Source organism: Cebus imitator, unplaced genomic scaffold, assembly GCF_001604975.1.
Source record: "Cebus imitator isolate Cc_AM_T3 unplaced genomic scaffold, Cebus_imitator-1.0 Scaffold20, whole genome shotgun sequence".
Taxonomy (NCBI): domain Eukaryota; kingdom Metazoa; phylum Chordata; class Mammalia; order Primates; family Cebidae; genus Cebus; species Cebus imitator.
Window position 1 is genome coordinate 3,569,691 of NW_016107335.1, and position 109,598 is coordinate 3,679,288.

Here is a 109,598-nt window from a genome sequence, read left to right on the forward strand (position 1 = left end):
GGTCTCTCTCAGCCCGACCTGCCCTGGCCCCCTGGGTCTCTCTCAGCCCGACCTGCCCTGGCCCCCTGGGTCTCTCTCAGCCCGACCTGCCCTGGTCCCCTGGGTCTCTCTCAGCCCGACCTGCCCTGGCCTCCTCGGTCTCTCTCCTCTTCAAACCAGCCTTCAGAGGCCAGCGTTCGTTTCTCTTCCCGTCTTTGCCATTCAGCAGCGCTCCAGCATCCCCAGGCAGGCTCAGGGGCCCGTGTGGCTGGCTGCATGAACAGTCAGTACACTGTGCATCGCACCCTCGCTTAAGCATCGTGAAATCCACAGAACGCTTACGCTGGGCCAAGGACTGCACCAACGATGCTGCTACTGCGACACAGGGTCCACCGCTGCAGCAGCCCCGAAGACAGGGCCTGGTTTCTTTTTTTTTTTTTTAAGAGGGAGTCTTACTCTGTTGCCCAGGCCGGAGTGCAGTGGCATGATCTCAGCTCACTCCAACCTCCACCTCCCAGGTTCAAGCAATTCTCCTGCCTCAGCCTCCTGAGTAGCTGGGATTACAGGTGTGCACCACCAAGCCCAGCTAATTTTTGTATTTTTAGTAGAGACAGGGTTTCACCATGTTGGCCGGGATGGTCTCAAACTCCCAACATCAGGTGATTTGCCCTCCTGGGCCTCCCAAGGTGCTGAGATTGCAGGTCAGATGGAGCCTATTCTCATCCTGTGTGTTAGGCATGGCTCTCCGGAGACAGAAACCATAGGACAGATGGAGAGAGACAGATGTAAACATATGGATACATAGACCTCTGGTAGACAGGGGTTTCGTTCTGTAGGTACATAGATATCCATGTAGCTAGATATGGATTTAGTTATGTGGCTGCGTAGATATCTATGTAGATAGATGGAGATGTATGGGGGGTTTCTTAGGGGAATTGTGAGGTTCAGGAGGCCTGGACTGGCCGTCTGCATGCTGGAGACCCAGGGAAGCCCGTGGTATGGCTGAGGCCATGTCTGAAGGCCTCAGACCCAGAGAAGCTTATGGTGTGATTCTCAGTCCAAGGCCAAAGACCTGAGAGCCTGGGGGGCTGCTGGTGGGAGTCCCAGAGCCCAGGGGCCAGAGAGCCTGGAGTGTGGTGTCCACGGGCAGGAGAAGGGGCCCAGCCCGGGAGCGGGAGCAGGGGCAGGAGCCATGTGCCTGCGCTCGGCCTTGTGTGCTGTGGGCCTGCCATGGCTTGGTGGCACTGGCCCGCATCGGGAGCAGAGTGTCCTTCCTCAGTCACTGATTCAACACCAGTCTCTCCTGGAAACGCCCTCCAGACACACCAGACCTGGTGAGGACCAGCTACCTGAGCCTGCCTTCCCCAGCCAAGTCTCATCTAAAGTTCACCTTCATACCCAGTTTTACAGATTGGGGAAACCGAGTCTCAGAGGGGCTACGCCACAGACACAGCTGGTCCTCAACAGGAGTAGACAGGCCTACATGGCCAGGCAGCTGGAGCCAGGCGCTGCTGCTCCTTCATCCTCACTGCAGCCCGGGAGCAGGTCAGAGGCGCCGGACCAGCCTCATTCCAACTGGGGCTCATGTTTTTTTGGCTGGCCAGTAGGCTTGAGAGGAGGGATGACAAGGGGACAGGCCAGCATTTTCCTCAGAGCTGGGTGCCCTCCCCGGTCCCACCGGGCCTGGAGTCACTATTGGTGGACAGAAGGGACCAGGCTAAACTCTATGCTCCCCCTGCTCAAATGACGTTGCGCTGATGCTCAGGCCGAGGACTGGCTAAGAAGGGGGACAGGCCACCCACAGTGCCACATGGTGCGGCTTGGATGCACCCATCATTCCAAGCACCTGGCCCCACCTCAGCCCTGCAGAGCCTCGTCATGCGGCCCCAGGCAGAGGATGCCGTGGCCAAAGTCCCTAAGGAGCAGTTGCAGGGCTTCAGTGGGTGCTGAGCTGGGGTCTGTCAGGGCCGTGCAGGGCTTCCCTACCTGCCGGTGATTTCTCAGTCTGGACCCGCCCAGGGGGCTGACGCTTGGGAAGGCCACCGGGACGGATGCTCCACGGCGCTGGGCAGGACTAAGCCTGCCTCTGGGGAGGACCACAGACAACTAGGGGACACACGGGCCCAGAAGTCTGGGCCAGCAGATGCAGTAGAGTCAGCGACACCAATGCCACACCCAAGGTGACACCAGTGCCTCCAGGCAGCTGTGACCCACTGGACACAGGCCGTGGACAGGGAGGGCCCGCCCAGGCTGACCCCAGTAAATTGGGGAGTTTTGTGGGATGCGGGCCCAGCCCAGCAGGCCGCGCCTTCTTGCTCAGCGGCTCAGTGCTCCGAAAGAGGGGGCTGCAGTCACGCAGTGCTGTCACGGTTTGTCCTCCCTGATTTCCTGTGGCCACAGAATAAGACAGTCTGCCAAAGTGTTTTTCTTCTCTTTTTTCTGTTTTGTGCAACAAAAAAGCCCAGAGGAGAAATGAGGATGCACAGAGAAGGAAAAAAAAAAAAAAAAAAGCCCCATCCAGAGAGCTTCAAGGATACCAGGAAGAGGGACTGCCGGGCACGGAGCCGAGCGCGCTCCTCTGCACGCCTTACTCGGGGCTGGCTGCGTTCTGCAAGCCCACGCGGTGCACGTGAGGAGGCTTTCCTTGCGGTGTTGAAATCAAACACACCCGAGGCTTGAGTCCTCCAGACTTCCCTCACCTGAGCAGCTTGGCCCCGGCCCTTGTGCCTTGCCGGGAGAAACTCAAAGTGCTCCTGCCTTCAACGGTCGGAGGTCTGTTTGCTCAGGGCTGGTTGGTAAAATCGAACGGAGAATGAAAGACAGAACTTCTGAAGCACATGAGGCAGGTGGGAAGCTTTCGACTCCCCTCTCGGAGGAGAGGGCCCCCTGTCCGAGGGAAGAAACATTTTCTTCTTAAGCTCCGTCAGTAGCTCAGAATTAGGCCACATTTTAGTCGGCTTCATGTTTACACCATGGCCTTCACGTAAAGCGATTTGTATTTCTTAGAGTTAAAAACACCTTTCTTTTTATTTTATGTATTTGTTTGTAAATAGGCAACATACTCAAAAAAGGTACAAAGTGTTTATAGAAAAAATTTATTTCCCTTTTCTGCTTTCACTCTGAAACTGCAATTAGATTTTGACACTAGCCACCCAGTTAGCATCAGACCTCACAGGTTTAACCTACCTATGTATGCCTACTGTTCCATTATTGGAACACTAAGTTTGTGGGACCTATTTATATCCTACACTCAAGGTCATTACCAAGGTCTGATTTTTCACAAAAAAGTTTCAACCTCTGGCATAAGTGGGTTAAGGGCAGGGTTCCAACAAGATGGCCCCTGCTTCAGATGCCAGCCCCAAGTGGGGTCCCCAGGTCACCTGCACCTCTAACCAACTTGCTACAAATCCAGGGGCTCCCCTGATCACCTCAGGTTTTATAACTCACTGGAACTTGCCCAGAGCCTGTGAAAGTTTTGCACTGATGATCCTATTTATTTACTTTGAGATGGAGTCTTGCTCTGTCACCCAGGCTGGAGTGCAGTGGCGCCATCTCAGCTCACTGCAACGTCCACCTCCTGGGTTCAAGCGATTCTCCCACCCCAGCCTCCCAAGTAGCTGGGATTACAGGTACCCGCCATCATGCCTGGCTAATTTTTGTATTTTTGTAGAGACAGGATTTCACCATGTTGGCCAGGCTGGTCTTGAATTCCTGACCTCAGGTGATCTGCTCGCCTCCGCCTCCCAAAGTGTTGGGATTACAGGTGTGAGCCACCGCACCTTGCCACAATCCCATTTTCATAATAAAGAACACCCATCAGGCCGGCTAAATGAAGAGACACGTGGGGCAAGGGCTGGTTGGGTCCCGAGTGCAGAGCTTCCATGTCCTCCCCGTGGATCAGCACACATCACCTTCCAGGCACACCTGGGCCCTCCACGGAGCCTCACATCACAGCTTTTATTGGCATCTCATTCCACAAGCACAGTTGGTTGAGTGATCAGCTGAGCGGGGGAAAACTCAGTCTCCGGCTCCCCCACCGCCTCCCAGAGGTCAGCAGGTTGGGCTGAGAGCCCTGGGCCCAAAGCCCTGGCCCTTCCATCACATGATTGGGCTTGCTAGTGACCACCTCCCCTCCTGCAGGCATCCAGGGGCTGCGCTGGGTCACCTCATTAGCATGAACTCCCAGAGCCCACCTGGAGTCATGTGAATAATGAAGGCAGTCTAACCACTTGGGAATTTCCCAGGACTTGGAGTCTCCCACCCAGGAACTAGGGACAAAGGCCAGAATATTTATTATCCAAGGGCCCCCAGCCACTCAGTTTTTCTACCCAGAGAAGACTGATCTTGTTATCCTTCCAGAAATATTTTATTTTACTAAAAGAGTAGCATATTATATTACAGACGCTTCTCAACTTAGGATGACATCACATCCCAGTAAACCCGTGTAAGTTGGAAGCGTTTTAAGTCGAAATGCATTTAATACACTCAACCAAGGGAACATCACAGCTTAGCCTCGCTTGCCTTAACTGTGCTCAGAACACTCACATCAGCCCACAGTTGGCAAAATCACGGGTGGCACAGCCCGATGCAGAGGGCAGGTTACTCACCCTTGTGGTCTCAGGGCTGACTGGGGGCTGCAGCCGCCCCTGCCTAGGTTTGAAAGAGTCTGTAATGCATATACTAGCCTGGAAAAGATCAAATCTGGAAATTTCAAGTATGGTTTCTACAGAATGCATGTTGCTTTCACACCCTCATCAAGTAAAAACATTACAAGTCAAATCATCCCAAGTCAAGGACACACACTGTTTGGAATCTTTTTTTTTTTTTTTAACTTAAAAATACATTTTGGGACTGGGTGTGGTGTCTCATGCCTGTAATCCCAGCACTTCGGGAGGCTGAGATGGGCAGATCACGAGGTCAAGAAATCGAGACCATCCTGGACAACATGGTGAAACCCTGTCTCTATTAAAACTACAAAAATTATCGGGCATGGTGGCGTGCACCTGCAGTCCCAGCTACTTGGGAGGCTGAGGCAGGAGAATCGCTTGAACTCGGGAGGGGGAGGTTGCAGTGAGCTGAGATTGCACCACTGGACTCCAGCCTGGCGACAGAGCAAGACTCAGTTGCAAAACAAAAACAAAAACAAAAACCACATTTTGGAGATCGTCCCATAGCATTCCATAAAGAAATTTCCCTTTCTTTTCCTGATGCAGCGGTTCATTGGCCACACTTTAACAAGTGTCCTACTGACGGCAGTTTCTTTTTGTTTTTTTTTTTTAATCTCTGGCTGTTTCAAACAATGCTGCAATGCATAACTTCAAACATGAACCATTGTGCAATTGACACAATCACTGGGTGTCCCAGGACATGTACTTCTAACTGAAATGATTATTTGACCATTACGGGTTACCCTAGCTGGAGCAGTACCCACTTTCACTCCCACAAATGATATGAGGCTGATGTTTCATCAGACCACTGCCAACTCCTTGTGTTATCAAATTCTTAATTTTGCTAGTCTTTTTGCTCACAGCCTTACTCAGTTTTTGTTTTTTTTTCAGACAGCGTTTCGCTCTCGTCACTCAGGGTGGAGTGCAATGGCGCAGTATCAGTTCACTGCAACCTCTGCCTCCCTGGTTCAAGTGATTCTCCTGCCTCAGCCTCCCAAGTAGCTGGGATTACAGTTGCCCATCATCACACCTGGCTAATTTTTGTATTTTTAATAAAGACAAGGTTTTACCATGTTGGCCAGGCTGGTCTCGAACTCCTGACCTCAGGTGATTTGCCCACCTCGGCCTCCCGATGTGCTGGGATCACAGGCGTGAGCCACCATGCCCGGCCAGTCTTCCCACGTTTAAAGAGGTTTTTCAGAGGCCCTGCCAACAACCTTTGCTGACATCTCACTGGGCAGAGCTTCAGCTCCTACCCACACCTGGGAGCAAGGGAACCAGGAGATGAGCACATTGCTGCCTTGACTAAAAATCAAATTATGTCACTAACCATACCAGCGAGCATACTTGAGCAAATGACATCTTCCTTAGGCTCGGTTTCCTGTCCGTAGGTTGGGGATATTGAGTGAATTGAAGGCGAATCCCTGCGTGAAGCACAGACCCTGGCGTGCAGCAAGCTGTCCATAAAGACCCGACAAGGCTGCTATTTATGGAGCCCATTCTTTGGGCCCTGAGGAATGACACAGCTTGGGGAGGGGAGCCAGTGACATGAAGAAGTGGCAGGGACTGGGGAGAGATGCAGGGAATGGAGCGGATCGACCTTTCCAGGAAGACAGGAGCCGGTCTCTTTCTGCTGGAGAAGGCTCTGCTACCTTTGGAAAGGAGAAAGCGAGGAAGAACCGGAGGCACCAGGCTGGGATAGGGGCCTCAGTGTCAACCCACAGGCTCATTAAGATGTGCTCATAGACCCAGCAACAGTCAGCGAGGCACGCACATGTGCGTCTGCCTGTATGGATATATACAGGTATTTCCTCCTTCTGTTCCTGAGAACCTGGGAGCAGTGACACCCCCACAGCAACGAACGCAGTGAGCGCCCTGAGCTTCGTTTCCAGATGCTGTTCTGAAAAAGGTCCCAGGGTCCTCAGAGGGATGCAGAATCCATGACGGGAACCTGAGACATGCGTGAGAGCCTGAGACAGGTGAGGGGATGTGGGGTGGGGGTGACGGTACCGAGGGAAGGGCAGGCAGGGCAGGTTTAGGGTGGAGTGGGGGTGGGGACCAGGTGGTGACCAGCAGGTGGTGTGGGCACAGCTGGCTCACTGGGAAGGGGCCCAGGTGCAGCACCTGGAGGGCGGATCGAGTATCTAGGGCGGCACGGCCTGGGGACCTTTGCATGCCATTTCTCTGCTGCTCGCCCAGCACTCTCGGAGGGGCCCAGGAGGGGCCTGGGAGGAGGCCGGTGTAAGGGGCACAGTGAGTCCACTGGAATGGGGCCTACGCTGCTGCCCCTGGCTCTGCTGGCCCTGGTGCTGGGGCCGGGGCTGGCCCAGAGTGCCCGGGACCCAGACGTGTTCTGTGGAGGTGAGTGTGTACAAAGGCTGGTGCCGCAGGCATCCAGGGACTTCCAAGGAGACCAGCAAGCCCTTCCCCAAGGGGGCCAGGCCGCTTGGCCACTGTCCTTCCCTGTCACCCAACTCCTGGGTACTTAAAGAGAAGCTCTTTGGGGTCCTTCTCAGACCTCCAGTCCAGGCCCTGCGTCCAGCCTTGAGGGCAGCTGCCATGGGTTCCAGCCTTGCCCCCACTGTGCCCTGGCTCCATGAACTTGGACGGGCATTTCGCCTCTCTGAGCTCAATTGGAGTGGGCTGTGGTGGTCATTGGCTTAGCCTGGCAGCAGGGGAAGGCACACACCAGTCCCTGAGCCTTAGATGAGATCTCTCACGTGGCTGCTGGTTACAAGATGCCAGTTAGTTACAATTGATTTTAAAAAAACACTCTCAGGTCTCCTGGTTGATGCTTGCCCTTTGGATGCAGGAATTCGTGGGCGGCTTTTAGATGATCGGAGAACAGGGGAAGAGCAGGCGGCCTCTGTCACGTTGATTACAGTGGGCGGTGTAAGAGCCTTGAGAGAACTGGTGGTCCCAGCGAGGAGGACAGGGCCCACTGTGGCTGGGACTGGGTACCTGGACAGAAGAGGCTCTGAAGGCTGGGACCAAGTCCCCGATGCCTCTGCTGGCGCCGGCCTAGGCTGGGTCTGGGTGGGGCCTCTGCCGTGCGGTGCTTCTCCTGGGCGGCTTCTTGGGCTGCAGGCAGGTCTGACCGAGCTCTACCGGCAGTTGGAGGAGGGCTCTCTTACTGGTGCTGGCTTCTCAAACTGGGTTTGGGTCCAAGAGAGGGACAGGACAGGAGTGGTGGTTTCAGGTGTCCTGGTGGGCACCAGGGGCTGGGGACAGGGTGTGGAGGGGAAGGCAGAGCTGGGAGCCCACAGAGACTGTCTGAACCAAGGGCCCATCCCATGCAAGCTGCTAGAGGGGGAGTGGGCTGGGGCTGAGGCGTGAGAGTGGAGGGGCTGGTGACAGAGGAGGTGTGAATCAGGGGTGTCACCAGGGTCCGTTGTGTCACTGGTGGGTGTCAGTTGAGCCTTTTCCAAGAATCTTCCCGGAGTCAGTCCCCACGCCCACTCCACACACCGGCAGGTACCCTCTGGGGTTTCAGTGATTGGAGATGGGGCGAAAGACACCGTCACCCAAAGGACATTCTCTTTGTGCAGACCCAGGGCTTGTCTTTTACTCTACAGCATTGTTGCCAGGAAGCTGCTGCTCAAACGCAAATGCGTAACCCAGGCTGGGGGCCCTAGCAGTGCCTCTGGAAGAGACCACGACGAGCTTGTCCGTGCTCTGGGATGGTCCAAGGCGAGCGTGCTGGGTGCTCTGGGACAGAGCGGGGACCAGGGGGATGAGCTTTGCAGGATGCTCTGGAAAGGCCTAAAAGGTTTTCAGAATCATTTTGGCAAGAGATCCCTCTCCATACACAAGAGTGTTGTGAAGAGCAAGGCAGGCGGGGCCGCTGGCCTCAGGTTTCCAGAGTAGGGTGTGCGCGTTGCGGGGTGCAGGCCAGGAGGAGGCCAGGAAGCCTTGAGGGCTGAAGAGGACATGTTGGAACTCCTGGGCGTGCGTCCTAATAGTGTTTTCCGGCATGTGCACATAATTGCAAAAGGACGTGTATTCGGGCACTCAGACATTTTGACTTGCTGATGAGTTTTGAGCACAGCAGGTGCAGGGCTGAGGCATGCCAGGTGGGGGCAAAGGCGGAGCTTGGAGAAGTGGAGTGGGGAGTCAGGAAGTTGGTAAGCCCGGGGGTGAGGGCATGGGAGGTAGAGGACAAGCCGAACAGAGAAACACAGAGACCCCCCGGGAGAGATGGTACGGCCAGGCACCTCGGGGATCTCACCGCTTCACCTGGTCCAGCTCCAACTCCATGATGAGATCTCCTGTCTTAGGGCTTTCTTCTTTTCTTTCTATCTCAACTGCATTGCTCTTTTAAAATCTCTTTCGGTATTTTCTTCCATTTGAAGTCAACCTATTTAGGGAAACCTAGGAAGAGACACCTCGTCTCCTTCAATTTGGTTGAATTCTGCCTCTCTGGCACAAACGGCCCTGAGTACTCACAGCGAATGCAGAGGGGGCAGCACGCCGCTGCATGTCCTGAAGCAATTCTCCTAATCCTGCCTCACGAAACAGAATACAGAAAACCTAACCTACTCAGGGGAAGTGAGCATCCTGCCTGCCCTCCTTCCAGGAGTCGTATTGGCAATAAAATGCATGAAATCAGCATTCTTTGCCACCTTCTCACCAATCATTGTTATATCCTCAGAGAGAGAGGCTATTGGCAAAGCACGCAGCCCTGGACTTGGTCTCCCTTCCTGAAGTATTTGGGTTGGTGACACCACAGCTGAGCCCCTTCCATGGAGTTCTGTGGTGTTGGCTGTTCTTCGTAAGTCCTATGGGAAGAGGCTAGAGCGGATGTTAACTGAAATCACGCCTAACGTTGGCACCTAGCATCTCTGAGCAGTGGTGAAGGCTTTGTGTGGATTGCCTCCCTCCAAGGCAGAGGGGTCACCAGCCTGTTGGTGCCCTGCTGACACCTCCCAGCATCCACCTCTGCCCGATGCGGGCACCTGAGAGCTTCCTCTGGCCTCCAGCAGATTCCCGGCCTCCTGCTGAGTGCAAAGCAGGCTGGAAGTGCCAGGGAGTTAGCAGTCCCAGGGTGGGCGCCCCTTGACAGGGTCTCTGGTGCAGCTGTGTGAATATGACATGGATCCATGAGGCTGCGGTCTGATTTCTAATTTCAGTGAAATGCATAGAACCTACAACTTGCCATCGTAACCATCTGAACGTACGGTTAGCTCCGTGGCATTAAGCACAAATTTCTGAGAATCCATCACTCACCCCCATTGTCTCCAGAACTTTCCATCTTCCCAGACTGGAGCTCTGCCCCCATGAAGCATGAACTCTCTGCTCTGCCAGCCCCCAGCCCCTGGCATCCACGGTTCTACTTTCTGTCTCTGTGGGTTTGACCACTCTAGGGGTCTCACATAAGCAGAATCTTCCATATTTGTCCCTTTGTGACTGCCTTATTTCACTCAGCAAAATATACTTGAGGTCCATCCAGGTTGTGGCATGCGTCAGGATTCCCGTCCTCTTTAAGGCTGAATAATACTCCATTGGATGTACAGACTGCATTGTGTTTGTCCGTTCATCAGCCGATGGGCGTTCGGTTTGCATCCATGTTTTAGCTGCCGTGAATCTGCTGCTAGGAACACGGAAGTGCAAACATCTTTTTGAGATCCAGCCTTCAAATCTCTGTGTCTATACACAGAGGGAAATTGCTGGGTCCGAAGGGAGTTCTCACACTGTTTTCACAGTGGCTGCACCGTTTTACACTCACAGCAGCAGCGTCCAGGGGGCCGGGCTGTCCGCATCCTCGCTGACAGGTGTTTTCTGGTTTTGTGATAGGAGCTATCCTCTTACTAGTAAGGCCTGAGGTGCTGGCTTTTGTTTTTAAACACAAATTCCAAGCTATACACAGAACGATTTCACTTGCATTTTTTACTAACAGGGTTTTGGAGCTCTTTTCTTGACAGTTTTTGTGGCTCTCCCAAGGTTTCTGCCAGTTCACTATCTAGCGCTTAGTATATGATGGTTCGTGCATATTCTTCGATCAACTCTGCGCATTTTCAATTTTTGCCAATCTGATAAAAGAAAGTTAACACTTAATTTTATTAGCATTTCTTTTCTTTCTGAAACAGACTTTCTCCCTTGTTGCCCAGGCTGGAGTACAGTGGCGCCATCTGGGCTCACTGCAACCTCTGCCTCCGGGTTCAGTGCAGGATTCTCCTGCCTCAGCTTCTGGAATAGCTGGGATTGCAGGCGCCCGCCACCACGCCTGGGTAATTTTTGTATTTTTGGTAAAGACATGGTTTCACCATGTTGGCCAGGCTGGCCTCAAACTCCTGACTTCCGGTGATCCTCCCGCCTCGGCCTTCCAAAGTGCTGGGATTACAGGTATGAACCACCACACCTGGCCCTAGCATTTCTTAAATTATATGTAAGATTTATATATTTTTACCTGACCATTCTTCTTGGAAAAATAAATATATAGTATTTAATAAGCATACTATAAACAGTATAAAATGAGCAAAGAGAAAAGACAGGCTTAGAATTATTTCTTCTTGTTGTTGTTGTGTTTTTTTTTTTTTTTTTTGAGGCAGAGTCTCACTGTCGTCCAGGCTGGAGTGCAATGGCACGATCTCAGCTCACTGCAACCTCTGCCTCCTGGGTTCAAGTGATTCTCCTCCCTCAGCCTCCTGAGTAGCTGGGATTACAGGCACCAGGCCTGGCTAACTTTTTGTATTTTGAGTAGAGATGGGATTTCACCACGTTGGTCATGCTGGTCTTGAACTCCTGACCTTGGGATCTGCCTGCCTCAGCCTTCCAAAATACTGGGATTACAGGCATGAGCCACCATGCCTGGCCAGAATTATTTCTTATTCTAAGCCTGTCTTCACTCATTTAAAAAAATTAGGCTGTTATTTTTTTCTTAATAATTTATAAGAGCCTTTGACACAAAATTAAAATTGTTCCTCTCATAGATGTTGCATTCTTTTGGGTTTTTATTTATCTTTTGAATTTGTTCATGGTGCTTTTTTGCTACAAATTTTTTGTAATATAATTTATTAACATTTTTCCTTATGACTTCTTGGTTTCATCTCCTGTTTATAAAAACAAGGCACACTTTTTGTTTGTTTCTCTGTTTTTAAGAGGTGGGGTCTTGCTCTGTCGTCCAGGCTGTTGATGGTGGAACTCCTAGGCTTAAGCCGCCCCCCACCTCCACTTCCTGCGTAGCTGGGACCACAGGCACGCATCATCCCACCTGGCAAAACTATGCATGCTCGAAGAGCACCTCACAAATTCATACTGAATCCACCTGGAATTAATTCTGGTGTAAAGGGTTATGGTAGAAATTGAGGCTAATGAGTTGACCTTTGGCGTATAATATACACTCATTAAGTCTTTGCTTAGTACTTACGGTTACTGTTTTAAATAATATTTTGTAATCAATTTCCACAGGCATTAGAATCTGGACTCCGTGAGAGTTTCTAGACTGTTCGCTGTTTTTAACTATTTCTGCACCACTATTATAGATATTCCTTATTATACCTTTATATTTTGATATCACACATTACTCATATTTGCTATTAACTTTCAGTTTATTTTATAAAGGTCAAAAAGGTGATCATTTGATCCTCATCTCATTTGATGTATATAGATGGACATTTATATTTTTACCTTGCTTAGCTTTCCCATCTAAGAATAATCTTTGTTTGAATCTTTTTACTATTTCCCAGTAGAGTTTAAGGTTTTTTTAAATGTATCTGTACATTTTCCCCCTTTTAAATAGACTTCATATTTTAGAGCAGTTTTAGGTACCCAGCGGAATTGAGTGGAAGGTGCAGACGTTTTCCGTGGGCCCGTTGTCCCCCACCCTTCCCCCACAATCAGTGTCCCCCACAGTGGCACAGTGGTCACGACCACTGACTCCATGTGGATGTCGCCTCCTCCCCTGAAGTCCAGCTCCCCCTGGGCCCCCGGCTCCCTGCATGGCGCACACTCTGAGTTATCTAACCAGCCTCCTCACTGTAGAGGTGTGCAGGGTCATTTCACTGCCCAGAGCACCATTGCTGAGTTTATTTCTGACTATCCTGTCTTGTTGGTATTAGTAGAATCCCTTCTTCTTTCGTTTTCTTTTTTTTTTTTTTGAGATGGAGTCTTGCTCTGTTACCCAGGCTGGAGTGCAATGGTGTGATCTTGGCTCACTGCAACTTCCGTCTCCCAGGTTCAAGCAATTCTCCTGCCTCAGCCTCCCAAGTAGCTGGGATTACAGGTGCCTGCCACCATGCCCAACTAATTTATATATATATATATATTTTTTTTTAGTAGAGATGGGGTTTTACCATGTTGGCCAGGCTGGTCTCAAACTCCTGACCTCAGGTGATCTGCCTGCCTTGGCCTCCCAAACTGCTGGGATTACAGGTGTGAGCCACCACACCTGGCCTCTTCCTTCGTTTCCCAACTGGCTGTTGTTGATATGTACACTTGACCATCACTTGGCCGACTTCTCGAAGTGTGCTGCTATCTTTTCCTTGGTTTGTCTGCATTCTTCAGGGACCGTCTACAAAAACCCACCAACCAGCTCACACCTTGCCAGTGGCTTTCCCTTTCTAGTGTGTTCTGCTTCCCCAGTTGGATCTTTTCCATGCTGATGGGGAGCCCAGACAGTCACCCCTTCAGCTGCCCATTTCTGCAGGGCCCACAGCTGCTGGGCCTCCCAGGCTCCCACAGATGCCACCCGGCTGAGCACCGCCCCGCTTCTATCTAAGGTCTGATGGTGAACTTGAGTCCATCCCAGATGCTGCCCACATGGCATGTGTGTGCATGTGCATGAGCATGTGTGTGTGCACGTGTGTGGTGTGCATGTGCATGTGCTTGCGTGTGTGCCTGTGTGTACACACGTGTATGCATAGTTTGGGGAGTTATGGTTATAACGCTCCTGGGCACACACATTAGTGTGCTGAACAGCTGTTCTTGTCTTCCCACCCCCGTTCCCCTTTCTCTCGGTACAAGTCCCTTCTTAGAAAGCCGAAAGCATGAGGCTGTGAGGCTTCCAGACCCAGTGTACGCATCCTCAAAACCCACACTTCCCGGAGCAGTGCTTAGCCACGGCTTGCGGAGGCCTGCCCTGGGCGGCGGGGCCCCACCTTCTCTGGCTTCCCATCGAGGTTACTCTCACCGTTCACCTTGCGCCTCTTTCATGGGGTTTACTTCTGCCCTACTCTCCCTGTCCCTTTCTTTGGTCTGTGGGACTCATCTGGAGCGATGATGAAGGCTGTGTGGTGGGAATCCTGGTGGTGCAGGCACCGCAGACACCGTAAGAACCTGCTCTGTTCCCGCTGAAATGGCCACCGTGCAGGTGCAGCTCTCACGGCGCCGCTGCCACGGTCACCCTGCTCTTCTCCAGGGCGCCTGCAACCTTGTCAATCCCACCCATCCTCCCTGTTCAAGGTTCTTCAGACGGAGCAGATTTTTATCTCTCCAGCCCCCTGCCCTCGCCCCAGTTGTTGCGGAGGACACCGCGCGACTCTCATTGTGAGCCGACCTTCCCGTGTGCGTCAGCTGTCAGCGTGAGGGACCACCCGGGCTATTGATTTAATGACAATGGTCCCTGCTTGGGATTGATCTAATGTTTTCATTACACTAAAAATGCTTTAACAAGTTCATTCGGAATTAGGCGATGGTAAAGATCCTCTCAGTTCTGACGGTGTTCCTACAGGAGAGAGACCTTCTCAGGGGAGAGCCGCCCCACGATCCTGCCATGCACAGCCTGACACTGTGGGCTGCCTCCCGAAAGAGGCTCTGCTTCCGGCCCCTTGCCTCATCTGCCAGGGCTTTGGGCTCAGAAGTCCTGGGCGGCTGCTGTGACAAGGGCTCCTCCGCCTCCAGCCCTGCCCCTCCCCTCCTCCTGCGCATGGCCTGCAGCCCCCTTGTCTGTCCTCTCTGTCCATCCACCGGGAGCTCAGCCACCTTCTACCCGATTTCCCCCCATTCTGTTCTCTAACAAGTTCATTTGGAGTTAGGTGGCAGTAAAAATCCTCTCAGTTCTGATAGTGCTCCCTTCAGGAGGATGACTGCCTGAGCACCAACTGCGCCCTGGCCCTGGGTCCCTGGGCAATTTATTGACATTCTCTGAGCCTCAAAGTCCCCGAGTGTAAAGTACAAGGGATGCTGCTTATTCATGGGGGCGCTGTGGACGTGCCGCGGGATAACACATGTGAAACACTGTGCCTGGCGCAGGGCAGCACCCAGGGACTGATGGGAAGGTCCCGCGCCTGCCCGCTGTAACTCTGATGGAGCCGGGTCACCTGCACTTCAGCCTTGGCACGCCCTTTCCCCAGGCCCGGGTTCCCTACACCCCTGGCCCTGTGCAGGGGGCTGGCAGCTAAGGTCCGAATGTTCATGTCCTCTCGTATTCCGATGTGGAAGCCCTAGGGAATGGTGTTGGGAGGTAGGGCCTTGGGAGGTGGAGCCTCATGAATGGGGCTGGTGCCCTCAGGAAAGAGCCTCCAGAGAGGCCCGTTGCCCTCCCGCCAGCCTCCCACGATGAGAGAACACAGTGAGACTTCTGTGAGCCACGAAGCGGGCCCTCCTGAGACACTGAATCTGCCGGCACCTGGATGGTGGACTTCCAGCCTCCAGGACGGCGAGAAACACATTTCTGTTACTTACGAGCCGCCAGTTGTTACAGTGGCCAGAATGGACTCAGACACAGCTACCGTCTGAGCCACTGTCAGCCCTTAGTTACTTAGTTTCCTGTGACCAGACCAGCTGTACAATTTTTGGGCCGAGTGCAAAATGAAAATGGCGTGAAACGTCAGGAAAAATTTCTCGATACCGACAGCAGAGCGCTGCCCGGAGCACAGGTCCCTTCTGCGAGTCGTGACGCCGCCCCAGGCAAGTGACTCCTGGGAGCCCGGTCACGGACGCAGACAGTCTGCACCCTCTGAGTGCCTCCTGCCCCGAAGCTGGAAGCACGCGGCACTTCCACAGGACCCCGACAGGTGCCGTTTGCACAGCCACACCTGGAGTCCCTGGTTCTGGGGACTCTCTCTGCCTCCCGTGGGTGGGACCCTTCAATTGGCCAAGCCAAAAATCAGACCCAAAGGCGGCCCGCCAGCTCCACGCCACAGTGAACTCCAAGTCACCTGGTTGCCAGCTTGTTTTGTTTCTGCCTTTTGGGTTGATGGTTCTCACCATGATTCTTCCATGCAACCGGTGAGTTATGAACCTCACTGTCCCTTCTACCACGTTCCCCTGGCAGGCCACCTGGCCGAGCCCAACATCAGGGGCAAGCTGGGAAGAACTGCAAAGTTACACAGCAAAGGGCTTGAGACAGAGGCATGAAAAAATTGGGGACAATTGGACGATAACCCAACAGGCCATGTGACTCACTTTTTATTTGAATATCCCTCATAATTGGAGTCGGAATCTCGTCTCTGAGCCCACCCTTCAGCCCTCTCTGGCTCTGACAGTTAAACCAGGCCTGGAAGCAAGGGTGGTGCCTTCCCCACGGTCATTTCTCCAGGGATGGCCTCTCCCCCCGGCTCAGTGCCTCTCTAAGGAAAACAAGATCCTGCTGTACATGGACCTTCTGCACCCCTAGGTAAAGGCGAGGGCTGGCTTTGTGTTCTGGGAATCATCACTGCGGGTCCCCACTCGATCCGTGTGGTGATGACCACAGTTCATGTGGGCCTCTCCCCGAGTCCTCTGCACTAGATTTTAAAATGTAAAACATGCACAAAACGCCCGCTTTTCTCTCCGATTCAAATCTATACTCAGACCCATAAAGATGGCATTTAAACAATGGTGACACAAGAGCAGAAAATCAAACACTGCATGTTCTCACTCATAGGCGGGTGTTGAACAATGAGAACACATGGACACAGGGAGGGGAGCACTACACACTGGGGTCAGTTGGGGGGAAATAGGGGAGGGACAGGGGGCTGGGGAGCTGGGAGAGATAGCAAGGGGAGAGATGCCAGATGTAGGTGATGGGGAGGAAGGCAGCAAATCACACTGCCACGTGTGTACCTATGCAACAATCTTGCATGTTCTTCACATGTACCCCAAAACCTAAAATGCAATTAAAAAAAAAAACAACAATGGAGACAGGAGAATGGTAATTAACTCTGCTTAAAAAGAGCACCAGGGCTCAGCTTTGGGTCTGTTTTGTCCTCTGAGGCGGAGGTTGTTTAGGGCACTGGGCTGCTCCCCAGGCTTCTGTGTGAGGGGATGTCCTGGGAGGGCCGGCTGGGTCACTGCCTGGCTGTCGACCTGTGTGTCCCTCTCACCTTTCACTCCTGGTACCCTCTTTCAACTCTGAGTTCCCAAAATCCACCCATTTGTTTACAGTGGATGAGGCAGGCTTTGGACTATCTTGGCGTACACAGTGGCCTTTGACCTGAAGCAACTTCTCCCATCATCCCTCCACGGTTGCGGCCTTTCCATGGAGGATACCTAGCTGCCCCTTCTAAGAGGAGTTTATGCCACGGCTCTCAAAATGTGGTTTCCTAATGAGGCGACAGTAACTGTGTGACATCCTGAATGGGACTGGTTGTCTGCATACCTGCCCGGAGGCTGTGAGCTTGGCTGTAACTCACTCCGCTGTCTTTAGATGCTTTCTTGAGAAATTCTTTTCTTCCTAGGAGAGCAAGTGCCTGAGTCTGCTGGGAAAGGTGAGATTCCTTTAGATGGGGCTGAAGGGGCTGCGAGGTGGCAGAGCACGTGGACGGAGGTGGCTGGGCTCGCCGAATGAGAGATGAGGTCAGCCTGGGTTGTCCTTCATCAGTTTATAAGAACTCACACAAGTCGTACGTGTAAGGTTCTTTCTATAATAAAACTTTCCTTGTTGGTTATGAAGGGCCCCGCGAACATGCACAGAGCCTGGTGGGGTGCTCGGCTCTAGAAACACGCCTTCTCGCTGCTCACCAGCTTTAGAAACGCGTCCGCGCTGCTCTCAGGCCATGCTCCCCAGCAGCCCTCTCCCCGCCAGTGCTCACCTGAAGGCCTCTTTACTGCACAGACGGCACCTGGGTGATCAATGGCTGTGTTCCGGAGACAGACTTGCTTTTGGATCTTGGCTCTGCAGCCAGGGACAACCTGCAGCACTGTGCTTCTCTGCTGTAAGCCTGTTGCCCCCGTCCATTAAATGGGCTTGATAAGAACTGTATCTGCCCAGAGACTCTGTCCCTGACTTCATGATGGCTCCCGTGGCATTTGCCTGCGTGCGGGAAGTGCTGCGCCCGGGAAAGCTGTGGTCATTGCTTCAGGGCTCGCTGTAGACGTGACTGCCCCGAGCCTCTTTAACCACATGATGGGTAACTTTCACCGGCAAGAACCCAGGGGACAGGAGCCAACACAAAAATAGCTCTGCGGGGGGGCCTTGGGAAAATAGGTAAGCAATAATCAATGTGGTGTGCGATTTTTCTCGACTTTTCTTGACGTTATCAAATACTATATAGAACAGAAATTTAGTACCCAAGAAGCTTGGCATGAAAACTTTAAAAGAGTAATCAGGCCAGGCATGGTGGCTCACGCTTGTAATCCCAGCACCTTGGGAGGCCGAGACCAGTGGATCACTTGAGGTCAGGAGTTTGAGACCAGCCTGGTCAACATGGCGAAACCCCATCTCTACTAAAAACACAAAAATTTGGCCAGGCATGGTGGTTCACGCCTGTAGTCCTAGCTACTCGGGAGGCTGAGGCAGGAGAGTCCTTTGAACCCCGGAGACGGAGGTTGCAGTGAGTGGAGATTGCGTCACTGCACTCCAGCCTGGGTGATCTGTCTCAAAAAAAATGTAATCAAATAATATTTACTGGAATCAAAGAAAGATAAAAAGTGTGATTTAAATGATGTGGATTTGGCCAGCTTCAGTGGCTCACACCTGTAATCCCAGCACTTTGGGAGGCTGAGGTGGGTGGATCACCTGCGATCAGGAGCTTGTGACCAGCCTGGCCAGTATGGTGAAACCCTGTCTCTACTGAAAATACACACACATACACACACACACACACACAGACACACACAGACACACACACACTAGCTGGGTGTGATGGCACGTGCCTGTAGTCCCAGCTACTCGGGAGGTTGAGGCAGAATTGCTTGAACCCGGGAGATGGAGGTTGCAATGGGCCAAGATCACACCACTGCACTCCCGCCTGGGGGACAGAGCAAGACTCCATCTCAATAAATAAATAAATACAAATAAATGATGTGGATTGGATTTCTGGTTACCTGGAGGCTAACCAGAGACCCTTTTCTGTTAGGATCAGAAATCTCTCAGCTGGGGTTTGTCTGCATTTCCCCCGGAGGAAATAGCATTTGCTGATCATGTGATTAAAGGCCATTCTCCTGCATGTCAAAGGTGACTGAGGAAGACTGGAGGTAAATAGAATTAAACGGAAACGAGAATATTCCCTGAAAACAAGCACCAACACCACAACAGCCTATATTGCCTTTTTTTTCACATTTTATTTTATTATTATTATTTTTAATTATATTTTAAGTTCTGGGGCACATGTGCAGCTTGTGCAGGTTTGCTGCGTAGGGATACATGTGCCTTGGTGGTGGTTTGCTGCACCTATCGCCCTGTCATCTGCATTAGGTATTTCTTCTAATGCCAGCCCTCCCCAATCCCCCACCCCTGCTATCCCTCCCCAGCCCCTCACTCCCGAGGCCCTGGTGTGTGATGTTCTCCTCTCTGTGTCTGTGTGTTCTCATTGTTCAACACCCACTTACGAATGAGAGCATGCGGTGTTTGGTTTTCTGTGTTGCCTCTTTCATCTAAAGGAACACAGCAGCGCTCTGCAGTTTGGAGCTAGTGGCTGGGGCTTGCTGCTCCATTTAAAACCCTGTTCTGAGCTCTTGCTTCCCCACCCATCCTCACACACAGAGCATCTCGAAGCTGTTAACAGGAGTTCTTCCTTCCATGGTGGCTCCGATTTTAGACCTGGAAAATATAATTTAGGTTAAAACTCAATGGGGAGTCCCTTCTGCAGACAGGTTGCCGTGGAGATTGTGTTGGGGCGCGTGGCCCAGGGAGCCTCGGGGCTCAGCCTGCCTCCTCGCCAGCTGGCTGCACGCCCCTGCCCAGCACCCTCCCGCCGGCTGCCGCCCTGAATCGCTGCCCGGCGCTCTGAGCATCGTGGCGTGTCCTGAGATCTCTGGGCCAGGAGCAGCTTTGCTGAGAGACCCCTGATTTTGTTTAGCTCTGCCAAGGGCTGCAGAGGACAGGCTGGCCCTTCCCAGCCCCTGAGGGTACGAGTCCATTGGCCTCAGCAAACATCATCATTGCATCTCCATCCCAGGCCCGGCGCTGGGCCAGGCTGTGGGACAGCTCTGACCAAGGGGAGAGGGAAGGGGCTTGCGGGGGCATCTGGCAATGTTTTCCTTACAAACGGAAGTTGACAGGTGAGGAGTGACCCTCCGCACCTCCGGATGTAGGGCTCTGAGTGTTTGAAGCTTATAACCGCAGACAACATCTTACATCTCTGAAGGGAGACCAAGAGCATTGCAGAGATGTGGAGCCAGAGTCAGGTGGTCACAGGGGCTGAGGCCACCAACCTCTGGACGTCTTGCTATGTGAACATGAGCTTTCCTTTTATTGCTGGCTATGGCTTAATTGTGTCCCCCAAATTCATGTGGACACCCTAACCCCTAGTGTGGCTGCATGTGGAGATGGGCTCAATGACCTTTAAAGAGGTCATTAAGGGAACATGAGACTTGGGGTGAGCCCTTTGGATGAGGCCCACATTAGACTGATGGCTGGTGTCCTTGTAAGAGAAGACCAGGACACAGACGCACGCGGAGGGACGGTCATGTGAGAACACGGGGGAAGACAGCCATCTGCAAGCCAAGGAAAGGCCTCAGAAGGAACCAACCCTGCCGACACCTTCGTCCTGGACTTCCAGCTGCAGAACGGTGAGTAATAAGTCTCTGTGGTTTAAGCTGCCCAGCTCTGGTACTTCGTTATGGTGACCTGAGCAGGCCAGTATCATGCTGAAGCCAACATAGGCTTAAGGAGTGAGTAACAGTCCCTAACTCAAAATGGCTTCGACAGCAAGGAGAAAACAGATGAAAGCAGACATATGAGGCCAGGAGGTAAAGCAGCTCGTGGAGGCTCAGCAGTGCCAGCAGAGCCAAGTGTCATCTGCATTTCCACCTGCCCCACTCAGCCTATTGCTGTGAACCTCCCTCCTGGTGCCGGAATGGCGTCCACATTTCTAGCGACCTCCTGCAGATGATGTCCAGAGGCAGGAACCAGGTCTCTGATTTGTAAAAGAGAAGAAAGATGCCCGTCGAGAAGCCTGCTAACCACCCTTCTCACATCCCATGTCCACAACCACGACACACGCCCATCCCAAACCAGCAGTTGGCAAGACGCATGGAATTGCTGTGGTTGGATTGAACTTGGAATGAACCTGTTTCTCTGACACGAATGGGTGACAATGGCTAGGTGTGGGGGGGTACTTTATTAACTGAGAAGAGAGTGGGAAGGGGATGTTGTTTATAAAGGAACCAGCAGTGTCTGCCCAAACCTGCACATCCAGACCATCACCAGTCTTACTGCGTTTACCTCCCCATGAGCTTTGATTCGTTGACTTCTCTGCATCTCCTCCACCAGTGCAGCCATCTCTTGCCTGGATTGGTGCAGTAGCTCATTGACTGGCTTACCAGCGCACGCCATGGGCCTGTCTCGTCTGTTGTCCCAGCTTGCAGCCTAAATGATCTTTGAAAAATGCACATCTTGGGGCTGGGTGAGGTGGCTTATGCTTATAATTCAAGCACTTTGGGAGGCCGAGGGGGGCAAATCGCTTGAACCTGGCAGTTGAGACCAGCCTGGGCAATATGGCAAAACCCTGTCTCTACAAAAAATACAAAAAGTAGCTAAGCTTTGTGGTGCATGCTAGGAGTCCCAGCTACTTGGGAGGCTGAGGTAGGAGGATTGCTTGAGCCCAGGAATTCGAGGCTGCAGTAAGCTGACATCACACCACTGTACTCCAGCCTGGGTAACAGAGCAAGACTGTGTCTCAAAAAAAGAAAGAAAAGAAAGAAAAGAAAAGAAAAAGAAAGAGAAAAAAAGAAAGAAAAGAGAAAAATGCAATCTCATCAAATATTACCTTACTGAGAATACTGTAGGAGCTCCATTTGGCTAAGAATAGATACATAATTCCCCACCTGCACCTGCAGGCTCTGCCTGGCCTGCCCCCAGCCTCTGTAGCCTCAGCACAGAATACACTTCTCCCTCTCCTTTCTCCTCAGGTATCTGGGCTACTGTTTTTTTTTTTTTTTTTTTTGAGATGGAGTCACTCTGTTGCCCAGGCTGGAGCACAGTGACACGATCTGGACTCAGTGCAACCTCCACCTCTTAGGTTCAAGAGATTCTCCTGCCTTAGCCTCCCAAGTAGCTGGGATTATAGGCATGTGCCACCATGCCCAGGCAATTTTTGTATTTTTAGTAGAAACAGGGTTTCACTATGTTGCCTAGGCTAGTCTCGAACTCCTGACCTCAGGTGATCCACCGGCTTCAACCTCCCAAAGTACTGGGATTATAGGCTCGAGTTGCTAGGGGATACTATTTTTCTTGTGCATCAAACTCACTTTGCACTTTTCCACTAGGGTGTTTTTGCAAATACAGCTCCACCTGCCCTTCACCTGGTAAGCGCATCATCGTCTTTCAGCTCTTACTTGTCTTGCTCTTAGGGAAGCCTCCCATGTTCTTTGACAAGGCCCAGCTCACCTGTGCTGGGTAACTCACCCCAAGCCAGAGGCTGAAGACAGCTGACTGTGTCTCCCAGGCTGAGAGGGGACTGGGAGGTTTGCGGGCTGGCGATGCCTCGGAAGGTTGGCACGTCACTTCTGCCACAGATACTGGCCGAAGCAGGTCTCAGGCCCAGCCCAGACTTGGGTAGGGCAATAGACAGCAGCTCTTCATGGAAAATGGCAACATGCTGCAGTCTTCTTCCAGTCTTCTTTTCTAGCCTGCCACCCCATCCATGTAGCTTCTCTTAGCACCTTGCGTTTCTCCTTTCTGGAACTTGTAGATGCTACTCTTTCTTTCTCTCTCTCTCTCTTTTTTTTTTCTTTTTTCTTTTTTTTTTTAATTTGAGACAGAGTCCCACTCTATCGCCAGGCTGGAGTGCAATGGCACAATCCCGGCTCACTGCAACTTCCATTTTCCAGTTTCAAGCAATTCTCCTGCCTCAGCGTCCCGAGTAGCTGGGACTACAGGCGCGCACCGCCATGCCTGGCTAATCTTTTGTAGATGCTACTCTTTCATCTGCAAACTCCGTGAGTGATGATGGCGCCTCCCACTCAGGGTTACACCTCCAGCACCCTGGGACAGTACTTAGAAGATAAGTGCTTAAAGCTTGTTGAATGATCAGATGAAATGCAACCACACCCCGTGTTAACTTGAAAAGACAGCTATGTCTCGAATGAGGATAGTTCAGAAGCCAGTTTACAAGCCTAAATTATCCATATTTAAGCCCTTGAAACAACCTAACACGCATGGATAGAAAAGCTACGGCAATGATGGTGCCTGGCTTGATGGGATATTATATAACCATTTAAAAAATGGCAACAACTACGCACAAGCTGGGAAAATCCTTATGATAGAAAAATGAGTAAGAAGCAACGAGGAAGATGGAGCACGGCGCCGTCCTTCCCATGGGTCAGACACTCTGCGTTCTGGCTGGGCCCTTCCAGGGGTGCACACTCCTTGCCCCGGGGCTGGGGGGCACTCTCTGGTTTTCTTCCTGGCAACTCCTGTTTGTCCTTGGAGGCCTTCCCCAGGACCCGAGCGACCGTACATTCCTGTAACTTTCTTTTCTCTGCAGCAACACTCAGCTCTCCGAGCTTGTTCATGGGGTCTTTGTGGCTGGGTTGGGACCCTCGAGGGTGGGGCTGTGGCCTCCCTCACTGCTGCTCCTCCCACACCTGGCCTGGAGCAGCACAAGGTTCAGAGAGTGTGTGTGTCCTGAGCCTTCTGTGTGATCCCCACACGCAACCCCCTTCAATTGGCTTCAACAGCGGAAGTGGAACCTCCCGTTCTATTATCAAGGCATGGGCAGGGCCGCACCGTCTGAAACCTGGGGGGTGGATCTGTACCCGACTCTTCCAGCTCTAGCGTTGCTGGTGGCCCTGCACCTTCCTTGGCTTGCAGACACCAATGCAGTTTCTGCCTCTGTCATCACCTGGCCTTCCCCCGTGTTGTGAGGTCACCTGGTCACCTCCCTGGGTCTCTCCTCTTCTAGAAGGCTCCATCCTTGGATTCAGGCCCTCCCCACTCCAGTATGACTTCATCTGAACTCAGTCCCAGCCGCAAAGACACTATTTCCAAGTAAGGCCACATTCTCGGGTGCTTGGGGTGGGATGTCTGAGTATCTTTTTGGGGGACAGAAGCAGCCAACAGGGAAAGTAAGGGGAGGAGGAAGGAAGGAAGGAAAGAAGCTACTTTTGGGTGTGGTGAAGCTCAGCCCCATCTCATGTGCCTCCTTATAGCACAGAGCGGGGCCCGCCGCTCTTCTGGATGTCCAGAGACCAGGCTTGAAGGAAGACTGTGGCATCAGCCATTTCCACTTTGGGGAGCAGGAGTGTTGGTTGGGGGAGCCACCCCTCTGGTGCCGTGCGGTGCGCATTTGCCTTGCTGGCCTCCTGCAGTGGTGGGGGGCAGGGCTTTGTCTTCCCTCAAAGGGGCGTGGGTACGGCCTCACAGGAGACGCACTATGTCTGGGGGAGTCGCGTGGGCACTTTGAATCGCCACCAACATAATACCAGGGCTCCTGCCTTGCTCGTAGAAACTGCTAGAAAATGGTTTGTTCTGGAAATGAGCCATGCTCTCTGAGGTAGTCCCTGCACCCTTCTTTGCGGGTCAGCAGCACCTGCTCTGGACGGGAGAGGGGTGCAGGAGAGCTGGCGCTGGCCAGTCACCTCGGGGCAGGGAGGGCCCCCGGTGCAGAGCACAGTGACCTCTTGTATGTCAAAGACGGGTGCAGATCCCAGGCCCAACCCAGACCCAACTCAGTTTCCAAGGCTGAGACCTAGGTCTGCACTTCCAGCAACTCCCCCGATGGTTTTGACATCACCTCTGCTTATGGCCTAAAGGCCACTGGAGGAAAATCCACATTGCCCACAGCCACTCCCGCTGGTGGGGAGAGTGGCCCAGACACTCCTGGAGGAATGGAGGCAGGGCATCCGCCACAGGCAAGCACCCTGGGGCACGGGCTGAGCCGCAGACCTCGGTGGCTTCCTTGCACTTTGCTTATAACCTTGAAAATGGCAAATGCTCAGACATTCATTGATTCCTTCACCTCTAGGGAGATGCAGCCCCCTGTGGGCATGTGCAGAGTGTGGGCAGGAGGGTCGTGGTGGTGGAGCCCTGATTCGTAGCATCTGCCTATTCCTGATGTGTAAATACTCCCTCCCCTGTTGATCTGGGCTGCCTGTGTGATGTCCCCATCTGTGGAGTTGAGGAGCGGCGGGCACACCATCTGCTCTTGCAAGTCCCTTAAGATGGCTCTGGCACCCGAGCCACTGGGGGCTCATCTGACTCTGCCGTGACATCTACCGCCATCTCTTTCCCATTTCCACATCTTCCACCAAGAGAGAAAGGGAGGGCGAAGGAAGGAGGCAGCCAGAATGGCAGGGGCTGGTGGGCCCAGCGGGAGGGGGCTTGCCCTCTGGCAGGCAACGTGACCCGCCAATCCCCCCATGAGGCCCCACTCCCGCCGCCTGCTCTAATAAACTCTAAACTCCTGTGATTTAAGTGAAGGTTTCAGATTAACATTTAAATTAATGCCGGACTAGAAATCTGGAGCCCAGGTCGCTGATGTGACTCTGTTAACTTGTTCTGTGACCTGGGGCGGAAATTTAAAATGATCTTTTCTCGTGGAGCGGCCCCTCCGAGGGGAGGTCAGGGATGGCAGGCCTGGGGGCCCTTGTGTCCTGTTGGAAGCCTGGTACCTTCCCTTGCTGACAGAGCCACCCTGACCCCAAGAAGCCCTGCGTGGCCTGGGCAGGGGTGGGGTGTGCCCTGGCCCTGCCACTGCCATCCCCATGCTCAGGGCATTTGGGGACACTCAGTGACAGCCGTGCACTCCAAGGGGCTCTGTCTTTACACGGCCTGTCTTGGTGCTCGTGAACATGGGCCTGAAATGAAGGGAGCAGAACATTAACATATGGACCCGGAGAGCCCCTGAGCCAAGCCCACTCGCTGCCCCTTTCTGCTTTGGCCGGCAGGTCCAGCCTTGAGGGGCTCCAGGGAGCCAAGGACAGCCACAGCGACCACAGCACAGGGAGCAGCCGGGCTCAGGGTGGGGCAGCTGGGCAGGAGCCTGGGCACGGGTCTGCAGACACAGAAAGCAGAGAAACCCTGGGGAGATGGGTCCCAAGTTTGTCCCTGGGCCCAAGCTGGGGATTCCAAACAGTCCAGGGGGCTGGGAAGGGACAGCAGGCATAGAGTGGCCTCGCATGGCAGGCACGTACAGACGTGCACAACCTCCTCCTTATGATGGGAGAGCCTGGGGTAAAGCTGGGTGATGCTCACCCAGGGCCCAACAGGGTTTGAAGCCAGGCACTTGATGGCAAGGCCACATTCTTTCATCTGGCCAGCCCTGTCCTCTGCCAGCCAGGAGGTGAGGATGCAGCATCGCCTGCTCCTGGGTCCACCAGGAAGGGTTGGAGGAGGCTGTCAGGGCAGAGGCCAGGTGGGCTCCTGGAGATGCCAGGCTCTGCCCACCCTGGGTCTGGGGGAACCTTCACACCCAGCTGGTGGCCACCCTCTCGGGCTGTGCGTGGCTACTTTGCAGTTGGCCTGGAGGCCAGAGGCCAACCCTCCTTTGTGCTGACCACTTTGGCCTCTGCTTCCAAGATGCCATTTCCCACCGTCTTCCCTCTCCCCGGAGCCAGGGTAAAGGACGCTGGACAGCCCCATCCCTCCTCCTCTCACTCCCACCTGTGAGCTGGGCTCCAGTTTTCTTCCATCCCAGGCGGCCTGGCTCTCAGCATTAACGTGGCCACCACTGGCTCTTCCTAGAGGACTCCTCGTCTGAGCCTGCTGGGCTGTCCACCACCTGCAGGCCCGGGATTCTGGGCCCAGGGTCCCCTGGTGGCCCTGGCCCTGTGCTGGCCAGGATTTCCCACTGGGGAGTGCTGGCCGTGGAGGGTCCTTTTCTGTTCCATCCCAGGGGCAGAAGGTGATGCTCTTCTGTGAGTGAGCATGGTAAACTCAAAATAGCAGTGGCTTAGATAACCTGAATGCTTGTCTCCCTCTCATAAGGGCACAGGGTGCCGTCCCAGTGGGCACAGAGGTCTTCCCTTGCAGGCCCCAGGACCACCTTAGTGTTCCTCACCCTCACATCTCCCAGGGCACCCTTGTCCGGGGGCCTGAGCTCCAACCTATAGTGGGTCAGAGAGGGGATAGAGTGAGTGCTGGCTGTTCAGGAAGATTCTAGAATGCACGGTTGTGGAACCAAGTTACAGGCCCTGGCCTAGCTGCAAGGGAGCCGGAAAGGAAGTGTTTGTTCTTAGAGCTGTGAGTCCTGCTCCAGCGGGGCTTGACTGTGGCCAGCAGCTTTGAGTCCCCGTGCACTGTGTCAAGTACAAAGGGTACGTGCTGACGGGGACACCCGGGACACAGGTTTTCATGCTTCTGCCATGAAAACTTCCTTCTCCTCCTGGAAGCCTTAGAGATACAGGCGCCTCTGCCGGAGACCTCAGGGCCCCAGAGGAGCCCAGTGGCACTCATTAGATGTACTGCTCAATAGCAAATAATCACAGTAATCAATGACTTCTCACACTGATTGAAGGTCAGTGACCCCTAAGAGCAGGGTTGGGAGGGAGCGTGGGCTGCCTGCCTCTGAGGGCTGAGTGCCATCTGTGTGCTCAAACAGTGGCTCCGCTGCTGATTTCTGTAGTGCATTGGGTTAGGGAGACACCCAGGACAGTCTCTCCGTCTCTCCAAGCCGAGTCCGTGAAATGGGGACAGCGCTGGGATCACCACCACAGGGTCCTGGAGTCTACAAGGTCACAGCACTTGGGAAGAAACACGTGGCAACACCGAAAGGCAGTGAGCACACCGGTGTTCCAGCTTCGCCCCACAACTGGCCCTTGTCCTGGTCCACGCAGCCTGTGCCCTCAGAGGTCACATTTGGACCCAAGATCAGAAGGGAGCACTAAACACAGTGTCACCTGTGTCAAAGTCACGTCCTGGGCAGAGAATGGCTATGCTGTCCTAACAGGGACCGAAATACAGACGGAGGGAGGGTGGCGGAGACGGAAGCTTTGGGTTTCATTTCACAGCCAGGGGCACGGGTGGTCCACACTTGCAGGCAGCCTGTGCTCTGCAGCGGATCAGGACATTGACATGGTGGTCTCTCTTCTCCCACGTGCACTTGGGCTGCCCCTGACATGCTGACTTCCGTCCATAGACAGAAACTCAGAATCAGTTTTCAGCTCAACAAATGAGGCTGATGTTGGAGGCATCACCTCATTTATCTTTTATTGTGAGAGTTCAGACCCCAGGGCACAGCTCAGCTGCCTCTACTTGGCAGCCATGTGCCTGGGGAGAAGGGATTTTAGGGGACAAAACCAGCTACATTTTCCATAAAAATAAATTTCTGAGAGTCCCCTTTGACTTTAAATCCAGCAAAAATGTATCTTTGGGAGGAGGGGCCAGTTTTGATCAACTTTTCCCACAGTGAAGCTACTTGGGTGTAATTATTGCAACCCAGAGGGGCTTCCAGAGTCCAGTGGACTCAGAGGATGAGCATCTGCCATCTCTGAGGCTGGGCATGCTGGCTCATATCTATAATCTCAGCACTTTGGGAGGCCGAGGTCGGATGATGGCTTGAGTTCAAGACCCACCTGGGCAACATAGCGAGACCCCATCTCTAAAAAAAAAAAAATTAGCTAGGTGTGGGTGATGTGTGTCTGCAGTCCAAGCTACTTGGAGGCGGAAATGGGAGTATGGCTTGAGTGTGTGAGGCTGAGCTGAGATAGTGCCACTGCACTCCAGCCTGGGCAACACAGTGAGACCCTGTCTCAAGAAAAAGAAAAAAAGCACATTTTAAATGTAAAGGTAAATTGTATATGGTTTTGAAAACACAGAGTACAAGAGGGAACACAAAAAACTAGTCTCTGTGTCACTGTCTTTGAAAACTCTGCAGAGGACGAGAGTCCTTCCCAGGTCCTAGGCACATCAGCACGGTCCCTGTTCTAGCTAGAGGGCAGAGGAAGCCACTCTGCCCCTCCCAGAGAGGCCACCCGCAAAGGCCGGGCTCCGGCCCTCCTCCTCCCCTGACCATGGCTGTTTTGTGTCTTGCTAGCCTGCAGGGCCCTGATGGACGAGGTAGAACACGACATCGCCAAGGCTCGGCAGAAGAACACCAAGGTGGGCTCCTTCCGAATCGATCCTGATGGGACGCAGGAGAAGAGAAAGGTAGTGGAAAAGATATTATGTGCCAGTGTATAATTGCGGATATGGGCAATTACCAACCATTTATCCAAACAGCAGTTGGTCTTAATCTCCTAACCTTTCTCTTGTTCAGGGTATCAGCTCTAAATTGCTTCTGAGTCCTGGGGGACTCAAAGTAATCTTTAAGCTTGAAATTGAAGTATCTCTCTCAGCACCTAAATTTTGTGTCTCGTCAAGTCGGAAGACATTTCGGCACTGTTCTTCATCAGAATAAAAATAGCACGTCCATGGTTCTTGGTGAGGCCAGCAGGGGGCCCCGAAGAGGCTAAAGGGGCAGGCAAGAGACACCCAAAGCAGAGCAGTCCCCTCCTGGTACCACGCCCCCTCCCCCCTCCAAGATCTGCAGATTTCTAGTGGGGGGTGCAGGTTGTCAGACCCACTTTCCGGAACAGAACAGACACTTGCCTATGGAGAAAGAAGAAATGTTCTTGCACAACCCAGAGAGGGGCTCCTGCGGACGATCAGATGTGGTGAGTGGGGCGCCGGAAGGGTGGAGTCTGAGACGCCAGGAGGGACCCAGGAGAGGACACTTCCCCCTCTGAGCACTCAGGTGCTAAGTGCCCGGAACGCATAAGCCAATTTCAGCATCATGCTAAGAGAACTACTGTTAGAAAGATGTTCCCCAGTATCATCCAGCTCACTCAAAGCTGAGCAGAAGTGGGTCTGGATTTCTTGCAGTTTCCTGTTGCCCTGGTGCACTGCACGTGCCTTAGATCATGCAAGCTAGGCTCTCTGCGCGGTGTCCCTGTCTTCCGGGAGCTGTGTGCCCATCTGAAGAGGACAGGGAGGGAAAGGAGAGTCACAGGCAGATGCCACGGTTGAACTGTGACAGGCAGCCCTTACAGAAAGCCTTTCAGGTTTCTAATGCACTCCATTATGAATGAGGGAGGAACTTCCATTCATAGGTCAGTACCTCCCACGGGAGAGCACTGGGCTCTCCGAGGACCCTCTTGGGTTTGTTGCCTTGCCAAAGGCACACTCAAAGACGGATCATTCAAGAGACATGCCTGGCAAGTCCACTGGAGGGACCCTGTGCAGGCCCACTGTCTGCTCTGCTATAGGTCTGATGCCCACACCAGGAACCTCAAGGTCCCATGTGGTCACCTCCCATGTGGAGGACACGTGCCTCCACAACCCCCAGAACAGTCCTGGTCCCTGACACCCGGCCGGGAGCAGACTCCCACCATCAATCAGGGTCAGGGAAGACGTGAGTCCGTGTCTGTCTGTGTGCTCATTGTGTCTGCATGTGTGCCTGTGGGGGCATGTGGCAGCCAGCACAGCTTTGAAGATGAGCTGAGTCTTAATATTTCAGTGACTTAAATCTGGGCTGTCAGATCCATCATTACTGCTCCTGGGCCAGCAGAAAGGAACAAGTCTTTCTCTACAGACCGACACAGGAGTGCCAAGGAAATAACCACAGAGGCCTGAGGAAGGGGCAGGAAGGAGAGGAGCTGGGTGGCCCTTCTTTATTGACAGCTGCTGGACGGCAGCCTTTAAGTGACATTCTAGTCCTGACAGTGACCCTGCAAAAAGAATAGCATCTTGGCCGGGCGCGGTGGCTCACGCCTGTAATCCCAGCACTTTAGGAGGCCGAGGCGGGTGGATCACGAGGTCAAGAGATCGAGACCATCCTGGTCAACATGGTGAAACCCCGTCTCTACTAAAAATACAAAAAATCAGCTGGGCATGATGGCGCGTGCCTGTAATCCCAGCTACTCCGGAGGCTGAGGCAGGAGAATTGCCTGAACCCAGGAGGCGGAGGTTGCAGTGAGCTGAGATCGCGCCATTGCACTCCAGCCTGGGTAACAAGAGTGAAACTCCGTCTCAAAAAAAAAAAAAAAAAAAAAAAAAAAAAAAAGAATAGCATCTCTGCATTGTTGATGAGAGCAGCGGAGTTAGGCCGAGGGGCCGCAGCTCCCGCCGCAGATAGAGGGCCGTGGGGGGATTGGGATGGTACCAACGGTGCCTGTGCCTTCCACCCTTCTTGAATTCACACTGCATCCTTGAGTGATACGACCCAGGAGTCCGTGTTTGGGAGTCCTGAACCTTTCCAGTGTGTCTAATCCCAGACGGATTTAATTGTGCCTGGAGGAAACGGGCCACACCCTCCCCTGCTTTCTGGCATCTTGGAGGGCGTTCCACTTCGAAGTGATCGAGTCAAAATAACTTCCGATTTTGCCAGGAACACTCAGTCTGCAAAGCGATTTGAAAGCAGCTGGACTGCTACACTCACCAGGGTGCTGCCCAGGGCAATCTCGGAGTCAGGGCTACAGGAGCTGGTGCTGATCTCAGGTGATCGTTGCTCAGCCCGAAGCAGCCCAGGCCAGCATCACACGGAGACTTCTCTCTGCAAAGCTCGGTGCGCTCTGCAGGCATGCGGGTGGGCCCCTCGTGTTTCCTGGAGAACTCGTCTTGAAAGCCCTTGTGCTGGGGAGTGGCATGGCCTGGTGGTGGGGGTGTCGCTCAGCAGTTCCTGCCTCTGGCTAACACACAGCAGCGCGACCCCATCATGGGCCACCACTCCCCTGCTTTAAAGAGCTCCAACGTCTTCCCCGGAAGGCTTCTAGAAGGCCTCTCATCCTTCCCACTAAGAAAACTCTTCCTTGCCGTGATTCACGTTCCAGTGGCATCGTTTCCTTCCACCAGGCAGCTACTTGGCCAAACTCGAAAGCAGGGCAGTGTGAAGTCGGGGCTGTCCACTCTCCCCTCGCCCGGCTTGGACTTGGATGGGGGCCAGGCTGGCGTTACTGCGGGAGCCGAGCTCTTCCTTCCGCCCGGCAGCTCACAGGGTGTGTGCTCAGCTTGGCCTTCCGCAGAGAACAAAAGAAGGTACTCAGCTGCCAGATGAGAAGCGGGGTTCGGCTCCCGCAGTCCTGCCTGGAAAAGCTGGAAACCAGAGGTGTTCCCGCCCGGCCCGGCTGGCCGCAGGGCGGCAGGACAGCCTGCCCAAGTTTTCCAGCTTTCTGGACCTCCGTCAGGATGGAATGAAACACAGGCCGTGTCCTCAGAGCTGAGGGCTCCGATGCCACAGGTCCCTGGAGAGGCTGTTCCTCTCTGGGGAGGCGGGTTCCCCCAAGGGGCGGCAGGGGAAGACGCAACGTGGGTGAGTGTCCCCTCGACACTGTGGACATGTGTGTGCAAAGCGACCTGCTCCCACGGGGCTGTCCTCTCCGTCTAGACTCGGGCTGGGCCGGGTCTGCAGAGGCAGTGTGGACAGAGGAGATGTGTGAACCAGCTTCTCTTGGGCCAGGCCGCCCTTGCTTAGAGGAAGAGTCCAAGGAGGCCCCCAGAGAGCGGTCAGTGAGAGAGCTGTGGCCACGGGCAGTCACCTGCCCTCATGGGCTCAGTCCCGGCGCAAACGTGGGGCCTGGACAGACACAGACCCAGCCAGGTGCCCGAGAGGGCCTGCCTGCCCTCCCAGCGGCGGGCGGGGCTCGGGGTCTGGCTGCACGGCAGGAACCGGGAATGTGTGGGGACCCCACTTTTTTTCCTACTATGCATACTTTGCCATTAGCAGCACTGCGGCTCTTGCAGAAATCCCCCAGCCCCAGGGCCGTGCGGTGGCTCTTCCCACGCGAGGCCCAGCAGTGAGGCACTAGCATGGGTCAGGAAGCCCGGGTGAGCCCTGAGTGGCAAGCGGAGGTCCCCATGAAAAGCGCCCCGTTCTGATCTTCCTCCCTTGGCTCCCTACGCCCGTCCATGAGCAAGGGGTGCCCTGACCATGGTGTGGGGGTGACTCCAGACCCTAGGCCCGGGGAGCAGCTGGCAGGACCAAGCAGAACTTGCTGTCCCTCTAGCTCCCCTGACTGCCTTGCCCAGCTCCGCCTTCCCTGCCTGACAGCACTCAGCCTGGCTGGGAGGGAACCAGTTCTCAGGCTCCAGGGCAGGGGGCATGAGTACTCCTCAGTGAGCGTCCCACTGCACGTGTTCAGTACCAGCTTCTAGGATTTTTCCGGTGAATTCTGCTCCTCCCACCCTGCCTGCACCACGGCAGCTGGCTTGCAAACACTGCAGTCATTGGCTGCCTTCCTGTAGGACTTCCCCTCCACTCCAGCATTTCCAGAACCTTCCAGATAAACAGCCCTGGGAGAATCCCAACAAAGAGAGTACTAAAAGGCCCCTTTATGCAAAGCATCACCTCTGCAGGGCTGCCGCGGTTTCGGAGGCTTTGCGTGATGGTTGTAGAGGCCCGTGTGAGGCTGGATTCCCTTCCTGGGAAGGACCCCAGAGTGTGTGGCACCATCCAGGCTCTACTCCTGGCCAGCCAGGCAGCAAGACCCTGGAAGGACACCCCAGCTTCCCTTGAGTCGGATAGGACAAGACCCACTGGACAGTTTCCCACACTCAGCAGACTGCCGGGGCTCTGGGGGGCTCAAGGCCAGGCTCGTTGGCCTCCCTCCCCCGCTTCTGAGGCTGACCCACCAAGCAGGCTAGAAGGGAGGAAGGCGTGGGTCATGGAGTGGGGGGAATTATTAGAAAATAAGGCTCATGATTCTAACGGACATCATTCTCAAGCTAGCTCAGAATGTTCAATATTACCAACTTTACGGGACAGCCTGTAAAAGGGAGAGGACAGAAGGGGCAGCTATTTGGTAATACAGGATGGGCACAGGCCTCAATCCCGGGGACTGACCGCCTTGCTCCGCTGGAAACATTCTCCCTGGCCAAGGTTGTTAGTGCTGCTCTCCTTGAGAAATGAGATTCATGTGCCTCGTCTTGCTGGATGCTTGGGACATGCAGGGAGCTCGGCTCCCTCCAGAGGTCTGTGTCTTCAGAACAGCGGGAACTGGAGGCTCCATGGGGGAGCGCTCACAAAAGTCAGAGCTCAGAGAGCTGCCTCCTCAGGCCCCGGGCTGTTGGTGACAGGGGGGAGGCCACCCCGGCTGCCACAGTAGAGGTTGCCACAGTAGGTGGGACGTCTTCACTTCATAGCTCCCCTGCACTGGCACAAAGCCTTGTCTGTTGAGCAAAATGCAGTCGGCATCTCAGCATTGAGGTGATTTCCCTATTATTTCTTTACTTTTCAAGTGAATTGGGTTAATGGCAGTTTTCCTAAAACAGAGCAACACAGCACAGCACAATTTGGAGTCAATTCCTTCATGTTTGCTTACCCCCCACCCCGTGCGGTCACGAAACGCCGACCTCCCCGATTGAGGCTACGCACGCACTGGTGTCTCGGGGGTTACCCAGGGCCAGCGAGCTGGACTCCAAGTGTTCACATTTGCCTTTACATTTTGAACCTCTAAACTCCAGTCACTGGATACAGGATTGCCAGAGCCAGGTGTGTGTCACCCATAGGACTCAGGAAACGTGTGTCCACCTTGGGAACTGTAAACCATGAAGCAGCGCTCAGGGGCGTCGCCTGCCTCCGCTGAGAGTGAGAACAGGCCATGCTCTCTGCAACACTCAGAAAGTTCAGAAGAAAGCACCATCAGCAATAGTGAGGATGAGGCCAATGTCATGTTTGCACCAACACCTCATGCCTCTTCAGGTTTTAAAAAGCAACTCTGGAGGTAAATAGGGCTGCCGTAATTAGCTTCATTTCAGAAATCCAGATGAGCTCCAGAAAGCTTTAGTGACTCGCTTAATTTTGATAAATTAGTATTAATTTAATTTGCTGATAAGCTAATTTAGACAAATTCCAATGCTATTTGCTAGCACTAGGGTGAGGAGAACGAGACCCCAGAGTGTGGTGCTTTGGCAAAGTGGAGCACTTGACTGAAAGGACGCTGGAAGCCCTCCGAAGCTTTCTCAGAATCCTGAACTTTCTAACCTGGTTCTTCCTCCAGCCCCAAGTGCAGAGAGACTCTCCCTAGAATTTCCTTATCCGACTTAAGAAACTTCTTTCCAAAAGAAATACAATTGTCTTAAGATCTCTTCCCGAGGAATCTGATCAAATAACCAGGAAAGATGTAACCACCGGAGGAGAGAAAAGCCCAAAGTTCACTGCTCCTCCAGAAAGACGTTCCGTCTGTTCTTGCGAGAGCAGCGGGAAGTGATTATCTGGGAGGCTTCATCACATCAGAAGAACATCTCTGTTCACGGTGCAGTTCTGCCCCTCACCTTCCCGTGACTTGCTGGTCCTATTCAGTTTCCTAAGAGAATCATTGCCAGGACAATGTCTGCCTCCTGGGTGCATTCGTTTCTCCTAAGAATCACTTACTATCCCTCTCAAATGGCCCACGGCCCCTCACTTCCCTCTCCTCTATGAAAAGGGTATTTAAGGCTCAACCATTTTGCCCTTGTTGGAGCCTCATATTTCATATGGCTCCCATGCTAACACGAATTAATGTTTGTCTACCTTTTTTTTCCTATTAATCTGTCTGTTTTTCAGTCATTTCAGCAAACCTTCACAGGGAGCACAAGGGAAGCTTTTCCTCTGCCCCCGCACTATTGGCAGAGCTACCCCATCCTGTTACATACTGTGAAACAACAGGACACTATAACATCCTGGAACTGTGCAGTGCACAACCTGCACAACTGTACATGGACATAGTGAGAGGGGTGGGCTATTCTAACAGGCCAGCCAGGAGGGCAGGGGGATTCAGTCCATCAGCAGTTTTCCTACTGACTAGTGGGCCGTGAAATCTGTGCAGTGGCATACAACCAGAATGTGGAAATCGATATTAAATATCAGAGTACATCTTATAGAGAAGGAAAGTATGTTTTGTGACACTTGATGTAATGGGTTTCGGTGGAAGAAGTGGGTCATGTCCAAAACATTGAAAGCCACTGTAGCAGATGGCTGTCCCCAGCATGAGACAGTAGCCTCAAGATATTTCATTTGGGAAGATTATTAATACCCAAACAATGCGGCAACAGTTCCTGACTCCTTCTGCAGAAAGGAAATCAGAGCATCTCCTCTGAATCTTGATATTATAGCAGTGATAGCTTTGGTTTAGCAGCCTTCGCTTTCTCCCACCACAGCTGGGCTGGGTGGGGTGGGGAGAGGGACAAGGAAAGGGCCCAGCGCCTGGCTCCTGGTGCCTGGTGGCAACAGCCTTGGGACTCAGATTCCTGATGATGTGCCCTGGCGCTGCTCTCCTGTGGCTCAGCACTCAGGGTCTACCTGTGGTGTGGACGCAGGGGGACAGGAGATTATGCTGTGACCCCGAGGCCTCAGCAGCAGCCAATGTGAACACCACGTCTCAGAGAGTGGAGGGCGAGTTGCGTGGGGTGAACAGGAAGTGAAAGTCATCCCACTTGCATGGGATCTCTTTCTGAACAAGGAGGAAATTTGTCCAGGGTCCCCCACCCCCAGTCCCCTCCCCAACTCCCCCTCGTGTCTCATGGGTCCAGAGGGCCTCCAAGGCCTGTGGCTAGACCAACTGCCAGGCAAGTGGGGGCGCTGTGGACGTCCCTCAGATCAATCCAGACCCAAGGTCAGGGTCTTACGGGGGCACAGCCTGTCCTGGGCACATGATGAGGGGCAGGGTCTGGGGCTAGCAGGAAGGGGGCGGGAGGGCTCTTTGGTGGGCAGTCCTCAGATCTGCCACAGTTCAGGGTCACATGCAGGGGAATGTGGGGAGCCTGGGAGACAGTGAGACCAGCCTGCCGGGTCCCCAGTGTCTGAAAATAAGGTTGGTGGCAACAGTCCTTAGTGCTTACTTGCATTTTCCTGCAAGCACAAGATAAAGGGACGGTGTGCCGATGGGCTGTGGGGCTGACGGCTACACTTAGCAACCAGGCGTTGCAGGGGCCACTCGAAATTGTTTTGCAGGGTTCTTGGCCCGTGGACGCCACCTTAATACGTAAATTACTTCGACGACAATTGAGAAAGATGATGGCACAAGAAAATGATGTTCACAGGAACCTGTAAATTGCCATGTGAAAAATCAGAAAAGTATTTTCCAGTTAGTAAGTGCAAAAAAGAGGTTATTGACCTGCACATACAGATGCCCTCTATGTGTCTGTATCTGTTCACGGCAGGAGGGACCCTAGGGACATATATGGCAGTAGCCGCAGTTCTTGTCCCTGGGTATTACTGCTGAGTTTCCTTCTTTCTTTTTTTGTTTATCTTTTAAAGTTTTTTTTTTCTATAGTAAGCATGTTACTTGCAAAATTTTAAAACATAAAGTTTTAAAGTTGTTTTTTTTTTTAGAAATCCAAAGAATTCCATGATATTGCAGAAATTCCAATTCCAAAAAGTAGCACTATTCTTAATAAGATGGAAAGCTACACACAGACGTGTGATTTCGCTTCCACACAGGCCGGGCACAGTGGCTCATGCCTATAGTCCCAGCACTTTGGGAGGCCTGGGGGGTGGATCACCTGAGGTCAGGAGTTTGAGACCATCCTGGTCAACATGGTGAAACCCCAGCTCTACTAAAAATATTAAAAATTAGCCTGGCATGATGGCATATGTCTGTAGCCCCAGCTACTCAGGAGGAGGCTGAGGCAGGAGAATCACTGGAACCCAGGAGGCGGGAGTTGCAGTGAGCCAAGATGGCACCATTGCATTCCAGCCTGGGCAACAAGAACAAAACTCCGTCCAAAAAAAATCTACAGAAAGCTGTGATGTGGCTGGCCCTTGCTTGATCTGTCCAGCTTCATCCCTGGTGGTGTCACTGGCCCTGCAGCCATCCCAGGAACCAATGCAATCCTCTATTTTTGCTCCATACATGCGTCCTTTGGTGCTTTGTGAGTCCTCAGAAGGAGAGGCTGGAGGGGAGGTAGCTTTCCCTTTTCTCTGTGGTAATACTCTCTCTTCTTTCCATAAATCTTGTTGACCAAGGACCTGCTCTTCTGAGACACGTGGGTCTCATCTCTCAGCCATCTGGAGGACAGGAGAAGATGTCAGCACACTGAGTAATAAACGGCCCTGGCTCCTTCACTTACACTCCTCACGTTCCGTTCCTCTCAAGAGCAAGAAGCACGAACGGATGGATGCTCTGGTCCTTGCATCCATAGGACTCGGGGTTGTAGATATTTTTAATTTGTTTGGTGGCTTTTATTGTGTACCATCTTCTATTTTATTTTATTTTTTTATTTTATTTTAAAAGAGAAACGCCCTTACTCATTATTATTTAAATTGCTGGCATGATTCTTTACTGACTGTGTTTGTCGGGGTAGTTTAAGTACCATCACGCCGCATGGTGTCAGTGTGGATACACCACCAAAGTTGAGAGTTGACGTCTTGCTCATGTCATAGTCTAGTGTGGGTTGGTAGGGAGGGGGCTCTGCTCCACTTGGTCATTCAGGGACCCAGGCTCTTCTGTCTTGCGGCTCCTCCTTCTCCGAGCCCCAGAGTCCCCTTCGTCCTGCAGGTGGATGGGGAGAGAGAGCAGGAAGGATTCTGTGGGAAATGTTTACAGGCAGACCTCACAGTGAGGGGCCTTGCTTCTACATGTGTTCCATGGCTGGGACTCCCTCACATGACCTCACCTAGTTGGAAGAGGGTCTGGAGACAGTCGAGCTGTGTGTCCAAGGGGAGGACAAAGTGGAATGTGGTGACCATATAGCAGGTCACTGGTCACTGGAGAGAAGCCTGGTAGCATGGGACAAAGAAAGGCACCTCATCATGGCTCTGGATGCATTTGGTGACCTGAGAAGTTTTGTCAAACCTGTGACTGTAGGTCTCAAGCACAGAGCAGCCCACAGGCTTGCTAACCTCCCAGCACTGCAGAAATAACCAGCCCCACCCAGAACCTATCTGCTGCCGTGGGTGGTCAGTCACCCACAGCCTCCCCTTCCATGGGGACTTCACTCCAGGTAACCACAGGCCATGCTGCAGATACCTGTTTTACCATTGCATGCCATGTATTTACAGCATCCCAGTTCAAATGGCACATGGATCCCCACTGCCTCTGACCCTGCAGGGTGAGGACAGCCCAGCCCAGATCCTCATCCGGGAGGGTTTACTGCCTACAGCCAAACCTTGCACCTGCCAGCCTCCACCTGCAAATCTCAGAAACACCTGAGCTCTTTTAAATAGAAAGGAATTTACCTGCCTCTTCACACCACGATTACCCTCCCCATACCTGATTCCTACAAGAAGGTGTTGTAGACTGCTCCAGAAAACCCTGATGACTGCAGCCTGTGCTTACCAGGGAACAGCAGCATCAGAGAGAAGTCAGGCTCTTCTTCCCGCTGCCTTCCAAGCCACAGATGAATGCATCCAACCACACCACGCCAACCCCACAGAGCCCTCCAGTGGCAACTGAGTCTGGGGAGTGTAGGGCTTTGCTTTCCAGCCTCTGCAGCTGGTGGAAGGTAGGATGGGCACTGAGTGTCGCCTCCCTATTTGAAGGCTTCTAGGATGAAATCAGTCTCCGTCTCTAGGCAGGGAAGGGCGCAGGGATGCTGGGGAGGCAGCTGTTGGACCTGCCTCGCGGTGTGTCCTCTGCTCAGTCCCGGCTTCCTTCATGCCCTTCGGTAAAGCTTTCTTGTCTTAGTCCTGTGGATTCTGTACATTTCTTGAGTTTATCCTTTTGCCTTGTGTCTGGTTGGTTGCCATGTGCCTGAGTGTGTGGACCTGTAGGCTCTTGGCTTCTCCCATCTCTGGATCATGATTCATCTGCAATTGAAATGCTCCCTTCCTCCTCTCCCAGGTGTTCAGACCTTAGCAGAAAGAAGGTTTTCCCCTGAAGTTTCTGCTGTTGGTCTAGCACAGCTCAGCTGCCCGGAGCAGGGCACACGGGAACAGCTGGCATTAATAGTCCATGATAATGGGAGTCTGGCACTAATGCTGGGTCCATCCCCACAAGTGCTTGCATGCTGGCTGGGCACATAGGCAGGAGCCCCACAAATGCTGGATTTGGTGTTAGGGATCGGGGATGCGGGGCTGTTTTGCCACCTGTTTGTTTTTAAGAGCAGCATTCTCAAAAAAGGCTGCTTCTCAAAAAAGGCGGCTGGACGTGCCCTTTGCAGGGTGCTGCACATCCAGCTGCCTCTTCTGCTACAGACAGCCCTGCTCTCACATCAGCCAGTCACCCACGGCTGGGCTGTCTCAACCTCCCTTTCCCAGGCTGAGGTCCTGTGCCCACAGAGCCAGAGGACCGCCAACCTCCTCAGGCACATCCTCCCAGGACGATAGGTGATGGCCCTCAGCATCCCTTGCCCCCAGACACTGGGCTGAGGCCGGGCTCTGACTCCCCAGCCGGGTCTTTCCTGACTGGGAGCCGCCCAGCACCCACTCCCTCAGTGCCAGAAAGACCTGTTGGTCGTGGCCTGACTGTGGCCTTCACCAGAGGCTGGAGTCCCGTCATGTTCCAGTCTCCACTCCACGCCAGCCCCTTGCTGCTTTGGCGGCGGGGTTGTGGTGCAGGACCCAACTCTGTGAATTGCCCGGACCTGCCACTAGGGCTGCCTCGATCAGTGCATTTGGCCGCCTCTCTCATGCTGTGAGTGGAGCAGGCTGAGGCTGCGGCCCTGCAGCCCATCCACCTTCCTGATCAGCCCCACATGCTAAGGCCTGACGTCATCAGAAAGGCCACAGTGGAAACCCAACCCTGGGGGAACAGGAGCAAGTGTTTGCATCGAGTGTGTGTGTGTCTGTGTGCACACATGCAAGTGCACATGTGTGTCTGTGTCTGTGCATGCGTGCATGTGTGTGTGCATGTGTGTATGTGTGTGCACGTATGTGTGCATGGATGTCTCTGTGCATGTGTTTGTGTCTTTGAGCTCAACGCCACCTATCTCAGAGCGAAGACAGGGAAGGCGCAGAGCCGCTGTGTGGGTTGGGAGCCTATCTGGGCGCCAGAGGAGGCCCCTGAGGCCATCAGGAGACTGTGCCTAGGTCTGGGGAAAGGGAAGGCGCGTTGCTCCTGCTTACCTGTTTTGGAGCCCTTAACCCGCTGGCCTGGGCAGTGCACATACAGGGTGGGCATCTTCAGTGTCCTGGGGGACGCAGTGCTCTTCCCAGTGGGGCCAGCAGGGGGACCTTTCCCCCTGGGCTTCCAGTCCTCTGCTGCCACCTCAACAAGGGGTTAACACCCCCTCCCCCCTCCCAAACCTCAGGGATTAAAAATTCATGCAGTCCCCAGGGGATGTGCGGAGGAGGCGGGGATGTGGGGGACATGAAATTAAAAGGGAAAGAGATTACTTTTAATCCTCTTGGTGGGTGCTGAAACAATGCTGAGGGAGCAAAGCCGCTGAAAGTTTGTCCCATTAGATCCGGGCATGAAGGACCGACTCTGCCACCAGGAGCAGGTAATTACAAACTGCACATTTTCCTCCTCTCAACAAGAAATTCGCCTTGATCCCGTAGATATTGCTTCTCCGGTCAAAGGTGCTCAGATTTTCATAATGCGCGGCGCTGTGGACGAGTGGAATTCACGTTTGATATCCACTTTTCCCCTCGGGGGTTTCACGCCCGCCCAGGAGAGAGCAAAGCGGTTGACCCCTCGGGGGCTGCGGGACTTCCCACGCACTGGGCGGCAGAGCTGGCCCCACTCTGTGCGGGCCGGAGCGTCCACGTGGCTGCACACACACCTGGCTTGGGAGTATACTCAGAGAAAAACGTTAACTTTGCTCGGAGGGCCTTCGTCAATGAGGCACAGGCTGTTTTGTTTCCCTCGTTGACAAATAGGCATGTTCTGAGCCAGAATATCTGAGCAGTCTCCCTTGTTTGCCAGGTGAAAATGCCAGACTCTGAATGAGGGGTGCCTGGCTCTTTCCTCCCTCCAGCCGCCCCTGCCCGGTTTTGAGGGTGATGCCGCAGGGCCGCGCCATTTGGGAAACGCTGTTTCTGCGACTCCCTGGGTGGTGTGAGCCACACAGAGGTCGTCTGTCGGTCTATGGCTTATGCTTAGTTACTTAACTGCAATAGGAGATTCTCTAGTGATCTGCAGAGCTTGTGTCTGTTAGAACATTAGTGGATATCAGTTTGGGATTCTTTGGGTTAATAGCGGTAAAGGAGAAATAGGCACACTTTGTTTTCTGGCTGTAGACTCAGACAGGTGGTATTTGAGGGCATGAATTTTCCTGATTGATGAGATGAACTTCACCTGTGATGCTTCCCAGCCACTCCGAACAAGCGTAGCCAGGAGAAGGTGGCACACAGGTGTGTGTTGCCAGAGTGAACTCCGTGAGCGAGGCAGGTTTTGCATTTTAATCATATGGGATAATGTTGTAGAGGTGTCATGGGATTTTAAAATTCAAATTCTTTTTAGTTGCATGTGATTGAAATAATAATTGTCAGCAGCATGTTTTCAGAGGAGGTGGTGGGAACCTTAAAATAAAGCAGTGGATCAGCCGGGGTCCTCGTTCTGAAGAGCTGGAGAGCACTGTCCAAAAAGAGCTGAGAAAGACAGGGACCTGCAGGGAGACAGAGCCTGCAGGAGCACACAGACCCGGCTCCCTGCTGTGAGCAGCACCCAGACACTGGCTTTGTCATCAGTCTGCTAGGAATCCAATCAAGCTGAATTTTCAGAACCAATTTTTTCCACTCTAAATTTTAGTATCATTTTAACTTGTGTAGACATTGATATCCACAATATCTTATGTCTTAGTATGAGCAGACATTGATGCGTATCTTGCTTTATTTGCTCAAGCTGTCAGTCTGGAACCCGGGTTGGTCTGGTTCTCACACTTTAACGCCATCCACGCAGGGAGTGACGACAGTGTGCGCAGCAAGGGCCAGCTCCTCTCTCTCGGGGCTTCCTGCTGTTGCTTCCAGGCTGACAGTGGCCAGAGGCTGGCCCCGGGCTTAGGTGCCTCTCGGGAACTGGTGAAGCAAAGCAAGCCGTTTCCTCACTTCTGAGGCACTGCCCTGGACCTCTGCCCAGGCTCTCTCTCAGGCTGGCACCCACGGGGCCTGACATTCTTGCTGGGATTCCCTGTGTGCTGCCTGGTGTGACTGTGTGAAGCTGAATGCAGAGAAGGCTCCCAGAGGGTCAACAGGGCGGCTCTGAGGAAACAGAAATACAAATAAGGAATTATCCCCTTGCTGAATGCTGGCCGGGTCTCCGTGGGTACGACCCCGTCTGACAGGGAAGTGCCGATATCCTAAGCCATGGAGAGAGGAAGAGAAGGACACGCTTGGAGCAGCCTGTAAGTCAGGGCCGGCCGGTGGAAGGCTGGCGGTGTCCAGCACCAGACTGCTGTCCAGACACCGTTGTAAAACTTCTAAATTGGTCATCGAAGGCTCTCGAACTTAAATCTCATGGCTAGTCCGATTACCCACATGTTATTTAGATTCTATTTCTTGAATTCCTGTTTTTAAAAACATCAACATTTAGCACAGAAGGCAATTAATTGTCAAGAATGTTGGCAAAGTATGAGCCCCACTTTTCCTTTGCCTGGGCCCAGAGTTTAAGGCTACAGTGAGCTATGATTGCACCACTGTACTCCAGCCTGGGTAACAGACTCTGTCGCAAAAAAAATAAAAGACCCTGCTGGTGTTGTGTTTTTATTACCATTTAAAACCTTTGCTGCCAGTTGTGGACCTGACTACGGTTAGAGCCAATGCGGAAAGAGACACAGCAGGACAGGAAGAGGTTAAGGTGCTTGTGGGATCATGCCCCGAATCCGGTGAAGCCATGCACTGGATTGAACGGGGACCCCTAAATTTGCATCCGCTCAGAAACTCGAAGTGTGGGCCAGGCAAGGTGGCTCACGCCTGTAATCCCAGCACTTTTGGAGGCCGACGCGGGTGGATCACTTGAAGTTACGGGTTTGAGACCAGCCTGGCCAACATGGTAAAACCCATCTCTACCAAAAATATAATAAAGTATCTGGGCGTGGTGGCAGGTGCCTGTAATCCCAACTACTCAGGAGGCTGAGTCAGGAGAATCGCTTGAACCAGGGAGGCAGAGGTTGCAGTGAGCTGAGATTTCACCACCGCACTCCAGTCTGAGCGACAGAGTGAGACTTCATCTCAAAAAAAGAAAAAAAGAAAAAGAAACTTGAAGGGTGACCTTATTTGGAAATAGAACCTTTGTAGATGTTATCAGTTAAGAAACGGTCATACTGGAGCAGGGTCAGGGGAGCAGGGCCTGATCCAGTGACCAGCATCCTCCAAAGAAGGTAAGATGGAGACATAAAGACACACCTGGGGGAGAATGCAAGGGCCCTGGGAGGCAGAGGTGCAGTGATGCACCCACAAGCCAAGGAATGCCAGGCGTTGCCAGCAGCCACCGGAACCACAAAGAAGGAAAGAAGGACCGTCCCTCGAGTCTGCAGAGGCAGCACGGCTCTGCTGGTGCCTCGGTCTGGGCCACGGGGCCTCCAGAGCTGTGAGAGTGTGAATGTTTTGTTGTTTTTAGGCTCCAGCTTGGGACACTTTGTTACAGCAGGTTAGGAAACAAACAGAGGCCAGAGGCGTCTGAAGCTGTGAGGCTCCAGAGACGGCGATGGCTGAAGGACCCAGCCACGTGCAAGGTTGCAGGCCCAGGGCCAAATCCAGCCCACATAATGTGGATCAAGATTTCATGTAGAACGTTGTACTTCTTTCTGGTTTCTCATGAAAGGCTGGGAAACAGCACTCTCAGCTTCTGGCTACACTCGCTGAGAGCTGACTGTCCAGTTCCGGGTCCTGGGGTCTTTGGAAGCTCCAGGTTCTGAAGCCCGAAATACTCATTGCTGGCACAAAGTTGTTTTCTCTTAGGTGGAGAAGCCTCCTCTATAGCCAGTTCTCTAATGAACAGGGAAGTGCAGGAAGGCCGGGACGGCCCGTGCTTCAGAGAAGATGGGAGTCTCTGATGCTTTGTGGCAGTAGGGACAATGTCCTGTTCCTCAGCTGGCGCTGGAGAGCCACAGCCTTGCTGTCCTGCCTGTGCGGGGCCGGGGTCAGGCTGACGTTTCTGAGTGCCACCCTCTCCCCACCCACCCTCTGCTGGACTTGAACTTCCTTCTCTCCGGTTGGAATGAAGAAGTGACCCCAGCTTGGCTTCCACATCGGCAGCAGCTAATCCCCCCACCGCATGGTTTAACCTGGGGCAGAGAAGGAAGAGTGACAATGACCAAGAGCTATGTGGCCCCAACCGCCCAAAACAGACAAGTGTGGGCTCCTGGGCCCGCCTGCCACAGTCCTACGTGGCCAAGAAGACCAATTTAAAGCAATGAAAGAAAGCGCTGGCGAGGATAAGGCGCCAGTGGAGAGATTTTAATTTTATATTAAAAGGGGTCTTATTCTCTTGCCCATTGCTGAAGTCAAGTCAAAGTTAATTAGGCTCTTTGGGCCCTTCTCCTGTCCTTTTTCCTGAACTTTCTGAAAACATCAGAGGGAAGGAGCCCTCTCCCACCACATGGAAACCGAGAGAAAGGGTGTTCTGGAGAGCTCTGCTGTCCCTTCTCTAAGAAAATGCAGGATTAATGGCCACTTCTTCTAATATTTTAGGGGGTTCCTGGGGCCCCCTAATAAGCTCATCTATTTAGCGAGGGAGCTCTCAAACTGCCTGAAGCTGTGGGGAAGGAGCCTGAACTCCCCCCGGGCCGCCAGGGCCACACCTCGGGAGCAGCTCCTAGAGACCCCTGCCCTGGCCCCACAGTGGCCGACACCCCTGCACGGCTGGGCCAGCTTTCCAGGCCCTGTGCAAATCACATATCGCATAATTGTATGTGGGTTTTCAAATATTTCTTTGTTAAAAATTTTAAGGCCGGCTGCCATGGCTGCCCCTGTAATCCTAGCACTTTGGGAGGCCAAGGTGGGAGGATCACTTGAACTCAGGATTTTGAGACCAGCCTGGGTAACACGGGGAGACCCTGTCTCTACAAAAAAAAAAAAAAAAAATAGCAGGGTGTGGTGGCATGTACCTGTGGTCCCAGTTACTCAGGAGGCTGAGGAGGGAGGATCACCTACGCCTGGGAGGACGAGGCTGCAGTGAACTGAGTGCTTGCACCACCACACCTCAGCCTGGGTGACAGAGCGAGACCTTGTCTCAAAAAAAAAAAATTAATTACCAAAGTAACACATGAAGATTTTAGCTAGAGATAAGAGAAAAGATACGTATCTACCTCCCCACCCCGCTCCACTCCCATCAAGGTCAGGAGCACCTCCCTCGCCAGCACTGTGCTTGCTCAGACACCAGGCAGCAGCGATGCATGTTTTTGGCTTCGACATCTTAGAATAATAGTGAAATCATGCTATGTATATCCCACTGAAGAACATGGAAACGATAAATAGCTTTAAATGTTTTCCGCATGCGATGGCCAGGCTCGTGTCCCCCAAAGTCATGATAAAGCCCTGCCTCCTCTGTGACTATACTGGAGACAGGGCCTTTATGGAGCTGACTAAGGTCCCCCGAGATCACCAGGCTGCAGCCCGGATCCAGTGGGACTGATGTTCTTACAGGACAGGAGGAGATGCCGGAGCACGCCCTGCCTCTGCAGATGCTTCCCGGGAGGCCACAGTGAGCTGAGAACAGAGCCCTCGCCAGCAACAGAATTGTCCAGCACCTTGATCTTGGACTTCCAGCCTCCAGAACTGTGAGAAAATGCATATGTGCTTTATTAAAAAAATGTTGGGGCCAGGCATGGTGGCTCATGCCTGTAATCTCAGCACTTTGGAAGGCCAAGGTAGGTGGATTCCTTGAGCTCAGAAGTTCAAGACCTGACTGGGCAACATGGCAAAACCCCATGTCTACATAAAGTACAGAAATGAGGCAGGCATGGTGGCTGCTGCCGCCTGTAGTCCCAGCCACTCGGGAGGCCGAGGTAGGGTGGCGTGAGCCCCAGGGGTGGAGGTTGCAGTGAGCTGGATGGCACCATTGCACTCCCGCCTGGGCGACAGAGTGAGATCATGTCACTTTTTTTTTTTTCTTTTTTTTAGAGATGGGGCTGGTTCTGTTGCCCAGGCTGGAGGGCAGTGGTGCTATCACAGCTCACTGTAGCCTCAAACTTCTGGGCTCAAGTGATCCTCCCACCCTCAGCCTCACAAAGCACTGGGACTACAGACATGAGCCACCAAGCCCGGCCAAGTTCTGCTGTTTAAGCCACCTCGTCTATGGTGTTTTGTGATGGCAGTCCCCACAGACCGAGGCACCAGGACTCCCACACACTGTCCAGGTCAACAGACAGAGATCTAACTCGTTTAGCAGCATAGCTGCCTACGACATGGACGTTCTCAGGTTAAGACCGTGCTGCACATGGACACACACGTTGTTTCTGGTGATTTGCCACCACGAGCAACGCTGCAGCAAGCCTGCATGGTGATGGGTCCTTAGGTATTGAAGATTCGATTTCTCCAGACAGATTCCTGAAAGGCCGGGGTGAAAAGGTATGAAGATTTTAACCAGAATCCAAGTCGCTGGACTTCTCCAAAGCCTGCAGCGTGTGTCTTCCCCCCAGCAGCGGATGGCAGAGGCTGCTTTCTTTCATGTTGCCAGCACTGGGTAATAGCATTCCTTTAGGTTTGGTAATCTAACAGAAAGATGGTATTTCACTGTTGTCTACATTCCCATTTCATTGACTGCTAATGCAGTTAAGTGTCTTTTCACCAGCGTGCTATTTGGATTTCTTATTTCGAGGTGCGTATTTGTAGCCTTTGCCCAGCATTCTACTGGGTGGTTTGTCTTTGACACCATTGTGAATATGGGGACAGTAGCTCGCGGGCCTCCTCCTGGCCGTGATCCATCTCGGTTGGCTCTCCCCACAGACGCCTCCCCGACCACGAAGGCATCGGTCACCCCGTCTTGTCTGAGAATGTCCCCTGCCAGCTCTTTGTTATACAAATCGCTTTCTGAGTTTTCTTCCATTGGTGCATGCTCCTTTCCCATCTACATTCGGATCAATATGGAGGGTGTTTTCTGGGTGAACATCACAGCGTGTACCAGAGGCATTTATCAAATAAGCTTCGCGACCCCCACACTGAGTTGGAATGACACTTTGTCACCTTTTTACAAAGATGAATTTGTGGAAAATTAAGATATCCGATATTCCCTCGCACCTTCTGAACATCAAAAGTATCTTACAGCATTTTTAGAACATTTGGTAACTTCTGCATGTTGTTCTAGTTATGTAGATTCTGTAACACGTTTCTACCCTTAATTGCATTTTTAATCTTGAACCCCCACTCCCTAGCACAACATTCTCAGTGTCCGGAAAATGAGAGAATAAATGGTTGATTATAGCTGTGTCATATTAATTCTATGAGGTGTTTGGGGGATTATTTCTGATATTTTGTGAAAAGCCTGGGAAAGTGATACAACGTCAAGAATGAAAGAGGCGTTAGGCGCCTGTTCACCTACTGGGTATTTAATTTGATGACGTTGTGTCTGGGATGTCAGGTTTTAGCTGATCAAGACTAGCATGATATATAAAAAGAGTCCACAAGATCAGAATTGGTGTTTCACAGGTAAGATACAATAGTGTGGCTTTGGGGTCTAGGAAGCCCTGTTTCTCCAGAGAGTAGCTTTACAATACAACAACCCTGTCGGGTGTGGGACTGAGATGGAGCTGTGGTCTGACTGGTACTGGCTGGGACAAAATCTGCAGGACAATATATGACATGAGCAGAAGCACGATGTTCTGATTAAGCAAATATTCTGTTGAAGAGGGGAAACACTGCATTTAGAATTTAGGGATAAAGAAGATGAAATGCTATACTATCTTCAGGGAGAAGAAATAAACAGGTGATTCGATATGCCTGAATAGCCAAAAATCTTCACCATCCAAGATTGCTAGGAGATAGAAAGAATATAGGAGCACAGCGCAGAGTTTGGGGTAATTCACCAGGTGCCAATGGCAGGTGTGTTCCATTTCATAAATACAAACATGGCGCCGCTGCACTGTGGGTGCTGAGGGCGCCGCTGCGCTGTGGGTGCTGAGGGCGCCACTGAGCTGTGGGTGCTGAGGGCTGTGCCAGCCACCACCTGACAGACCTCAGTCTTCCCTCAGGCCCCTGACAGCAGCAGTCCCCAACCTTTTTTGGCACCAGGGATTGGTTTCGCGGATGACAATTTTTCCAGTGACTGGCGGGGGAAGGGGATGCTTTGGGGATGATTCAAGTGTATTATAGTTATTGTGCATTTTATTTCTCTGACTACATTGTAACATATAAAGAAATAATTATAATACTCGCCATCAGGCAGAATCCGTGGGAGCCCTGAGCTTGTTTTTCTGCAACTGGATGGTCCCATCTGGGGGTGACGGGAGACAGTGACAGATCATCAGGCATTAGATTCTCACAAGGAGCACACAACCCAGATCCCTCGCACACGCCGTTCACAGTGGTGTTCGTGCTCCTGTGAGAATTGCACTGCTGAGCTGACAGGAGGTGGCGCTCAGGCGGTGACGTGAGCAGTGGGGAGAGCTGGGAATACAGATGAAGCTTCGCTCCTGGCCTGGTGTTCACCTCCTGCTGTACAGCCTGGCTCCTAACAGGCCATGGACCGATATTGGTCCAAGGCCCAGGGGTTGGGGACCCCTACCTTAGAGGAAAGTTCTCCCTTTGTTATTTGTATTTTGGAGGGAAAATGAATCTACCCTCTTGCAGGTGTGGCTTTTGAAGTGCCTCAGTTTCCCCCCCACCTCTAGCCTTGAGGTGGAAGCGAGGGCCATTGGACTCTATTATTCGTTCTTCACTTCTGAAATCAGACTTCTATTAGCGCCTCAGGCGTCCATGACTGAGTGCTATAAACCAGGTGGCTTACGCAGAAACGATTCCCTCCCAGGTCAAAGGCCAGCAGTCCCAGGCCATGGTGTTGGCAGGCCCGTTTGTTTCTTGGGGGCTCAGAGGGAAAATCTAATCCATGACTCTTTCTAGCGTCTGGTGGCAGCAGCCCTTGGTGTTCCTGGGACTGGAGACGTGTCACCCCCGCCTCTGCCTCTGCAGTCCCACGGCCTTCCTCCCCCATATGGTCTGGAGGTCTTCTTGTAAGGAACCAGTCATGTGGGATTAGAAGCCATCCTATCCTAATATGACCTCACCTAACTGAGTGTATCTGCAAAGACGCTGTTTCTGAAGGTCACATTCACAGGTACTGGGGTTAGGACTTGAGCATCTCCTTGGGGGACAGAGCCCAACCCACTGAGGCTTTATAACTGGGGGACCCCATGGACCTCCCCACTCTCCAAGTCCATGAGGCTGAGGGGGCTTCGTCCCCGCCCACCTTCGTGGGGTGTTCTTGGGTGGCGGGGGTGTTGGGGGCACTGACCCAGACCACGTGTTGCTCCAGTCCCTCTGTGGTCTCTTCGTTTTCGGTCATTGCTGAGCAGCTGTAGGGGGAGCATCAGCTCTCAGGGGCTGGAGCTTCCCACCCTCCCGCACAGCCCTGGGGGCCGGCAGTGTGCCCTTCCCTCCAGATGATAATGAAGATGTTACGGAGACAAACCCTAACATCGACCTTTGCAGCCCCCCGTGAAACACCACCACTCCCTGCCCCTGCCACGCCGACCCCCATCTGGGTGCATGGCTGACTGTCATTTATCCTTTGTCTCTGATCTTTGAGTCGGTTTCCGGTACATGAGACTGTTCTCATCCAGGCGGGTTCAGACCATTTGGCAAGAATAATTTCACAAGCCTGGTATTAGATGCTGCACAAAAGTCTAAATACATAATGCATCTAGCCTCGGATTTTGTAATTCTGTCACACTCAAAACAAGCTGTCAAAACTGTCTGGCATGACTTATCCTTAATAAATCCCTAGTCCTGTTAATTGCTCCTTATTCCACTGAATAAGAATTGTTTGAATCCACAAATCGGGTAAAGAATGGAGGATAATGGGATGTGTTTAGAGGATTGCAGTGTTTTTCCCCCAGGACAAAAGGAGCCAGAAGACACGGTGGGCACCGTGCGGCTCCCATAGAAGGAGGCTGGATTTAACGCGCTTCAGCTTTGGGTCTGGCTGCTTTCAAATGGTTCTTTCCACAGAACGTTTGGCAGGAAAGTGATGCACTGGTTGTCTTGGAAAAACAGAGGGGAGGCTGAGTTCCGTGACACTGATTGTTCTAGAACCCATGTGGGGGCACCTGCCTGGTGCTGTACGTGACCGGTGTGCTGTAAGGAGCAACCCAGGGAGTGTGTATGGTGGTGTAGACGGGCACAGTGGCTCTTATGAGGACTGCGGAGGTATCCCACCACCTCCATGAAGATGGGGTGCTCACCCCCTCTGGCCCTAACACTCAGAGTAAGGCTTTGGCTTCGGATAGATTGGGTTTATCTTCTGGCTTCAGCGTCTACACTGGTTTTGTGACCTTGAGCAAGAGACTTACCCTTTCGAAGACTGTGTTTCCTTCCCTGTGAAGTGGGGTGGGCCGCCAACCTCAGGGTAGGAACTGGAGCAGGGATGGAAGGCCCCAGCAGGGACACCTGACATGGCTACCACCCCCCACCTCAGGCCCAGAGGAAACCAGGTCAACAGGCGTGTACAGCGTGTGCACCACGTGGTGGTGTGGGCAGAGGCATGGCCTGGCATATCAGTCACACCCTGGGCCCCTCTCCCCCGCTTTGAAGTGTGTCTCGGGGCCTCGGTTTCCTGGCCTACAACATGCAGTGGCAATACCCACCCTGCCAGGCTGTCACAGAGGACTGCACCTCTCTATGTGCAAAGCCCCATCCATGGCTCCTGGCCCAGAAGGCGTCCTCACTCAACGCGAGCAGGTAGGAGATGCAGCGCCCGGGTCAGCGCAGCCTGACTCTCTACTTGCTGCCGCAGCTGTGTGTGTGGACGCATGTGGGCACGTGTGTGGATGTGTGTGTTCAACACATCTAGAGGAACCTCGGCTGTGCCCAGGAGGAGGAAAGAGCTGTTGGCCTCCAGAGAAAGGAAGCCGATTTGGCAGGGGCACGAGCAGTTGGAGACCTGCCCCTGTGGAGGTGTGATGATGTCAGCCGCAGGCAGGGCGCACGCTGCCAACCGCATGTGCAAGGCCCCCGACGTGAGGCTGGCACGCTGGAACCTGGCAGGCATCTTCCGTAAAGACTGTCCATAGCTCAGGTGCCCAGTGCCTGCCACTACGCTGCTCAGCTGGGGACAGTATGCAAATGTGGCCGTGGCTGTGTCCCATGAAACTTTTACGTATGGACACTGAAATTTGAATTTCATGTTATTTTCATGTGTCATTAAATATTTTTCTTTTGACCTTTTTTCAATCCCTTATAAATGTAAAAACCAATCTCAGATCACGGGTTGTGCATAAACAAGGCAGTGCCCGGGGACCCTGGACAAGAGGGAGGCTGCCGCCCGGCGATTTCAGGCCCCAACCACAAGTGCTGGGAAGACAGGCACCCCTTCACTCTGTCCACTGCCGTATCCTCATGTCCATCAGGACCCTTGTGCAGAGGGGGTGCTCAGGGACGGTGAGCAAAGGTGATCTCAGCGTCTGGCTTCATAGCATGCACTAGACTTTCTACTTTGGGCGTTCTTTGTCCTTCTTGGGTCCCCTGCATGTGAAGAAAGCTGGTCCTGCCCATGAGAAACACTACTTGTTTTTGTTCACATCAGTCCCTTGCACGGAGCTACTGGGTGGAGTTTATGGAAGGCACGTGGTCTCTATGATCACAGAGCCACACCCGTGACTTTCCTGGAAGGCTGGCTCCGCCCACAGCCAAGGATTCTTGGGCCTGGAAGAATATAGAACTAAGATTTCTTCTCTTCAGGAGCTTCTGATGGGGAGTCTTTCTTTCCTTCCTTCCTTCCTTCTTTCTCTTTCTTTTCTTTCTTTCTTTTTTTTCTTTCCTTTTTTTGTGAGACGGAGTCTTATTGCCCAGGCTGGAGTTCAGTGGCACAATCTCAGCTCACTGCAACCTCCGCTTCCTGGGTTCAAGCCATTCTCATGCCTCAGCCTCCTGAGTAGCTGGGATTACAGGCACGTGCCACCATGCCTAGCTAACTTTTATATTTTTAGTAGAGATGGGGTTTTGCCATGTTGGCCAGGCTCGTCTTGAATTCCTGACCTCAAGTGATCCACTTTTCTCAGCTTCCCAAAGTGCTGGGATTACAGGTGTGAGCCACTGCACCCAGCTGAGGCGGACTATTTCAGACCCCAAATTTAGAAACATAACCCTCTTCCAAGATCTGGGTATTAATGAACAAAAGATAATATTTAGCCAAATGCACACAGTGTCAAGAGAGAAGAGATTTCATGTAATCTTGAGATTATTAATTTTTAAATAGTGAAAAATTTTGTTCAAATGGAACAAAATTACCTCACACCTATCTACTTTTTAAAAAATGGGTAGGGGCCAAAATGGAAACAAATGACATGAAAGGCCTAAAAGAGACAGCTGCTGTAATCCCAGCTACTGCGGAGGCTGAGGCATGAGAATCACTTGTACTGGGGGGGATGGAGGTTGCAGTGAGCCAAGATCACGCCGTTGCACTCCAGCCTCGCGGACAAGAGCAAATCTCTGTCTCAAAAAAAGAAAAAGAAAGGAAGGAAGGAAGGAAGGAAGGAAGGGAGGGAGGGAGGGAGGGAGGGAGGCAAGGAGGACCAATTGGTGGCCGCTACCAGCAGGTGCTAAGAAATGCCATAGGCTGCATGTGTGTCCTCTCGGCAGGGACAATCAAGTCCACACTACATGTCCTTCTACGGTGGGTTCTCGCCTTGAAGGGAAGGGGATAAACAAGAGCCAGGGGTTTCAGGGGAATCCCAAGCAATGAGCTGCCTAATCCTCTTTAGAGAGGGGAGCCCATCACAGAACTTCACAGCGTGATTTGGTTTGCAGCTTATTTTACAGCTGTCTCTGTGTTCACTGATCCCTCTTCCATCCCTCAACCGGAAATATGAGCACATGGGAACATACACCTACAGTGAGTGACCTAGTTCCCCCGAATTTAGGAATATGTTCCACAAAAATAACTCTACAGGAAAAAGTGCTACAGATACAGAAATCCTCACAGCAGAGTTATTGATCATCTTTAAAATGTCAATACCCCAAATGTCCCAAAGTCAAGGAGCTGTGAGAAGAGCTGTGAATTCTTATCGAGCCCTCTGGCACCACTAACTAGGGATATGGAGGCTACGCAACACCATGGAAATGTCTGAATTCAGTGTGATATGTGGGGTGCAGGGTGGAGAACTGGAGTTACATGTGGGTGAAGCTGGAAAGAGACACTTTGATTTGTTAGGATGCTAAGACTGTGAGTTCACTCTTTCCCTTCAAGTTTGAATTTCATTGCTTAAGCAACCAGGTAAACAAGACAAAAGATTTTATTTAACCAGAACAATATTAACTTATGAATAGTCTTTCTTTGCCACTGATAACAGGTCAGGTTTCGATTCAATCTGTTCTTTACACTTTGCACTCATTTTCCTTCTTATTTATTTATTTTGAAAGAGGGTCTTGCTCCATCACCCAGGCTGGAGTGCAGTAGTGTGATGTCAGTCTTAACCCCCTGGGCTCAGGTGATTCTCCCACCTCAGCCTCCCAAGTAGCTGGGACCTCAGGTGCTCGCCACCATACCCAGCTAATTTTTTTTATTTTCTGTAGAGATGGGGTCTCACTATGTTGCTCAGGCTGGTCTCAAACAAGATCTCCTGTCTTGGCCTCTGAAAGTGCTAGGATTACAAGCATGAGCCACCACACCCAGCCTGCATCCATTCTTTCAAGTCTGGCAAAAATGGTATGGACCTGGGATCCAGGAACCACTAGGCAAACAGAGAGACACAGGTCACCCCTTCCCCAGCTCCTGGGGTGTGGTAGGCTCTTCAAACACTCCCGGTCCTCACTGATGACCTGCCGTCTCTCCACCTGACCTGATGACATGTCTGGTCACGGACTATTGAAAACTGGGAATTTCTTAGGCAAAAAGTTTTGGAGCCAAGAGAAGATGCAGTGTCTGAATCAGCATTAAAACCCATTTCTAAACTGGAATTGGATTTGGCTCTAGAATGACCTGAATTTGGTGAATCAGAGAAAACATGACCCCTTTCCCTTCCCAGCACTTCCTGGATAGTCCAGCAGGCATGTGCCTGCACAGAGGCAGCGATCCACCACACAGCCTGCCTGTTCCTGAGCAGGGGAACCCAGTCCTGCAGGTGAGACCTCGGACACCACTCACCCACCTGGGGAGTGCTCTGCAGAAGACCAGAAATGCAGGAAAGAAAACAGCAGCATGAAGGATCTAAACCATTTTGAGAAAATGTTCAGCCCTCTGATATAATAAAAGATCTTACTCTTAAGACAGGTGCCAGGAACTGCTGAGATGCCATTTATTACCCTTCTCTGCTTCCTTAGTTCTCTTTGAGTGCCAGTGAAAGGTCCACTCTACAGCTCGAATTGCTTCCTAATGCACAATATGGTGTCACTAAATTCAGCACTCAAGACACTGGGAGTGCCTGGCTCTCCCAAAGGTGCCATCTTTGTGCCTTTTGGATCTAAGAACGGAGGCGTCTTCTTCAGCTCCTCCCAACATTGTGTGGAACAGGACAAGCCTATCAATCAGGGTCTCTCTGGACCAAATGGCCCTTCCTCCGATCTCTGCTGCATGCTTTCTAGATAAAGCACAAAAGCAGAATATAAAGCAGTCAACACAGGTAGCTGTCATCTTCCTCTTCCTCCTCATCTTTCCAAGGCAGCACTGCCCACACTTGGCTGTGCACACAAATCACCTGGGACTCTGCATGACTGATGAGCTCCCAGGAAGCCGTGCTGCTGGTCCATGGACCACAGTTTGAGAACTGTGGATCTGGCCGCCCCTCCTGGCAGCTCCCAGATTCCAAGAGGAAGGGAGGAGAAGGGTTTCTGCAGAAGGAGCTTCACGGGAAGGCTCTTCAATGCACACTGGAGTGGGGAGACCCATTGGCATTGCCTCTGGGCCACATGTAGAATGATGTCCCTCCTCCTGCTCCCCACATGTAGGGAGAGGACAGAAGTCACCGTGCTGCTGAAATGCATGCCACTTTAATGGTGTTTACATCCAGGACGGTGATGGCTGTCAGGGAGAAAGTAATAACACTGCACTTTTCTGTATCACACCAAACGCTTTGAAGGATTTTCCAAACAGTTACTTGATTACAGAGGATATCATCACCCCAGTTCTACAGAAGGCAGGAAGATCTGTGGCTGTCCCTGCCCACAGCTGGTGGATAAAATGAAGCCAGGCTAGCATTCAGGTGTTCAGGCGGACCCCGAGCCCGGCACCCCGGCTCTACCGCAGTGCAGGAGACTTTCAGATGATCAACCGGGTTGGCACGTGCCGGTGCAGCCCTGCGACCACCTCTGTGTTGCTCGGCGTGTGGGGTGGACCCGCTGGCCGCCTCTGCATGGTGTCCGGGCTTCCTGGTGGTGGAGTCACCTGTTCTTGGTGAATGCTCAAATCCATGGGCTTGGGCTGTGGCTAGCAGGGCTCAAGGCAGGAGGATGTCACGCTCTGTGACTGTGGGCACAGCTGTGGCTGCGTAACAAGTCTCACAGACGAGAGCCACTAACAACGGAAGTTCATTCTCACACGGCCCTGGAGGCTGGAAACCTAGGATCAAGGTGTCACAGGGCTGGTTTCTCCTGAGGCCTCTCCTTGGCTTGTAGACGGCTCTTCTCTCTGCGTCCTCACATGGCCGTCCCTCTGTGTACGTCTGTTTCCTAATGTCCTCTGCCTATGGGGACACTGGTCAAATTTGAAAAGGGACCACCCCAATGACTTCATATGATCTTAATCTGCAGATACAGTCATGTTCTGAGGTCCTGGGGTTTAGGGCTTCAACATACGGACTTTGGGGACATGATTCAGCCCACAGCTAGTGCCCTACTTGGTGGTCTGTGAAGGGCATGACATGTGCAGCAGCTGCTGCAAAAGCTGATTAGGAAATGGAACGCCCAAGGACCAGTGGCCGTGTCTCAGCTAAAGGCCAGGGTGGCAGGCCACCACTGAGAGGCAGAGACCCCAATCACAGCAGTTTCAGCCCATCTGCTAGACCAGCAAAGGCGACGCCCGTGACAGCTCAGCCCAACCCAAGGGCTTCCAGGGTGCTGCTGAGGTTCTAGGAGGGCAAGGAGGCACCAGGAGGAAGAGAAGGTGGCCAGGGACCAAGGGAACAGCCCGAGTGTCACCCTGGACTGAACATATTCCTAGAGATGGCACACTAGGTCCGAGGCATTGTGACCTGGAGAAGTGGACCTCAACCGGGCCATCGCCAGCTTCCCAGTCGGCTGAGGTAACCATTGCTCTGACTGGGTGACCGAGCATTCCAGAGGCAGGTATGGACCTGGGATCCAGGAACCACGAGGCAAGCAGAGTGACACAGGTCACCCCTTCCCTGGCTTCTGGGGGTATGGTGGCCTCTTAAAACACTCCTGGTGTGCCCCAGGCTGGGGTCGGAGTCTTCTGTGTGGGTTTCCGTCCAACTTAGCCTGTGACTCCTCGGGGACATGGCGTCTCCTCGTCAGCACTCAGCCTCCTCATCTGAGAGCTCCTACTGAGGTCCCTGCGGTTCCGCGCTGGCTGTTGTCCTGTGCCACCGCAGTCCTCGCTGGCCAGCCCTGAAGCCCTGGGCTCCTCGCTTGGAAGTGGGGTTAAAACTCCTGTCCTGCCTCACTGAGACTGTTGTTTCGGCATAGACGAAGGTGAATTTTCTCCAAAATGGAATACTGTTACTGAAACAACATAATGATTTTTAACAAATGTTCGAGCCATATTCTGCCTCCGTTCAGAACTCATGGGAGCACCCCTCCTGAAACTGCCCTCTGGATGGACTGGACAGCGTTTTTGACTCTGTCTCCCCCGGGGTGGATTTGACTTCTGCGTCGCTTGTTTCAGGGAATGGTCAGTGGACCGTTCCCTTAGAATCCTGGACACAGAATGAGTCCTCTTAGCCCCGAGGTTTACCAAGGGACAAAGACAGAGCAATAGCTGAACAGGGATGGCGTCATGCTTTAATCTGTGTAAAAGAGGAGAAGGGACACACACACACACGCGAGTGTGCACACACGCATGCACGTTCATTTGCTCACACATGTAGACATGTACCTGGAATGTTTCTCGAGGGAGGAGACTTGGGGGCCTGAGGGGTCTGGGGAAGGGATGAGTCTTAGTGTTTACTCTACCCTTTTGTTCTTTTTTTTTTTTTTTAAAGAAATCAAGTTGATGTGTTACTTTCTTAACAAATGTTTTTAAAGAAAGCTGTCCCCCAAAACCTAAAATGCAATTAAAAAAAAAGAAAAAAGAAAGCTGTCTTTCTAGCCCCTGGGAGCCAGAGAGTGAATGCTCACTGAAAGGAAGCTCTGCCCTCCCTGCTGCAGAAAGGCCTCGCTTTGCCTCAGTTGCAGAGGGCTTCCTTTTCCCCAGCCTTCCCAGTCAGCAGTACAAGCCTGCGAGAGCTGGGGCATCCCGGAAGACCCTTCTTTCCCCCAATCGCTCCCCAGGCAGCCTGGGCTCTCCCTCCACCCTCCACGCCTCGCGGCGTGTGATTGGACATCCGGGGCTCACTTCGGGCATCTGGGGTGCACAGACACCCTGCTGTCCCCAGGTCCCTCGGGTGGGGCAGGTGAACGGTGTCTGTTTCAGTGGGTGGGCACGTCTCATGGGGGAAGTTCAGTGCCCTGCAGTAGCTTCCCAGGTGTGGCTTTAGACTCAGCCTGGTGGTCTGGGAGGTGGGACAGCCTGTCACTCGAATCACCAAGGGCTGTTCTTAGGATGTGAAAGAGGCCGTGGAGGGGTGGGGCTTGAGACCAGGACCAGGGTGTGGAGGCCAGATGAGCAGGGACTCTCCTGAGGTGTGGTCCTGGCACGGCCCTGTGCACGACCGCAGCTTGGGCAGAGCAGAGGGTCAGGAAACCTTGAAGTCCCTCTGTCTGCAGCAGTGTCTGTCTCCCCAGAAGCCATGCAGTGTTTTCTGGTTTGCTTGCCAGAAGCCAGCTGGCCCTTTCTGCATAATCCGTGTGTGTGCACGTATCTGTGTGCCTGTATGCACGCGGTGGTGTGTGCATGTGTGTGCAATACGTGTGTGCTTCCACATCTGTGAGATGAAACAGGAAGAATTTCCTGACTCATTGTCCAGTTCATTTGTCTCTTTTCCTTTTGGATGTCTAATATTTTATTTATTTACAATTTATTAAAAAAATTTTTTTTGAGATGGAGTTTTGCTCTTGTTGCCCAGGCTGGAGTGCAATGGCATGATCTTGGCTCACTGCAACCTCTGCCTCCTGGGTTCAAGTGATTCTCCTGCCTCAGCCTCCCACGTAGCTGGGATTATAGGCATGTGCCTCCACACCCAGCTAATTCTGTATTTTTAGTAGAGACGGGGTTTCTCCATGTTGGTCAGGCTGGTCTCGAACTCCTGACCTCAGGCCCGCCTTGGCCTCCCAAAGTGCTGTGATTACAGGCGTGAGCCACCATGCCGGGCCAGACAGCTAACATTTTATAACAAAGTCTTGGCATATGCCTGCAAGTATTCAGAAGACCAAGTTGGGAAATGCCCCAACAGATTCCAAAAACAGTACTTTTCCCTTTCTAGCTTGGGGAAATGTTTTGCAGAGGTGATTCCAAATAGATAACCACTCATCAACCATTACGTTCTCAAGACGGGGAAACATGCAGAGCTTTTTGGGCAGAACACTGTGAAATAAAAATAAAAACAGATCTTGCATTGAAGTGTTTAGCTCAATCGATGACAAAGGGTTATATTATCATTAATTCATGTTTATTGGACTTCCACTGGGCACACGTTCTTTTTCAAAAATTTTATTTTCATTTTTATGCAGAATCACGGAAGGTCCTCTTTTTAAACGTCTGAATTAGAGAAGTGTATTTGTCTGACATTAGACGGAGTTCAGTAAATATTTGTTGAACGAATGCACAAATTTGCATCATGCTGCATTTATGCTGCAATATTGTTGCCTCTGCCCTTTTAGGTATTCTCACTTTCTCCTCTTAGGTGTTTTTCAAAACCAGTAGGAGCCCTCTGAGCTTCGCCCACCGGAGCCGAGAGGTGCAGTGTGAATTGGGCTCCCAAAGTCCTTGCTTAGAAGGTTTTTAACAGAGGTTAAGCTTATGGCATTTTTCATGTGACAGATTGTATTTCTTTTCATTCTACTTAAAATGTTTGAAAATTAAAGCATTTATTTTTTTAAACTAGCAGGATACTTTTTAAAATAGGAAAGAAAATGCTAGTACCCATTTTGCATTTAATAATAAACGGAAAATGTTTTTTAACTTCATAAAAAAATCAAATTGTTAGATGACCCCCATTTAGAGAGATTATTAATGTTAATTCATAATGTTTTTTTTTTCTGTTTTGTCACTAAGTTGAAAATCAGCTCCAGAATTTTTTAAAAAATGAATTCTAGAAAAATATCCCCCTCAAATCACGTTGTTCTTATTGTATTGCTTTTTTTGAACAGCCTAAGCATATATGTTACGGGTAAGTGTCTGTGAGGAACAAGAAGAGGGAACACTTACTTGCAAACTATTTTGTTTTAAATAAGAATGACATTTCACTCATATCATAGCAGGCAAAATTTAGGTATTATTTTCATTAAGTACACTATTATTTGTAGTAAATTGTACTGAAGGCTCTCTGTTTTCCCCCCAAGGTCTTATGGACACTACAAATTCCCCTGTTTGAATATGGAATTTATGGTGGCTGGAAGCACTTCTATTAATTCTGTTATATGTGGTTTTGGCTCCCTAAATAATGTCTAGCTAAAACATCTCTTATTAAGTCCAGATGCAATTCATTTTTTTCTGATCTACAGAACACTGGAAATTTATCAGCCTTTATTATTCCTCATCGAAATGAGCGCCTTTAGATTTCTAATTATATTGTCTAATAAAACTAAACAGTCAATGCTATTTGCATATTATATGAAGAAGTGTCATACAACAAACTCATAGCAGTCAATTAACATAAAAGCTAATTATATATCTCATCAGCTTACAAGAGTTTCTGAATTCATGCTTCCCCTGTTGTAGCCTAGAGCAAAGGAGCCTTGAATTTTCACTTCTAAATATTGACTTTTAACTAATATCAGCAGTGATTTCAATTTTTATGGATGAAAAGTTAGTGATTAAACCAGATGCAATATTGCTACAATGCAATTAAAATTTTACATTAACTAAACCTCTAGAAAGAAAATCTTTGCTACAATGTGAAATTAATTATCAGTCACTAAACAGGTTACGTGCTGGTTTCATATCTGAAGGACACTCCAAAATAACGATAAAGATGAGTGAAATTTATTGGAGGTTGTCAGACTGTAATGGCAGAGACAGATATACCACAACGACAGTTTCCACTGTAACATAATTGTATTCCTGCTGATTGTGACAGCTATCAAGCAAGAAATTTACTACAAGATTAACAGAGACACAGTAATGAACAAACATGGAGGCATGCTGTAATTGGCCGTTATTAAAGCGTTATCACAGTGGTCTGTAATAAACTCCCTAGCTCCGGTTTTCTAGAGGAGCCAAAGCCAGAACTTTCAACTACTTTTTTCCATTCTAAAGTAGGGATATGGGAATCCCACCACCCCCATTCCATTACTCACATAACAAGTGCAAGGTCCCAAGAAACCTAAAGGCAGAGAAACGGGCACCACATTTAGGAAGTATAATTAAGAGTTACAGATGGGTTTAAAAATTGGGAAAAGTTAGGATTTACTTGGAGTGCTTGGGGTACTCTAAGATAGCAGTGAAATGATCATGGATCATTCTTCTACTTAGAACGTGTACCAGACAAGTCCATGTGTAAAAGCAACGGCAGATAAGAAAACTGTGCCAGTACGGGGGTTTTCTCTGGATACACAGGCCTTCTCATTCATATTTTAATGAGGCTAGTATCTCTGAGACAGTCCTTGCAGGGCAGAGGGAAGGCTCCCTAAGATTACAATAGGAGATGCTTCATTGACAAGTACTATTCAAAATCTTCACAGTATAGAAAGACTTCGTTTTATTCCACTTGTCCCAATACTTATTGCCCTCTTATAATCAAAACACTTGGAGGGAAAAAAAAGCCCCAGTTACTCTGTGAACAGTCTTTAAATGTACTGAACGTAGTTCAGCTACTTAGAATCATTTTAAACTCTAATCGTGTACATTTGAATAAATGTATAAAGAGCTGTAATGCATAAGCATCTTTTTCTTAAATATTTTCTCAAAAAATTGATGCTTTGCGATTTTAGGATCAAAATTTTTCTTAACCTTCTGCAAAAATGAACTCCACTCAACTCATCTCACACTGGCTGTTTTCCCTTTCCTGTGTTTAATGAATATCGTATTGTAGTGTCTCTGAGCTAGCTGCCAGCAAACATTTTCTACTTTTAAATAATGTTTGCTCTAAAGGGCTATCATCAAAAAGCCAGTCAGCCTTCATCGACTGACAAAATTATAGAAATTCACAGGTGTGTACCTTGCCACAACATATTTGTGTTAAAAGAGGTAAAACAGCGGTATATTCAAAACGTCAAATTACACTTTCAAAAGAAAAACAACCCACTGGTAGGTGAGAAGTTTTAACACAGAGCGCTGTTTCCAAAAAGTGCAACCTAGGAAATCAATCAAATGGCCCCCAGAGTAAGATGGGGAAGGCCTTCCACACACAAACATCATAATTTTGCTCAAAACTTAGGTGCTCAGCAGTTTTTGCCAACAGCTCACAATGTTCTATGAATTGAAAAATTAGTTTTCAGCGTGGCCTGTACTCAATATGAATTAGCTGGTGTATTAGGATGGAGTTTGGTGTTCTAGTGGAAAGCCTACGGTTCTGAAAGCCCCAGCGATCAGATCTTGCCTGGTTCCTCCCGGCTCTGTCCCCATCCCCCCAAGTAACAAGTATGTTTACTTTTCGGAAGGGAAAGGGGGAGGGGGGAGGAAGGGAAGGAGAGAATGAATTTCTTGATTACAGTTAGGTATTTTTAAATGAAAGAGCTTACTCTTTACTTTCAAGTAAAATGCTGCTCTGTTGACATCCAGAAACGACTATGAATATATTGTATATGTATCAGCTAAGGAAATAATACTTAAAATACATGCATCCCAGAAAAAAGAAAACCTCCACCATCTTTCTGCTAATGATCTGTCTTGATCAAGTTACATTTTAAAATGCTCCTCTGCATTTTATAGTTTTTCCAGTGTTTACGTCTTCGTTTCTGTAAATTAATAAAGCAGATTTTCAGTTTTGTTTGTTAATCTACGTATTGTGTGCCTGTTTTACAACTTCATTAATGAACGTTAATGAACGGCTTAATTTGTAAGTAGAAGGCAACTTGTGTTTGAAATATGTACTTGGAGCCGTCGAGGCTGCGGTATTCGACTGTAGAGGTTTTTAGAGATTAAAACGTTCACGAGTTTTAAAAACGTGGTATTTGAGTGACTGGATACATGTGGCGGTGTATTGTGTGAAACAGTCCACAAGCGATTGACCTCCCCCTCGAGGGCCTGGGCCTGGCGAGCCGCTCCGAATCCAGCGCCGGCGGCGTGCGGGGGAGCCGCAGGGAGGTTACCTGTGCCCGGGGGAGGCGCGGCTGAGCGTTAATCGGCGGCGGCGTCTCCCGGACGCGTCCTCTTGCCGAGTTTCTTTGAGATGTTTTCACAAAGTGTCTTCCTCACGCACGCGGGGGGCGGCGGTGGCGACGCGGGGTGGCTGGTAACGGAACCTGGGCCTGGAGGACGCAGGCGCACCCTCCGCCCGCGCCGCGGAGAGATTTGTGGCCAGATGGCGGTGAAGCGCGGAGACCCTTTGTGCGCCCCGAGCGCGCCTGTGAATGCCGCGCGGTCGCTGGCACCGGAAGGGTTCATACTGCGCCTGAAAGGGGACAATGGAGGCTGGAGATATCGACACCGCAGAAACCGAGTTCATTTGTGATGCAGGCCCTTTCACTGCGGTTGTCATGCAAACTTCCTGCTTTGATCAGCGGAGGGTGGAGAGGGAGAAAGCCCGCAAAGGCCGCGGGCTCGGCGCGGTCCGGCGCCCTTGGCGGCTCCACGCCCCCTTCCGGAAGGAGCCGCGGGGACGCCGCGTCCTGCACCTTGACCCGTCTAGACGGCCCCGGAGGTTTTGTCTCCGTTACCAAGGGCGAGGGGTGCTCTTTGACCCGCGCCCGGGGCGGAGGTGGTGGCCGCGGGGTCCCACTGAATCCTCGCCGGATTCCGGAGGGAGAGGGGCGCGCGGGGACGTGCACCAGCTGTTCCCAAAGAAGGCAGCCGAGGAGCCCGCCCGCGAGAAGGGGAGCCCGTCCGCGAGCCCCTTCCTCTCCAGCCCCGCGTCCGCCCCAGCCCGGGGCAGCGCGCGGAGGCAGCGCGGGGGACGCGCCGCCGAGGGCGCGCCGCCGAGGGCCGGACTTTGGGCCTCCCCAACTTCTCCCCACTGAGGGGGTCTGAAGCCAGCTGAGCGCGCGCGCTCTCTCTCCCTCTCCCTCCCTCTCCCTGTTTCTCTCCCCCTCCTGTCTCTTGCTCTCTCTCCTGACGGGTAGTTGGATAATAACAGCCATTTTCCGTGCGTCATGCTTTTCGCTACATGCTCAGTGACTCTAAACATGATTCTATGGAGAGGTGTAGTTTCTAGTTTGAATGTACGTTTTTTTCTTTCTGTCCACTTTGAAAGACACGCACTTTGTAAAAACTAGAATTGACGCTGACCCCGGACATGATGCAAACCAGGTCGTGGCCACATTGTGATCACAACCTGCGGTGCCGTGCGCCGCGCCTCGTGCCTGTGCTGGGGAAGCGGCCCACGCTGGCATTCACCGCCAGTGCGGCGTTTCCGGGTGGACTCGCAGTAACACTAACGTTAAGACGAGTTTCCTCGCCTTGCCTTTCTTCTCAGATCCCCCTAGCCCAGTCGGAGGCGTTCCTAACGGACCTTTTGGAGAAAGTGTGTGAGCGAATGAGCGACTACAAGCTCGAAGAAGACCCTGTGACGAAGGAGAGAACTTTCAAGAGATTTGCTCCTAGGAAAGGAGACAAAATATACCAAGAATTTAAAAAATTCCATTTTTATTCTGATGCTTACAGACCTTTGAAATTTGCGGTAAGCTCCCTTCCTTGCAGATGAATCATGTGATCCGGAAACGTGTTTTTGGAACTCTTTTTGCTTGTTCACTACTCTTGTGGTTGAGTTTAAGGCGTGGCACCTCAAAATGCACATTAAAATGTCATCTGCTGACTTTGTTGTCTTGCTGCGTAAGTGCTCACCATGCATTTAGTAACTTACCTTTTGAGACACCTAAGGGGTTGTAGCATTTTGTGGTGATCAGTGGACACGTTTAAAAGTGATATTTTATGGGAGATGCTGTTCACAAATCCCGGGGACCTGTAGACACAGCTTTGCACAATGTTTTGCTTAAACCGTGTTGCTCATGTAGGGACTGGGGAGTGGTCTCAGTCGGTGCTGGTGCTGAGGAAGGGCTCTCCCAGGCTTCCACGTAAGGAATCAGGGGCTGTGCTTTCTAGGTTAAAATCCAAATTAAAACAAATGGCGCTTTCAAATATTTACAGCCGTATGATAGAAAGAGAATGATGCGGCCATCTCTTTTTTTCCTGAGGCTTCACAGAGGAGAGAGAATTGCATACTGAGTGAATTCAAGTATTCTAGCCCAAACTAAGTTAAACAAAGGCTTAAGTATGATAGTTGGCTTGATGCCAAATTTCTTTCCAGTGTAATATTTATTTTTCATGAAAGCTAGTCTCTGGCTTGCTAGAATGTGTTGGCAAAATACATTGCAATATATTTCACTTTAACCAATGCTGTTGAATCAGACAGAGTGATGGGCAATCCTGTTTTAAAATGTATTAAGTTCACACACTGTCCAAAATATCAGGCATGCTGAACCCTTGAAATGAGGGCTTTAGCTGACTTTCAAAGATTTTATTTTAATTAGAAAGTAAAGGCAATAATCAAGGTTAAAAGTGCCACAGAATAAGAATGGCAGTGAATAAGTATGTTTGTATTTCACAGGTTTTAAATAGGCACATTGAGTCGAATTTAAATCTTTTTAAATGCCATTAAAAATTTTTAGAGTCTTGCTTAATGAACTCAGAAAACGATTTACAAGTCTCCAGTGAATACTACTGGGTAACTTCACAGCTCCTAAAAGTATAACGTGGTAGTTCTTTACCAAAGAAACATACTCCAGTTAGAATTTAAGATTTTCAAATGCAGGGGCATATTGGAGCGCCCTCTTCTCTGAAATGTCAGGGTTTTTTCCAGTGAAGTGAAATTTTGGATGGATTTCTAAATAGTATGAAAAGACACTTCCCGAAGTAACTGTCAAGTGTGTTCTCCACAGTGAAATTGAAGATGCGTTTGTTTTGATTGCTGAGAAGGCTTAATTGTTTTCACACTTTCAAGCTACACAATGGATTATTATGTTAAATCTGAAGGAAACTGGTTTAACCATTTCGATGAGCTATGGTCTTTTACTTTTTTTTAAATTTAAAAACCGTAAGACCTTTCATTTAAATAGGAGGCCCATTTCTTCCTATGACTTCCATTCCAATTTAAGGAAGCAAAACATGCAGAGCGATGTTGCTTCTTTAGCCTCCCACATCTTCCAGCACAACTCATCATTGACTTAAGTCCCAGGAAAATGATGCAATTAACATTCTGGGAAGATGGTTAATCCAATGCAATGATGTATTAAACCAAAAGGGCTCATAAAAACGGACCACCTTGGTTCCATGATTTCCTGTGTTTAGCTAATAAATGGTTGCAAAGTCCTTCCTAACAAGGATCCCCACCAGTGTGCGTCTATCCACATGTGCCATTATTATGTTTCTACAGTGTGAAACTATAATAGAAGCGTATGAAGATGAAATATCCTCACTTATCGCCCACGAGGCACACTATCTCGCTGACAAGCTGTGCAGTGAAAAATCAGGTACTGTGTCTGATGTAACATGTGCTCGCTGCTCGCACACCCTCTCTCTCTCACTCAGCCTTGCAGCGTCTTGTTTGCAGACCGAGACTCGCTGCCTTGCTGCGACCCACGGCTCAGACACAGGATCCCCCATCTCCGCTGAATCAGAAACGACAGCATGTGAGAGAAAACAGATACACAGAAACCACAGGGCTGTGAGATCTTCCTCTTTGTACTTTCTTTCCTCTACCCCTTAAGGGAATTCAAACACTCTTGATTTCCAGTTGTTAAGGAGAAAATTCTTATTCAGAATTAGAAGACTCCAAAACACCTTCTTTTTAAAAACTTTGAGAGATAGGATTTTTCCATCCTGGACCAGAGAAAGAGACTCTGACTTCATGACTAGAGTATCTGCTACACCAGCAGAAGGTGGGATTTTTGTTTTGTAAGAACTTTCTAAAGTTTTTGTTGTTTCTTTGTTTTGGGGTAGGGTGGGGCGGGGGGGTGGGGATGCTGGATTTTTTTTTTTTTTCAGGTTCTATTCCTGTATCTACTTCTTAAATTTTTTTTTTTTCTGGCCCAGAGGGTGGAAAATAATACTTAATTCTTAAGCGTATACACACACACAGAAGCTGGAAAAAATGAGCAGAATTTTATTTATAATATACAAAGTTGAAAGCTGTGGTCACTTCCTCTCCACTCTGTTTGGCTGTGCGTAGATCTCCTAGTTCCCTAACTTGGATACAATGGAGTACACAGTTGTGCATTCTTTTTGGATACCTTTGGGAAAATGAATGAGTAGATGTGAAGACAGTGATTTAAAGCCAGAGGGGTACTTTTAAACAATGTGGAAGTTTGAGACAATTAGCATTCAGCAGTTGTTTACAATAAAGTATAATACACCTACATCCATTATATCAAATGTAGCATCAAAGTCCTTAAAATAACAGCTACTGCACATTTGTAGATCAATATTCATGTCATCAAAAGTTATTAAACAAGAAGCACACAAATCCCCCATTAACAGAACAAGTAAAGTTTGTGTTTTTTTTGTTTTGTTTTTTGTTTTTTTTTTAACTCTGAGTAGATAATGGGGTTGTTTTCTGTTTAAAATGCAGTTTTAGTGAAGCTTGCAGAAGAATACAGTGAGACCACATAGTCAGGCTTATTCAGGCATTTGGGATATTTTTCTTTGATGTTACATATATGCTACAGAAATGTGTGATGTCCATAGCCACAGCTTCCCACAGAAATGTTTTTAAGGTGTTTTAAACAATTCAGAGATGTATGTATGCATTCAGATATAAGCAAAAACCTGATGAACGATACTTGGAATATTGATTTTCCTATTTCTTCCTCATAAAGGATGTGGTCTTGTCATTATTGTCTATGACAAATGCAGATCCACTGCTCCGGGGGCCCTCTCTCGTGTGTCCCAGGAGGACCAGGGAGGGCCGCAGCAACTAGTCATAAGATCCTGGGGAAAGACTGCTCCCAAGTTTGTCAATCTGACTTAATTTCAATCATCTTAACTACTCTTCTTAATTCCTTTTGCATATTTATAATTGGAATAAAAACTAACACCTTGAGAAAATGCACGCTGAAAGAATAAACAGGTGCGATTTTGAAAGTATAAAATGAAACCTGACCAGGTAATTCTTAATTGGCATTTGATTTTTAAAACACTGATTAAGTGCTTACACTGTTAACAGCAGTATTGGAAGTAAAAGGTAGGAAAAATAATCAAAGGTGCAAGCCACCATTCAGCCACTACATAGTGAAGCGGGGTGAGTCCTTTCAGGTAACGTTTCTTCATGAAACATATTTATGGATGTTCTAAATCACTCATAAGTTAAAAACTGAGAATAAATTAATCCTAGAAAGAGACTAGACTTCTCCCACCCACTCAAAAAGCCCTACTGTTGAACTGAGTTAATGACACAATAACAAGGAAGAGAGTTTCTTCAAACTTATCAATTTCTGCCAGAAAAAGCTCAAGCAGCACATCAATGATAAAAACTCCGATAAGTGACTGAAAGCACCAGAGAGTTCATGTGTCTTAACGCGTTGGGATGGTTTCAGACAACTGAAGGGTGAAACGTTCATATTGTAGAAAACTCCAGATGCATTGGTACCTAATCTAAAATACAAGTACAGCCAGTTTACAACCAGAATATGACATTCACACTCTGCTTTGTGAAGGTGATGCTTTACCTTGTGATCTTGCACAGCAGCTTCGCTGTGATAGACTCTCCAGAGTTTAAACGGTGTCTTAAAGATGTGACTCTGTGTGTGTGTGTGTTTGTGTGTGTGTGCATGTGTGTTGGAGGGTACAAAACTGCACGGTAAGCAGTCATTATTTACTGAGTGTCTACTATGTGCAAGACACTACGCTGTTAAAATATTCACACGTTGCTTTTAGGAAGATAAACATTTAGAAAATAGACATTGGTAGAATTAGAGGTTTTATTGAAAGTTTAGTTCCTTTCTACACTTTATATACACCTTGTTTACATAGGAGTTTCACTTTTTTTCTTCTTAGTGTAGATTATTTCACTTTATTTATAATAATGATATGTTGGCAAGTAAGGACACATTCACAGACTCTTCAGAGTATTAAAGTTCTAACATTCACCCATGCAAAAATAAATGGGGAAGGAGGGAGAAAATGTATATGTCAGATTTAAGATGACTGTGTTCGGATGAAAATGTATCACTGAGATTTTCATTATGTGTCATTTTTTTGATGAGTGAAAAAAATCTCAATGAAAGGTTGTAGGATTACAAAGGAATCTGTGGCTGCCAATGCAGTTTATTTACTGGATAGAATAAAAGTCATCAAATGTACTTTGTTTTTGGAGTGTGAGACAGAGTAATAAGGAGTTATTCCTCAAATAGTCTCTTTTTGTCCTAGGCAAGAAAATAAAGGCAAATTCATTAGATGTTCCTGGTGGAATATCTTGGGGCATATAGCCCAGACTTCTCCAGAATGTCATTTTAATGTCTTGGAGTCAAAATGATTAAAATCTTAATATGATATAGGGTCATGATGAAAAGTGCAGCTATATGCCACTTGAGATATGAACCATAGCACTGTAGCTAATAGTGAATGGATCTTCTAATACTCACGGAAGTATTTGTTAAGTAGACTATGTGAAGGCACAAATAAATACATAAATATATTCTGTATGTATCATTTCTGTGTCAATATGAAACCTTAACATTTAAAAGCATCATCACTGATTACTTTGCTATATAACAATTTAGGATGCAGTGTATGAATATGAGATCAACTGTCTAGAAATGCTCAGCCTACATTTAAAGTGAAAGATTTTTACCTTTTTATACAGACTTCTCAACACTAATGGGAATCTAAAATTTCTAATGTGTAAAATAATTATTTCAAAGGCTAGCATATTTTTTAAAAACTTTGTAGCTAAAGTAATCCATAGCCTTTTTCAATAGAGTCGGTATTAATTGCTTCCAACTGGAAAAGTGGTATTATCAAAGTATCTAGTTGCTTCTGTGGTCCTTGGATTAAACGCCAGATGTACTGCGCCCCTTACAAGCTGTAAAATACCTAAGTGGAGCCATGGGTGAAATGACACGATACCTTGGCCTTGCTTTAAAATACTCCAGCCAAAAAGATGGGACTATGGGACAAGAACAGCAGTGTTGATCTTTGTTGAAGTTGGGTTTGGGGTGCAGGGTAATAGATTACACCTTCTTTCTGCATTTGGGTAACTTCTATAATAAAATTTTGGGAACATTTCCATAATAAAAGTTTTAAAAATATGCTTCCACCAGAATGTAGGTTTCGCATAATGTAAATGACTTACTAGGCTGATGCCTAAAGGGATCCTGATGCTATGTAATTCTTTTTTCCAGATCTGTGTGAGGCTTCTACTAATCACCCTGAGCTCCAGGAACGCCGTGCTGCTAGCTGTAGAGAGGAGTAGTCATCACACCCCAAAGGTCAATGTCTGCATTTTGTGTTTGCACGTTGTCTTTCATGACAAGAAACTTTGTCTCTTGTTTATGCTGTGTTTGTCTCCATTTATGGTTTATTTTGAAAATCTGTTGTTTGACATCAAGACAAACCGTGAGGTTTTTTTTTTTTGTAGGTAAAGCTGTGGAGTACATAAACTTAAATTAACCTTTGCAGATTTTGATAAATCAAGCTTGACAATAAAGCATTTAATTCTGTATTGGGGAAAATAGTGAAGACATTTCGTAAACAAAATAGGGATTTCATAATGTATGCTGTTTATTTCATAACAGTGCATGTGCGCATATACAGGTGCAGTGCTCTCGCTGATAAGAACCAGATTTGAATTCTCAAATACTTGATTGGCTATAAGTTTAAGGAAATACATGGCAACAAATTCAAAATGTGGTCTTGTGGGCGAGATACGGCTACTGGTGACAGAAACAAATCTACTGTTTATCAGGCATGAAATTTAAATTTCTTTAAACGCTAGATGTACTGTGCCCCTTACAAGCTGTGAAATATCAGTAGAAACCACAAGTTTAAAACTTCTCATCTCTAAAGTTTAGTGAAATGTGTAAAAACTAATAAATGCTTTAATTTATAGTGAACAATAATTATGTTGGCCTCTCTTAAACACCATTCTGAGTTTAAATGATTTAGAAAGTTGATTTATTATTGCATCATGTGTTAAAAGATATTGTGTTTTGTTTGCTCCAAACTCTCCTGGTTTGTTTGTTTTTCTTATAAAGTTTTTTTTGGCTTACAGTTAATGTGTTGAGTTTACTACTAAATAATCTACCATTCTTATACAGGTATGGAAAGGGAGGAGGGACCTGGTGGGAAATTATCTTTTGGCCACACTTAATATACAAAGTATAGTAACAATCACTCCTGGAAATTTCATGATCTCTTTTAAATTTGCATTCAATGGCATCTGACTTTAATGATTAAAAATGCCCGGATATAGTCTACACCAGTTTCTAAAAAGAGATTCTCATTGTCTTTGGTGAGAATCAAGTGGGTAAGATGCTACAGAGTCTTCGCCATATTGTTACTTAATTGCCTAAAAAGCACATTATGTATTTAAACCATTCTGCTGACTCCAGCAGGAAACAATTCTTAAATTTAGGAAAATTTACCAAAACTAAGGGGAAGGGCTTTCATGCCCCCTCCCCACCTCGACTCTTATTAAAAGTAAGTTAATGTCACTTAATTATTTGGGTGCTTTTTTTTTTAATGTCTGTAGCTGCTTAGGTATGATGGCTCCTACATAAAAAACCTGCACTCTAGCTGGCACACGATGGAAACTGAACTGAATAATAATTACTGTTTTCCAATAGGGTAGGGCAATTGTTATTTAAAACATAGTCCCCATAGCTTTATTGAAATGTATCTAGTTAAGATTAATTTGGCATTTAAAGTAGTAAATCATGAACATTCTCCTAACGTGGGTTTTCTTGGGAAATGCACTAAATAGGAAAATTATTCCTTAAAACCTAAGTGACCTTCAGGAGCATGGTGGAAACTATGGCAATAAGTCAGCTTCTGTGAAAAATGTTAACAGTTGTAATTGTAGAAGTGCTGCCAAATTTGTTTTCATACCCTTTTTGATCATTATTAAAAATTCTCAAATGTAGACAATACTAACACTGATTATAGAAATTAAGAAAATGTGGGCTCCTGTTTGTAAGCTTAACGGACTTAGGGAGGTACACCTTCTCTCACTGAGGGGTGCCTTTCATTGACGGTGATGCTTTACTTTGGAGAGGACCAGGCACCTTGGCTTACAGCGAATATCTAAGGTTTTGCTAAATTGGGCTTTTCAGTATTTTTCTTGGATTTCCCTTTAAAAATAGTCTTCTATCTTGACAATTTTTTAATGTCTCATGACTTGAGATATTAAGTCAAACTTGATAAACTTATGTAAATATTTGTAGCTTACGAAGTTACAGATTAAACCTGTATTTGGGTGATAACGCGCAAACCACTGGGTTTCTTGTGGCTGCAGGAAGTCAGGTTTCCCTGTGGGTCACTGTTGTCTTGCCCTGCTTTTGCTGATGAACAGTGAGATAGGGCAGCTACTCACTTAGCATCCTCCTAGCCACCTGCTGCCTTGTACGTCACATGTATTGACCAAAACCAAAATAAAAGCAAGTCAGGGGAGAAGAAACAAAAACAAAAAAACAAAAAGAAGCAAAGCAACATTACAACGTGAGAAAAAAGTTGCTCAGAGTTGATGAAAAGCTACCTAATTCTATGTCTAAAAAAATCGCCCTGGGAAAACACTGGGCAGTGTAGTGCTTATTAAAATAATGATGAGAGAAGACTCATTTGAGGCTGGATGATTTCAAGTTGTTCTTTTATGAGATGGTTGGTTTGGGTCTCCATGAAGACATATGAACCTATTCTCATAGAAAAAAAAAAAAAAAGACCAAATTGGCTGAGGTGCCGTTTTATGTTTTCTGATGTGGACTGCTGTTTGCTAAGAACAAGCCCAGTGAATCCATTTTACTGAGAAGTAGGGAGTGGGATTGTCCTGAAGTCCCAAATGAGAAAGATCAATACTTTATTTACTAAGACAACCCTAAAAAAATCGAGTCAATAGCTGGCTGTGCTTTTGTATCTGTTTGTTGGCTTAGGTTGATATTTATTCACATACTTAATCGCTTTATCGAAATAAAAAATGATAAACTATATATCAAGTTTAAAATTCAGATTGTCATGGAATATGAGAAGAGTCATTCTTTGATGTGATTTGTGGTCTGTTTTAAAACTTGATACAAATTTGTGAGCTAATTTAAATGTGCTGAAGCCACGCGATAGGATATTGATAGTTTGATACCAAGATGCAATTAACAATGATACTAAACCATCACAATATGAATGCACCTGTGAGATACGTGTGTTTTCATTATGATTCCCTACCTGTAATTTAATTCCCCTTTATATGTTTCTTAAATTCCTCAGATTAGTTGCTTTTAGAGCAAGAAACCAAGTGGATAAAAAGGTCAAATGCAATAAATGAAATACAATGATGGAAGTCGTAAAAAAGTATTGCCCTTAAATGACCTGGAGAAAGATATAGTAAGTGATGTTGCTCTCACCCGCAGTTTAACTTGTTGTCCCTTCCCCTGAACATGTGTTTGCTGAGGAGAGAGGCTGTGCTCTTTGTAGTCCACTTTCACCATCCGCCCCGAGGGCGGGAGGTGGTGATGATATTTAATATAATATTTGCTCATCCACTTGTGGGGTCATCACCAGAAACATGTGGCTTTGCTTCAGAAGGGCGCTTTGTGGAAGAGGAGTCTTAGATGTCACATACAGCTCTCTACCCTTCTGGGTTCTTCCGGAAAGTCCAAAAATGGAAGGATGGATAGATAAACAAACAGATAGCTAGAAGCATGGAAATGTAGACACATGCATGTGAATACACAGACATGGACGTAAATAGGGGATACAGGGAGATCAGCTAGAGCTTCGGATGTTCCAGTGTGGAGACCTCAGGGAAAAACTAGGGGATTTATTTTTTTTAATTCCTTAGTTAAAGAAACATTCCTGTGCTCCGCTCCTTATCTTAGAGAATTATCTCAAGATTTTCATGAAAGAAAAAAATTACTCTAAATTACAGTGGACATAAAAAAATGTTCTACCCTGCAACAGTAAGATATTCATAAAACACATTTAATCTCTTATGAAGTTTCTAGAAAACAAAAATGCCACGAGGATGCACTGGAACTAGATTAGAATCTTACGTGTCACCATTATGGAGCATGGATTTCAGTAAACCATGGATTAAATAATTTCCCTCTAAAGCGTAACAGCACAAAAGAAAAGCCCAGTACAGTAAAGTGAGCGGTGTGATAGATAGTCCTGTTCCCTCCCAGCCACAGGGCAGGGAGAAGTTCGCAAACCATGAGCTTAGTGAAGCCGTGACCCAGAGGTGGACATGGCCTTCCCATGGAGCAGGTAAGGGTTCCAGTAACGGTCTCCTCCTTTCGGGATTGTTAACACACCAGCATCTAGGGAAAGCAAGTTAGGTAATGAAGCATCAGATGCTCAATGCCAGCTGATTAACATGGCCAGGGCTCAGAAAGATCCTGTATACTGTAAGTAAAAGTATGAATAGCTGTCTCACTTTGTGAATAGCAAGGTCGGCACCTGAAGAGTTAGACTGTACTCCTAAGGGTTTGCCTCATAGCAGCTTTCTGAACAAGTGGGAATTTCTCTACAGTGTATTCTCTGATATTGGCCGATAAAAGGTGACTGTAATCCACGAGGTGACACCATTGTCAACAGAGAGAGAGAAGATTTCAATCAAGCGATTTTCATTGTCTGATAGAAGTAATCTTCATGGCTCTGTTGTTCTTCATCAAAGGGTGCTGATGAAGCTCCTTCATGCCCTGTGGTTTAGAAAAGAAAGCGGAGAACCAAAAAATAGACTATTTGGTCCCTATTAAAAATGGACCCTATGTAAAGCAACGTGTTATTAAAACAGAGTGAAATCTAATACCAATGTGGCTTTGACAAGTGTTATTAAATTATTAGACCTTTAGGTAAAAATACACCCTTGAACTGCTTTTATATGCAATCAAAGCCATGATGAAATATTCATGCCCTAAGATTAAAGGGTCGTGGGCGCATGTGTGTTTTGAAGCAGGACCCCTAAATGATAAACAGGAGACGTTACATAGCTCAGTTTGCATATTCTGTGGATGCTGACACCTTGGACCAATTCTGAGAGTGGAAACTCTGCTGGGAAGCCTCACTGGATTCCAGGGATCTGGGCCAGCTGTGCCTGGCAGAGCTCAAGTGTGCCTGTGGCTGTGATGAGGCTCTCTGTTTCCAAAGCAAAAATCCCCACAGTTTTTCTGAGCATGCACTGGCCCTATGGCAAGACCCCCCTATAGAAAGATTGGAAGAGAGGGTGGTTACAAAGAACACCCTTCTGAAACAAAGCCCAGTAAGAGATGCTGCTCTGCCTCATGCACGGGAGTGGCCCACTGGGGCTTCAGAAAGAAACGCATTTGGGTTTTTTGTCTTCATTTTTAAGATATGCTTTCCCTTCTACCTGATAACTGAGTGTCAAGTCCAGGAAGACCATAGCGTCTCTAGGTCTTGTGCTTCCCTTCTAGTAACTAGTGATTTATTAACAGGCCAGGGACATTTTCTCCTGTGCATTGACAGTGTTAAGTAAGGTACCATTGGTCTCATGCCTCAGCCCAGGCGGCAACAGGCGCAGAGGCCCCAGCCTGGGCCCTGCACAGGCAGGCTGGGTGACCTAGCCCAGAGCTGGCTGGCCCAGCTGGAGCACCTGGGCTCAGGAAGTGAGGGCAGAGAGCCCAGGCTGGCTGCTGCGGCATCTGTGCCTCAGGGTCCCCGGGCCGTCCTGCATCCCTATTCTGGGCAGCCCACGCTCTTGAGCACAGGTGGTCCCCACCCCGCCAATGTAGATCCCAAAGGCACAGACATCACAGCATAGACTCAAACAAAGCTTTATCTAAGGGAGGAGGCTGAGCCCACTGCTTCCTTCTGGTTCATTCCCACATGGATTTGTACCTGGGAAAGGCCCTAGCACAGCTCAGGGCCCTTCTTGCGGCTGGCAGGGTGAATCCACGCTTCCTAGTAGTTATGAGTTGCTACTGTCCCCACAGGAGACTTGCTTCCCTCTGGACGTGATCTGAATGGAACCTGTGGTGTAGAACCCTGAGAAAGGGCTGGGGGAGCCTCCCGGTGATCCAGTCCCGCACGCCTGGCTTGGAGGCAGTGCACTCAGCCCCTCCAGGACTCTGGAACAGCTAGGGGCTTGCAGCTGAGCTTGGGAGCCGATGATGGTTTCCAAGTAACCAGAGCTCTTCTTTGAGATTCGTCTTGGTTTAATCCCCGCAGAGCTCAGATGCCCAGCGGACCCTTCTGAGCGCCCGGCCCTCTAAGACCTGCCGTGCTCACGCTTCTAAACACACGCTTGCCCTTGGCCTTTTTTGGGTTTGTGCTCAAATAGGCAAATACTCAGGAAGCCCTAGTGTACCTCATGCCCTGTGCTGGGCACCCAGAAAGATGCTGGAGTGGTGGAGGGGGCGTAGAGGTCCTCGTGGGGAGGAGCCCCTGAGGTCAGACCAGCATGGCAGGAGGGTGGCCTGTGGTGTGGCCTGGTGAGGACGTTTAGTGTGGAGGCTGGGTCTCTGGGGCTCTGCTGAGTTGAACAGGGCCTCCACCCTAAGCTGCGAGGAGAGCAGGGACCACAGAAGACCAGGCCATTGGCCGTCAGGAAGCACTGACACAAAACATCGCAGTGGGAGAACTTTAAAGCAAAAAACGTGCTCTTTGATCGGGTGGCCTGTGGTGGCCAGGAGGGAGGGAAGCCAGGCCAGGAGCTCCAGTGATGTCAGGGGACAAGGGAGCCCCTTAGAGTCTCTCGCCTGAGAGCTAAGGAGTAAGATGGGAGGACCCAGAAGGGGACTTCCCCCTATACCCTCGATGGTGGCCCTGAATGCCTCATTGAGCCAGGAGGACTTAGGAGAGGACTTCCCCCATCCCACCCCTGGTGGCTGCCTAGAACACCTCACCCAGCTGGGAGGACTCAGAGGGGGAATTCCGCCCCACCCCCCACCCCACAGTGGCCCAGAATGCCTCACTTAGCAGGGCTTTGTCCTGGGCAAAAACCAAGGCAAGTGTTCTGGGCTGTGTGACACAGAACCCGTCCTGATCTCAGGTGGGGTCTTGATTTTGCAGGAGGACTAAGAGTGTTGGGAATGCCCTGGCACTCCACTCTTCCCACACCACTGCGTAGACCCCAGGGGCCATGCCTGGGGCAGGATGTCCACAGAAAGTGCCCTTGGATGACCCGGAGGCCTTGGAGGACAGGTGCTGTGAAATTCCAAGCTAAACACAGACCGACTGTGAGGTCACTGCGCCTGTCTCCGTGCCCACGGACTCGGTGGCGGGCCTGGAGCCAGTTTGCATCCTGCTGGCTCCCTCTGAAAGCCGCGTCTCCAGCACAGGCTGCTACCTGAGGGTCCCGGGTTGGGGGATTCTCTCCTGTCCAGATGTCATTGCCACTGCATGGGTGGACCTCCTCACTGAGGCCTGGCTCATCAGCGGGCTCAGCCTCCTGCCTCGTGCCCACCGAGGGGACACTTCTGATTCTTTCTGCTGCCTCACTTCAGAGACCAACTCGCGGGCATCTGAGCCTCCTCCCCTGCTGCAGATACACCTGGACCATTCCATCGGCCCTCCCCACCCCTTCCGAGGAGCAGGGCGGCCTGTGTGGGCCTTGCTGTGGGAGCCTTGGCATTCTGCTCCTCTGGAGGGGCCTTCAGACCAGGGCAGGCCCAGCCTGGATGGGGTGGGCAGCCTCCACGACTTCAGGCTGCGCAGGCAGGAAGACTGCAGAGGAAAAGGGCCGCTAGCCTCTTTAGCTTGGGTTTCTTATTTAAAACCAGACAAAACAAAAATCGAAAAAGTATATTTTTCTCATAAGAGAAATACAAACATTAGAAAACACAGATTTTAAAAATATAAAAATAAAAATTCTCCCAATTTCATCACCCAGATAATTGTTTACATCATGCAGTCTATTAATATGCACATGTGTATGTACACACACATCTGCAAATTAGATTATAGCTTATCTTCCGCATTATGACCTGGGCTTTTCACTCGATGTATTGTGACTCTGTCTTCATGTCACTCAAATTCTTCTACAACATAAAATTTAATGGCTGTAAAGTGTTTATTTCACATATTGTAAGCCACATTCATTTAACAAATCTCCTTTATTAGGTGGTTTAGATTATTTTGAAGTGTTTATTATTGAGAGCAATGCAGAGATTAATTTTTGTAAGTGAATATTTAGCAAATTCAAGAACATTTCCATCAGATAAAATTGCAGAGGTGGAAGCTCCCAGGGAGTCTGTGCTGGGAAGATGGTGATGGTGGGATTGGCGGCTCAGGGAAGGCCAGCCAGGATTCCACCCGTGGTGCCAGGTTTCCTGCTCCTCTAGGAAGGTCCAGGGAGACTTGAACCCACATTTCCAGGGACGCTGAGTCCTCCAGGGAGACCTGGCACAGGGCAGGTGAGGAGGCAGACGCGTCCAGCACATGGGAAATTCCCATCTTCAGTTCCAGGACAGGGAACCTGGACGGACAGGAACCCTGCCCGCCACGGCTCCGAAGCAGGGCTGTTTCCTGAGCCTTGCTCGGCTGGGTGAGCCCAGGCCTCCACGGCTCCTGCTATCACGGCAATGGTGGCGAGCTCAGCTTTACCCTGTACAGTTGATGGGTCCCTCCCGAGGGCACTGTTTTATTTCATCCTCGCAACAATTTTGTACAGAAATGCTATTTTCAGCTCTGCCCTGGGAAGAAAAATCTAGGGTCTGGGGACCTATAAGTGGCCAAGGTCAAAGGCCAGCTTCCCAACTCTGCAGCACGTGCATGCCTCCCTCAAGGGGCTGCTCAGGCAGAGAAAGCCCCCAGACCTGGGCTTCCTGACCTCCTTGCTCTCATGGGCCAGGCCATGTGAATGCAGTGGTTGGACCTGACTGTGCTTGCGGCCCTCGGCTCTAACGCAGGAGCGGGGTGTCGGGAGATCTGGGCTGCAGGGCGCCACACAGATGTGGCAGGGTCAGCATTTCCTCCGAGAAGACCATGGCTTTCCCGGCAGCCCAGTGGCTGCTCTTGAGGACAGGCTGGACATGGGCTTGTCCGTGGTGACACCTCTCTTAAAGACCGTGGTGTGAACGTGTATGCCAACAAGAGACAGGAGGGCACCCCGAGGAACACACACGGCACAGGTGTGCTGGGGGCCCAGCGTCGTGGCTGCAGCAGGGCACACCACAGAACCAGCACTCACTTTGCGGCCTGCATGGCAGCACAAGGCATTTGGGCTCCCTGAAGCTCCACATGGCCTGGGGGTGGGGAACAGAAATGGTGCCCACGTGTTATTGCTGACCCAGAGAGGAACGCAGGAGCAAGTGCATCAGAAATCCTCCTTGCAGGGACTGACTCCTCTGAATACAAATAATTTTGGGATGTGGCCACAGGGTCAAGCCCTTCACCTGGCGCAGCTATTGATGGCATGGATTCCTCACATGGTAGCAGTGATTTGTTGACCTTGCCTTTCTCTGCTTTTTTTGCTCTAGAGAGCTGATGTCATTTTAGCAAATATTCATTTTGCCTTTCCATATTCCTGTAAAGCGGAGCTTCCTCACCTTTCCTCATGCCATGGATCCTTCTGGCAGCCATGGAACTCCTCCTGACACGCCCTGCTGAGATGAATATATTTAAATGCAAACAGTAGGACACACAGGATTGATTTCAAGGGTCAGATTTAAATAGTTACAAAATGTGTTTTCATTGTGATGCATCTTTCTTTACTAATATCTTTGTAACAAGATCTAGCAGCAGGTCTGTGGGCAAATTTTGAAGTAGTGTCAGCAGAAATGATATTTTGAGATATTTGTAGGTATCGTGATATAAAAATATCCATGGTTTCAACCAGCTGCAGTGTCACAGGTGCTGCTAACCCCTCCAAGGGTTCGATGTCTATTTCATAAGGAAAAGAACCAGTGGATTCCAGTTAGAGGTGGACTAGCAAAACCAAGGATGAGCTTTTCCCATCCAAGTTCACGGGATCCACATTTAGAACTCCTGCTTTAAAGTTAACAGAAATAACTGACCTTGTTTAGAGGAGCCCAAAGCACAGAGAGGCTGAGTGTCTGGTCCAAGTCAACACAGCAAATTAGAACTTCTGTTGAATACATTGCCTGGTCGGTGCTGTCTCCAGCTTTTTCCTCATTAGTTCTCGGTCTTAAAGTGAATATTAATCCAGTAGTTTCATCCTAAAATGCTTCCAAAAAGATTAATTGACTACAATTTCTACTCAAATGATGAAGACTACTGGTAAATTTACGAGACTTTTAAAAGAGCATTTTAGAAAATAGGAAGAGTTATAATTTACAATTCAAACCAAATCACACATAGAATTATTCAGTTAGGGGAGAATTAGAAGGTGAATTTTTTTATCAGGGAAAATCTGGAACATCCAATGTGCAGTGCTCATTTTTGGTAGCATGGTAAAATCAGTGACAGGCTGTTGGAAGACATCCTTCAGACCAACATCCACAATTAAAAGAAATGGACATTTACACATAAGTCAGCTGTAAGCTCCACTGACTGTATTTTGATGGCAAGGGGGACATGACTATTGGGTCCTCTGGTGCCAAAATTGTTCACAAAATAAAGTGCTCTGGAGGAAGTGGTCTCCCCAAATTCAGACTGATTTCCTAGACATCTAGAAATGTATACCAAATACAATGGAACAGTCTGTGGTGATTTCCTCATTTAACTAATAATCTAAATGAAAGGACGGGTAATGTGACTTTCACTGTATCATAAATCAAAAGTATAATTTCCCCTAGAGATTTCTTTTCCACGACTGCCAGGGTTATTGCATGATACCACGGAGTCATCTTCCCATAATGAAGACGTCCTAACCCATTCACAGTGAACTTTCCCAGGAGGAAGCCAGCTCTCCCTCTCTGCCATTTCCAGGCCGGCTTCCTCTCTCCGTCCCCTTTCATCTCGGCTCCATTTCTTTTTGCCTCCCCACTGTCCCCCGAGTCTCAACCATAGATAACCCTACAGCCCCTGCCCCCGCTGCACAGAGACGGCTGAGAGACTGGTGTGAGCTTGAGTCTGAAAATTTGTCACGGACTGAGATGGCACCTAGAATGCCTAGGGTGGTCCCCAGCCTTCAGCCCCCCACTTCCCAAGCCCCTCTCCTCTCCACCCCACCGCCTCCTTCCTGCTTCCTGTCCTGTTGTTTCTTGCTGCTCCCTCTCCCAGCATTTTTCTTTCTTCTTCCAGGTGTTTTATCCCAGTATTCAAGTATATCTGGGTATTTTCAAAGAAGCCGGGTGGGGCAAGGGAAGGAGCTGGCCATGGAGACCTGGTGTGGAGGGATGGAGTGATGGCCCTGGGCCGGGTGCGGGACCCCTTGGCTTCAGTTTCTGTAAAAACCTGGTAAAATCCAGGGTCGACAGGACGGTTTCTAAGTTTCTTTCATTATCCCACGGTCCTGGGAACTCCCACGCACTGTGCCAGTGGCTGGGTCTCGCCCTCCCCTCTCCAGCCTGGGTCTCGTTTCTCGGCCTCAGCCTGGCGTCTGTCTGTCCACCTGTTTCTGACCCCACGTCTCCCTCTCTGTTCCTGCACCCTCGTCCCAGGAGTCCCTCTGCAGCAGCCCCTGCCCACCCTGGCCCTCGTGCGGCCTCGACACCCGCTGCCAGCGCACCCTTCCTCCAGCTGGTCGCCCTGGTATCTGCGTCTCGTCACTGATGCTCTTCGCTCTAATGGCCTTTGTTGGATCGTCTCCTTCTTTTTCCCTTTTGTTTCTGTGGGGTTCGCTAAACTGTTTGCTCATTAAAAAAAAGTCTCCATCTTCTGCGTTACCCCATTCTCTCCTGCTCTAGCAAGTCCTGCAAGCGTGTTTCCTGTAGGCCCAGCCGGATGCCTGAGGCCAGCCATGGCAACAGCCGGGGCGCGGGGGTGGAGCTTGGAGCCGGCCAGGGCAGCTCATCCACGCCTCGGCTTCCCCTTCTCACGGAGGGAGGGCCGGACAGAGCAGCCCAGGACTCCCAGGGGATGAAAGAACATTCCAGAAACCCAGCCCCTTGTGCCAGGCCCTTCGGCAGCTCCAGCCTGCCAGGTGCTGCGGGGGAGTAGAGGGGAGCGTCCGATTCCTGGAGAAATCGCTCCGTGCTCCTGGGTGACACTTGCGGCCAGCAGTATTAACTGTGGGTGTGGGGAGACGGCACCACCCAACAGCCTCCTGCAGCAGTCCTGGTGCAGAAGACGAATTCCAGCCTCGCCCCAGGCCGTCTGCCCTGTCTGAGGACTTCTTCCCTGCTCCTTTTCCTTCTGCAGCGCAGCCTTCTTGGATTTGCCTGTAAGGGCTACCCTGGATCAGTCGGGGAGCCTCATTGTCCCCCATCCCTGGGGTGTGGGGCCAGGACACTCCCCAGCCCAGGCTCCTGATTAGAAATGTAAAAGAGTTTCTCCTGTGGGAGCAGATGCCCCGCCACTTCCTGAGAGGTCTCTCCTTTTCTCTTCCCACTCTTAAAGACGCAGGGCACACAGAAGACGCAGCCATGCGTGCAGCCGGGCGGGCCATTCAGCGCCCTGCCCTTCCCGGGCTCTGCAGTGGCTGGGGCGGCCGTGTTCAGCCGCTGCTTCTGGTGGCTTCTGAACCATGAAGGCCTGGGCAGCGGTGCTCAGGACAGTCCTCCGTGGGCGGGGTGGGGCCAGGAGCTGGGCCCCTGTCCACACAGTCCTGCGTCCTGGGCTGCGTCCTGTGACAGGAGACTGTGACTGAGGGAGCCTCCCCCAGCTGGTGTGGAAGTGAACATGCTCTGCTGTCCTGCCAGGGAAGCCTGGGGGTCCCAGCCAGTGCCGCTACCCTAGTGAGTGGGAAGAAGGGGTGCCTGGGTGCAGCCTTTCTCCCACTGCCTGGTAAGCCAGCCTGGGCCCAAAGAGAACATAGGGCCCCGGGAGGAGACAGCCTGCCCCGCCAGCCCTGGGCACAGCTCTGCTCCACAGCTGCCCCCCAGCCCTGGGCACAGCTCTGCCCCGCAGCTCTGGCCGCCATGGCTCTGCATTTGGCTGCCGTGGCCTTCATGCCCAGTACAAGTTCTCACTCTTCTGGCCTCAAAGTGGCAGCCTCCCTCCCACCCGCCCTTCCACCTGCTGCCGGAGAAGTCTCCAGAAGCAGGCCTGCGATCATGTCACCCTGCCCGCCTGCACTGGCTCTTGATGCACCCGAATGGGTCCCGGCCTCCATGCTGTCCCTGCAGCTTTGCCTTTGTGTACCTGGCATCACCAGGCAATGGCATGATTCTGCCCCTCCCCAGGCAGTGCCTACAGTCATCCCTTCCTGGCCTTACCAGCCCCTGCCCCAGTCCACACAAGCCTTGTCTACCCACGGAGTCCAGGCCCCTGCTCATGGGGGCTTGGCCTGGAGGAGCAGGATGGGGTGGCACCTCGAGGGTCGGCCTCAACAGCATTCCCGGGAGGCTGAGACTTGGCTCAAGCAGGGAGGCAGGCACCCACATTCCCTGAGAGTGTCCCTGCAGGGGTGTGGGTGCTCTCGCTCCCAGACCCCTATGCCCCTGCACCCTGGGAGGTCGGTCCTGCCTGCCCTGCCTGGCACAGTGCCTTGCCTGTCAGGAGGGAAATTCAGCCCCGAAGTCCCCGTGGAGGCTGGAGCCTCAGCATCTCCACTCGTAAGAAGGATGGAAGTTGCAGTTACCTCACAGAACTGTGGTCAGCGGTTGACGTAACTTCAAGCATACAGCACAACACCTGTCACATGGGACGCAGGTGTGTCAGTTCTGAGACACACACTGAGCTTATCATCCAAAGTGAGCCACTTGAGAAGTTGCAGGGGGGTGGGTGGAGCAAGAGACCTGAGACAGGCTGGCCGGATTTGGGGGTCTCCAGCTGCTCTTGTTGTAGAAAATGCTCAGCAAATATTATTTATAGACTGAGTAAAAATTTAAACAGCCAGGTTTCTTACCAGACTAAACGAGAAATGGCAAGGAGGGGCTGGGAGACAAAAGTGACATGCAAGGATCTGCGGGTGGTGAGGGTCCCGGGGGGGCTGGGGCTGCAAGGTGGCTGTGAAGGCAGAACCCTCGCTGAGAGAAGAGCACCCAGTGCAGGGCTTTTCCAAAGGGCGTGGCTGGGCGTGGCTTGGGCAGTCCCCTCACCCCGCCAGTGTCCCCCACAGGGAGGTGGTGACAGCCCTTTTGTCCCTCTCAGGGTTGCAGGAGGAATGAGACGAACGGCTCATCGTCAGAGTGCTTACAGAATAAAATGGGAGGGCGCAGCGTTGCCCAGCTGAGTCCAAGCCTGGGGCAGGGTGTCCCTCCGGCCGCAGGAATGGGTGTCAACAGCAGCTGGACACCAAGGGTGGGACGGCCTGGGCTAAGGGGGTGGGGAATTGACCCACAATGGGCTGAAGGATGGGGCCAGGGTGCTGGGTGGAAGGACGGTGGTGGAGGGTGTACCAGGGGGTCTCTGCCACCTTCCTGCACACCCGGAGGGGCGACTCCTGGGCCAGGGCCACCAGGATGTCTGTCTTGGGGTAAAAGTCAATTTTCAGGGAAAAGGAGACCATTTTAGCTTGGTGACCAGTTTGCCCTGCCCAAGACCAACCGCTACCCAAGTGCACACCCACTTACCCACCCAGCACTGAGCATGACTGGACTGTCAGTCCCCTGGTGAGTACAGAGCCTCGGCCAAGGTCACCGCACCCTGGTGATCGAGTTAGGAGGAAAGCCAAGGTCACCCCATTCAGGTGATAGAGTTAGGAGGCAGTGTGAGTGCAGACGGCAATGTGGTGGGCGACAGAGATGGCCGGGCTGAAGACGGGGTGAGGGTCCTCCTGTAGCCCCCAGGCCAGATCAGGGAGCAGAAGGAGGAGACGCTGCTGATGAGCAGCCCCCAGGACACCCTTGGGCTTCCCACGCGGGCTGGGGGACTGGGAGAGGTTTCGGGACAAGAGCAGACAATAGCTTTGTAAGCGGAGACGCACATCTGCACAGTAACAACCGCGGCTCATATTCCCCAGCCCTTCACACTGCCAGGGCTGGGGACGTTTCGTGAACATGGTCCCCTTTCATTGTCACAACAGCCAGGCAAAGTAGGCACAATCACCTTTGCTTTGGGGGGGAAACTGAGGCTGGGGGCTGACAGCTGGACTCAGCCGGGACGGGCTCTCAGCCTGTGTCCCTCTACTGCCTATGGTGGGCAGAGGACCCCACGCTGGCCTCCTCCTCAGAGAAGCAGGTGTACCTGCATGATGGGAGGGAGGGGCAGGGCACTCGCAGCTCCTCGACGTCCATGGTCACTGGGCACTGACGGGCACGTGCCGGGACAGCACACCGGGTGCTGAGGGAGGGAGGGAATGACATGGGGTCTCCTGCTGTGGGGAGGACGCCATGCCCCGTCTGGAGGCCCAGACCAAGACTACCAAAACCAGCAAATCGAAGGCACTGCCGAAGAAGAGAAGAAACTGGGCCCTTGTACAATGGGTGGGAGTGAAAAATGGCGCAGCCACCGTGGAATGCCAGATGACGGCCCCCAAAAAACGAAACCAGAATTACCATATGGTCCACAAGTCCATGGCTGGGTGTATATACCCCAAGTAACGGAAATGTGATCTTTAAAAAGAGGGCCACACCGCAACAATGTCTTAGTGCCAGAGGCTGAAGAGGGTCAGAGGAGGGCCAGCAACCAGGACCGCACCATCTCCCGCGGCTCCCCAGGGCTCCGTGTACCCACCGTACAGCTCAGGCTCGCCTGTGGCGCTGAATGAATGAGGGCTTGAGTGGGGAGCTGAGCTAGGTAAGTGGTCCCCACACTCTCACCACAGACCCCTGGGGCTGTGGAGTCCTGGCGAAGGTCCTTTGACGGCTGGGGTCAGATCACGGTGCCAGGATCCCTTCCCTCCCATCTGAGTCCGCACTTGGAGCCGGCACCTGCTGCCTGCTGAGAGCACATTCCCAGCTCCTCGTGCGTGGGCGTGGCCTTGTGGTGACATTTTCTCAAGGAAGGCCAGGCCTGGCCTCCAGACACCAGCCTTGCTGCCTCTCCACGCCTCCAGCCGTGGAGTTTGGGCAGGGAGGCTGCTCACAGCTTCTGCTGGGCAGATGGCAGCGAGGCCCTGGGGACGAGGAGGGCTGTGCTCTCCGGCACAGTGGCCATGAGCACATGCGCCACTCTATTAAAACTAATTCCTATTAAATAAAATTTAAAATTCATTTTCTCAGTTGTACTAGCTCAATCCAAGCACTCAGTAGCCACAGAGACTAGTGGCTGTGGTATGGGACAGCGCCTGCTCAGGTCACTTCCGTGATTACCGAGAGTCTGTCAGGCAGCACCCAGGAGGAGGCTGGTTTCTAAATGACCCCTAGGAACACAGCTGTCCCACAGTCTGGGGCCCCTTACCAGCAGGAGGATGTCGTGAGGGAATTAAACTCCTGTGTTCCCCGGGTTACTGTATTTTGGGGACACCGTGCTCCAGCACCCAAGCTTTACATACATGTATTTGTGGATGTATGTGTTTATGCATGTGTATTGTGGATGTATGTATTTCTGAATGCACATATGTTTGTGTGTAGGCCTATTCTTGTGTATATAAATCAGGCCTCAAATATATAATGTGGGTGCTCTCGGGACCGACAAAATGCAGAGCCTTTGAAAAGCTGCTTGGAGTCCAGAGTTGTTTTTTTGACTTTGTATGTTTTCTCAGAAAGTACTAAAAATATAACTACCATCTGGTTATAGACCTCAAAGTCTGTGGATATTAAAAAATCAATTTCTTTTTTTGAGATGGCGTCTCACTCTGTCACCCAGGCTGGAGTGCAACGGTGCAATCTCAGCTCACTGCACCCTGCGCCTCCTGGGTTAAAGTGATTCTCCAAGTGATTCTCCTGTGTCAGTCTCCTGAATGGCTTGGATTACAGGTGCACACCACCATGCCCAGCTAATTTCTGTGTTTTTAGTAGAGACCAAGTTTCACCATGTTGGCCAGGCTGGACTTGAACTCCTGACCTCAAGTAATCTGCCCACCTCCACCTCCAAAAGTGCTGGAATGCCAGTCGTGAGTCACTGCACCTGGCCAAAAAGAGATCTTTTTGCCTGAAAAGGTTGGGTATCATGGAACCAGACGAAAGCCACGAGGAAGGTCTGTGGAGGAGGAGATGGAGGCCTCCCGGGTTGGCTTCCTGCATTCTGGTGTGCCTGGAGTTGCCATGGGCACTGCTGGATTTTGCCACTGGCCTGGTACAAAGCAATAGGTGAAGCAGATGATTCGAAGCGGGCAGGGCACACAAGAGTCCCCAGGTAAAGAAGGCACTCAGTTTCCCATCCCTGTTTTACAGATGCCAAACCCAAGGCACAGAGAGGTTGAGTGCTATTCCCAGGGCACAGAGCTAGGAGAGGCACAGTCCAGCTTCAGAACCAGGTGCCCTGGGCCCAGCCCGCTCCGGACACCTCGCGGTGGCTGGAGTGGCACATGGAGCTGCAGCAATGGGGGCGTGTCTTCATGTCTTGCTTCTTTGAGGCCTCACCAGTGAACTAGGAAAAATCTCCCTTGAGCCCAGGTCTCCCCAGCCTGGCAGGCACCACTGGCCTTTGTTCAGGCTGTCAGATAACAGGCAATCGTGCGTTAGTTCCCTCTGATGTGAACGCCTCCCCTGGGAATTTTTTGAGACAGTCGAGAAATTAATTTTGTATAGGTCAACAAGCACCTTGTGCTAAGCAGGGATGATCCTCGGTCCTTTCCCAGCCTCCGAGACGGGGCCACGGTGAATAGAGCCTGTCTATCCAGAGGGAGCTCAACACTGCTCTATCCCATATTGCCTCCGGAGCCCTGGATCCCGTAGCCAGTGAGGGCCCCAGAACCCTCCCCCATGAAGAACACCCTCTTCTGAGCCCCTGTCTGGAATTCCATCTGGCCTGCCTGCAGACACAGCAGGGGGACCCATGGAGGGGCCGGGGTTCCTCAGACACGCCAACCTTCCTGAGTAACTGTGACCCTAGGGAAGACAGAGACCCTAGCAGGGGTGGGGGAAGGGTGAGTGAGGTGGGGAGGGGCTTTGTGGGGGGAGGTACAGCCTACAGAGAAGCTGCAGAGCCAGGGCAGGAGTTTGGAAGAACCCCGGGCGTGCTGTTGTCAAGGGAAAGCTGGCCTCGGGGACAGCTGGGGACCTGCTGGCTTCCTGAAGCCCAGTGAAAGCCCAGGTGCAGCTGCTGAGGGTGGCAGCCACTGGGGATGGAGTGCTGACCGATGGATGTCAGCAGGTGGATAATTTTTATTAAATCTGAGCCCAAAGGCAGGAGTTGGGCAGGTGGTAAAATCATCCCTCCTGGGATGAAAACAGGGCCCCACAGAACTAGCAAAGGGACAGTGTCCTTTGGGTTAGGCCAGAGGAGGGGACAGTGGCTGAACAGAAGGACAGAGGAGACCCTGACAGTCATGGGGCTGCCCAGCTCTGTGTCAGGCCAACCCAGTCCCTCCACCCTCCTTCTCCACAGGGCCCTGGCCTCCAGCGCTGAGGTCTACAAGGGCGGCCCCGCCCCCAGCTCAGGGAGGGCCTGATCGGTTTGGTCAGTCCATCATTCAAGTCATTGACTTGGAAAAAGTGGAAGATCCCATGTGAGCCAATGAGGCATCCAAAAATGTTCACTGGGAGCTGATGGAACCTGGTGGGGGTCCTTCTCCTCCAGATACAAGCCAGGAAGGTCACAGGCCTGATTTTGCTGGAGGCCAAGTTGTAACCATGCACGGAGGAAGCCTCAGGATGAAGACTATACCGTGGAAGGCACAGGGAAGAGACCAGAAGAAACCAGCCTCTGGGGACATTGTTGAGCCTTGGTCAAACCCTTCCTGAAGCCCATGTGGCTGCTGGACTTTGGGGTGTGTGGATCAATAAATCTCCTTTGTTGTCTAAACCCATTTGGGTTGGTCTTTTCTGTGACTGTGACAAAGCCGTCCTGACAGCTGTCAGTCCATTTTACATGAAGCAATGCCTTCGGGCTGGGCACAGTGCTCTTCCTCAAAGGCCTTAGGAGCCAGTGTGATCGCTGTATTCAAAAACATCGTTGAATTCATCATTCTGTGCGCTTGTCGCAGAATTCCTCAGTGTGCAAGTAGCCAAACACAGCTTCCATCAGGCTGTGGCCCTCACTCGTGGGCATTTAAGACGTCCTCGTACGCAATGCAGGGAACCACCCACACCGTGAAAGGCAACTATAATGTGTGTAGAGAAACAAAGTGGAGGAGTATTCCTGTTTGTTCACAATTGTTCCCAAATTTTGTTTCTTCTCCCCAGCCTGAAAGCTGGAGGCGGGCCGGGCGCAGACGGTGGGACTGAGGACCGTGCTGTGGCATCAACCTGGCGAGGGTGCGCCGGGCGCTTCCTAGACCTTAACCCCCGTGTTCCAGCCCTCAACTTCCCTAATAGCCCTGCTGGCCTGGATGGTCACCAGCCCCCTCCCTGGTCTTAGAGACTGGGAGTCTCCCCAACTTCCTTTAAACAGCAGGAGATCGAAGCTCAGAGGCTCCGGCTGCCCAGTTAGTCTTCAAAGTGCCTGTGGGAAACTGTTTTGTCCCCCTGTTGATTGCTTCATGGTTTGATTTCTGGTCCTCAAAGCAATTAACATTTGGTGTCAAACAGGGAAACAGAGGCTCGCCCCCGCAGACGCCTCACTCACATGCATGCGTGTGGACACACGCACACGCGCACGCATGCACACTGCCACTTGCTCTGTGTCTGTCATGACAGGGGGCTGTCTTTCCTACTCCAGCGGTCATCCTGCTCGCAGATGGCCAGGTCCCAGGCAGCGGCAATGAGGCATGGCTGCAGGAAACCCGAAGCTGCCCGGGATGTCCACCGTGGCCTGGGCCTCAGCTGCAGCTTCCAGCACAGCCGCTCTGATGAGGGCGGACTTTTTTGTTTTTTTAAACAAACTTGAAGCTCACTGTGTGGTCAAAGATGTGGTTTGCGAGTGCCCATGGCAGGATTCCCACCGCAGAGACGCCGGTACATCCGGTGTGAGGCAGCACAGGGTGGGCCGTGCATTCTGGTTTTTTCCTTCTCCCTCCAGAAGAGGCTCCATTGACGTGCTAGGCTTTCAGAGGCCGGGCGCACCATGAGGAGGTCACTGAACTGTGGTCCTGGGGAACACCTCTTGAGTTGAATCTTCCGAGGTCACAGGAGTTCCTCCTGTCATTGTATATCGCTGGAGCCCCCAGCCCTTCCTCTACGCAGGGGCGGTGGAGGGAACAGCGGAGCCTCGCGCACACACACCTGAGACTCCCTGGCTCTCTCTGTGGATCGCAGGACAGGCTTCAGCTATGGCGACTAGTCATTTTGTTATTGCGGTTTTTACATTGATTTGGAACATTGTGTTTTACGAAAGGCCGATGTTGAAGAAGACGGGATGAGTCACCTCTGTCATGTCTCCTCTGCAAGTCTGATCCTGAGTGGAGGGTGCAAACTGCGCGCTAAGATTTGCAGAACAAAGGCCTCCCTGCTTGCTAGTTCCTCGTGGCCTTGCCTCAGTCCCCGAAATCCCGCTATTAGCCTCCCTCACTGGACTAAGGCATTAGCACAGAAGCCCATGTTGGGGGAAAAGAAAATCAATACAGCATGGAAGAGAAAGCAGGAAGCCATGGAGGGAAGGAGAGATTGAGGCCCCGGCTGGAAGGACTTCGTTTGTGATAAAAATGGAGAAGAAAAGCAACAAGAAGGAAAAGTCACTGTATACTTTGGGTCTCAACATCAAAGAAACAAAGGAAATGTTTAGATTCAGGGTGGCAGATGTGTATGACAAAGCCCACTTCCCTATCTTGGAGGACACCCCATCACCCTGTGTAAGCGACCAGCGCTCCCCAAGAGGCCTTCTCCTGCCATTCCACTGAGACACAAACTCCCTGAAAGCTGGGGCTTACCTGACCGCGTGCCCACTGCACTCCCAGGGCTGAGACCTGAGCCTGGCCCCTGCTAGACACCCAGCGAGGGTGGACGGCATGAGTGAATGGGTTTCTCCATCTGCCCCATAAGTGTGGCAGACACCTTCTCCTAGAGCCACCATTTCACGTGTCAGGCGAACCTCTGTAAGTCCACTCCTGAAAGTCCTGGTATTTTCTCTACTTCTCTATGATGTGTTTCATGTTTTCATGAGGCAGTATTCTTGCACTGGAAAGCAGCTTGAACAAGGACTTAGAAAGCCCCTGCTTGCCTCGGAAGGCATCTCCGGTGGGGGTGCTCAGGAAGCTGACGCAGAGCAGAGCCACATGCGTTCTGAGCATGTTCTGAGCGAGCTCTGAGTGTGTTCCGGCTTTCCTGGGCCATGTGCGTGAAGAAGAAGGACATGGCACTGAGCAGGTGAGGCAGTCACAGCTTCGCCTAGGCCACTCCAGGTCTCTGCTGTCGGGCTACGGAGAGGAGAGAAGCGCAGGTTCTCTAGAGTAGGTGAGAAACTTTGGGAAATTACTTGATCTTAAGGAATACCATGAGCAAATATTATTACAAGGCTTGGGACAAATATATGGGTTAAAAAGTCACCCCAAAACATGAAAGAGCTTTACACAGAGGGATCCATTTGGAGGACTTAGGCCTAGCCCCACGAGGTTCAGCCTCGTTTCACGTCTGTCGACTGTTCTGGGACTGCACGTTGGCTTTACCATTGAACAAGAACAGTGAGAATCAGCACTTAATCATTTTGTAGTGAACAGAACAGGAGAGATTTGCAGGTAATTCTCAATGAGCAGTAAGTAGCCACCACTGAGAGCCAAGAATTTAAATAGAAATCAGAAACTTTGAAATGTCAAGCTTAAACTTTACATGGATTTTAAAATTAAAGCTGGGACAGGATGATTATTTTAGACCCTCCATAAATCAGTCCCCAAGTTTCATATGTGGACAAGGCACTGATTTTGCTAGAGGCCATCTGAGTCAGCTATCACCACCATCCTGCATCAGCAAATCAGGACAGGCGTCAGTGGCTGCTAAGAGCGGGCATTTCCTCTCATGCTCAAGGGTCTGCGGGTCCACTGCAGTTCAGCTGACCTAAGCACAGGTTCAGTGGGGTGGTTTTGCTGCAGGGCTGCAGGGTGGGTTCAGGTCTGCATTATATGTGTTCATCCCGGAGTCCAGGCTACCTGGAACATGCTCTCTTCACAGCCAGTCACCAGAGCGTGAGAGTAAAGCCAGACATCTGCAAATATTTCATTGACTGGAGCAAGTCACACAGTCAAGCTCAATATCGATGAGCAGGGGAAAGTGTACTTCATCGCAAAGAAGGGGTCAGGGGAGGGGAGAAGTGATTACTGACTGAGAAATACATACCCTGTATATAAATATATACAGGTATATCTCAGAGATATTGTGGGTTCAGTTCTAGATCACTGCCACAAAAGGAACATTGAAGTAGATCGAGTCACGTGAGTTTTTCAGTTTCTTAGTTTCTCATACTAGATTCACATTATACTGCAGTCTTGTAGTCTGTTAGATATGCAATAACACTATTCTTTTGTTGTTGTTGTTTTGTTGTTTTGTTTTGTTGGTTTTTTGGTTTTTTTTAAGACAGGATATCACCCTGTCACTTAGGCTGGAGTGCAGGGGTACGATCTCAGCTTCCTGCAACCGCCACCTCCTGGGTTCAAGTGATTCTCATGCCTTGGCCTCCCGAATAGCTGGGACTATAGGTACGCACCACCATGCCTGGCTAATTTTTGTATTTTTTTTTTTTTGGTAGTGATAGGGTTTCACCATGTTGGCCAAGCTGGTCTCAAACTCCTGACCTCAAGTGATCCACTTGCCTGGGCCCCCCAAACTTCTGGGATTACAGGTGTGAGCCACCACGTTTGGCCTGCAATAACATTATTCCAAAAAAATAGAATAATGTTATTGCATTCTTAGTAGACTACAGTATAAACAATTCTAAAAAAACTTAATGTATATTATTGCTAAAAAATGCTAACAATCATATGAATCTTCAACAGATTATAATCTTTTTGCTGGTGGAGGGTCTTGTCGATGTTGATGGCTACTGACTGATCAGAGTGCTGAAGGCTGGGGTGGTGGTGGCAATTTCTTAAAATTAGACAATGAATTTTACTACATCAATTGACTCTTCGTTTCGTGAAAGACTTCTCTAGCATGTGACACTGTTTGGTAGCATTTTACCCACAGTAGAACGTCTTCCAATGTTAGAGTCAGTCCTCTCAAACCCTGCTGCTTTATCAACTAAGTTGATATGATATTATAAGTCTTTTGCTGTCATTCCAACAATGTTCACAGCCTCTTCACCAGGAGGAGCAGATTCCATCTCGAGAACCGCCCCCTTTTTTTTAAAGATAAGGTCTCATTGTATTGCCCAGGCTGGAGCGCAGCAGCATGAGCTCGGCTTACTGCAGTCCTGACTCCCCAGGTTCAAGCGATCCTCCCGCCTCAGCCTCCCGAGTAGCTGGGACAACAGGTGTGCACCACCACGCCTGCCTAATTTTTTGTATTTTTTGTAGAGATGGGATCTCGCCATGATGCCCAGGCTAGTCTCAGACTCCTAGGCTCAAATTCTCTGCCCTCCTCAGCCTCCCAAAGTGCTGGGATTACAGAGGTGAGCCTATAATCTGCATCTGACCAAGAAACAACTTTCTTTGTTCATCTACGAGAAGCAACTCCCTATCTGTTCAAGCTGATTATGAGATTGCAGCAATTCAGTGCCATCTCCAGGCTTTACTTCTAATCCCATTGCTCTTGTTTCCACCACATCTACAGTGACTGTCTTCATGCAAGTCTTGAACTTCTCAAAGTCATCTATCAGGGTTGGAATCGACATCTTCCAAATTCCTGTGAATATTCATAATTGATCCCCTCTTGTGAATTATGAAAGTTCTTAATGGCATCTCAAATGGTAAATCCTTTCCAAAAGACTTTCAATTTACTTTGCCTAGCTCCATCAGAGGACTCACGATCTATGGCAGCTATAGCCTTGTGAAATGTATTTTTCACATAATAAGACTGGAAAGTAGAAATTACTCCATGCGCCACGGGCTGCAGAATGGATGATGTGTCAGCAAGCATGAAAACATTTAGGCCATGCCTAGTGGCTCACACCTGTAATCCCAGCTCTTTGAGAGGCTAAGGAGGGCAGATCACCTGAGATCAGAAGTTTGAGAACAGCCTGACCAACATGGTGAAACTCGTTTCTATCAAAAATACAAAAAATTAGCCGAGGGTGGTAGCACGCGCCTGTAATCCCAGCTACTCGGGAGGCTGAGGCAGGAGAATTGCTTGAACCTGGGAGCCAGAGGTTGCAGTGAGCCGAGATCGTGCCTGTGCACTCCAGCCTGGGCGACAGAGTGAGATTCCATCTCAAGAAACAACAGCAACAAGAACAAAAAAACCACATTCATTTCCTTGTACATCTCCAGTAAAGCTCTTGGGTGACCATGTGCATTGTCAATAAGTAGCAACATTTTGGAAGGAATCTTTTTCCTAAGAAGTAAGTCTTCACAGTCTGCTTAAAATATTCAGCAAACTGTGCTATAGGCAGACAGGCTGTCATCCAGGCTTTGTTGGTCCACTAATAGAGCACAGGCAGAGTAGGTTTAACATAATACTTACGAGCCCGAGGATTTTCGGATTGGTAAAATAGGCTTCAACTTAAAGTCACCAGCTGCATTATCTCCCCACAAGAAAATGAGCCTGACCTTTGAAGCTTTGAAACCAGATAGTGACTTCTCCTCTCCAGCTACGAAAGTCCTAGAAGGCATCTTCTTCCAGTAGACGGCTGCTTGGATTACATTGAAAGTCTGTTGTTCAGTGGAGCCATCTTCACCGATGGTCTCAGCTGGATCTTCTGGAGAACTTGCTGCAGTTTCTCCATCAGCGCTTCTTGCTTCACCTTGCACTTACATGTTATGGAGATGACTTATTTCCTTAAACTTCATGGAACCAACCTCCGCCAGCTTCAGACTTTTCTTTTGCAGCTTCCTTACTTCCCTCGGCCTTCACAGAATTGAAGAGAGTTAGGGCCTTGCTCTGGATTAGGCTGTGGCGGCAGGGAATGTTCTGGCTGGTTTGATCTTCTGTCCCAAACACTAAACCTCTCTCCATATCGGCAAGGAGCTTGAGTCACTTTCTTATCAGTCGTGTGCTCACTGGCATGGCACTTTTAATTTCCTTCAAAAACTTTTCCTTTTTATTCACAACTGGGCTAACTGGCACAAGAGGCCTAGCTTTCAGCCTGTTTTACCTTTCAGCATAGCGTCCTCACGAAGCTTAATCATTTTTAGCTTTTGACAGAAACTGAAAGATATATGACTCTTCTTTTACTTGAACCCTTACAGGCTGTCGACAATATTGCTGTGTCTCAGGGAACAGGGAGGCCCCACAGAAGGAGAGAGACCAGAAACGGCCAATTGGTGGAGCAATCAGAACATACCCATTTATCGATGAAGTTTGTCATCTTATGTGGTGCTGTTCATGGCACCCCAAAACAATTCCCAAGAGTAACAGCAAAGATTGCTGATCACAGATCACCATTAGAGATATAATAATAATGAAAAATTTTGAAATATTGTGAAAATTACCAAAGCCTGACACAGACATGACATGAGCAGGTGCTGTTGGGAAAATGGCGTCAATGGACTTGTTGATGCAGGGTTGCCACAAACCTCCACCTGCAAAAACACACTGTCTGTGGAGTGCAAGAAAATGAGGCCTACCTTCCTCTGCGTGCTATATGTGAAAACAAGCCTAACTCTCAAGACACCTTAGCAGCAGCTGTTTGTTTTTGTGGGTGTTGAGTTGTTTTTGAGTTTCGTCTTTTTTGTTTTAAATAAAAATATGGTGCTGGCACTCCTGCCTTGATAGTGTAGCAATTGCCTCTTCTCCACCTCCTTTTTCTGTACTCCCTTGGCTCACTCTACCAGGATTCCGGTAGCCGCTCATGTCTTTGTACACATTAGAGGAATTCTCCCTCTTTGGGCAGTTATACCTCAGTGAGCGGGTGGTGCCTTTGTGCCTCCTGAGGTGGCTGCTGCCCTGTGCCAGCTCACAAAGCTTAGCAAACAGAATCTAAGCTGGGTTTTAAGTCGATCACCTCAGCGGGCTGCTCTGTGCAGTGAACAACCTGCTCGACTGTGCAGCACAGCCTGTTTTTCCACCACCTGCTATTTCTATACAAGCGAATATGAAACTCCAAATATAGGTCAATGAACGCTGAAAAACAAAGGAAAAAACATCTCACTGCTTATGGTATTCCATAGCGTGTGAGTGGAGGGGTCGTACAAGTCCACACAAACACAGGACTTTCTCCTACTGAGCAGAGATGAAAATGTAAATGTATCTGAGTTAGGCAGGTGTCACCCAGAATCACCACCTTCCATGGATGGTGGAAGGAGGCATCGGAAGAGCACTGAAATGCATTCATGTTTGCTTTTTACAATATCAAGGAGGTTGCAAGAATGGTACTAAAGTCAACATGTTCAAACAGTGTCACATCAGAACCCCGGGTGATGGAAGGATGTGTGGAATCGCTCAAATGGCTTTCACACAGCAGTGGATGTAACACATACCAGGAAGATGCTATGTATCATTTAACTCATTTTCAGCTTTAATTCTCAGTCTTCAAAAAAATTTTCAGATGGGCCGTCTTGCCACTTCCTAATTGAACAGTGAGTAGTTATAACAATGGAAACCAGTCATTATCATAAAGGAAACTATTTGGGCATAATGCTCAAAACATGATCTTCCACCTCTAGTCTAGGTTTAGGCACACAGAGTGAGAAGTTGAAAGAATAAGAATGTAAATATAAAGAGTCAGGACAAGGAGGCCACCTCTCTTCTCTCAGGACAGGGGCCGGCCCTAGTGTCAGGAGGGATAGGCTGTTGTCACCTTGTCGTGTTGTACAGGGTTCCAGGTAGGTCATGTATGGCCAGAGTGAGCTGGCCTTTGCTGCTCTGAGTTAACTGCAACATCTCATTGACCTAACTCTATGTGTCCAAAGTGAGTTGGAGGCACTCTGCTCCACACAGTCGTGCAGGGATAAAGGTGATGTCCACTTCAGTGTCCTGACCACATCTTCTAACTTGAGGCATCCAGACTTGTAGAGGCAGGGGAAAGGACATGGAGAACCATGTCCATTCTTAAGAGCCTCGGACCAAAGGGTGCTGTTGGGTCACTTTTGCTCCCAGACCAGTATGCAGTTGATGTCCTCAACCTCATGACAAAGGAGGCTGGGAAACAGGCAGGTGCAGATGGAATGTTTGGGGAGCACACTCCCTGCCATGGTCCTCTTTACCAAATACTTGTTCTTGTGTGCTGATGCCCGAAATTCCATAATGAACTAGCTGCTCCCTGGGATTAGTGTCGCCCCTGCCTGCTCAATGATGCTCTCTAAAATGCAGTGACTTGGGGAGGGATTGATCTGAGGTCTACCATGTTCAGCTCTGTGGCTTTGGGAGGCTTGCTCACCCTCTTGGTGCCTCGCTCAGATTGTCCTGTACTAGTCCCAGGACTCACCTCACCGACTGCATGGGCAGAAAGTGGGGTGACCTGTGAAGTGCCTGGCACAGTGCATCGCACTTCTGAGCCCCTGGCAGATGCTCGTGATTGTTATTATTGGTGGTCCTTTGGTGGAAGCGAGCTTATCACATCCCTGATCTCTCAGCAACCTGAGGCCAAGACTTGATGGAGCCTGGAAGGAACTGAAGACAGAAGCCAGGCAAAGTCCCAGACCGGGGAGGGCCCTGTAGCCTGTCTTTGCGGCAGACAGCCTCCCAGGGCCTCTGAAAAGCTAGGAAGAGGAGGGCTACACCCTCAGCTTTTCCCCAAGCATTATAATTGAACATCTTCCTTCTGCTCTCCGCTGAAAACAACATGGTGCTTGGTTTGGCACAAAATGTTATGTCCAGTCGTTTTCAGTTTTATGTACCTGCATTTCACAGCCTCATAAAAGGTTCTTTAGCTTCTACTTTGAGAAGGTCAGCTCTAGACCTTATGGGTCTGCTCTATGGGAACCAGATTCCCTCGCATGCGCGTCAGCCAAGCAGTGGCACTAGCAGCAACAGTAACAGCTCCGTGCTCATGAGTGCGCGAGTGCCCTCCATGCGGTCAGCGCCAAACTGGACACGTGCACCACAGAGCACCCAACGGCACCCCGAGACCGTATGAGCTGCAGTGGGCATGGAGGTTCCCAATTGGCTCCTGCCTCCGTAAGAACAGTCACTGCCTTTGACTGAGCATTTATGCTGCGCTGGGCTTGCTTCGTGTCTAAGTTCACCAGCTCTGAGGCAGATTAATTCCCCATCTAGCACAGAGGAAACCAAGGCACAGCAGGTAAGGAGCGGGGGCAGGCTGTGTGGCTCTCCCTTTGGCCTGCTGATTCCGGAACCCTGACGATGGCATCAAGCTGCAGAGCCTCAGATCTCCAGGAGGGAGGAAGAGGGAGCCGGGACTTGCATGGAACTGAAACAACCAGAGGATAGCACACATGAGTTCCTTATTTGAGATGTCTGCAGTTAAGAAATTGCTGCCAGCCCTGGCAGACATGTACTGAGCACTCACTGTGCACCAGGCAGGATCCCAGTGCCCATGGGCCCTCACTCATGTGATTGTCACAGCAGGCTTTCAAAGTTAATTCTATTATCTGCAGGTTTCAGATGAGGAAACCAAGGCCCAGAGAGGAAAAACCACAGCAGGCATGACACCGGTGCCATCAGCGTTGCTTCACGCTTGCAGATCACGAGGCATGTTTGCATGCATTTCGTTGGCGCCAGGGGACAGTGTCTCCGTGGGGACATACACATGCAATCTGACCAGGCCTACACCAAGGCAGGGTTATGTTGCTGATGACGTAAACCAGCCAAGGGCACAGAGAGCAACGCCACACAGCAAATAAGAGCTCACACAGCCCCACACACCCTGGTTAGCCTGGACAGCTTCCCTTCCCTGACCCCAATCTCCTCCTCCGTAAAATGCTGTTAAGACCAGTAGCCACCCGTGGGTGGGGCACATTGTGAGAGTGACTGAAGATAACCCACATAAAATGCTGAGTACTGGCTGTACTGGGTTCAAGAGTGTCCCCCAAAATTCATGTCCTGGGAATCTGAGAACAGGACCTTATTTGGAAATACGGCCATTGTAGACGTGATCAGAGGAGGTCACACAGAATTAAGGGGGGCCCACATCCAATATGACTCGTGTCCGTACAAGGAAAGGGAAATGTGGGTACAGACACAGCACAAAGGCTGTGGGAGGGCGCAGAGACTGAAGTGAGGGGCTCCAAGCCAAGGCACGCCAAGAATTACTGACCTCCAGGAAAAGCCAGGAAGAAGCGAGAAGGGCCTCCCCTGCAGCCTTCAGAGAGAGCCCCGTCGACACCTGGATTTTGGCCTTCTAGCCTCCAGGACTCAGAGAATAGACTTCTGTCGCATGAGCTCCTCAGTGTGTGCTACTGCTCGAGCAGCCCGGCCCTCGAAACTCCTACACGGGACCTCGTGGGAATTCAGTCAATGTTGGCTGTTATTATTTGAGACAGGAAGAGGCATTACACCAAATGCCTGGGAAACGTGACTACCAGAACAAGAACAGCGACAGAAGTGCTGGAGTGTGCACCAAGCTGGCCACACAGCGGACAGAACACCGAAGGGATTAGGAGAGGTGCTGGCCACACAGCGGACAGAACACCGAAGGGATGAGGAGAGATGGGTGCACGGGAGACATTTCCCTCTGGGCTCTTTGTCCAGCTTTTCTTCCCTGGAATTTGGAAACCCACCACTTACCAACTGTGTGCTTACAGTAGTGACAGTGTGTCTGCTTCCCACAGACAAAATTATGGCAAGGATGGACATTCCTGAGTCCTGGAAACCAGAGGCAGCCTGGGGTGGGTGGATTCCTCCCAACCCTCCCAGCTCTCCGTGGGGAAAGGGGACACTGCTGCCAGCTGCCCCCTCGGGCTGCCCATTGCCTGGCCTGCCTAGGGGACTGTGTGTGCGTGTCTCCTGCACCCGCCCCCCCCCCCAAGGCCAGGGAGCCGGAAGGGCACAGACGGGCTTTGGAATGCAGGGCTCTGCCGCACACTTTAGTGGGAGTCAGATTTTCTGCCTGAGGCAGAGGGAATTCTAACACACACTAGAGCAGAAAGACAGAAATTGCCTTTTAGACGGCTGCCATCAGCAATATTTAGCAGGCAGGCTCTGCAGGGCAGTTTAACCTTCTGCAACCTTACAGTTAAGCACTGGCTCGCTGGCTGGCTCTCTCACACACATGTTCTGCTGTGCAGATATATCCGTGGTTCTACTTAATATTTTACCACAGTGGTTTTATTTGAAGGGAAGCTCTACAGACTGACGTTTCTTCCTCTATGTGTGCCCAATATTTTACATATACACACATGCACAAACTTGCATATTCATATCTTCCAGGAATCGAAACTTAAAGAGGCAGGAACCTGAGAGCTTCTTGCTCATGAGAGCAATGCCAAATGTACAGTTGGAGCTTGGCAAATAATTAATAGTAATGAAAATTGACATTGCAAAAATTAAAGTGAGAGGGCTGATAGAAAGGAATTGGTTTGGTTGTCAAGTCTCAAGCCTAAAGGGAAACAGGCTGCTTTGGAGAATCTTTTAATTAATTTCCGAGTTTTTCTGTTCTCTGCCGTGTGAGCTGAGTTCCTTCTTCGACCATCAGGATGCTCTATAGGAGACAGCTTGGAGAAGGATGGGTGGTGTTAGGGATGCGCCCATCCTGGGAGCCTCTGGACTTCCCCACCCCCCAGCAAGGAGAGCTCAAGGTCGGGGAGACACAGCCCAAAGAGGGGTTCGTTTTGTAAATTTACTTTTATTATCAATGAATAAACCAAGAGGTCTAGCTCATTCATAGCTAAAATAAAAATGGATCTCTACAGTCTGACCAAGTTCAGCCACTGAGCTGCAGCATTAACTTGTATTCTAACAAGATTAAAATATATTTGTCCTGGGGATTAGCATACTTAAGTCCCCTTTTGCCTTTTTAGCGGTGGCAGGGCACTTTGATCTGCCTTGCGTGGCAAGAGCGCGGCTTGGGCCCAGCAATCCGACTGCCGAGTGTGAAATCAGCCTGATGTCATCCCATTCTTCAGCTTTTACATCTTTCCCCAGTTTAATTATATTTCCGCCACAAAGCTCCCGCGTCTCATTGCATATTCAAGTTTGACTAGGAAGCATTTAAAAAACAGTGTGGATGAAATACCCCTGTGGGGGAAGGGATGGGGTGGGTTGGTGGGGGAAGGGGGGCTGCAAATCTTCATGGAGGGAAAGCAGCGAGCCCCAACACCCATATCGCCCCATAGATGGTCTTACCTGTGGGGAAATGTGTCCAACTTCCGCCCGCCCTGCCCGTGCATCACCCAGCTCCCCCCCGTGCGTCACCCAGCTCCCCCCGACGGCGCCAGGCACAAAGGCCATTGTCACGCCTGGCGTTAGGTATGGGGCTGTTTTGCCTTGTGGCTCCAGCGAGTTTGTATGACATTCTTCCTCTGACGTGCTGTTTTTGTTTCCTTGGGGCTCTGAATCCACAGGGCGCGCTCCTGTCTCTACATATAAAAGATGTTTTTCTCCCTGTGAGTGATGAGTCACCAGTGGAATCGCCTACTCTGAGGCAGTATGCAGTCGTGAAAATAAATTCTAAGGCTCGCTGACTGGCCAAGGGCAATGGGCCTGGCTGGCCTTTGATCACCTTTAAAAGAATCAGAACATTTAACTATCCATCCAGACCTGATGTTCTGGCCTGAGCTCAGAAAGGCTGGCCCGTCATGGGAATAGGCCTGGAGTGGCTCTGGAGTCGTACCTACTAAAGCTACCTCACCTCGGAGGCCACCGGAAGCCTCTTCCTTTAGAGCCTAGTGGGTGGGGGCGGGGGGACGACGACAAGGAGTTATAGGTGCAAAATGATACCCAATTCTGGTCCTGCTGGCTGTACTGGCCACCCCCACCCAAGGCCACTAGTATTTGGGACAGGAAGTGAGCCACCTGTAGGGGTGGCTGGGGCTTTGACCTTCACCCCAGGTCCTGGCCACAGAGTCCATTCACACCTGAGCTACCAGAGCATCCTCCCTGGGGCTCCTGGAGTCAGGGACCCTTGGATGTGACTTCCTCATACAAGCTGGGCAGCACAGACAAGCAGATCGACTGCTCCAGCCGATGAGGGCAGGTTGATGCCAGGAAATGTGCTCCGTGGACAGCCCCTTTTGTCTGGGAGTTTCCAGTGTTTTCACTTTTTTGGAGGGAGGACTTGCAGGCAGGGGACAGACGGTGAATGGCTGAATGATATGCGTTCTCTGCCACTTGAGGGAAAAGAGATGTCCCTGCTGGGTCCTTCAAAAGGTCCAGATTTGTGACTGTTTTTATTTTGAATAATCACTCCTGTTAAAGTTGGAGGTTAGCAGTGCACTGGTTCTTAAATTGAATGATATAATTATAAAATTATCTCCATGTAATTAACTCAGGATTATGTTTCATTCTGTTTAGCATGTAATCAAAGCCTGTTATGCTTTTAGCTATAGGAACAGCAATTAACTTAAAAGGGTTACTGAGACACTTTGCTATTTAGACAAAAGAGATCATCCCACCATTAGGACGCCCACTCGTTTTTGGAGGAAGAGCTGGGGTGGGGTGGCTTGGTGCATGGGGCGTGCACTGACCGACACACAGGCAAGGCTGGCTTTGCCCATTGCCCTCATGCCTAGTTTGGTGCCTCGTGATGGGAAGCACTCCTGTCTGTGCTTCCCATCCACGTCATTGTGATGGGATTCTGCTTAATGTGGCCATTATCATTTGAAATGGAAAAGAGAGTGCTGTGTAAAGTACTGGTTGTCTATAGAAACCCATGGCAGAACACCTTGCTTATTTGGGGGTCAAGAAAAGTGTGAAGAAAAACACCTTGAAATGAAGATTTTGCACGTGCGAGCCCTGCAGCAAGCAAGCACTCACACAGCAGCTTCAAATGAGCAGGAGAGCCGTGCTCCTGAGAGTGCTGGCCAGCATCCTGGGCTTCATGGGCACAATCCTGCCCCACTCTCCCAAGCCTCCTGCCACCGCTTCCCTTATTTGCTGCCGTGTGGACACTGCCTTTCTAGTGCATTACATCCTTCGCCCTACTCCTAAGCAGCTGCATGGATGCCTCACTGTCTGGGAGAAGCAAGGAGGTGTAAGGGCTTTACCTGGGCTGCGGAGGGTGCCACTGCTGGGGGGTGCAGAGGCTTGCCTGGGAGAGTTTCGCCTCCCCTTCCCCTCTCTGTTCTATGCCAGGTGCTGTGTGTTCATACCTCCCAAAAAAGTCTCACCAGAAACCTATTAGGTAGATGAACTTTCTAAGAAGAGAATGGCTGGCCTCTGGAGGTGAGTCAACAGTCAAGCTGTGATTTGAACACAGGGCTGTCTCATTTCCACACTCTGTGCTTTCCACTGAGCCACACTTCTTTCAGGGCTAAGTGATGCTATAGAAGTATTTGCATGAAAAACATGAAACCCAAACTGTCCTTAGCCAATAGGTGCAACAGCAAACGCCCGGTCATCTGAAGAGCTGAACCTAAAGCATTCTTTGCAGGCAGGCTTTAGTCTTTGCACCATTCATTTGGGTGAGTGGGAGTTTCTTAACTTTCGTGAGCATTAGAAGGCACAGTGAGGCTGACCGTGGCAGCCTCTGTGGTATAATGAACATGACTTACTGGGGAGTCTTACTTGCAGTCACATAGTAAGAGCTTTGTATGAGGCGCTTAGAACAGTCGCAGTTGGAGACAGGGACTGCAGAACAGTTTGCAGGGAGTTGGGTGGGGGGATGGGGAGGCAGTGTTCATGGGTATTAGAGCTTTGGTTTTACAATATAAAACGAGTTCTGGAGGTGCACGGTGGCGATGTTGCACAGCAGCGTGGTGTATTTAATGCCACTGAAGTGTACACTTAAAATGGTTACGACGGCAAATTTTGTCATGTGTATTTTTCAACAAAAAAAAAATTGGGAGAAAATATGCTAATAGTACCTGCCTTGGCGAGAGTAGAATTCTGCAAACGGCTGGTGATTCTGCCACTTCCCTTATTGCCTGAATCTAAAGAAATACTAGTTTTCAGAATTCACATGTTGTTGCTGTTAGAGTGGAGGAATAAAACGCTCTCAGAAAAACCTCAGGACAAAGTTTTGGCCCAAAGAAAAAACTCAGATGCAACATCCCCTGGCCACTGAATGACACTGAGCGCGGGGCCAGGGACGTCCTGGCCAGGCTGCCGCGGGGAGGGGCACCGACAGGAACCGGCCAGCTCCTCGAAGCGAGCTTGGCAGCGGAGCCTGTGATTACCCATCCAGAGAGGGAAGAAAAGAGAAGGGAAGAAAAGAAAGTTAGTGGAGGGGGCAGAGGCTGGGGAAAGGCGGGGGGCACACCACGACGACAGAGCCTGCCAGTCCCCTTCCAGACAAAGGACTTGGCGGGAGGGGAGAACCCCGAATGCGCTGGCTGAAAGGAGGGAGGCGGCTCCTTCCGCAGGCAGCGCGCGCCGGGACCGCGCGGCCAAGTTTCGCGTCTCGACAGATGGGGTCGAGCGCCTGGCCGCCCCGTTTCCTCCAGACGGTCAGTGCGAACAGTGTTCCTCACCATTCCTCGTCCCCACAGAGGACTCTCGGCCGGGACGGGGTCCTTCCCGTCTGCGTCTCCCACCCAGCCCCTCTGCGGCAGCGGAGAAAGCGCCGCAGGCCTGGCAGCCCCGCAAGGCCACGGGGTCCCGGCTCTTCCCTCCAGGGTCTCGGTGGAGGCTGGGGGTGGGGCCTCTCTGGGATGCTTTCCAGGCTGAGGGGGTGAAAAGGCGGCCCAGGAGGCAGATCTCTGCGACTCTTTGTTTCCGCTTCGGGCCTTGCGCGGGGCTCAGCCCTAGAGGGGGCGGAACAGCCAACGGGGCGGGGCCCGGGCTCAGGACCCTGAGTTACCCCTCCTAGAAAGCCCGGTCGGGCGTCCCCAGAGGACACAGAGGGCCCCAAGGGTCTGGAGAAAGCCCTGCCCTCGGCCTGGAGGAGTTGCGGAGGCCTTGCGCAGGCCTTGCACGGGCCTGGGCCTCACTTGGTCTCCGGAGTTGTTCCGGGGAACCCCACCCCTCAAAGTGGGGCCCCTCGAGTCTCTTAGAGGAAATGGCCTGGACTGAAGAGCTGGCCGGCTGCTAGCACGAGGCCGCTAACAACAGCAGTAATAATAACACCGTCACCGCCAGCCTTTCAGCGAAAGCCGAGAGCTCGGGCGCACCACGCTTGATTAAATAACATAATTAGGAGCCGCTTTAATGAATATTATTACATTTCAGGCGATTTCAAGAATGGCCTTTTATTTTCCCTGGGCAGACAGCATAAATATAATGAAGTGTTTGAGATTATTAATAAAAACATGAATGGTCTACTTGGGGTTCGCGCCTCGCAGCAGCGAGGCCACCAGCATCGCTCGGAAACCTGCGCAACAGAGCTGCTAGCTAGCCGGGCTTGCGGTCCCCAGGGTCCCGGGGAACCCGCTCTCCTCGAGACCCTAGAGAGAGTCCCGCCGGCTGCTTCCTTCCCCGCCACCCGCGTCCGCTCCCTACTTGGAGGCCTGGAGAGGGCCTAGCTCTCTGCCGAATAGGACCACGAGGCATGGAAGAGGGGTCCCCGGCCGGAGACCCGGCGCCGGGGCTGCAGTTGTGCTGGGGCGTGTCGGGAAGCGGGTACCCGTCTCCCCGAGGCTGGTTTCTGCCTCGCCCGGCGAATCCGAGCTTTCGGAATTGCGCCTCAGCCCTTTGTCATCAGTCTCTATTAACCTCCCAGCGCGCGGCTGCTCCGCCTGGCAGGCTGCAGTTTTCGGCGGAGCCGGGACCCTCCCGGGGGCGCTTGGGGAGCCGCGGAGGCGAGCAGAGACCGCGGAGGGCGGATATTAAACCAGCGGGAGACAGAATGACTTCTAGCAGAGCCCCAGCCAACAAACGCGGCCTCCCGGCCGGCTCCGCGGCGGCGCGCGAATTTACATATAGAGTGTCTGGGCGTGTGTTGCGCGCAGCGGAAACCCGGGCGCACCTGTGCCCAGCCGTGGAGGAGCCCCCATCGATTTGACCTTCTCACTCAAGGAAAAAACAGAACCGCTGGCGCCCTCTCGGTAATCAGGCTGGGGTCACCCGCATGGCTCCTTCCAGAAAGACAGGGCGGGTCCGCGTTGCGGCCGTCGGCGGGTGTGGACCCTGAGATTCTGACTCCAGCCTGGGGACAGGCCCCACTCTTCCAGCCCCGTTGGCAGAGCTGGGTGCAGCGGAGAAGGATGGCTCTGAACGCCAAGGAGCCCCGGCGGGCCCTCCCCGTCCGCACTCTCGCGGGGGCGCCTGCTGGGACAGGCCTGGGGGGCGGCGGGTCCTCCGGGGCCCAGACTCCCAGGCCCTCTCGGAGTCTCTGCCCAGCGATGGAGCCGTGTGGAGTGAGCTCCGCCTGGGCCTGGAGGGGACACAGCTAGGCCTGGGGCAAGGGGGTCGTTCAGCTCGAAGGAGCAAGGACTTTCTTTATAAATGGGTGTTCCTCTTTTGCACACTTAGGAAACCCGCCTCCTGTGGGGCAACACTCAGTCCAGGGTTCCAGTCGTGGGGCGGGTTCTGCAGTCCGGGTCCAGAGCTGCGACACGCAGAGTCCGGGAGGCTCGGGAGCAACCAGGGGGCAGAGGACTTGGGAAAGGCGCACGGTCTTCCCGGCAGGCCTGACTCGGGACTCCATGGCGAAAGCAAGCAGGTGGCCAGCGGGGGCTCACCATGAGGGAGCAGCTTAGATTATATGCTGTTGGATTAAAGTATAATAAACATAGGAGTAAAAAAAATCTCAGCATTTCAAGGGTCTGAGGGTTCATCCAGTTCAAAAAAGAAAGAACACTCTCCGTGCCACTGTAAGCCTAGTGTCTGCTTGGACACCTCCGAGGACAGGGAACTTATTACCCTACAAAGCTGTACTTTGGCCCTTTTCAGTGTTATAATTTGAAAACAGTCTTTTTTAAAAAAAATGATCGCTTCATGTAAAATAAGAGAGAGGCCAATATGACAATAGAAGTTGTGCCAATATTTTTTTTGTTTGGTTTTTAATCTATGAACTCTCTGAACTGTTCAGAAGTTGGGGGTTGCGGGGAGTGCGTGATCTCACCCCATCTGCAATGACCCTGGGGCGCACCTTGGACCCGGGCAGCGAGAACTCGGAAGGAGTAGGAAGAGGGGGTCTCACCTCTGCGGTGAGACCCCAGCTGTCTGAAAATCCCGGGGGCTCCCAGAACGCTTCCTGGCAAGGCGAAGGCCCAGCCCAGAGGCCCCGCTTCCGCCTGGGAACACCAACTGCCCGGCTGCAGGCGAAAACAGAAAACGCCTAAAAAGTCGCCTTCGGCAACAGATCCTCACTAGTCTGAGTTTCTTTTACAGGGAGAAGAAAAAAGGTTTGGAAATACCGCAACTGAACGCGTAAATCACTCGTTCAAAGACCCCCAAACACTTCCTGGCTGAGGGGCCTCCAGAGGGAAGGTCAGCACTGGCGAAGCAGGTCCCTCCCCCAGTCCTGCTGAGGAAGTCATACCCTGTCTTTTGCTTTGGGGAGGGGGGGAGACAACAAAAGGTAAACAAAAATGACACTTTAAAAAGGAGAGTCACTTTGTCTCACGTGGAGTAAAAAGTTTCTGTCCTGAGAGGGAAGCGCCCGGTCCAGCGCGGGTGGGCAAGGCCAGTGAGCCCCCAGCCGGAGGGAGACCCGTTGAACTTGGCAAAATTTTAAAAATTTAGTCACTGGAATAGCACCGTATTTTTGAACACTTCCTCCTAGAAACGAAATGTGTAAATTATTTTGGTTATTCTGTGTTACATAAATAAGACACAACCAAACTTATTGTTAAAAAATAATAATCACCTCTGGCTACAAACGTAGGCACCTGGCACCTGCTCTGAGGTGCGGCAAAGGTCGTGAGCACCGGGGCGCTGCGAGGATGCAGGACCGACACAAGGTTAGAAAACTCACTATTCCACCTGGGACCTTCAGTATTTTATAATAAAGAGGTTTTGTTTTATTTAATGTAACCTTCAAGAATTTAAACACACAAAAATGTGGGGAGGGGGTTTCACAATTTTGATAACCACAGTTGTAAATAGAAACATTCATTCATTTCTCATAAGATTATAAATATTTGATACTGGAACTGTAAAATGCACATGTTTTATAAACTAAAACAACAAAAGAAAACAAAAAACAGAAACCAACTTTGCTTCCTGCTAAAAGGCATGTCATTTCATTGAGTTTCCTAAGCAGCAGATGGTTATTCACAGACTTTTAAATTACAACTTTTGTTTTTATAGTTTCCTTTTTAAAAAGGTTTACATTATTATGTACAAAGTAAAACTGTTACTGCAGTGAAATAAAGAGGTTTAAGGCAAAGAGAGAAGCTCACCCTCAGTCCTCAGGGAGACCACCGGGGCTCCCAGCTCAGCCATGGGCACACCCCCCGGGCTGTCCCAGCCACAGATGGACATGTGGACTGGTCTTTCCCCAGACACTAAACAGAAGACAGTGTGGAGTTATATATAGATAATGTGTTTGTTTATATATATATGTACTTGGTGGGAAATATATTGAATATATTTAATTTACACTGTACCACACCTTCAAAAATAAAATGTATATTTTAAAAAACAAGAAAAGACAAAAAGTGATAAGAAATGATTATTTACACATTTTCTTCCTTCCTCTAGATCCTGGAGGATTCTGAGTTCTTTTGAAAGACAAGATAGCCACATGTTCCAGAACTGTGGACTCATACAAGCCTGGTGTGTGTGCTTACATGCATGCAGACATGTGTAAACACACATATTTATCTTGAAAGAATGTTCTCTATAGCAGAAGCAGCCACTCCAAGAAAAAAAAAAGTAAAAAAAGAAAAAATAGGGAAGAAAAGAAAAAGGAAAGGAAGATGATGCCATCTCCCTCTACAGAGCCTTCTGCCTGCCCAGAAGCAGTGAGCCATGAAGAAACGGTCTCATTTCTTAGACCCTGGCTGGCACCCAGGGTGGCTGATAGAGCCTCAGAAATTCCTGGGACCAAGCCAGGAGGGTCGCCCCACTGCTCTTAGGCTTTGGGCCACAAACCCCAGACCTTTAGCCCCAGAACCTTGAAGCACTTCTGCATGGAGGCCGTGCCCAGGGCAGGAGGGTTAGGCCTGCGGCAGGGCTGCGGCAGGACTGGGGACAGTGACACAGACCACGGATGCAGACGCTGTATGCACAGGGTTGGGCCTTGGTGAAGAGGAGGAGGAGAAAAGAGGAGGGGGAGGGAAGAGGAGGGGGAGGGAAGAGGAGGGGGAGG

At 50.6% G+C, this 109,598-nt stretch overlaps 1 protein-coding gene across 7 annotated transcripts; it reads left to right on the plus strand.

The window, feature by feature from the left end:
* The first annotated feature begins 28,925 nt into the window (after positions 1-28,925).
* CNPY1 (canopy FGF signaling regulator 1) lies at positions 28,926-70,939 on the plus strand. Of its 7 annotated transcripts, none has more exons than XM_037735384.1 (4): positions 28,926-29,034; positions 64,654-64,857; positions 66,610-66,706; positions 70,574-70,939. In XM_037735384.1, the coding sequence occupies exons 1-4, from the start codon at positions 28,936-28,938 to the stop codon at positions 70,642-70,644; spliced, it is 471 nt and encodes a 156-aa protein (XP_037591312.1). In that variant the 5' UTR covers positions 28,926-28,935; the 3' UTR covers positions 70,645-70,939. The 7 variants fall into 7 exon arrangements, with proteins under 7 accessions (XP_037591312.1, XP_037591317.1, XP_037591315.1 ...); XM_037735389.1 differs by lacking the exon at positions 28,926-29,034 and adding an exon at positions 41,115-41,220; XM_037735387.1 differs by lacking the exon at positions 28,926-29,034 and adding an exon at positions 63,536-63,712.
* The last annotated feature ends 38,659 nt before the right edge of the window (positions 70,940-109,598 follow it).

Excerpts from the sequence above, each read along its gene's own strand:
- CNPY1 (XM_037735400.1), top strand. The coding sequence starts at position 63,719 with ATGCAAACTTCCTGCTTTGATCAGCGGAGGGTGGAGAGGGAGAAAGCC. Across the intron at positions 64,858-66,609 it reads ACAGACCTTTGAAATTTGCG|TGTGAAACTATAATAGAAGC; the intron begins GTAAGCTCCCTT and ends ATGTTTCTACAG. Across the intron at positions 66,707-70,573 it reads GCTGTGCAGTGAAAAATCAG|ATCTGTGTGAGGCTTCTACT; the intron begins GTACTGTGTCTG and ends TCTTTTTTCCAG.